Below are 144,179 nucleotides of genomic sequence, written 5' to 3'. Positions count from 1 at the left end.
TGTGTGTGTCTGACAGGTAGCTAACTAGCAACGTTTACTGGTAAAGTATTAAATTTACGAATAATAATACACGTAGAGAAACAGTATAAAGCGAAGTTTTAAGGTCACGGGCTATGTCCGTGGTAATGTGATCTTACAGTCCCAGCAAGTGTCTTGTTGGGATTTGATTTAACATAAGTAGCTTCTAGGTGCGGCGGCTACCTTTTTACACTGGTGCACGCTTTGTCAGGCTAAAAATGTCCTGTTGTGAAACATAATAAATCTGGCTGGGTATTACTGAGCATTTGACAGACTTAGGTTCCAGATGAAATTTAGCTAAACATGCATTTAACACTTAAGTTACACAGAGAGGTGAGGGAGAACGTTTCATGAGAAATAAGATAAAGAGGAAAAACATATTGTACACTTGAGAGATAATTCTGGTATTAGTTGCTGGCGTACCAGGTCGGCAGATGGCATTTCAGGATTTGTTGTTCCATCGTTAACATCGATCAAGAAGTAGCCAAGCTAAACTATTGATTACAGGCAGAGAGAAAGTGTAGTGTATGAGTAGTGCATGGTCCTGCCTATGGTCCTGCCTGTGTCGGTGTTGTTGCCTGTACAGGCGACTAAGGGAGACGGCTATTCTCAGTGTGACTGAGTGCCGGCGAAGCATAAATTTGTAAATTGGTTGCGAGAGGGTGAAAGATTGTATGGGTATTCATGTGTTGCATAAGTAATTGTATGTCGTTGCCTGTGTAGCTAAAGCTGCGTTTGGTCCTGATCAGGAGATCTTGGCTGGAGATATAAGTGTGAAAACATAATAGAATGAAAACATAAAAATAAAGGGATGGAACCGATCAGTATTTGCTTAGGGAAGATTCACGGATGTCCGTAACATTTATAAAATGTACATATTATGGGCTAGTATTGGCGCTTGAGCGGCCGTCCATAGTGTGGAGATGTCCGCTGTGCTTCTCGGTGTCGGCCATTGATGCTGATCTGTTGGCGTGGAACGCTGTCATCCCTGAAGGTAGAAACCCTGGCAGTGTCCTGAGGGGAGAGACATGCAGTGTGTCCCGGGTGGTTTAGGATGTAGACACATCGGTCAGTCCAACCAGGGGACAGCTTGGGAAAGAGCGTGAGGGCCAAGCATAAAGAGAAAGAAAAAAAAAAAAAAAAAAAAGAAGGTCCTGTGCTCCATCGGGAGCGGTGTCTGTGGGGCCGTCTGGCTAATGGTTCCGTTAGGCAGATATGTCTGCTGGGCAAGGAAGGAGGGTAATCCTGTAGGGTCAATCCGGAGGTGTCATAGCGGGTGGGCAACATGCCCCGCGTGTCTGTTTAGGTAGTGACAGATGCGTATGAAATTGGTGTGGTATTCCGCGGTATGAATGGGGCCGTTCCTGCCGGATCCCAGTTGTGGGTCTGGGGGATGGGGGTCAGGGGTTCCCCTTGTGAGATCGAGTCTCGAGGCAGTCCTAAGGTATGTAGGAGGTTGGTAGCGTCCTGTATGCCCAGGATTTGGTGCGTTTTCCCGTCATGTTGCACAAATAATGTGGTGGAGGCTCGCCAGCGATATTGTATACTATGGCGTTGGAGTATGGAGGTGAACGGCCGGAGAGACCTGCGCCAGGCCAGAGTACCCTGAGACAGGTCAGTGTAGAAGGTGATCTCCGAGTTCTCGAACCGCACGGGAGTTTTTCCCTTGAGGGCGGTGAGGACCGTTGTTTTGTCTGTGCTGTTCTGAAAGATCAGTATGGTGTCTTTTGTGGCTGTTGGCGGTGCTCTAGGGGATTTCGGTATCCGGAACATGGCTGTGGGCGCAATAGCCTTGGCGGGGCCTGGGGGTAACACAGCGTGTAGAATGCGGGTAATCACTCGTGGCAGTTCCCCCTCTGGTATCCCATCCGGGATCCCCCTAACCTTGATGTTGAGCCTCCGGCTCGCGTCTTCCTGGGCGGCGAACTTTCTTTCATGCAGCGCATTTTGGTGCCGCAGGTCCTGGATTTCTTTATGCAGCGAGGCTATGGTCCGCTGCTGTTCCTGGGAGGTTTCCTCAAGAGTTGTTAGGCGGCTTGTGAGGCCTCGTAGTTCTTCCCGGAGAGCAGTGACATCCGTGAGGATGTTCTTCTGGAGTTCCGCCAGCAGTCCTTTAAGCACCCCAGTGGTCACCAAATTTGTATCGGGGTCTGCTGCGCTTTTCCCAGACTTCGTTCTCGGTGTCGGGTCTGGAGCTTGGAGGTAATCATCTTCGGCTCCCCCTGAGCCGTCATCCGAGAAGTCCGAGCAGCCTCCATGGAGCGCCGCCATATTGGCTCCGCTCAGGCCGCGTGCGTGTTGCCACATTTCACCGATTGTGAGCCCCGGGGCCGTTTTTTCTGGGTGTTTTTTGTGTTTGCGACCCATGAGGTGTTCCCACAGATGATCGTTGGCGTTTGGGGGTGGTAATGGCTATTTATGCGCCGATTTTCGTTGTTTGCAGCTCGGAGCTTCTGGATCATGCGTCCGCTCTCCTTGGTTGTCAGGCTCCGCCCCCCTCAGCTTAATTTTTTATTTTCTCAGTGCAGTGTTGTGGTTTCCAGTCTGGTTACCAAGAGCGCATTTATTCTTTTGATTCTAGTGTATTTTGACCTTGGCTTGATATCTGACTATTCTGACTTCTGTGTCCCTTGACTTTTGGCTTGTCTACCATTCATGTGCACTCTGTTTCCCATACCTCGGCCTGTCCTGTATTATTCTTTATTAACGTTAAATCCGGCCATTCTAAGGTCCGGTAATATGTTTTAGCATTTCTTCATCTGTTTTATTGTTAGTTAAGTTCTGCATGTTGGGCATTAAGAATATACCGACATTTTATATTTATATATGTGTGTGTGTGTGTGTGTGTGTGTATATACATATATGTTTTGTTTATTTTTTTTTTTAAATAAAAAAATTACGTTTTTATCCCCCTCTCTTTTTATTACCTTAGATCAGGGAGGGATACTTTGAAAATACTGGTAGTCCCGTGGTATTTAGGGATACTTGCCTGCACCACATGAAGCTATGTTCACTCTTCTTACATTGTGATGACAATCCGTGGCAACACTCCTAACTGCCAGAGATTGCAGGAGGAATGCTCTGTCTGCATCTCATGGAGGTACAGGCTTGAACCTCCCATCTCCTCCTCCCTCTTCTTCTCTCACACTTAAAGGTGCACTTGGGCTGTAAGGGAGATCTGAGAAACTGAGCATTTGCCCTGTTTGCCCAATGGCCAGTCCATGCCTATTCATAACTAATTTTATTACTACTGATAAAAACCTAGATATTGCTCTAAAAAGACCTCCAGCAATCCATCATGGATTACAAGACATTCCTAATTTAATTGAAGAAGGATATCACGAGACTACTCTCACTCCACCCTACAAACATTAAAAATATTGCAATAGAAACTGTAGATTTGGGAGTTACAATAATCTGCTGAAAAGGTGTTTCAATAGATTTGTCCAAACCATGCACAGGGAGATGTGGGACAAGTAAAGTATGGGAGTTCACACTTCACAGGATCCCTAGTGAACTAGCAAAAAGCTGAGTAGCACTTATGTTCCTTAACCCCTTAAGGACCAAACTTCTGGAATAAAAGGGAATCATGACATGTCCTTAAGGGGTTAAATAGAACACCCATCCCTCTGGGTTGTTTGGGGCAGTGTATATTAGCCTAGTTTGTGAAATACCCCTGTTTTGTCCTGGTGCTTTGAAATGGTGGAAATAGATATATTAATGATGTGGATGATGTGGTGATGTAACTCCCTTTATATAGATTAATGAGTGTCCAATGCAAAGGCAAATATTGGATATATTCAGGGCCGGCGCGTCCATAAGGCGGCACAGGCAGCCAGCCGCCTTAGGGCGCACCGGCTCTGGGGGTGCCAGATTTCAGTGACCGGCAGGAGGGAAGCGCTCCCTCCTGCCAGGTCACCTTCTGGACCCCCGGCGGGCGGCAGCGTTCTAATGAGAGGCTGCGAGGGAGCTCTAACCTGTCTGCTCTGCTCCCTCACGCGCCGTGTGCTGATTCTGCGGGAGCCGGAATATGACGTCATATTCAGGCTCCCGGCATCAGCAGACAGCCCGCGAGGGAGCAGAGCAGACAGGTTAGAGCTCCCTCGCAGCCTCTCATTAGAACGCTGCCGCCAGCCGCACGGAAGCCCCACTGGACCCCAGGGACACATCCACACCAGCTCTCCAGGTAGGGAGGCTGGGTGGATATTAATATTTAATTGTGTGTGTCTGAAAGTGTATGTGTGTGTGTCTGTGTGTGTCTGTGAGTGTGTGTGTCTGTGAGTGTGTGTGTCTGAAAGTGTGTGTGTCTGAAAGTGTATGTGTGAGTGTGTGTGTGTGTGTGTGTATGTGTGAGTGTGTGTCTGTGAGTGTGTGTGTCTGTGTCTGAAAGTGTATGCGTGAGTGTGTGTTTGTCTAAATGTGTGTGTCTGTGTATGTGTTTGTCTGTGAGTGTGTGTCTGAAAGTGTATGTGTAAGTGTGTGTTTGTCTGTGAGTGTGTGTCTGTGAGTGTGTGTGTATGTGTCTGTGAGTGTGTGTGTATGTGTCTGTCAGTGTTTGTGTGTATGTGTCTGTCAGTGTGTGTATGTGTTTGTCTTTGTGTGTGTATGTTTTTCTGTGAGTGTGTGTCTGTATGTGTTTGTCTGTGAGTGTGTGTATGTGTGAGTGTGTGTATGTGTTTGTGAGTGTGTGTCTGTGTATGTGTTTGTCTGTGAGTGTTTCTGTGTGTGTCTGTGTATGTGTTTGTCTGTGAGTGTGTGTGTCTGTGTATGTGAGTGTGTGTATGTGTCTGTGTGTGTCTGTGAATGATTGTATGAATGTGTGTGTCTGTGTGTGTGTGTGTGTTTGTGAGTGTCTGTCAAATCAGTGAGAGTATGTTTGTGATTGAGTGTGTGTCTGTCAATGAATGAATGAGTGTGTGTCAGATCAGTGAGCCTGTGTCTGTCAGTGACGTCTGTGTGTTTGTCATTGAGTGTGTGTGTGGCTGTTAGTGTGTATACACCACTGAGTGTAGCGTGGCGGAGCGGAGCGCAGTACAGGAGCTTCTGTTTCCTCTACCCGGCCAGACTGAGAGGAGGTGCTCACTGAGAGAGCACTTCCTGTCAGTCCAGCCAGGTACAGAAAACTGAAGCTCCTGTAGAGGGTCTGCTCCGCAACGCTACAAGACAGGTAGGAGGCACACCAGGAAGGGGAGTGTGACCGCTAAGAGAGTGGGAGGTGCACCAAGGGACAGAGAGTGGAGGGGAGAGAAAAAACAAGGGACAGGGAAAAGAGGGGGGAGGGGAAAGGAACACTAAGGGACGGGGAAGAGGGAGGGGCTGGTTAGGAGGCACATAGGTGAAGATGTTAATTTTAGAGGGGGGGGGGGGGGGGAATTCATCTTCGCCTATGTACCCAAAAATCCTTGCACCGGCCCTGGATATATTAGTGTTGATACAAGACATACCCCACCCCCACCATCAAGTACAGTTTAAATGTAAGGGAGTTATTACAATTATTTTCATAAAATGCATTAGGAGTGAAGGGGTAAAAAGCTCAAAAATAAAACATGCAACATCCATTACTTGCAGTTTCTTATTCATCAGAATAATAAGATATGGCAAGCAAGGGATGGTAAGATGGCTTACGTGTCCATAGAATGACTGGGCTTAACAAAATAGTTCCAAAGATGCTAAGAAAACAGAGCCTGTAATGAGAAAGGGTTGCAAGGGGAAAAAATGTAAGTTGTGCTAGTCACTTGCCAATGAAATTACATCTGAGAATGTAAAAATAATATATCACCTGTATGTTGCTCTGGGACATTAAGGGCTGTAGCATCAAGGGATGGTGGCCTACTTAGTTCCAGATATCTTCAGGCAGGAGCATGTTATGCTCTGCATCTTAAGACCCAACTATAGCTTACTCCTTGATTCATTACTCTAGTGTTTGTCAGTGGGAGGTTTGAAAGCAAGTGGTCCTTGCTTTTTCTTACTCTCTTCTGAGCACGAAGCCAGACTTTTGGTGAGAGGGATCATGGGCAATGGGATTCCTGAATAGGCTTAAGATGTAGCATTCTTGGTAATTTCAGCTTGAAGACAACTGGTCATGTCACTGATGTGTTTTTTGCTCAAACATGAGTAAAGTAAAAAAAAAAAAAATAGAATCTTAGTATGTATTTGCACATACCACTATTACCTTGATGCTTGGCTATTCAGAGTAAGAATGACAGGAACTAATTTTCTTAATCAAAACATTAGAGTAATGGATTGTTCATTCAACTAGTGCATTGATGCTTAGCATTATATTATTTTGAACATAAGAGTATGTTGTTGGACGTGTGTTGATGCTGAGCTCTGCCACAGTGAGACAGTCTGTATTGCAACGTGGGTCCTAATATGTCTATCACTCACACCAGCAGAATGTTGCTATAAAACTTATATAGTGGCAAGATGCACTCTAAGAATCTTTAAGAAACACCTTTTGACACAGGATGGAGAATATGGATTCAATATAGATTGTAGATAAAGAAAAACCTCTGGGTCCTTGTAGAAAAATCAACAATCAGAAATATTCAAATATTTTCCACAGTGATCAATTCATTTTTAGATATTTGCACAAGAACCAGAAATTATGTTTTTTACTTTGGGATTTATGGGAAGTGATCTAAGGAATCATCACGTCTTTCTCATGAAGAAAACATCTATAATAGTTGGATGGCGTGTGTTAACACTTGTCACACCTTAGTATCTAAGCATTGAGGAGTTATATTTTGTCCATAAATAACAAGTCTGTTACATGTAGCAGCACTACCCCAACATATTCTCTGAACATCAACATCAACACAGTGTAAAAAACTCTTGTCCGTGCCTAATATTTCCTATTAAAAAGAAGACATGTTCTTCAGAAGGCGTGGTGATTTGTTTCGATATGAGCCGCAATTCATCTGAATTTGAGCAGTTGGGTAACTTTCTGGATTCCTGAACACCGAGCCGGAACGTAGCTATATCAAGGACCAAATGACATGCGCAATGCGGAGCATGTTCATTTTGGATTCGTAATTCTGAATTCCAGCTGATGCTCCAAAAAAGTAATGCTTAATGGAAAAAAAAGATGAATGACGAAAAAAGAGATGATTGCTGGCTTAGGGGACAGTGACTGAATGTGGATTTTGTTCACAGATAAAGTGAGAAGTGAGCAGTAGAGTGAAAAAAGGAGGAACAGTAAAAATAAGGTGTAAAAAATTGCAGTATACTGATTGACCCAATTTGTGCACTTTATTTCATTTGATTGATTTTCTGAATCAGTTTTCATTACTGAATTTCTGCGTAGCCGAATTTCCAAATCAATCTGACCAAAAATCCTTCCATCTCAAAAAATGTTTTATTCTCAAAAATATACAATATTTATATAATATATTAATTCACCTGTCACATATTTTCTCAGTGTTCACAAGTCTATTCTTCTGTAAGAAAAACCTTTTATATGATTATATATAAATATTAACCCATCTGACAGATACTTTAGCAGCCCCCTTCTATTTACTTCTGTAATTTCTGCTCAGAGACAGTAAGAAAGCCCTTCCAGAAATAACCAAGGAAACATATTGAGCCTGAGCATCTTGCAACAGAATACATCCTGTGTGCAGGGAAATGGCTGGAGTTAGATTCTTCCAGTTACCTGGGACTTTGCGGTATCACTTTCCAGGAGAGGTGATTAATTAGAGGCAGGGATGAGAGCCTGAGTAAGTGCTGCTCTCCACATCTGTCTGGTGGCAGAGGCAGAGAACACCAACTGGGTATCATTTCTTACCCCCTAATAGTAATTGTTTCTGACATCCGTGCCAGCTGTTTGGGGACTGTGAGGCACAGACACTTAGGAAGCATGCCTGTACATATCTCATCCATTGGTACCCGATTACCAAACTTAACTCTTCAAATCGCTGTATGCCCTTCAGTCAGCCATGTAATCATTTTTTTATATTTTCAGTTAATTTTAGAACAACTGCAAGTATGTTTGAAAATTAGTTTTACCAGTGTCTGGGTGAGGATAGTTTTGTATGACAATCTAATAAGTTTACTTAATTATTCTCTTATTCTTCTTTTCATGATGTGTTTTGAGTAACAAAAATGCCACCTCCATGGAAATTGAAAATAAAGAAATTAATGGTTCTGCACTCATAATCTTAAGTTAAACAATATATTCACCCATCAACATCTACAACGCGGATCCAGTATCTCTTTGAAATGGTTATTGTACTTAGAGTACCCTGGTTTCTGTCCGTTTAGGCAACCTTCGGCACTCCAGATGTTTTGTACTACATTTCCCTTGATGCTTTGCCAACATTATGGCCGTGAAAGCATTATGGGAGATCTAGTCCAAAACATCTTGACTGCCAAAGGTTGTCTATCCCTGCTGTAGTCAGTGTTATATCATTAAATAATGTTTTGACTCTAAATAAGGATGCCCAGCTGTGATAGGCTGAGAGCGGTCAGTTGAAATTTTCAGCCTATCACTGGTTACCATGACTGCTCAGACTAATGCAAAACATTAGTTTAGCTCTGATCGGAGGGAGACATCAGGAGACTACAGACACTATAACCACATCAACCACTTAACAAACACAATACGGTGCTGAAATGATGCTGGGCCCGCTTGGTTGGATGTTATTGCCTAAATTAATTGTTTCGCTGAAGATTATGAATCTGGAGTTCTTTCCCACAAGTGACTATGGCTGTGATGGTATTCAATTACAGGAGGAGGAAGAGTACCTGTGTATACCTTACTAAAGTTTGTTTTCTAACCAGCCATCACATGGTTTAAACCTCTACATAAGGAAGAGACCATCAGGGATGCTATATATGATATTTATCGTGAGCTCACATAACATCCTCAAAGCCATCCCACCCATTGTACAGTGGCATCAATACTAGGTAAAACAAACATCAAAGCATGAGATGGAAAACTGAAAACACAAGTCTCAAGTCTTCGGAATAGCATGAAGAACAGGACACATCTTAAGATATCAAAATGCATGCACCAAAAAACGACATTGATTTTTTGCCACAATAAAATAGCATGAAGAGTAAACAAAACCCAAAACCCGCAAAACGTGACTCTATGGATTATTTATGAACTTAATTAGTGCAAATAGTGACACATACATCTACAGACAGCAGAGAAACCACAGAACTCTACAATTGTTTGCAGATTTACAATCAACTGTAAACGAAGGTGCTGCAATGTTTGTGTATAACAGCGCAATTATCTTCTCATCTGCCTTACCCGGAATTAATCCTTGCAAAAAAGCACATAACCTCATGTTGGAATTCGCAGCATTAGCTTTTCATGTATGTGATTGGCATGTTAATGTGATCTTGTATTTTGCATGGGTTATTCATGCAGTTTAAATTTCCAAATCAGTGAGATCTGCTTTAATGTTGTAAAACTGCATTTTTGCTGTTTAGTAAATAAACCCTTCTATGTTCTATATAGCCTTGTGTGTTTCGTTTGTAATGTAGAGATTAGACGTCAAGTCACACCTGCTGTGTAATATAGAGACACTTTAGAAATGGTTAAAAATAATAACACAAATATCATCATAATAATTTCTAAATAAAAGCATTCTAAATCCAGAATCTGCCCTCTTGCTTCAAATACAAGTAGGGACTGGACAGTATAGGGTTTCCTGGGAAAGTAAAGGCGAACCGATCGAAAATCCATTGAGTCCATCAAACAGCAGGACATTAATAACCTAATTATTAGTTTGGAAATACCTGAGCAGCAGTTCTTGTGCTGAGTGTGCTCAGTAGGCACATTTCTGGGCCAAGAAATAGAAGAGAATCGGATGCTTTACACCTCAGTTCTAATTAGCTCCCCACTGTGCTCCAGAGACAACAGATGAGGAATGACCAAAGAGAGAGAAAAAAACCCTTCCTACCAGCTTTTCTAAAGCCTCATATGCATGCTTGAGAATGCTGGCCGTGAATTCATGGCAGCTGCATGAGTCTGGGCAAACATGTAATACACAATCATTGAGGGCATTGCTGCCCTTAAAATAATGTAAATCACCCACAAAGCTCTGAGTTTACAGAACTCTATACCATAATTGCATTTCCACTTCCTGACAAATCCAAGTGCTGGCAAGTTCGTTTGAAATTTGTTTTGTGAAAGACAAGTTGGTTGTTAAGAGAACAGACAAACTGCTGAAAAAAATAATCTAATAAATGCATAGCATAGATTAGCACATTAGGTTGCAGTGATAACAGATAAATAGCCACATGCACAGATGAGTCTCACCAGGCCTTTTCTATAAACAATTTTAAAATGTTATTTTGACTTTCGACACCGATTGCAGAAATTCAGCAAGGTACAGGTGAGTATAGGAATTTATTCACTAAACAGTAAACTAAAACCTAAATTGTGAGTTCTAGAAAAAAATAGTTGCATTGGTAACTTACTTGTGGAAATCCGGTGACTACCTCTGGACCAGATATGGCAACTATTAGTGATGTCCCGAACTGTTTGCTGGCGAATAGTTCCTGGCGAACATCGCTTATTCGCGTTCGCCACGGATGGCGAACACATGCACTGTTCGGTCCGCCCCCTATTCATCATCATTGAGTAAACTTTGACCCTGGCCTGTACCTCACAGTCAGCAGACACATTCCAGCCATTCGGCAGCAGACCCTCCCTCCCAGACCCTCCCACCTCCTGGACAGCATCCATTTTACATTCATTGTGAAGCTGCATTCTTAGTGAGAGTAGGGACAGTGTAGCTGCTGCTGATTTGATAGGGAAATTGATAGCTGGGCTAGTGTATTCAGTGTCCACTACAGTCCTGAAGGACTCATCTGATCTCTGCTGTAAGGACAGCACCCCAAAAAGCCCTTTTTAGGGCTAGAACATCAGTCTGCTTTTTTTTTCTGTGTAATGTAATTGCAGTTGCCTGCCTGCCAGCCAGCCTGTGTGTCAGGCTCACAGCATATACTGTGCCCACTTGCCCAGTGCCACCACTCACTCACTGGTGTCACAATAGCTTGCATTTAAACAAAAAAAAACTTTTTTTTAATGTAGTATAATAGCAGTCAGTTTCCTTCACTAGTGTGCGTTTCAGGGTCTGCCAGGGCACAGTGTCACACCAGTGCAACTCATATCTGGTGTAACAGTAGTGTACATTTAAAAAAAAATAAAAATTTTGACTGTAATAGATTGAATAGCAGTTAGTTGTCTGCCAGCGTGTGTGTCAGGCTCGCAGCGTATACTGTGCCCACTTGCCCAGTGCCACCACTCATATCTGGTGTCACAATAGCTTGCATTTAACCAAAAAAACCTTTTTGGACTGTAATATAATAGCAGTCAGTTTCCTTCACAGTACTACTAATCGAAAAAAAAATGACAGGCAGAGGCAGGCCACCCTGCAGGGGCCTTCGTGGTCGTGGTTCTGTGATTCCCTTTGGCCCTAGAATAATGCCCAGTGTTCAGAGGCCACGTACCCTGAACTTGAAAAGTTCTGAGGACATAGTTGACTGGCTAACACAGGACACCCAATCTTCTACAGCTTCCGCTCGGAACCTCGACGCAACATCCTCCTCCAGCTTAGCTTCGGGCACCTCTCAAGTTACCACTCGCCCGCCTGCCGCCACCACCAACACTAGCACCACAGCCGCTTCACTTGGTATGTCAGAGGAGTTATTTACACATCAGTTGGAAGAAATGAGTGATGCGCACCATTATTGCCAGAGGATGTAGATAACAGGGATATGTCTCAGTCAGGCAGCATTACACACGTACGATGCGATGATGATGATGTTGTACCCACTGCTGCTTCCTTTGCTGAGTTGTCAGATACAAGTGAAGCGGTTGATGATGACGATGCGTCCGTGGATGTCACGTGGGTGCCCGCTAGAAGAGTAGATGAACAGGGCGAAAGTTCAGATTGGAGACAGAGAGGAGGAGGAGGAGACGAGTTGGAAGCAGGGGGAGGTCGTCGGAAGGAGCTAGTGGTACAGTCAGATAGCATGCATCGGCACCCAGGGTCAGCCAGACATCACGCCAATCAACGCATGCTGTTGCCACCACCAGAATGCCGTCATTGCAGAGCTCAGCAGTGTGGAATTTTTTTTGTGTGTCTGCCTCTGACAACAGCGATGCCATTTGCAACCTGTGCCAAAAGAAACTGAGTCGTGGGAAGTCCAACACCCACCTAGGTACAACTGCTTAGCGAAGGCACATGATCGCACATCACAAACGCCTATGGGATCAACACATGAGTACAAGCAGCAGACAAACTCAAAGCCGCCATCCTCCTCCTGGTCCAGCATCTTCAGCCACGTTAACCACTGCTGTCCTCCTTGCCCCCTCTCAACCATCCGCCTCTCCGTCTCTCGCCTTGAGCAGTTCCTGCTCATCTGCCCACAGTAAGGTGTCTGACATGTTTGAGCGTAAGAAGCCAATGTCACAAAGTCAACCCCTTGCCTGGTGTCTGACAGCTGGCTTGACTGAACTCTTAGCCTGCCAGCTTTTACCATACAAGCTGGTGGAGTCTGAGGCATTCAAAAAATTTGTAACTATTGGGACACCGCAGTGGAAGGTACCCGGACAAAATTTATTTGCACAAAAGGCAATCCCCAACCTGTACTCTATTGTGCAAAAGGAAGTAATGGCATGTCTGGCACACAGTGTTGGGGCAAGGGTCCATCTAACCACATATCTGGTCTGCAAAGCATGGTCAGGGCAGGTATATCACCTACACTGCGCATTGGGTAAACCTGCTGACGGCTGCCAAGCATGGAATGCGTGGCTCTGCAGAGGAGTTGGTGACACCGCCACGACTTGCAGGCAGGCCTGCTGCCACCTCCTCTACGCCTCCTACTCCATCCTCTTCCATAACCTCCTCGGCTGAGTCCTCTTCTGCTGCTGCGTCTTGCTCCACATCAACGGCACCCCCCCCAGCTCCCCAGGTACTGTTCCACATCCCGGATACGGCAGTGTCACGCCGTTTTGGGATTGACTTGCCTGAAAGCAGAGAGTCACACCGGACCAGCACTCCTGTCCGCCCTGAACACACAGGTGGATCAGTGGCTGACTCCGCACCAACTGGAGATCGGCAAAGTGGTTTGTGACAACGGAAGAAATTTGTTGGCGGCATTGCATTTGGGCAAGTTGACACATATGCCGTGCATGGCACATGTGTGTAATCTGATTATACAACGCTTTGTGCATAAGTACCCAGGCTTACAGGACGGCCTTGTAACGAGTATATACCCCTACACGCAGGATCCAGCCAAACAGAAGACAGCACAGAGGAGAGATACGTCTCCCGGACCTTAGAGTGGCCGCACTCGACGTAATAGGAGAAGTACAGAGTCAGGAACAATCCGAGGTCAAGGGCACAAAGAGACAGCATAAACGAGAACTAGCCGGGGACTGGTACACAGGAATCAGCAAGCCGGCAAACAGTACAGACAAGGATAAAGCGAAAACGAAGTCAGAATACAAAGCCAAGGTAAAATACAAACTGAACACAACAAGCACTAAAGGGAACTGTAGCAGAAACCACGATAGGGCAAGGAACTAAGGGAAAAGGGTAAGTATAAATAGGTTCAAAACTAATGTGATTGGCTCCTGTCACTTCCACACCCCCAAAAGGTAAGTGTATGGGGTGTGGAATGACAGGGGCCAATGGGAGCCTTTTGGCAATTTAGGCTCCCACTGTCTCTTTAAGAGCGCGCCCGAGACTCGCGGCGCGCTCTTAGATTCAGGCGGGACATGTGACCGCATCTCGCGGTCACTGCCCGCCTTCCTTCCTGAAGCGTCGGTTGAGCCGCGCGCGGCTCGTGCAGCCGCAGGACCGCGCGCGGCTTGAAGAGAGGACCGCGGCCGGCCCCTGGGAAAGGTGAGTAACGCTACAGTCCTTAAGCAGGACGTCCGATATCCTGCGGCGAAACAACATGCCAGTGAGGCGCTTGATTTCCGACATCCTGACACGTTGGAATTCAACACTCCTAATGTTCGACCGCCTGCTCCAACAAGAAAAAGCCATTAACGAGTATTTGTATGACCGGGGTGCTAGGACAGCCTCTGCGAAACTGGGATTTTTTTTCCCACGTTACTGGACGCTCATGCGCAATGCCTGTAGGCTCATGCGTCCTTTTGAGGAGGTGACAAACCTAGTCAGTCGCACCGAAGGCACCATCAGCGACATCATACCATTTGTTTTCTTCCTGGAGCGTGCCCTGCGAAGAGTGCTGGATCAGGCCGTAGATGAGTGTGACGAGGAAGAGTTGTGGTCACCATCACCACCAGAAACAGCCTTATCAGCATCGCTTGCTGGACCTGCGGCAACGCTGGAAGAGGATTGTGAGGAAGAGGAGTCAGAGGAGGAATGTGGCTTTGAAGAGGAGGGGGAAGACCAACCACAGCAGGCATCGCAGGGTGCTCGTTTTAACCTATCTGGTACCCGTGGTGTTGTATGTGGCTGGGAGGAAGAACATACCTTCAGAGAGATCACTGAGGACGAGGAACAGGACATAAGTAGCTCGGCATCCAACCTTGTGCAAATGGGGTCTTTCATGCTGTCGTGCCTGTTGAGGGACCCTCGTATAAAAAGGCTGAAGGAGAACGACCTTTACTGGGTGTCCATGCTACTAGACCCCCGGTATAAGCAGAAAGTGCCTGAAATGTTACCGAATTACGGCAAGTCGGAAAGGATGCAGTAGTTCCAAAATCAATTAAAAAGTATGCTTTACACAGCGTATAAGGGTGATGTCACAGCACAACGGTAATCTAACAGGGGAAGAGGTGAAAGTAATCCTCCTCCTCCCACGACCACGCCAGCAAGGACAGGACGCTTTACAGACTTGTTGTTGATGGAGGACATGCGGGGCTTTTTAAGTCCTACGCATCGCCACAGCCCTTCGGGGTCCACCCTCAGAGAACGACTCGACCGACCGGTAGCAGACTACCTTGCCTTAACTGCAGATATCGACACTCTGAGGAGCGATGAACCCCTTGACTACTGGGTGTGCAGGATTGACCTGTGGCATGAGCTATCCCAATTTGCGATAGAACTTCTGGCCTGCCCCGCTTCAAGTGTCCTGTCAGAAAGGACCTTCAGTGCAGCAGGAGGTATTGTCACTGAGAAGAGAAGCCGCCTAGGTCAAAAAAGTCTAGATTACCTCACCTTTATTAAGATGAATGAGGGATGGATCCCGAAAGGACTGACAGTGGGCGATACATTCGACTAAAAAAGGCCTGGTGAGGGGGATTACTTAACACACCACTCCTATCTGGTGGCACATTAGATTGCACGCGCAGTGCCCCAAATTTGAAGTAGGAGGACCGACCAAGCATCTTTTTCCATCTCCCGCTTCCTAAAATCGATGCCTTATATACACGTCCCTTTATAGGGGACGTAACAGGGATTAAACTGATAGGAATAGTACTACTTAACACACCACTCCTATCTGGTGGCACATTAGATTGCACGCACAGTGCCCCAAATTTGAAGTAGGAGGACCGACCAAGCATCTTTTTGCATCTCCCGCTTCCTAAAATCGATGCCTTATATACACGTCCCCTGATAGGGGACTTAACAGGGATTAAACTGATAAGAATAGTACTACTTAACACACCACTCCTATCTGGTGGCACATTAGATTGCACACGCAGTGCCCCAAATTTGAAGTAGGAGGACCGATCAAGCATCTTTTTCCATCTCCCGCTTCCTAAAATCGATGCCTTATATACACATCCCCTGATAGGGGACTTAACAGGGATTAAACTGATAAGAATAGTACTACTTAACACACCACTCCTATCTGGTGGCACATTAGATTGCACACGCAGTGCCCCAAATTTGAAGTAGGAGGACCGACCAAGCATGTTTTTCCATCTCCCGCTTCCTAAAATCGATGCCTTATATACACGTCCCTTGATAGGGGACGTAACAGGGATTAAACTGATAGGAATAGTACTACTTAACACACCACTCCTATCTGGTGGCACATTAGATTGCACGCGCAGTGCCCCAAATTTGAAGTAGGAGGACCGACCAAGCATCTTTTTGCATCTCCCGCTTCCTAAAATCGATGCCTTATATACACGTCCCCTGATAGGGGACTTAACAGGGATTAAACTGATAAGAATAGTACTACTTAACACACCACTCCTATCTGGTGGCACATTAGATTGCTCACGCAGTGCCCCAAATTTGAAGTAGGAGGACCGATCAAGCATCTTTTTCCATCTCCCGCTTCCTAAAATCGATGCCTTGTATACACATCCCCTGATAGGGGACTTAACAGGGATTAAACTGATAAGAATAGTACTACTTAACACACCACTCCTATCTGGTGGCACATTAGATTGCACACGCAGTGCCCCAAATTTGAAGTAGGAGGACCGACCAAGCATGTTTTTCCATCTCCCGCTTCCTAAAATCGATGCCTTATATACACGTCCCTTGATAGGGGACGTAACAGGGATTAAACTGATAGGAGTGGTGTGTTAAGTAGTACTATTCCTATCTGGTGGCACATTAGATTGCACGCGCAGTGCCCCAAATTTGAAGTAGGAGGACCGACCAAGCATGTTTTTCCATCTCCCGCTTCCTAAAATCGCTGCCTTATATACACGTCCCCTGATAGGGGACGTAACAGGGATTAAACTGATAGGAATAGTACTATTTAACACACCACTCCTATCTGGTGGCACATTAGATTACACGCGCAGTGCCCCAAATTTGAAGTAGGAGGACCGACCAAGCATCTTTTTCCATCTCCCGCTTCCTAAAATCAATGCCTTATATACACGTCCCCTGATAGGGCACGTAACAGGGATTAAACTGATAGGAATAGTACTACTTAACACACCTTATAATAACACAGAGAGAGGCAACGCAGAGAGAGGAGTCTGAAGAAGAGGAGTCAGAGGAGGAAGGTGGCTTTGAGGAGGTGGAAGACCAAACACAGCAGGCATCCCAGGGGGCTTGTTGTCACCTTTCGGGGACCCTTGGTGTTGTACGTCGCTGGGTGGAGGAAGAGACCTTCAATTACATCAGTGAGGACAAGGAACGGGACATGGCTAGCTTGGTATCCAACCTTGTGCAAATGGGGAGTTTGCGGTTGTGCAAATGGACTGTTTGCGGTTCTTTGCGGTGCGTTAAACCTGGAGTTTGGTCTGTCACTGTGAAGCGGTGTAACCCTTACACTACCTGATCGATACAACATCATACCTGATTTTTTAAAGCAGGTTATTCCAAACAATTTAGGAATGTTAGGTGATTTATGCCCTTTATGGATTAAAACCAGACTCTGCATCAACTATGTAATTTTCCATGGGAGTTTTGCCATGGATCCCCCTCCTGGCATTCCACAGTCCAGGTGTTAGTCCCCTTGAAACAACTTTTCCATCACTATTGTGGCCAGAAAGAGTCCCTGTGGGTTTTAAAATTTGCCTGCCCATTGAAGTCTATGACGGTTCGCCCTTTTCGCCCGTTCGCGAACATTTGCGGAAGTTCGCGTTCGCCGTTCGCGAACCGAAAATTTTATGTTCGCGACATCACTAGCAACTATGTGTATTTGCTCTATTTTATGCTATAAGTATTTGCTAGCCATGTAGCATATACATATATTGTACATATTAACAGACCTGGCAACTTTGGCAAATCTGAAATCAGGTGAGCAGGGAGGGATATGTGAGTGGGCATTATAGACTGTAAGATCCTTTAAGCAGGGCCCTCTTCAACCTATTGCTCCAGTTTTTGTATTTGTCTCATTTATTGTTAAATCTCCCCCTTTGATAACATTGTAAAGCGCCACGGAATATGCTGGCGCTATATAAATACCAGTAATAATAATAATAATAATAATTAGAGTCCAACATCCCGCCCACATAGTGGTCATGCCTGGTGACAGACAGCATGTGGTGGAAATCACATACAGAAGTTCGAGAGAAGAGCAGGACCTAAACTCCAAAACAATATTTTGATTTTAATTTAAGGCTGTCTTGAGGAAAATAATCTCATATGGTTAAAGGGTCCCAAAGTTTTCAAAAAATATATCTTCAAAATGCACCATCACTTCCATGGCATGAAAGATAAGATGCGCCCAAAAACCATATCTGTACCGTACCACTACTGGCTCTATTGACCTGCAATATGTGTGGACAATTCTTCTCGAATGTGGCCACACTGACCACATGTAAGCAACAGTCTACTAACATGTTGCCATTGTTCACATGTAATAATTTATTGTCGTATGATACATTTTTACCATTCTGAGTCCCTAAATGTATCCATAGCAGATTAGATGCCACAGGAAAATAAACAACACAAGAACTAAAGTATTTGTCAGATTAAGATTTATTTTCAGTCTTTTAATCCAGCTTGTCAGAAAAAAGGTATCAATTACTCATATTTTAGTACCACCATTCCTAGATCTTGTGTTTTTGGCACAGTAGCATTCGAAAATAGCTCAATGTTACTAACCTATAACATGTTATGAGTAACTCGTATGAATCCATGCATTGTAAGAAAATCCCAATTTTGCTCAATACCTCTCAAGATATTGTTTATAAAACACTCTATGAAAATATCGACCAATAGTTGTAATAATATTGAATTCTGCTCTCCATTCCATATGTGGAATTGTTATTGTGTACTGATTGATATGATTCCTTCTCCTTCCTCTTTGTTTTTACGTTGAATAATGAAGCTTGTACAGTAATTAAAATTTCTCAGTGGGATCTTGTGATGGGACTGCCTGTCACATCGAGTTAAAGAAATCCTCAGCTCATCTATAGGAAGGGACAGCGCCACCCGCAGCCATGTCATCTGTTCCTAAGTTGTCCCTACAACTAGGCCAGCTTATGGAACAAGGGAGAGATATTCTTCCTTCTGGTAGGAGGACAAATCAGTATCAGTGGCTGGGATTAGGAACAATTAAATGTTCAGGTGCAGTCACAGTGTCTTTTGATAGGATGGCATGTTATTTAAATTTACACATTTAAAAAACTTAATATAGGACTGGAGAACTTAGGGTGTAGACCAACAACAGACAGGCACTTACAGGCACAGGAATTACTATATGTGTACAAAAAAAAGGGATGATACATGTGACGCTTAGGAAATATTCTACTACATATATGTTTTAATACAACTATCTTGACATATTAATTAAAGTTTGTTAATGGGACTGAAATGGTGAATGCACGCTGTTGCTCAGCTGTAAAAAAAAAATTGTTATCTTGTTTATTTTGAAGTCCAATGAGGGTGCTCTTCACTTTGGCTGAGATCATCAGGAAAGCAATGGAAGGCTATAATTTTTCTTGTCCAGGCAATTTCCTTGAGTGTTTCAAGAATTTGCATAACAACACTTAAGTATATGTACTATAATAGACATACCATAATTACCCCCTGGATTTGGTATAAAATGGAGGTACACTCTTTATTATATATTGAAATGGTAAAATTCAGTCCAAAAAGAAAAAAAGAAATTGTGCAGCATTAAGGAATATTGTAACTGTTCATGATCATAATTTAGGATGATCACATTTCTTTGTTTCAGGTTAATCAGAATTCAGTTACTTACATGTTAGTTAGGTTCTCCCAAATATAAATATATACAGTTTAATTTATTGTTAGACTTTGACATAATTACAAATCAGTAATAATAATAAAAGTGATCATAGTATTATTATTATTATTATTATTAATATTATTATTATTATTATTTGCCAAGTATATTTAGCACCAACATATTCTACAGTGCTATACAATTCTCGAATGGGGATCTTTGACAACAAGCACTTAACATACACAATTTAACAGATACGAGAGGTGAAGAAGGCCCTGCTCAAATGAGCTTGCAATCTATGATGTTTACATCCGTGAATAACACAATACACAATGTAAACCAAATAGAATATAAATAAATAATCCAAGACTAAAATGTAAAAATGACTAAAAAGAAAAAAAAGTATACAAGTAGATATACAAATAACAAACAAAAATAATGCAACAAGCTCATACTATATTCCAAACATAAAAATGTATTCAAAAATACAAAGTTCAACAAAAAAAAACAAAAATCGCTATTTTGGCTTTTTTTTTACAACTTGTTTGTCAATTCATCATAATTCACTATTTAAGAAATACGCTCCAAAAGTGCCAACTATTGTTGGTTTGCTGCCATTGCATGCCCGCTTGAGTACCCACCTTTTGAGAAGAACCTTTGTTTTGGCAGGCGAGTGTCTGAGTAAGGCTGTGGTTGTAGTTCAACTGCTGTCTAAAGCCTATCACATAATCCTAAATGCTAAATGTTTTAATGTCAATAAAATAAGGCTTGCAATTTAGGTCACAACATCAATAGCCAGGACTAACAATGAAAGGAGGGAAATATAAATAGTTTGTTGCGAGTAAAATATTTTTAACACTATTTAGTCATTGGTAGCTATAGGAATAATATAAGCAGCTTCTTATAGGGACCGAAAGCAGCTCATTTAATGCATTTTGTTTTATTGTTTCAAAAAAGACTGGATAACTAAATACATTTATGAAAAAGTGTATAGAAGCTGCATTTAAGATACTCGTCCCCGCTTTCTCTATTTTCATCTCTTCTTCACTTTTTCTCTTCAATCACATTTTTTGTTACCTCTTAAAGAACTTATTAAAATAATTTATTAATAATAATAAAAAAATGTAAAAAAATAAACAATAAACATAACCACTGTATTAGAACATTCATCGGAAACTTTCAGGTACACACAGGTAATTAGCTTTAATACTAAGCTTGCCTCCTTGTTGTGAAGCACTGTGAAATTCCGGTTTTAGTTTAGTTTAGTGCCTCTCACACGTAGTTAGATTACTCAAACGCACGTTCAAAAGTGTTTTGTTTCACTGCATTTATTCTAGACTCTGTTCAAAGAAACATGAACATCTTTTATCTGCATTCTTCTGAACTAACACTAAAAGTGCATCGCATGGCCAAGTGCTATCACATTGTGAATGAAGAAGCTGCTTCAAGCCAATGAGCCGTAAGGATTCACCTGCACATAACGTGCACAAAGCAGGATTGTTCTGAGTACAGCCCGGCTCAGCCAAAGTGACAGAGCAGCAGTGAGGTCAGCCGGCCACATGTCTGTCATCCTGAGCCTATAAAGAGGGGCTGGGACTGGACCGAAACCAAATGAAAGGGCCTGTCTGTTCCTGTGGCTATCTCTCATCTCTCTGATGTCATGGGCTTTGCCTCAGCAGCTCACTTCAAAGAGCCCATCCAGTGTATTTCTATAAATTGAGAATAATAACAGTGAATTTACAGCCTTATAATAACGTCACTTACACACCAGATACAAAGTGTTTAAAGAGACCCTTAGAAGTCACATACCCCAAAACTCTCTGTCCGAATCTCCTTTGTCCCAGGACAAATTTCCTCTTTCAACCTTGTCTCTAACCAGTACTAGTTTGGCTCCACTGCCCATTTTTCTTCACTTATTTTGTTTTTGTTTGTAACCTTTAGAAATTCTGTCACACTGGTCAGTCAGTTTTCTAACATACATCTGTCTGTACTCCAATATTTTATCTCATACATCATCCCTTACCCTCACTGTTCTCATTTGTTTACTGTTAAGTATGTACAATAAGTATAGTTAATAGTGAACTGTATTCCATATAATTCTTGATAGCACAACATATGCTACCTGCCAGCACCGAAACGTAAATAGAAAAATGCTTACAATTTATATTTATATATTTAATGAGAAGGCTAGTAATGTATTAGAGTATGCTAAATAGGATTTTCAAAAGCTAAATATGCCCGGCTCTGGAAGACAGTATCTGTGATTTTTTTGGGGGGTTCAGGTGTGTTTAGATGGTATGATAAAATGCTGCATTAAATGTCTTACTCCCAAGGACACTCGTAAATGTATGTAACCAGTAGGCTAGAGATTTTTTCCCATCACCATGACCACTTCAGCGATTTGAATTGTTCATGGTGGCTGAAGTCTGTATAGTCCTTATTGGACAACTTCACTTGACAGTAGTGATGTCCCGAACTGTTCGCCAGGAACCGTTCGCCGGTGAACATAGCTTGTTCGTGGCAAACGCGGCTGGCGAACATATGCGATGGTCGGTCCGCCCCCTATTCGTCATGGAGGTGGGAGGGTCTGGGAGGGAGGGTCTGCTGCTGATTGGCTGGAATGTGTCTGCTGACTGTGAGGTACAGGGTCAACGTTTACTCAATGGTGCCGAATAGGGGGCGGACCGACCATCGCATATGTTCGCCCGCCGCGTTCGCCACGAACAAGCTATGTTCGCTGGCAAACGGTTCCTAGCGAACAGTTCAGGACATCACTACTGGACAGCCGTATATGTAAAAACACAGAACAAAGGCAAACCAATAGTGCAATTATGTAGGACAAACAACACTTAAAACAGTTGTCAACTCACATATAGTAGAGCTATAACCAGCTCTAGGTAGGTGGTTTTTAATCCCCACTTGCAGGATATCCCTCTGATACGGAGGCACAGTAGAGTAGTCGTAAGGCAAGTAACATCAGGAAATTGATGAGGTAGGTAAATGGAACGACAAAAGACGGCCAATAGTCCTCTCTATATAAGTAAGTATGGTAAGATAAATCAAAATATACTTACAATATGATGAGCAGACTAACTGATCTATGTTTCAAGCGTGGGTGGTATAATCCCCACCTAGGATTCTTTAGTTGGTTGTAGTCCACAGAAAATTCAAAAGGATGGATCCATATGTCAGGTAATATATAATAAAAAAAATCAAATCCTAAAAAGTATATGGCTTACTATAGGTTAAAGTAGCCAAAAATACTTTATTTAAGATAAAGATAAGATAAAAACCACATATCCCAGGGCCCCAAACTAGCAAAGAAGACCAATTTTATCATGCATTAGCAGCCCTACCACTCACTAAGGTACATTGTAAGGCAGTACTAAATTAGACAAAAACAAATACATGCAGGTTGCTAGTTGAAATATAGTGAGTGTTTTTTTGTCTACAAATAAAATCTAACTCATATATTTGAAAATGTAAAATATCTTTAACCCCTTAAGGACCAAACTTCTGGAATAAAAGGGAATCATGACGTGTCACACACGTCATGTGTCCTTAAGGGGTTAAAAATGGTAAGACAGCATGGGATTCATTGGAATTCCTTCTACTGTATAACAGAACACAGTCAAGAGAAGTGTTAGAGTAGGAGAAAGGGGAGAAAGCACCGGGCATTAGACCAGGCATGTCCAAAAGGTAGATCCTCTGATGTTGAAGAACAACAACTTCTATGATGCTTCGTATGCCTTTTGAATGACAAAGTATATTGGAAGCTGTTGTTTAAAAACGTGGTGATTTACAATGTGGGCATCCCTGCAGTAGACCCTACACTTTTTTTTTATTTTCTTTTTTTTTTTTATGAATATGACTCTAAGATGTATTTATTTGTTCAGGAGATGTATTCATTTGTTCAGGAGTATGTTAAAAGGTATTTGATTTATTCACAGCAACTGAACCTCATCTGTGTAGACACTGAAGTAAGGCAGAACTGATGGGTATGAGAGACAGAAGAAATGAAAAGACATAGATAGGGTTATAGTAGTACATCAATCAACACATGACACCCTGGTGTTTGTGCACATGGGGCAATAAAGTGGGAACCAGGTCACATGCATCAGGCAGAAGGGAGGAGAAGGAGAGAGGAAAAGATCTTATGATTTACATATATTTGCATATTTTCCTTAAATCCAAGCAGAATGATCCACAATTTTGATTTTATTGTTCCACTGATGCTCCCCTGTGTGACAATTATATATTTTATTGTATTTCATTATTTCTTTTAGATTTTATTCTATCTGTTTATATTTTATGCACTGCTTTAAATACGTCACAGTATGTTAAATGTATCATTGTTGAAGGTTAGTCCCAGTTTAATAATAAAAACACCATTAATTTCTTTTTACAATAGAGCTTATCTTCTAGCTGCACTGTTCCCTGGTACTTGGCTGCCTCAGACTTATAAGACCTGTAGACAAAGTGCTAGGCTTCAGTGCTAGTAGCAGGCAGAGGGACCGATTCTGCGGTCAAACTCCCTTTACTCTAGGGTGGCAAATATGATTATAATACTCATCAGCCCAAATACACAGAACAAAAATCAAAACGGGTAACTTGCACGTTATCGCAAACCCCTAAGCACATTTAAATAACTGGAGGTTTTTAGTATCACTCCAATGACCATTAGATGTAAGCCCACCTGCCATATCAAGGCAAAACCTCTTAAGCGAGTCCTACACTAACAATTCACCTTGCTGCTTTCAACTAAAATGGAAAACAATCTCTAATCAGACAGAAACGTGTTCTTATGACCACTTAGTGATACCTACTATGACACTTTAATACTTGTTTTACTTTAATACTATTAATACTTAGTAGGACTTTGAGTGGGTGGGAGCACTATAACATGGATATATTATACAATAGGAAACATATACACAAAGAATGAAGCAGTGTGCTCAAACTTGGCAGCAGTAGTCCTTGGCAGCAGTAGTAGTATAGTATACAGTAGGAAAAACAATTACCTATGAACTATCTCAAATTCTTATGCACAATAAAAAACTGGAGGTTTTTACAACTAGCAACCTGCATGTATTTGTTTTTGTCTAATTTAGTAGTGCCTTACCTTACCTTAGTGAGTGGTAGGGCTGCTAATGCATGATAAAATTGTATAGTATAGTATACAGTAGGAAAAAAAGATTCCTAATTGGCAAGAGGGGAGAGCACTATAAAAAATAAATAAAGAGCTGCTCCCCTCTCAGCCCCTATCCTACCCCACAAATCCTCTCTTTCACACTACACACATACACAATGCATCCTTACACATACACAGAAACACTCAATGCATCCCTACACACACACACACACACAGAAACATACAATGCATCCCTACTCACACAGAGACACACCAAAACAGGGAATGCATCCCTTACGCACACACACTTCTTCTCTTACACACACACACAGAAACAAAATGCATCTCTTACACACACTCAATGCACCCCTTACAGACACACACTGCATTACATTACATACACAGAAACACACCTTGCATTCCTTACACATACAAACGCAGATTCACATAATGCATCCCGTACACACACAGAAGCTCACAATGCATTCCTTACACACAAACACACACTGCATCCCATATACACACGCTACATCCCTTACACAAATTGGTATCCCTATACACTCCATTTTACAATAACACATCCCCTACACACATACACTCCACTCCCTGTAAGCGAACTCATGGGTGGGCCATGAATGTGGACTTATGGGCAGGCCTTGTAGGCATACTCACAGGCCCTGGGGGCCCAGACCTTGAGCTGTGTAAGGGGCCCCTGTTTGTTGATTTTTGTGAGCACTGTTATAAACAGTCTCCAGAGAGCCTCTTCTACACCAGAACAGTGGAGCCAGTCTGCAGCCTGAACTCATCATCATTCTCTCATCCTCATCTGGTGGTAAGTAGGCTATCCAGTATATTATTAGTGGCACTAATCTCTAATTTACCTCACATTAAAGGGTCACTATAGTCACCAGAACCACTACAGATTAATGTAGTGATTCTGGTGTCTATAGCCTGTCCCCACAGGCTTTTAATGTAAACAAATTGCTTTTTCAGATAAAAGACACTGTGTGCAGAACTGGCCTTGGCCCATATGGCAGATCATATAGGTGGGGCATTGTGATGTAACATGGTGGGCAGAACATATGGGGGGGGGGGCGGCAAATTTTTGTTTGCCTAGGGTGGCAAAAATCTTTGAACCGGCCCTGGCTTACCTGCCATGTCAAGGCAAACCTCTTACACTTACAATTTTGTTTTCAGCTAAAAGACAAATTCTCTAATGTTCTTACTCCCTAAACCTCTGCACACTCACTAACCTTTAGTAGGACACATCAAGTGCTGTCGCCCAACCCCATACGTGCCCTGTTAAGGTTAATAAGTGTGTAGGATGGCAGGGATCTAATACCATGAATAATCAACCTAATGTAACTTGATCTTGATGTCTGTACCAAATTACATTTATAATAGCAGGAATTACCAGATCTCAATCAATTACTTTCTTTAAGGGGATTCGTCAAGCGGCCAGACTGGTTAACAAGAGCACAAGGCAAGAGTCCAATGATGCCCCCCTTACCATGTTGGAAAGAATGCCAAGGTCACCTTTGGGCAGTGGTAGAAAAGCCTGGGTTACATTTTAGGTCCAGTTCGGCCTTTAATTCAGCAGGGTTATTTAGTCTATTTGTCTGTTATTAAATGTTAAGAAATCTGTTAAATGACATTTCGATACAATTTTGAGACTAATAATTTCGACTGTAAATATGCAAAGGAATTTCGACTAACAATCTCTGGCCTTAAAGGCTGCAACCCTTCATTCGTGCATCTAAACGCTCCCTGTCCTTACATTGCTGCATCTACAGAACATTTCTCTGAGCATTGATGTCTAATCATTGGTCTGATCTGAGGTGCAATTATGTCTGTTATCATTGGAATGAGACAGGAGGTGAAATAGATTTACAGAATATTGCTGAACTGTGGATGAACTCTCAGTTTTACAAATTTAACTGCTCCCAGAAAGATTCAGAACTATTTTAACCCTGTAATGACCAGCGATAAAGAAAATAATGACATTATGAAACTTCTCACAATAGAGGATTGTGCATACTCTCAGGATATAGTGTCCTAAAGTAAGTTAACGGAACATGACCAACCGCCTATCTATGATAGTATTTATTTACTAAAACCTTTTTTCACACAAATTGTTTGTAGGCTTGTGCATGGCGTGAAAGTGAGGTTCGCCTAAATCATTTTTCTTGATATTGAAATTCTGTTCAGGTTGTCCAACACTTGTTCATCAGACGGTTCGACTGAAAATCATCCATGGAAAAATATTTGGGGAAACATTCAGACAAGCCAAAAATCTAAAATATGCATCTATATTTTGCCGTACACTGATAGGTGCATTTTTCCACAGATCAAGTGTGGAAAAGTCACCAATAGATGGAAAAAAATGGAGGAGCAGTAAAATAAAAATCTATACCACAATTCAAAAAAAGAACTGTACTTTGTAATCAGTAAGCTTCAAATAATTTTCAAGGTGGATCCTTAAAAGTACTCAGTTTATTGACAAATATGAAACGTAGTAAAAAAAATACTCACAGATCTCGTACGTAACATGAGATCTAGATAAAATCCTAAATAAGTAAACAAAAAGTACAAAAAAAGTTCAAAAAAATTCAAAGTAACTGTGAGAAGGGTGTCAGGGGGAAAAAGAAGTAATGAAGGCTAAGAATTAACTTAAGCGGGTTCTGAACGCGTTTCACATTTAGCCTAACAATTTATACTGTATATATTTACTAAATATATTATTATTATTATGTTATTTATATAGCGCCATCAAATTCCGCAGAGCTTTACAATGGGTGGACCAACAGACATGTAGTTCTAACCAGACAAGTTGGACACACTGGAACAGAGGGGTTGAGGGCCCTTCTCAATGAGCTTACATGCTAGAGGGAGTGGGGTAAAATGACACAAAAAGGTAAGGATAGTGTTAGACTAGTGACAGATGCAGAAGAGGAAGCAGTCGGGAGCTATTAACAGTTTAATTGATACGTTTTTATGAAGAAGTGGGTTTTTAATGATTTTTTGAAGGAGTGGAGACTGGGCGAGCATCTAACGGAGGAGGGAAGCGAGTTCCACAGGAACGGTGCAGCCCTCGAGAAATCTTGAAGGTGAGCATCAGAGGTGGGAGTACGAACAGAAGATAGACGTAAGTCTTCAGCAGATCGTAAGGGCCTAGACGGGACATACTTGTGTATAAGGGAGGATAGATAGGTGGGAGCAGCATTATGTAGAGATTTGAAAGCAAGATATATAAATATATAAATATAGATTTTTATTTACTGATCCTTCTTTTTTTTATTCTATTGGTCACTTCTCACTTGAGTAAATAAAATGAACATTAAGTGACTGTCCATCATCTTTTTTTCACAATGTTAAGAACTGCAGTGGTTATGGTACTGTGATCTTCTATTCCTTTCCCAACAGCTGAGCATAAGTGATTATAGCTGCAGCAGGGAGAAGAGGAATAGTGTAGATGAATGCAGCTTCCAAGACGATTCTCCCCAGCAAATAGAATATTCCACAAACATGAGCCTAGACTTCATGAAGGGTGTAACAGGAATGAAGTTTATTGAAAACACACTGGCTTTTATGAGAAATCCTCCTGCAAGAGGACCTCCCACAGCAAACAAAGGCATTAACCAATCATCATACAGTTTTACAGTAATACACGCCTTCCCTCTGCCTGGGAGATATTGAGATAAGTTAAGGAATAAATCAATTATCTCCCGGCAGAGGGCACACAATTTTCCCAAAAGTTGGAACACCCCTTTCCCCACAAGATATCCCCTGATAGCCCCGATCTGGGGGACAAACATACCCAAATTTCACCCAGATCGGTTCAGGGGTTCTTAAAAAGTATGGATGTCATGTTTTACCCACCAACACACGAGGCTCCTGCCCAAAACAGTTCCACGAATTCAGGGTGTGCGGTCGGTCAATTCAGAAAAAGGTAAAAAACTAACAAATTACCGAATGGATCCTCCTGGCTCATAGGAGCAATTGCTCCCCTTGTCCTTACGAACAAAACTACCGAATGGCGCTTGTCTGGCTGTTCGGTAATTAAGAGAAGCAGGTGTTCGGTAGTTTCAGCGGTGGTTCGTGAGGTTGAGTGTCCGATTTTAGTTCCAGACACTCAATGACCAAGTCCCGCTGACTCCCCTCGTGCGAACAAGATGGCCGCCGTTTTCTATTCCACATGGCGTTCGGCTATACGAACAGCGGCCGCCCAGGGGGCACTTAATAGTCGGTTCTTTTGAACTTAATGAGCCAAGAGGGTGGTCGGTGTTTGGTAGTTTCAAACTACCGAACCAATATTCAATATCCATGCAGTAAATGGAGGAAACAAACCGAATAAAGAAGAAAATGTTAAATAAAAGTCTATTTTCTTCACACACATCAATCTCTCTTTTTTGTTTTTGGTGAAACAGGCAGAACTCTGAATACTGAGTGAAACATATTTGACCATTGGGTTAGTTGCATGCGCAGTTGCACGTCTGTATGCCTCCTTAGATATTCATCTAAATGGTATGCATAAGTCTAATCACTGATTTGGAAATCAAATTGGACAATTTAGGCTACTTTATGCCACTCTGTAACTACAAATAGGTTGCTATTTTGTTTCCACATCAAAACTGCTTCAAATAATCTGCCTTCCAAACCAGAGCAAATAATATGAACCTAAAGTGTTTTGTATATAGTGTTTTTAGGTAAGACGTCTTTACCTTTTTCATTTCTAAGATTTCTTTATTTTATGTCATCTTCTCATACTAAAAGAGCTAAATCCTGAGACTCATTGATGGGATAAAATAAATGGTCCTGTACCACTACATTACTAAGTAGTAATCTGTAATAATTTGTGTACAAAGGTGACACCTTTATAAATTATTTTCCCTATATGCCATGATTAATCATATATGCCAGTTTCATTTCTTATAAGCTATGACATCAATCATATGTTACATTCATTTTTATTACGCCATCCCTTATCTCACCTCATCTCATATATTCTACTGTACCCTCCAGTGCTTAATATTTCCATCTCTATATACTATAATGGGTCTTTTGGGTGCATATCACATTCCCCCAATTGGGACCCCTTATTATTATTATTATTATTGGCATTTATATAGTGCCAACAGATTCCGTAGCGCTTTACAATATTATAGAATGTGAAGATATAACAATAAATGGTCCTTTACCTTATCTCCTGCAAGCGGGGAAAGGGTCCTGGATAAGAAGGTTTGTGAATTTACCCCATAACACTGGGGTCTTATGTGTGCATACATGATAGAGGATAAAGGATATTATACAGTCTCATAGTTACAATCTAGCTTGAAAAAAAAGACTGAAGTCCATCAAGTTCAACCTTTACAACTTAAAGGAACAATAAGTAGTTTGTTGAAATTGATCTGGAAATAATTTGCTATTTTTTCTACTCCATTTAGATGTTCACCAGGATCTTCAAAAGAATGAACAGTTCAAGGCCCATCTTGCTCCTACCAGCAGGGTTGGCCCATCCATTGGTCTCGGTGGGGTCATGGCTCCAGGTAGCACTTTGACAGGGGACATATTTTTGCCACCCCTGTACACTTTACGTTTCCTGCTGTGGTACCCAGGTCGGCGGTCGCCTATTTGCTTATATATAGCGATTACCGTTATATATACTGTTCTGGGCCCCTGTTACATTGGTTTGTGAAGAGTGGCCCCAAAAGTCAAATCTTCCCCTCCAGCAGCATGTCATCTCCTGTCATGAGCCACATGAGTGTTGCCGCAGGTTACAATGGCAACACTCCGGCATGCATTACGTGCCACTCAAGCAGCTTGCAAAAGGAGAGGACATGCTGCTGGAGTGGAACCTAAAGTCCTCCCTCTCTGACCACAGGTAACAGGCAGGGAGGGGGAAATAAACCTAATTATAAATTTTTAAGAACTGCTCAGCCCTCACCTCACAGCCAGTATCCAACCCTACTACAGACACTACACACACTGCATGCACTACACTACACACATACACCATCCACTACACACACACTCTCTGCATACACTATACGCACACACTGCATCCACTATACACACTCTATCCACAGCACACATTGCATCCACTACACACACTCTCTGCATCCAATACACAAACTACATCCACTACACGCACTCCAAGCATACACAATACACACACAATGAATACACTACACACAGACACTGCATCCACTACACAGACACACTGCATCCACTACACTGACACACCACATCCACTACACACACTCTCTGATTCCAATACACACACTGCATCCTCTACACGCACTCTATGCATACACAATACACACACAGTGCATACACTACATACAGAAACTGCATTCACTACACAGACACACTGCATCCACTACACACACTCTGCATCCACTACACACACACACACACACTATATACACTACACACAATAACTGCATACACTATACACACACACTGCATCCACTACAAACAGACAATGCATCCACTACACACAGACACAGCATCCATTACGCATACCCTCTGCATCCACTACACACAGACACAGCATCCACTACGCATACCCTCTGCATCCACTACACACTGACACTGAATCAACTACACATACACTCTGCATCCACTACACACACTGCATCCACCAAACAAGCACACTCTGCATCCACTATACAAACTCACACAATGCATTCACTACACACACCCTGCATTCCCTACACAGGCACTGCATTCTCTACACACACTACATAACATAATGGATGCTAGTGTGGTTTTGGCGACATAGGGGTAGGGGCAACATTTCATTATTGGACCCAGGCAGCAAAATGTATTTGGCTGGCCATGCCTACCAGAATGAGGATGATGGGAACTACAGACCTCTCAGCAACACCATAAGACTGACTAACACTTGAAGATGAGATCCAATGTCACTGCACACCATAGCACAGAAATGTAATTTCATTTACCAGTTATATATATCAACAGCACCATGCTTACCTCCTCCACCCCTTGCAGGATAGATATACAAAAATGTAAAGACACCTTTATAAGAGTTCACACACCCACCTTGTCCAAGGTACACCAGGTGTCTACCTGGAAATCTGACTAATCTGTCGTAAAGTATAATATATTTGCTTTTTTTAAAGAGTTAATAATTCTCAGTCATTAAGGTACACAAGCATAACATAGGTCTTTGTATTTCTCAGAAAAACATGCAGAAAATGAGTAAACGTTAAGTGTTATTGTCATTAAATGTTATAAAATATTAACATTATAAAAAATTAACATTAAACATTAAGTATTAATATTAAGTATTATCATGACAGCCATGTGGATAGTTGTGGAACAGTCTTATGAACAATCAAAATGTTACTAGATGTTTTCTTTATGGTACATATATATTGATCAGCCACAACATTAACTCTTTCTGCCTAACATCAATATATCAATATATCAATATAATATCTAATATCAATATAATATCTTTCTGCCTTTCTTTCTAAAGTCCCACTTTGTGCATTTTGCACTGGACAGGGGTCATCATGGGCTAAGCAGCCCCATACATAGCAAAATGTGATGCAGTGCACAGATTTCTATCAAGGCCAGCATTATGTTTTTCACGAATTTGTGTAGCTCTTACAGTAGCTCTTCTGCGTGATTGGACCAGACGGGCTAGCCCATGATGGGTGCCCATGATCCTGATGTCGGTTCACCGGTTGTCCTTCCTTGCTCCTCATTTGGTAGGTACTAACCACTGCATACCTGGAATACCCCACAATACTTGCCTTTTTGGAGATGTTCTGGCCCAGTCGTCTAGCTATCACTATTTGGCCCTTGTCAACGTCACTCAGATCTTTTTGCTTGCACATTTTTCTTGCTTCCAACCAGTGTTAATTTTGGCAGCAAATTTCAATTTAGCTTTAGTCATAGTCTTTTGACTAAAAAGCCATTTTGTTTTAGTCGTATTTTAGTAATCTGAATAGTTTTAGTTTTAGTCTAGTTTTAGTCAACTAAATCTCCAGTAGATTTTAGTCGACATGACTAAAAGCTAATGGGTTTAGTTAAAACCTCTATCTATCTCTTTTGCCCCTTTCCCAGCCCCCCCCCCCCCCCCCCCCGTGTCTTTTTGTGCCCTCCCAGACCCTCTAGGTGTCTCTCTCCCAAGGCCTAATCTGTCTCACTTGTCCCTTCCACAGCCCCTCTGTGCAGTGTTAATTTTGGCAGCAAATTTCAATTTAGTTTTAGTCATAGTCTTTTGAATAAAAAGCCATTTTAGTTTTGGTCATATTTTAGTCGACTAAATCTAAAAAATGTTAGTCGACTAAAATTTTACTAAAATTGTTAGTCGACAAAATTAACACTGCTTCCAAGACATGAAATTCAAGAACTGACTGTTCACTTGCTGCCTAATATATCCCACCCCTTGACCAGTGCCATTGTAATGATATCATTTATAATCAATGTTATTCCCTTCACCTGTCAGTGGTTTTAATGTTGTGTCTGGTCAGAGTATTTCCTGGTTTTCCTGTAGGTGGCAGTAAACTTCTTATTGAAGCAAACTGCAAACAGTATAGGTATAATTTTAAATGACATTACTAATGATAGAATGTGGAAAATAATAGTTGTATAATGCATATATTTATATGCATTGTTTCTAATTTTACAACTGTGTCTGAAGTTTTGGTGTGTATGTAGACATCAAACACAGCGAGCACTCCGAAAATTGTTACTGAATTGTTAATAATTATTACATTCACTACTAGTAATAATAATAAATACATGAAAAGACAGGTTTATATACTTATTTGTGAGTCCCAGGCTTTCAAAATCAAAGCTATTTTAACTTGAAAATATAAATACAGTATTGTATTCATGTAAAGAAAATTCAGCCCCACACGTTTACATTTGGCTCCAAGTTATAGAGTCAATCCTGAGTCTGTAATTGCAATGCTGGTGACAGAGTGATCATCAGAATTAGAGCTAGTTTGGTATTCTTTCCTTCAGCAAGATAATAGCCCATAACACAATTCCAAATTGTCAGCAACACTGGAACTGGTGTCTATACATCAGGCCTCCCCAAACTCTGGCCCTCCAGATGTTGCTGAACTACAACTCCCATGATTCTATGAATGAAATAGATAGGCTGAGAATTATGGGAGTTGTAGTTTAGCAACACCTGGAGGGCCGGAGTTTGGGGAAGCCTCCTCTACATCTTCATTCCATCATGTTCTAAAGGAGTTCTGAAACTGAAAGAACCTGGTTATTTGATTGCATTATTCTTTACTATCCTTATTTGACAGATACCATTAATTATAAATTTTATTTGGTTTCCAGCGAATGTCTGATGTCTATCGATCGATCTATCTTATACAAATAATTTTAGGATTGCACATAAGAATGCGGCTAACCATACTACCTATAGGCAAACTATTAACATCCCATAATGATAAATATAAACACAGATATGCAATACGCACAGTATCCAAATAAAAATAACTTGTTATCAGCTTGCAGTACTGTGCTAAATGCCTGAGCTAAATGATCAAAGATTTAAAAAGAAAAAAGGTCTATGAATTCAGTGAGCCTCGGAGCTGAAAGGAGTTACAGTTTTGTAGCAATAAACAGATGAATTATGTTTTGTGAGAGTTTGTTAATCTGAGGTTCATTTTAGCCAGAATAGGACAAAAGGCACCTTGTCTTTCTGACAGATCCATCTCTGAGGTGGGCTACTGTGCACATAAGGCCTGTATAATCACCCTGCACCTGGGCTGGCTCCTAGGAATTTCAGGGATTTTGGGCCTGTGACAGACAGCAGTGGCATGCAGTACAGACTCTATCTGTTGGACCATTACCAAAGTGCTACCAGCTTCAGTAATATATGTACAGCTTTACCAAATATATGTATGAATAATATTATCTTGACATTTATTATCGACGGCTGTAAATCATTTGACACGAGTGGTAAATATGTGGCAATTGATCTATACTGTGATGGAGACAAGTACCAGGGAAAAAATATTGGTTATAAACAAAAATACATGAAATTTGCATTTCGATCATTTGACCCCTATTCAGGCACCATAGTTCTTTGGCCTGCAGCATTTTTCCCCTGAAGATATAGAAAGGTTTATAACATGTTGGGATTCCTTATTGGCACTAGATACTTCTGTGTCCAACTGGTTCAAGAAACAGTATTTTGATTACAGTTGTTTCGATGCACTGTTTTCGAGTCCTCTTTGATGTTTGCGCCAAGATAAAACTAAATAAAATAAGATAAAATTAGTCCCAATATAATAAAATATAATAAAAAATAATAAATAATAAAATGTCTGTTTCACACGTTCCACTTGTAGAGTGTTCTCTCTTTCTTTGATACTTCAAATCCTCCCGTGATATGGAAAACACAAAGGGAAAAGGACCAATCGTGCAGAGTGTATGGGATACGTGGCAGAAAAATAATAAGATGTAATACACTCACATTTACATGAGCTCTAACCAGCTCAAGGGTAACAGGTGTTCAGCAGTATAATCCCTGCTTGTAGGATATAACGAATTATTTTCCACTTTGGGTCTGGTGCTGTCCAATTCTCAGGAGAAGGGAAAAATAGGAACAACAGATAGTGCTCTCTGATGATAAAATGTGGTATAAATAAAAAAGAAAAAGAAATATACTCACAAATTGAATTGCAGATCACACTGCACTTGAGATATAGGGTGGGCGGTATAATCCTCACCTCAGGATATATAAAATGCCAGGAAAGGAAATAAAAAATTGTTATAATAAAAAATCATATGAATGGCACAAAAGTATAGCCAAACTTAATTTATTATTTAAAATACACAATAAATAATAAATTAAGTTTGGAATAACGGAAGCTCTACATTTGGTTATTTTGAGTTTAAGTCCATCCAAGAGAGGATTCTTTGATGCCCAGGGACATCGGTTTCCTAGTGGAAGGTACAGAGGTTTGAATGATATTAATCTGTCTGTGCTGTAGAGAAGCCCTGCAGGGCCAGGCAGCAATGCTTCATATACGGTTTCAATAACAAAACCCTTTAATGTGTCTGACTAGTCATCCTCAGCTTGAACTCGGCTCTGCCAGCCAGTGCCGGGTAACTGGATCTCTGGAGGTGCACAATGCACATACTATTTTGGGCGAGATGTTATCACATTAGGGCTGGCCTCTTGCACGTGGTCACATAGTGTTTAATCCGAGGTGGGCTAGAATGCCGTCTCCCATCTTCTCAATAATACACCTTTTTAACTCATGTTTAAATGTATGTTAAAAAGATTGCTAGGTAGATAGACAGACAAAGCGGAAGAGATAGATAGATAGATAGATAGATAGACAGACAGACAGATGATAGATAGATAGATAGATAGATAGATAGATGACAGATAGATAGATAGATAGATGATAATAACTAGATCGATCGATAGATAGATAGACAGACTGTTGATGGACAGTAGATAGATAGACAGAGAGACAGACAGTTGATAAATAGATAGATAGACCATCAGACGGACGGACGGATGGGGAGACAGACATTTTAATGAAAGGGTGAGATAGACTGGTGCCAAGGAAGAGCCAAGGAAGGGAAATATATGTACCTGGAACTCTTCTACTGCTGCACCTCCATCCTCCAGTTCAGATCAATCTTCAGCTTCTGGCAGATAAAGCTATACAGGTCACTAATATACCCAGTGCATGTAAATGAGCATTAAATGTAGGTTTTTATGGAAGGTGTAAAAAATGTGTTGTGCTAGTTCTTGTCCTTTACCTCCACTACAACTCACTATGCTAAGTCCGGTGGAGCAAGGCTCAGCTCATTCATTATGAGTAATCAGCTGACGCTCTCAGCCACTGAGCTAGCACTATACTGCAGGTCTTATCCTATTAGAGCTTATAGAAGCTCCTGAGCAGTAAACAGGGCAATCCCCACTCCGTTACCACTACAGCATTTTGTAAGTTTGTAGGGTTTTTTGTTTGTTTTTTAAATGCAATCTTTGCAAACAAAGAGCAGCATTGTCCTAACTTTTAGTGATAGTTATCTTTGTAAATATGTCATACTTAATTGTTTTTCTAAAATGACTCATTACTCAGAGTTGAGGGGCATGGATTGGTAATGTTCTTTCTGTGCAAATTACAAAGCATTTTGATTTTTTTCTTTTAGCCCTTTTATCTCATATTTTCCTTTTCTTTACAAGATGATTAATCTTGAAGGGCCATTGTCTGACTATACTAATGAAGCTATTCCACTCTCTATACCCCATACACAATGTTTCAAAAAGTTATTTTAAAAAATTGTCAGGTTTATTAATTTAGGCTATACTTACTGTGTTTTCAACTATTGTATAATCCAGGGATAGTCAACCTTCAGCACCCCAGATGTTGTGGACTACATCTCCATTGATGCTTTGCCAGCATTATGGCTGTAAGAGCATTATAGGAGATGTAGTCCAGAACATCTGGGGTGCCAAAGGTTGCCTTCCCCTGGTATAGTCCATCCTTCCTTCTAGATAAAATAAATGTACAATATTTCATCAGTTACAAAGCAAAATTCTTCATTAATAGTTCATAAAAACATCCGTTTATTAATGCTAGATAGGGGTTCAGATTTTCTGTTAATTAAGCATGTTTACATCTACTTACTACTTAAGTGTCCTGTCATTCTAATGAATGTTGCTTTGTAGGTAATATCATTCAGTACTTCAGTGGCTGAGCTGTTTGCATACATTTGACAAGGAAGTATTTTTTCTAGAGTGAAGGGGCGTGGCTAAAGAGGCCGGCTTATGGTGCAGCATTCTGCAAAAATATAAAGATTTGAACAGGGTACAGGGTATTGATGAGGCCTAAAAAGCTAATGAATTAAAGTTGTGTTAGTGCCTGGAGTGTCCTTTTAAGGTGTATCCAAATATCTACTCATTCTATAATGGTTTTAACCTTCTGGTAAGAACCTAGTTAAAGTAAACTCTACATGAAAAACAAATTGTTGCAAAAAAATAATTTACTGAACTTTGCACAAATATTTCACAAGTCCTAGAGACTTACTCTTTATAAGTTACAGAACTGGCTAACAAAGATCTGTTAGAGTGGCTTGTGTTTTTGTTTTCCTTAGGACTTATGCATCTAGGAAGGACAGAGACCAAAAGCCAGGACCAACTTATGTTTATTTTCTTTAACAGGGAGCTAAGGAGTTAAATTGCCTGAGAGCCAGGATGCAGGAATGACACTGTGAATGTAAATTCATCCAGCCAATGCATCTGGCGTTAGCATGCTCTGTATGATAACACCAGACACAAAATTTGCTCAAACTATTTTTGCCAGGAAGGAAGATAGTATTCCAGCGGGTAGATTGACAGCCAAGGGAGGCGGCCCTTCTCACAGGAAGAAAAGTTATTTATTTCCCTGGAATTAAGTATGTAAAAATAAGGCTGCAAGGACAGGGTGCTGGGCGTTAATACCACTTAAATGGGTTATGTGGTTATGATGCTTAGAGAGACCCTATAAGAGTGCACTGTTCATAGTGGATTAGTACAGTGGTTTCTAAATAAGGTATCATAAAACCAAAAAGTTTAAATTTTATCAATATGCCCATTGGAATAGAGTTGAAAAATCTTGAAATTCTGAAGATGATGAGTAGATTTGGAAACACTGTGTTAGGGTACCAAAACCTCCAGAAGCATTTGTAGAGCCTTAATTAACAACTCAAAACTGTTGCATATCTGTGTCGAGAGACCCAATTCACAACACATGGCATTCCTCTCAATGGACTCTGGTCTGACGCTAGGAACTGGCACAAGATAATTGACATTTAGATAATTTGTATGGAAAATATGAGGTGAACATTAGCCAATGTATTTATTTCACCCAGTGTTAACTAGTTTAATCCATTTCTCATCTGTAGTGCATTAGCCTTCTACACTGGCTCTCGAGTGATAAACATGAATTTTAGCATACAGAATGCACACCTGCTATTCTGTTTCTGAATACAGGTATTAATCTAAGTCCATCTTTCAGAACAATGCAGCGTTTTTCATAGGTCGAAGGAACTCAGACATACTTCTTAGCATAAACGTAATGCACGGCTGAGCACTCCTTGCACAGCAGCTCTTATGGAATGAATGACCCCTTGTTTTCAAGAATATATTTCAAACAGCAAGAAACAGGATCCTATACCAGAAAACCCCCTGAAAACCTCTTGAAAATGTATTTTATCCTCAGTGTTACCACACAGTGGCATTTGATCACTTGTATTGTTGTGACTCAGCTTTTGTGCTATCCTTGCTGTCTATGGCATATAGTAATTCTGCTTGTCAATCTTAACAGGAACACGGAGGTCTAAACTCCCTGGCCAGAATTTCGGTAAAGTATTGATTGTCAATTCATGGGAAAAAGACACATCTCTTGTTGCAATGTCATTTCAAGTTATCCGTTGATATTTCACATTGTCCTTCACTATGAAACTGGAGAAGGAGTGACCTCATCAGTGTGTCTCTTGGATTGAGGGGACTCATAAGCAAAACATTCTGAGAAACTCTTCTCCAAATTCAAAAGAGGTTGATTATTTATAATCCGAGGGGCCCTCTAAGCACCGTAGACACTACAGTCCATTGTAGTGGATATGGAGCAGAGTCTTTAGACACTGTCCCCACATTTTGTGTCAAACACTTTGCAAAAGGATTGACAAACAATGGGTTCTCCCAAAATCTAATGCCCAATCCCGAGATCCCTACATTACCTGTCATGCCTTGGATAGCAGCTATAGGCTAACTGTTTGAAAATGGTTTAGAAATAAATATTCAGACATTGCCCAAAGTTTCTTTGCACTATAACAATTCAATGAGTTGTAGTGATTTTTGTGTGTGGAGCGCCATTTTATGTAAAAAGAACACAATTCACATCCTTATCTATATGGATATGTTTTCTTTGATATTAAGTAGAGTAGTTAAATAAAACCTACAATAATATAAACAATCTTATCATTGTGTTTCTTATGTCACTTTTATAACAAACATTTTCTTCAAAGTGGGACTGTCGATGTGGATCTTTCTTTGAAAGGAACCACTGGACCCCAGGGAAGTCACCCTCCTGCACCTAAAAGGTAGGAAACAGGAGGGTGACTAAACCATTTTGTGTATGTGTTTGTTTGTTTGTTTGTATGTGTGTGTCTTTGTGTTTGTGTATGTGTGTCGGTCTGTAAGTGTGTCTGTGTGTCTGTATGTCTGTGTGTGTGTGTGTGTATCTGTATGTGTATGTGTATGTGTGTGTGTCTCTATGCATGTGTGTGTTTGTGTTTGTGTATGTCTGTCTGTGTGTGTTTGTGTGTATGTCTGTCGGTGTGTCTGTATATGTGTGTCTGTGTGTGTGTTTGTATGTGTCTGTATGTATGTGTGTGTGTTTGTACGTATGTATGTATGTGGATGTGTTTGTTTGTATGTATGCGTGTGTCTGTATGTATGTATGTGTGCGTCTGTATGTATGTATGTGTGCCTGTATGTGTGTGTCTCTGTATACAGGGCCGGCCTTAGGGGTGTGCGAGCTGTGCGGCCGCACAGGGCGCCATGGAGCAGGGGGCGCCGTGGATTTAAAAAAAAAAAAAATAATAATAATTTATTTTTTTTTTTTTTTAAATTTGCAGCGGGAGCGGAGCTTACCGTGCGGCGGGGGCGGAGCTAAAAGCGCCGGAAAACGGCTGCAGGGAAAGCAGGAAGGAGTCCCTGCTTCCCCACCAAACAGTCACCAGGAGCTGCACTGCCTCCACAATGAACTCCACAGGTAACTGTGGGATTGTCAGGTGAGTGTGACTCTCTGCCTGTGTTTATTACTGTCTGTGTGTGTATGACTGTCTGCCTGTGTGTGTCTGTGTGTATGACTGTCTGCCTGTGTGTGTGTGTGTGTCTGTGTGTGACTGTCTGCCTGTGTGTGTGTGTCTGTGTATGACTGTCTGCCTGTGTGTGTGTGTCTGTGTATGACTGTCTGCCTTTGTGTGTCTGTGTGTGTCTGTGTATGACTGTCTGCCTGTGTGTGTGTGTCTGTGTGTGTGTGTGTATGACTGTCTGCCTCTGTGTGTGTCTGTGTGTATGACTGTCTGCCTCTGTGTGTGTCTGTGTGTATGACTGTCTGCCTCTGTGTGTATTACTGTCTGCCTCTGTGTGTATTACTGTCTGTGTCTGTGTGTATGACTGTCTGTGTCTGCCTGTGTGTGTCTGTGTGTGTGAGACTGTCTGCCTGTGTGTGTGTGTGTGTGTGTGTATATGACTGTCTGCCACTGTGTGTCTGTGTGTATTACTGTCTGCCTCTGTGTGTGTGTCTGTGTGTATGACTGTCTGCCTCTGTGTGTATGACTGTCTGCCTCTGTGTGTATGACTGTCTACCTCTGTGTGTGTGATTGTGTGTATGACTGCCTCTGTGTGTATGGCTGTCTGCCTCTGTGTGTATGGCTGTCTGCCTCTGTGTGTCTGTGTGTATGGCTGTCTGCCTCTGTGTGTCTGTGTGTATGGCTGTCTGCCTCTGTGTGTCTGTGTGTATGGCTGTCTGCCTGTGTGTGTCTGTGTGTATGACTGTCTGCGTGTTTGTCTGTGTGTATTACTGTCTGCCTCTGTGTGTGTCTGTGTGTATGACTGTCTGTGTCTGTGTGTATGACTGACTGTCTGCCTGTGTGTGTCTGTGTGTGTGTGTATGACTGTCTGCCTGTGTGTGTGTGTGGATGTCTTCCTGTGTGTGTGTATGGCCGTCTGACTCTGTGTGTGTGTGTCACATACAACCAATACACGCATATCACACACTGTTAATACACCCATTACAAATATCACACATAGCATACATATCACACACAGTCATCACACCTACTATCACATACACAGACAACACAAACATTACAGCATACATGGATGACGGGGGGGGGGGGGGGGGCGCTGTGAAGATTTTTCGCACAGGGCGTCAAAATGCCTAAGGCCGGCCCTGTCTGTATATGTGTGTGTCTGCATGTGTGGAGGGGGGGCAATGTATGGGAGTGGGAGGGTAGACGTACAGGGAGAGTGGTGGGGGTAGACGATTGGGGTGGGGGGGTTGGGGCAATTTTTTGCACCGTGGCCCCATGGTTTCTAGGTACGCCTCTGATCACAACACATACTTTATTTGTATTGTTACAATGGGCCCCTTTGTCCTTTTCTCCATTGACACAAGGTCTTTCAATTGTAGCTATTGCAATATTGCTACAGCTATAAGCACCCCCCCATGTAAATTGTATACTGTCCTTCAAGAACCAAAGAGGTTTCTCAGAGTTACAGATAATATGTCAGCACTTAGAAAGTTAACAAGTGAACTACAATTCAGAGAAACCCTTGTTGTACCCATAAAGCACTGCAATATTAGGATTTGTGGGTAAAGCTCAGCGTTGGCCACAGAATATTATTAAAGTATGATGATTGGTTGTTTAAGTTCCTGGTCTGGGCAAAGTTTTCAGCAGAAGCTACAAAGGCTGGGAATATACAGCAAATGCAGGAACATCACATAAGAGTATAGTTTTCATTATCTAAAATATATTGTTTTGCATTTTTATACAATCTATATTATGTGGAAAGAAAAGTGAGCTCTATGATGCAGGCTTTGTAAGGAAATACTCCTTGGTAATAGGTATTTAATTGAAGTTAGAACATTTGCCTACAGATATATACCAAAAAATAAAAAATTAGGACTTCATCATTTTTTATTCTTTGGTATATATCTGTAGGCAAATGTTCTAATTTCAATTAAATAATCTATATTATGCTTTATAAATAATTTAAATTCTGATTAGAGTACCATTTAATGCTTATAGCACAAAGAGAAATTATATGCAGGAAACTACTAATTTTAATCAAATCAAACATTATTTGGTTCAGTAGATCAACTTTAAATGTACAAACCAAGTCTAAGGAATATGTCATTGTAATTTTTATGATGCAATTCTCACTTTTTCTTCCCAAAATCAGTGGCGTAAGAGGAGTCCTTGTACCTTGGACTGTTTTAAATTGGGTACTAGGCAGCTGCCTATTTGCCCTGTGTTAAATATGGTCGCCAAATATGGGAGAAAGTCGCACTTTCGGCACATCTTCTGCCTTGGGAAAAAAGATGACAGCAGGGAATTTTTGGTTGTCGGCACGTAATATAGAACAAATTCAATTAGTATTTCAAGGATGAGTAAATGGAAGTAGTTTGAACTTTTATCAGTGCTACTTCTGCATAAATGACCATATTTAAGGAGAAATAGTGATCTTTTCAAGCACTCCTTTGAGTGTTTCTTATACTGTGAGTGTGATCTTCTTTTCAGAATTCTAAGAACTGGTTTATAAGTATCGCATAAATCTATGTGTCTGCAACTTAATGAACTTTAATGTTGGCGAGCTACTCCCCTTCTAATGAAGGCCTAATGAATAGGAGTAATATCCCTAAACTAGTATTTGCCTTCTGTACGGTGTGTACACCACTGCTTATAAAATATTGGGATGTTTATCTAGCTAATACTGCTCTTGCCTTCTAATTTACGTTTCTGGATAAAATGAATGCAGATAGGCGAGCACAACACAATAGTTCTGTGTCAGAACTGCCAACATTTTTCCAGTGTTCTGTAGGTTTTATTCTCCATAAATAATTGCCTTATTTTGAAAGTCATCCAAAATAAAGCAATTTTGCTAATCTCCGTAGATATTTCTTTTTACATTTCCTACACTTTAGATATTGGTTTGAGCAGTGATCCTTACCTTGTTACCTTATAATAATAGAGTGATTCATACTGTAACCCTATTAATGCATTTTTATTTTTAATTATGTGTGGTCAATATTATCTCCCATAGGTCCATACAACAGATTAGAATATAAACCTAGGAGTGTACATAAAGATATTGTAACACTGTGTATAGATAATATCATTGGAATCCCTTATAGGAGACACAAGCCATGTTTTTGTACACTTGGAGAGCACCATAAACATTAAAGTATGCTGGCACTCTGTCCCCCTACCATTGTAAGTCAAACCATTTTAAAGGAAGACCCCCTGTGAGATCTGTTAGATGTATTCTCTCCCCATCACATGAAACTCAATGTAGCCAACATTATTGCTCAGGCTGCAGAAAACATTTTATTTTGATTCAATAGGTATTTACTTGTTTTTTTCATATTTTTCTATTTTGGATTTTTTAATAGTAGATTTTGTGTGTACTAAATAGTATTGTTCTTGTTTAAATTAGTATTTTTTAAACTGCAGTTTAGTACAATTAGTGATTTTCTGTTCTTCAGAGTGGCCCTGTAACATATTAACATAATAACTTAGTTTGATAAATAACTTAAGTCTATCAAGTCAGTCACTGACATTGATCCAAAGGAGCAAAAAAAGTAAATAAAAAACCTATATGTGCAATTTCCAGATTTGCCTAAAAAAGAGTGGAATCCTTTTTGAATTAAAGGGACACTTAAAGGAACACTATAGGGTCAGGAACACAAACATACATTCCTGGCCCTATAGTGTTAAAAACACTATCTAGACTCTCTAGCAACCCCTTGCCTCCCTAAATATAGTGCAATCTTACCATTATTACAGTCTGCTGCTGCTGGCTCTGCCCCTGTTCTGCCTTCTTCGCTAACATCATCAGAAGTGGTGAACTCAGCCAATCCAATTCTTTCCAGTAGGAAACCATTGGATTGGCTGAGCTTGTCAAGGAGGCAGATCAGGGGCAGAGCCAGCACAAGCAAAGTACAGCAATGTCCAATCAGCATCTCCTCATAGAGATGCATTGAATCAATCTATGAGGAACATTCGGTGTCTCCATGCAGGGAGTAGCCATCTGTGGAGTTGCCACTGTAGGTATCCCTAGGCTGTAATGTAAACACTGGCTTTTCTCTGAAAACATAGTGTTTACTGCAAAAACACCTGCAGGAAATGATTATACTCCAATGAATAAATACAGTAAGCTGTAGATCTGGTGAAAATGGTGTCCCTTTAATGGGGTAGTTCTGGTGCAAATAGTCTGTCCCTGTAATTGCAATTTAATTAAGGACCAAACTTCTGGAATAAAAGGGAATCATGACATGTCACACACGTCATGTGTCCTTAAGGGGTTAAACAATGAGATGTTAAACGCTCCTCATAAAGATGCATTGGCTCACTAGCCTCTAAATGTCTTGCTATGGAAGAAGCCAGAAAGGCCGCTTTTTTTCTCTTCTTGGGTTTTTTTTTTGCAGCCAAATATGATGCAAACAATAAATGTGACCTTGAATAGCTTAGAAATGTTAATATAAGTAATTTTTGTTGTAGAACACCAAATATTATATATTGAATATATTGAAGGGTCTTTGTCGCAGTATTGTTCATATTAAACAGGTCTGAAGAGAGAAATAACCATACGTTAAATTCATACATTGATGGTTGATGGAGATGGTCTGTAGGCATGACTGTTCCCAGCAAAGTGGAGATATTAACTAAATTGCCTACTATTTAGTTTTGGAATCATTTCTTTGTTTTCTAATCTTTCATTGGGCCTCTCCAATAAGGACGTCCCTAACAACAACACAGAGGACTCAATGAAAATGATGAAACACAGTCAGTGACTCTCCTCTAATTATCTTTAGTACAACTACCACACAGACAATAAGAGGGCAGGGACAGACCTCACATTCTCGTTGGCTTAGCTACACTGCATGCTTGCAGTCGGCAGTAGGGAAGACGTTTTGTAAAATGGGATGTTTTGTTTAAAGCTTTGGGTTATGCTGAAGAAAGCTGCAAAACAGCTTTTGAACAGCAACAGAAAAACAGCATGAATATGAAGCCAAAAAAAAATCAAATGCACTAAAGTTGTTTTGGTGCCTGGAATTCAAGGGGACCCAGTAACTCCAGCTATTCTCTTATATAACTATGTATTTTCTAAACAACACAAACACGCTCTGCATGTCTTTAGATAAATTAGAAATGAGTAAAATAACACATGTTCATTTACATAAAGCATGCACAGAAGACCTTTCTAGTGGACAGTAACCAGAATAAAGTATATCTACATATCAGCTCTTGCTCAATAATCACGCAGTTCCTTTATGTACTACAATACTTTGCAAGACTCTTATTGTGTTCCACACATTTCTACCTCTCCCGCCCCGTGCTGAGAAGATAAGCTGCGTGCAGGTCAGTTCTCTAGTTAAGTCTGTCATCGAGTGCTAATTTATGCGCTGCCTGATCCGCTACCTCTTATCTGAACATTTGGAACAGGTGTCACCTGGAATCCAGCCACAAGCACAAGAATAAAATTAAGATGTGACCTCCATTCATAGAGCTGGAGGGGCTACTCCGTTCATACCTAATCCCTGGATTTAACCCTTCAGTAATGTTCCGTTGTCAAATTCAGGTGATTTATCAAATGCTAAGAATACAACTCCTGTGGGGAACATAGCATGATTTTCTGCTTAGATAGATTTGGGGGACTGTTTGTTTCTTAAGGGGTTCTGCATCCTGGAATTCATAAAATTGTAAGCATTAGATTGTGCATTCAAAAAAAAATAATATTTTAAATAATAAGAGGTATTTGTATTTGAATTTTCTGAATTTGCTGTAAATATCCAAGCATTAAAGCCTTTATAGTCTTCTGTTCATAGCTCTTTAATTTGCCTTAAAATAAGGAATAAGAAAAACTTTTGCAAATAACTCCACCCCCATAGCCACACCTCCCCTTTTCTCAAATTGTCTTCCTCACTGGAAGTGAGCCCAGTGTAGTTCAGCCAATGAGAGATCAGTGTTACCTGAGCTACTGACTTGATTCGACCCCACAGTCTTCTTCTTATCCATATAGTATTGCAACGTAGTGCTAGGGGAAAAGCGGGCAGATAGAGGACAGGCTGTGAGGTGGAGTCATGACAGTAATCTAGTTCACACTGATCTCTTATTGGCTGAGCTGAGTACATACTTACAGTTTATCTAATAAAGAAGTTGCTTTGTGAAAAAAGTGATGTGTGGTTAAGAAAAGAGAAAGTTACACAAGTAGAGATTTACAGCTTGAATATGAAATCAAAATCTATCAAATGCACTTATGTTGTGTAATTTCTTGAAGCGTGCCTGGTGTGTCATTTTAGGCTTCTACGTCAGTGCTAAGCCTTTTCCATAAATCAATTCACAGAGATGCTTTTAGGTCACAACAGAGGTTTTTAGGAGTTGTAGTCCATTCGTCAGCTTCCCATTGTAGAAAGCAATCTATCAGAAACCATTGCTGTGTAGGCTCTTGTTATATATTTGCTATTGACACTTGCAAAGTTCTCTTGCCTTAATTAAGCTGTTTTTGTATATATATATATATACATTTACAGTTGCAAGAAAAAGTATGTGAACCCTTTGGAATGATATGGAGTTCTGCCCAAATTGGTCATAAAATGTGATCTGATCATCATCTAAGTCACAACAATAGTCAATCACAGTCTGCTTAAACTAATAACACACAAAGAATGAAATGTTGCCATGTTTTTATTGAACACACCATGTAAATATTCACAGTGCAGGTGGAAAAAGTATGTGAACCCCTAGACTAATGACATCTCCAAGAGCTAATTGGAGTGAGATGTCAGCCAACTGGAGTCCAATCAATGAGATGAGATTGGAGGTGTTGGTTACAGCTGCCCTGCCCTATAAAAAAACACACACCAGTTCTGGGTTTGCTTTTCACAAGAAGCATTGCCTGATGTGAATGATGCCTTGCACAAAAGAGCTCTCAGAAGACCTACGATTAAGAATTGTTGACTTGCATAAAGCTGGAAAGGGTTATAAAAGTATCTCCAAAAGCCTTGCTGTTCATCAGTCCACGGTAAGACAAATTGTCTATAAATGGAGAAAGTTCAGCACTGCTGCTACTCTCCCTAGGAGTGGCCGTCCTGTAAAGATGACTGCAAGAGCACAGCGCAGACTACTCATTGAGGTGAAGAAGAATCCTAGAGTGTCAGCTAAAGACTTACAAAAGTCACTGGCAAATGCTAACATCCCTGGTAGCGAATCTACTATACGTAAAACACTAAACGAGAATGGATTTCATGGGAGGATACCACAGAGGAAGCCACTGCTGTCCAAACAAAACATTGCTGCATGTTTACAGTTTGCACAAGAGCACCTGGATGTTCCACAGCAGTACTGGCAAAATATTCTGTGGAAAGTTGAGTTGTTTGGAAGAAACACACAACACTATGTGTGGCGAAAAAGAGGCACAGCACACCAAAATCAAAACCTCATCCCAACTGTGAAGTATGGTGGTGGGGACATCATGGTTTGGGGCTGCTTTGCTGTGTCAGGGCCTGGACGGATTGCTATCATCAAAGGAAAAATGAATTCCCAAGTTTATCAAGACATTTTGCAGGAGAACTTAAGGCCATCTGTCTACCAGCTGAAGCTCAACAGAAGATGGGTGTTGCAACAGGACAATGACCCAAAGCATAGAAGTAAATCAACAATAGAATGGCTTAAACAGAAGAAAATACGCCTTCTGAAGTGGCCCAGTCAGAGTCCTGACCTCAACCCGATTGAGATGCTGTGGCATTACCTCAAGAAAGCGATTCACACCAGACATCCCAAGAATATTGCTGAACTGAAACAGTTCTGTAAAGAGGAATGATCAAGAATTACTCCTGACCGTTGTGCACGTCTGATCAGCAACTACAGGAAACGTTTGGTTGAAGTTATTTCTGCCAAAGGAGGTTTAACCAGTTATTAAATCCAAGGGTTCACATACTTTTTCCACCTGCACTGTGAATGTTTACATGGTGTGTTCAATAAAAACATGGCAACATTTCATTCTTTGTGTGTTATTAGTTTAATCAGACTGTGATTGTCTATTGTTGTGACTTAGATGATCAAATCACATCTTATGACCAATGTGTGCAGAAATCCATATCATTCCAAAGGGTTCACATACTTTTTCTTGCAACTGTATACATATATATATATATATATATGTATGTATATATATATATATATATATATATATATATATATATCATTCCCCTGCGATCTCACTGCTCAATTCTCTGCCATTTAGGAGTTAAATCACTTTGTTTATGCAGCCCTATATACAGCTTCCTGCATGTGACTTACACAGCCTTCCTAAACACTTCCTGTAAAGAGTCAACTAATGTTTATACTTCCTTTAGTGCAAATCTGGTAATGTAGAATTGCTTATCTCCTGCTCTGTTAATAGCTTGCTAGACCCTGCCTCCCATGTGTGATTAAAGTTCAATTTACATAGCAGGAGAAAAAAACATTTAAAGTAAATTACATCAGATTGAAATTGAAACATTTTTTTTCATGCAGGATCTGTCAATCAGGGGTGGTGTAGCTAGGGCTGCATGGACAGAAACAAAAGTGATTCGACTTCTAAATGTAAATTGAGCAGTGAAACTTCAGAGGCATGATCTATACACCAAAACTGCTTCATTTGTAACTTTAGTGTCCCTTTAACCCCTTAAGGACCAAACTTCTGGAATAAAGGGAATCATGACCTGTCACACATGTGATGTGTCCTTAAGGGGTTAAAGGTCTTCTGCAACAGAGACTTGCACTCTTCCTACATATATCAATTGCCAACCAATGAGAATAGCAAATGTGGCAAAGTAAGCATTAGTAAATCATTCACTCATTGCACATAGGTAAAACTGATCAAGTACTGGTGTGCACAAATATAAACCTATTTCTTCCTATCCTGTAAATATCAGGTAAATTTACCAATGTACATATATTATTGTGGTCCCCATACTGACAACCTAATCCATACATCTCATTCTATAATATTTTGTGCTAATAAATAATTTGAAATGAAACACAAACCACCATATCTTTAAGGACATAAAATGTATGCCGTGATTGTATTTCTCAATCTAACACAATATTTAAAAGAAATAATCTACTTGTTTTATATAAGTTAAATGCACAAACGTGCAACATTAAATATCTCCAAATGACAATGGTAATTGCTGTACAATCAATGTCAGGAAAAAAAAAAAACCTGGTAATACAGTTAGTACAGTGGATAACAGAAGTATAATTCTTGTTGAACTTTCCTCCAGTAAAATGTCAGTAGCTGAATTTGACCTCACTTCGGAGTGTGATTTGACCTCAGAGAACAGTATCCTTCGGGTAGAATAGATGATCGGGATCCAGAGTAAATCATTGGGTTCCAATGGGTACCTTAAGGGTTCACATAGTTTGATTGAGTCATCACTGACGAAGTCATCTAGAGAACAACATCACTAATTGGTGAAAAGTTGGATTGTGGAGATAAAACGTATTCAGACCCTATTCCTGAGATTTAAAATGAGGCTGCATTAAATAGTTCTACTCTTTATCATTTTACCGAACAGTACGTCTATTCCATTGTTTTGTTTCTAAATGGATGAGAATGAGGAGGTTGGTTTCCATGTTGTCCACAAGCTATTGACTAAGTCATCTAATTCAACTCCTTTTAATTCGTATCTCTGGATAATTCTGCTCTGGGAGATAAGAATTCTCCTTGTATAGTCAGTGTTCCAGCAGTTCAGCAGCAGCTTTTTATGCAGAATAAGATTAAAGGCATATATTGCCTTGTATTTTCAGTGTTTATCACTGTCATGCAATGGAGGACTTGTCAAAACTCACAGTGTAAGGCTTCTTTGTCATTCCAACTTTTGTGGTAATCCAATGGAAATTGTATTCAATCAGAAGTATGTGTAAACAATCCTGTAGTCATCGTTAGAACCATGGATTGGTAAGCAACTTGTTAATGCTGCCCATAAAACACATGACATGATTAGAAATTAGATACAATCAGTAGGATTTGCAGGCCACCCATGTGAATCCCGAATTTCCATAGATTCAGCACTGTGGAATAATTTGGCGCTTTATAAATACCAATAATATTAATGAAGCCTAATGCTGTTCAGAATTCTCAGGATGTGAAATATGAGCTTTGCATGGAGTAAAGACGATCGATTGGATTCCCCACTCGGGCTTGCAGGCCTCCCACTTCGGATGCTGCAAGTAGACATTCTCCCAAATTGTTAAGAGAAGCTTCATCACTGTCCATATCATGAAAAAGGGTCTCTCCACCTTTAAGAAAGACAACATTGGGCATTAGAATTGTAGTATACCAATTATACTATTATTAATGTACTCGCAAAGCTGTATAAAAATTAAATGCAAGTGACACCCATTTCTAAAGGATATCGGCACACTTTCCAGAAAAGTCGAGAACAGAGGCGTATTGCACAATATCATGCTACAGTTCTTTGCTGGACTAGAACTCAAATTCCTCACAGCCAGGGGATAATGTGAATTATAGTCCAGCAATAGCTGGAGGTTTGGAGGTTACTCATCTCAGATTGAAAGAGTTTCAGGTAACCAGAAAAAACAATGTCTAGCCCTGTCTTAACATGATATTCCAAGGTCTAAAAAAAAAAAAAACCTGGAATTCAAGATCGGACTAATATTTTACTCATATAAAGTTAACGAAAAGACTCAATGGTTTACTTCATGAGTGAAAGAGAATATTTTTGATGCTTTTAATCCTTTTCACCTGACTGAAATCTAAAGTAGGAAAGAATAAAATTATTCAGACTTTTAGGGGATTATGGATAATAGTGGCAGAATCATATTTAATGCATTTATTTAAGAGCATTCTTTTCCTTTCAATTAGTCATACATCATATAATTCTCTTTGGCTCCTGTTGTAGCATTTTTGGTTTTTTTATACCATTCACCATTTATTTGGGTTCTGAATTTTAGTGCTGTCGATTAATAAAATATATGCCTGAAATTGTGAATATTATTCTGGGCAAAATTGACTACCGACACTGTCATAGTGAAGGTACTTTCGTATCAAAAGCAAATATATAGACAGTTGAGGTTTCATTTCTGCGTAAGAGAATAGCACAGCTGTGATAATGAAAAAAAATATATATAACGAAAAAAACACAATAAGAATTTTTCAAAAGAATTCCAGAACTTTTATGAATAAATCCCACCCCTAGCATCATATTTACCGACCTAAAAAACTAGAGCAATCCTGGGAATGACACATTCTAAAGCCCAACATTGTTTTTCGCAACTCGAGAAAACAACTATCGTATTTATAAATGTCAAATGGAGTAATCGAATCTCATAATCATATTGACTTTTGAACATTGTTTACAAATATAATTGTTTCGTTATATATATATATTGTACATGTTTTTGTGAGTGTGACATTGCATAAAATAAGAGTAAAGATAAGTGACCCAAGCAAGGTAAGTAAAAAGGTAAACAGTGGAATTGGCAAGGTAAATTAAAACGTAAACAGTGGAATTGGCAAGGTAAGGTAAAAGGTACAAATGCTGGAGAGGGCTTCGGGAAAAGATTGTTTCGGGGCACATGAGAAAAATTATCTGAGGATGGTAAGATGAGAAAAAGTCTTTCACCTCCGGAAGATCGAAATAACTGTTGAAGGTGACGAGGATTTATTCAATGAAACACATGTGTAATGAGATAAATCTAGATCCCATAGTCACTGACATAGAATCATACCGTATGGATGCATGTGATCTCCTGGCATTTGTGGAGGAGTGAGTCCTTGCTGGAACGGGTCAGAAGTGTAAATGTTTTGCTCAACAGAAAGGAGTTGTTGTTGAGGCAACGATGTGAAGACATTCATGATGCCTTCAATGCTGGCGTTTCCAGAATTATGTGTTTGAGCTGAAAATTTACCAAAGACAATATGAGCATATAAGTGAATGTAACTTTATTCCTCAATAGCATTTATTTACAAGGCAGCAAATCCCGAAAACCTGATATTACTGCGTTACTGCAGTTTGAACTCATTACTGGCACGTAGCAGAATATGTGAATGCACTAGCAATTCAACCGTGCCAACAATCTGTCAACAGAATCCGGTGTAATGGTCCATAAAAAAATATTTTACTGCAAAGTTAGAATTTGAAATATACTAAACAGGGTTAACAGATAACATTTTAAATACCAGTGGAATTTAGGGCAAACATTTGAATGAACAGGTAACTGATGTAGCATGGAAATCATAGTTACCGTATTTATCGGCGTATAACACGCACTTTTTTCCCCTGAAAATAGGGGAAAAATCGTGGGTGCGTGTTATACGCCGATATCCCATAATTACTTACCTGTCCTGAAGCGTGGGCCGGCTTCACAGCGCGCACCGCGGTACAGGAACTTTAATTTAAGGTTCCGGTTTCCGGCGGGACTGAAAGGAAGTGTGCACACTATTGTGCACACTTCCTTTCAGTCCCGCCGGAAACCGGAACCTTAAATTAAAGTTCCTGTACCGCGGTGCGCGCTGTGAAGCCGGCCCACGCTTCAGGGCAGGTAAGTAATTATGGGAGGGGAGGAAAGTACACTATGGGAGGGGAGGGGAGGGGGAGGAAAGTACACTATGGGAGGGGAGGGGGAGGAAAGTACACTATGGGAGGGGAGGGGGAGGAAAGTACACTATGGGAGGGGAGGGGGAGGAAAGTACACTATGGGAGGGTAATGGGGGAAGTACACTATGGGAGGGGGAGGAAAGTACACTATGGGAGGGGAGGGGGGGGAAAGTACACTATGGGAGGGGAGGGGGGGAGTACACTATGGGAGGGGAGGAGGGGGAAATACTATGGGAGGGGAGGGGGGGAGAATACTATGGGAGGGGAGGGGGGGAGAATACTATGGGAGGGGAGGGGGGGAGAATACTATGGGAGGGGAGGGGGGAGAATACTATGGGAGGGGGGGAGAATACTATGGGAGGGGGGGAGAATACTATGGGAGGGGGGAGAATACTATGGGAGGAGGGGGGAGAATACTATGGGAGGAGGGGGGGAATACTATGGGAGGAGGGGGGGAATACTATGGGAGGAGGGGGGGAATACTATGGGAGGAGGGGGGAATACTATGGGAGGGGGGGGAGAATACTATGGAAAGGGGGGGGGACACTATGGGATGAGGGGGGAATACTATGGCATGAGGGGGGGGAATACTATGGCATGAGGGGGGAAATTTCCTGGAATTTCTTTCTAAAAATGAGGTGCGTGTTATACGCCTGTGCGTGTTATACGCCGATAAATACGGTACATATTAATATTGACAATGAAAAGAAGCCAGGTCTGTCATACTCAACCATGTACACATGTCAGGTTCTGCAATTTTAAGTATGCTTACACTAAGTTTTTTGTTTTTTTTAAATCCATCTTGACTCCAAAAAGGCAATCAATTTTGTTGGATCAGCAAGCAAACAATATCTCCCATATGATAATTTACCTAATAGTTAACTCAAATATATTGAGAAATATTTATCAAAAAGTTCTGAAAAGTGAGAGTTTATTAAAGTGTTGAAAAAATGTTTTAAAAAGTGATGGTTTTCTCTATAGTAAATTCTACCACTTTCCACGGAAATTTTTAATTTAGGAGGTAATAAGATTTAGAATTATGGAAAAAATAGAAGTGAAACAAAACCTGTTGTGTCACTGGAATAATTGCATTTACTCAGACTTGACAGGTAGGGTTCAAACAAAGCAACAGTTGAAAAAATTTAATGAATTTAATTTAATAAATTGCACCAAAATTTCCAATAAATTTGATATAAAAGTGTTGGTCGCACTTTGATAAATATCACCCATTTAGTGAAATGAAGAAAATCAACAGTTAATAATTTTCAAAAATAAATAAATTAATGAATACATAAATAAAATAATAAATAAAACACCTACACTTCTGCGCGAGTTCACTATTAATAGCTATATTGCTGTCGCATTACCCCTGAGTTTATCTCCTGGGTTGTGTCTTCTTTGAACTCAAAATGGACTTAACTCAGAAATATACAAATAATCTCTATGAATAATATGCTAAAGCCATTTGAGAAACAATTGACTTGAGCTCCATCAATCTTAGTACCTAAATCGTGGCCAAAAAAAAAATCAAACTTTTTAACGATATTAAGAGTTCAACCCCAAAAATCTGAAAAATTAAGGAAAACAACTAAAAATTACCTCGGTCAAGTGCATAGGCCAAGTTCTCCATGCACCCAATTCTTCTCCACAGGTGTCATTCACCTTGCTGGAGAGGGAAGGATGTCAGGTAGGGATGTAAGCAAAGGCGGGCTGAGGGGACGACACATGGGCGGCAGATGCTAAATTTGCACAGAATTCACTCTTGTTCCGGGTTGGCAAATGATGCCCCAAAGACAGAGGTGGAGGTGAAGTTCCACCTCCAGCAGCTGTGAGTTTAATCTCCATTTTTGCAGTGTTTCAGAGCAAAAAGCTGCACGAACAGACTCCAGGCACCATAACCACTACAAATCACTGAAGTGGTAACAATGCTTGAAGTAAACTTTTACGCTTTCTTTTTTAGAGTCAAAATATGTATATTTATTTAAGACTTGATGGCCTCTCATTTCCACATCACGTAGTATTGTTAGTACCTGATGTTATTCGTGCTGAGTTTGGTTGATCCTGCTGCTGTTGCTGCTGTTGTTGTTGCCTCCTTGCCAGTTTTTTCATCTGTTAAAAATAAAGCAAAATAACAGGATCATGAATCACTTAAAACTGATGCCATATGGTGTATAAACCTTACAATGTTTGTAATGCAATCACAGCCAATGAGCTGATTAGATAGCTGTTCTGTATTGGAATTTTCTTCTGTTTATTTAGTATTTTTCTTCCATAAGGTGTCTTAATGCAATAGTTACACAATGAATTAAAATAGGGGATCATCTTCAGTCTGGCATGTCCCTTCGATTACTGTAATCATAAAACTACCCAAAAGGGGTTACTCAAAGCACCATAACCACTTCAGTGATTTGAATTCCACAGTGCCTGGAATCTGTATGTGCAGTGTTTTGGCAGCATCATTGGGGTGTCATTATAATATAATGTAATTTATATGCACATTTCCTTACACAGAATCTCACTTATTGGCCGAAATTGCTTAAGCTGATGCTCTCAACCAATAAATGACAACGGCATCGCATCACCAATGCAGCAGAGAGCTTCTTAGTCCTGCAGGGAACCAAGTAAGAGTGCAAACCATTGCAAAATCCAAAAGTCCATTATAACGCTTAGAGTAACCCCTTCAGATTGGTATCATTGGAATGTGGAGTGTGTTTCACATTGCATATGTCTTAATAAGACAACAAGGCCAGATCTTGATGTCTAGGGGTGTGATTTGTAGAAGCTAATGGATTTACACAAACATTTTATGTAAATGAAGACTTAGACGGCAGATTTTGGATGAAGGGGGATGGAGCAGGTGTTTGGATACTTACTTTAGCTCTCTGATTCTGGAACCAGACTTGTACCACTCGTACACTGAGCCCAGTTTCAGCAGCTAGTGTTTCCCTCACCTACACAAAGAAACATTCAGATATCAGCCATTATGACAACGTATTAATATGGGGACAATATATTTACATACAAATGTGTAGACATGTATGTGTAGGTATGTATTCTATGCTAAACTTTGGGTAAAGCATGATATACAGTACCTCATATTCCAGCATTTGATTTAAGCTTGCGTTTTTAGATTTGGGATTATACAGTTACACTGCAGGCTATCATGTGAACATTGTTTTCTAGTAAATAATGATATATTTCTCTAATAAACAATTCACCCTCCAAGAATCAAAGTATAAATGCACATGCGCAGCCCACTGCTCAGTTCCTTATTCTGGAATGAGACAAAGACCAAAGTGGTGTGTTCAGTGTGCAGACACAAAACGTGGACAAAATGAACACAAACAAGTAAGAATCCTCAATTTATCACGGCGTGGATGTTTTAACTTGTATGCTGTACTCAAGTTTATAATTCACTGAAATATTTAGTAAATAATCTTCAATGTGTACTCTCAGCAGCCATATGATATCTACTATAAATATGTATTTATACACTCAAACTACGAAGCTTTTAGTTATATTTGGTATATTTTCAGCAATCTCATTTTATACATTGGATTTCATAAGAAATATTTTTGAAATGCACTTTTCATAAATTCGATATGGTAAGCTACTTTGAGTTTTATTTTGTTGCTAAGGAACTAATTATTTATTTATTTAATTACCAGGGGACTTTTTATTTATTTATTTATTTTTAAATTGAGTACTGCATTGACACTTTTTAGAAATATTTGCACACAAAAAAAAAACATAGTTGAGATTGCACTTTATAAGATTGGCACTTTAAGAAGGTATTCATATACATTAGTATCACATTAAAATAATCACTAAGTGCTCCACCATAACATCTTACAAATTTATTTTACTACTATTCAACTGATTAACCGATCGTTTTTAAGAAATGTTGCGACAATTTTACCTTCCGGCATGGTTTTGAAGATACTTCAAAGGAAGCTTTAAATGCCCTGCGTTGTTGTGTTGTTAAAATGGTTCTTGGTCTCTTGGGCCGTTTCTGGTCTTTTCCATCTTCTGCTCCTTTGCAGTCATCAATTTTGGCTGCATCTTCATCATCATCACTTTTACCTAAAATATAAATATATAGTCAGAAAGGACATTTATATGTCTGCTTGTGTTATGATCTCAGAGGGACACTCCATTTCCCAAATACATAAAAGATTTTTATTTATTTTTTAAAAACACTCTATAATAGATATACCCACAATAAAGACATGCATTCATATAATTAGGCATTTTTCAGATCTCTTATCTGCTGCCCTTGCAAGCCATGCTCTTCTCCCACAGCCCAGACTTTCTGTGGCTGTCCAATCACAGACTTCCCAATCCCTCTCAATGAGAAGTCTTTGCAAGGCACGTGCTTTGAGCAATTGAGTTTAGCTCAACTAAGCTGAGTAACCAGGAAGTAACTGGACCAGTTGTCTGATTGACAGCCAAAGGGGTGTAACAAGGTCACATAGTGTCCATCAAGTTGAGCCTTCCTTACATTTGTTTTTTGCTGTTGATCCAAAAGAAGGCAAAGAAAAAAATCCAATTTGAAGCTCTTTACAACAAACTAGGAAGAAATTTCTTCTTGACCCCAGAATGGCTGTCATATTTATACTTGGATCAAGAAGCTATTACCCTACAGTTATAAATTATACAATTTAATATTATGTTTTTGCAGGTATGCATCTAGTTGCTCTTTAAGCATCTGTACAGATTCTGATAAAACTACTTCTTCAGGCAGAGAATTCCACATCCTTATTGTTCTAATGGTAAACAAAAAAAAACCTTTCCTTTACCTTATAAAACTGCAATTTTCTATTGAGACCTGGACTTTTGGTAAAATGTAAAAAGAGAACATACTCTTCACACATAAAGTACTTTAACAAGCTAAAGTGCTTTACGACTCTGGAGTGTTGACCATTGGATGCACAATATCATCCAGGATTCGTCAGCATGGTACAACAGCGGTAGCCTCTATGATAACATTTAGCTCAATGTTATTAAAGTTATGTTAGAATCATAATGTTTTTTTGACAGTCTTTGAAATGGACAAATACACATACCTGTAAAAAAAATTAGGGAAATATTTAAGTCCAAATGTGGATCCCTAGGCAACCGTATCACACTATTTATTTTGTTTAATTTGTTTTTCTGAAAATAATCTTTCCTTTATGAAACAACAGTGTGATATTGCTTAAAATTGTGGTTTCTTTAAAAAATTGTTCAAAGGGGCCTTACTCCGGACAATAAAATTCATGTATTTCAGTGATCATGTGTACTAAAGACTTCATTTTCACTCCTGACACTGGCAATTAAAATGTTAATTTTTAATAGAGAATATTCGTTTGCGGAGGTATTTCAATAATTCTTGCAAGCACATTTTGTATGGAAATGATTGAGAATTATATACAAACCTGATTAATATTCCAGTTTCTAAATTACATGTAATGGAACATAAATCATTAATATTTTTATTCCTGAGATCCACTACAGCCAAGATAAGAAGGATATGATACATTAATTAAAATGAGCTGATTTATATTTCCAAGGGACTAATATGAGGATTATATTGTAGGCTTCCTTACTAAATGTATTAGATTATGGAGTGATAACAGGGTTCCTCAAATAAATCAACACATTTGGTATTTGGAATAGAAATAGACAGTAGACTTGCAGGGTTCTATGGGTTTTTGCCTGTCTTTAACTCTGAAGGGTATTGATGCAGTTGGAATGTTTGATGTAACTCTGGATCAACTGATCAGTGAGATTTTGAAATTGGGAAACTGTTATGATTCCCTCTTTACCCCATAATGAGAAGGCATAGGTTGATTAGCCATCTTGGAATATTCCATCTTGTACTTAGAATTTTCCAGTTGACGTAAGGGACTAGAAAAACTGATAATGAGAGAAATGGTTTGGGTGTATGTAATATTGCTTTGTAGGGAAAAGGGGGCAAAGAAGGCAGAAGTAAAAGCAGTGTCTGTAGATTTATCATTAAATTAAAGTATAATTCATTAGTAGCTAATCTATTGCATGTTTTGTCGGAGATGTAACATTAGGGAAATGAAGACCTCCTAGATGTCTTGTTAAACATTTATTTATTTTAAAATCACATTTTGTGAGCAAAGGGGTTCAACAAAAATGTTCAGGAAACCTCATGACTTGTCTTGTTTTTAAAGAACACAATATGTTTTTAAGCAAGATAGGTACATAACATGATACTGCTACTGGAGAAAGTTTCTGGATACCAAATCATACAACAGTAAACAAATGACATACAAGTGTATTTGGTAAATGTGAATAAAGTCATCACATTACAGTATAAAGGGGGGAAAGCTAAAGCAAAGAACACAGTACGTGGTGGAGACACAGGAAGAGATAACCTTGAAACCATGAGCCATTACCAGATATGGGATTCACTACAAGGGGAGAATAGTGAGTTATAATGGCAGAGAGAAACAGACAATTATATCTTGTTTATCTTAAGAGAACCCGTCGTAGGTACAGTATGCTTAGGAATGTAATACATCCGAAAAGATTAGCTCTGCCCAAAAGTGAGATGAGAAGGAATGACGAAAGGTACAATTCTGCATCGGCTACACAGAGTAGGAGAGGGGATATTATTGTTACATGATTGTGTGTTGACCTAACAATGTATGTTAAGCATGACTCACACTGAAAACATCACAAATGACAATATCTTAGAGTGATAACATTTGTTAAATTAAATATGGAAAATTGATGCAAGTGAACAAAAGCTCAAAAATCTATATTTTATATATAATATTTGAGATAAAGATAACTGGACTCAGAAGACGTAATATTGACAAATTTCAAGTTTATTGCAAATAGATTGTGAATGACATTTTAGTTTGTATAATTTAAGAAATGCAGAATTTTTGCAATATTGAAAAAATATGTGATCCAAAGTGCGTACCACCAGTGGATATAAGCAAACGTGAAAAGGTAAAAATTACCCTTTTTAGTATACTGCAGAAAGTAAGAAAACTACTCCAAACCTCAGAAAAATATATATATGTAAATACAATCTACAATAAAATACAGAAAAAGCACAAATAGTGTAATACTGTTAGACACCATAAAAGGGGTTTGTGAATATATTGCACTCACAAACTGGAGATTGATAGTAGGCATATAACAGCTCAAAGGACTGCAGCACATTCTTTCCTTTTATGATACAAACACATAGTGCAAACTGTTTGAAAGCAAATCTAAATTTATTACAAGTTGCACTCATAAGATCAAGTAAAATGATAAGCTCATCAATAAACACTTCACCCAGTCCGAAGGAAGAGATCAAATCCCAGATCAAATCAGATCAAAGTGTAAATAAAAATAAATATAAAAATAAAATAAAAAATATAAAAACTAGGACTTGGATTCTATTGAAACGCAGGAAGCGATAAATGAAAATAGCTGCTTCAAATGAAGACTCCACTCTGTATTGGCTGATGGCGTTCCAGGGCGGTAAGAGATACATTTAAATGAAGTCACAGCATAAACAGGTCATAGAGACACAGCAGAGCCCCTGACGAAGTCCCCAGCAGGACGAAATGCGTAGGGCCAGGAGAGACATACCTTTTCACTTTATTTTTTATTTTATTTTTTTCATTTTGTTTATTTATGTTTCCTGATTTTGCTTTTATTACCTTAACCTCACCTTTGGACTTGGATCTCCTCAACACTGTTCCAGGGGATTTGATCTCTTCCTTCGGACTGGCTAAAGTGTTTATTGATGAGCTTATCATTTTACTTGATCTTATGAGTGCAACTTTTAATAAATTTAGATTTTACTTTTATACACTTTTGCACTATGTGTTTGTATCTCCTCTCTTTCCTTTTATATACATAAATGGAGTAAATGAAAGAAAATGCTGCAGTCCTTTGAGCTTTCATATGCCTACTATCAATCTCCAGTTTGTGAGTGCAATATATTCACGAACCCTTTTATGGTGTCTAAGCGTATTACACTATTTGTGGGTTTTTTTCTGTATATTTTTGTAGATTGTATTTTTATATACCATTTTGCTTTGTTTGCATACATTTTAGAGAACTAAAGTACGTAGCAACAATAGCATTGTACTGCGCTATCTATGGTTGTGAATGGATTTTGTTGTTTAAGGTAAATAATTATGAGAAATTCAGCAATCAATCACCCTTGCTTAGTTGAGTATAGGATTTCCAAAGGCTAAAATGGGCCTAGATTCATAAAACTATTTTGAAACAACAGTTCTTCTCACGCATTATGTATATAACCTGATATAAGAAGGTGGTTGACAGATAAATCCAGTCAATAAAAGGGACGTTGCAGCTTACAGAGAGTCAAAATGAATCCCCATTGTTAATTTCTTTCACTGGTTCATTATGTCCCAGGAGAAACATTTAGGATTAGAGAAGGTGGCTAACCAGTTCTCGCCATGATAACAGACTGTCCTTTATCAATAAGTCTGCTACACAAACTGCAGGTCTGTAAATCTACCTAACAACGCGCTGAGCAGCCGAGATAGGCTGAGAAAGAGCAAACAGTATAAAAGCCGATTGCTTACACACTGGTCCCCTAATATTCGCCAGCTTGTCACCACCTGCTGCAAAGAATCGCGGGCTTACAGAAAATGTAGACAGCTAATAAAACCAATGCAAATTCAACAAGGAGAGACTTAGTTTTAATTAGCAAGATCTCTACATCTTTAAATGTCTCAGGCACTAGATGTGGCACTTAATTAAGCCTTAACCCTCTTTCTTTAGTCCGGAGTAAGAAGTTGAAAACATATTGTGCGTGTTTGACCTTTTCATGAGCTGGTCTTGGGTGGACCTACACATTTGTATGGTCCATATTGTACAAAAGGTGTTTATCATCTGTGTGGGATGGGGATCTCATATAATGAAGCTACGCTGATCAGATTCTCTCGCTCCTTTTGAATCACTACTTCTTTGGTTTGAGGGAATTAAGAGTGAGAGGCAGAGTTAGGGCACTTAATTGGAAATGAGGATGCTTTTTGAGTAGGTGCTGTTTACATAGGATTGAGTGATGGAGTCTGCAGAGGCTGTAATTGAAGTAAGAGCTTTGGAGATTAGCTTCAGCATATGGGATCTGCGGCTCTACTTTCCCCCCTCTGCATTTTCCAATAAAATTGGGTTTAGCTTATGCTCTGCCTCTCTCACCCTCTTGTCTATAAAAAGCTCTTTGAAAGTTAGACATTAGAGGGGAATGTAAAGGGGTAGAGTGCTGCATAAAAATCCCATGTCTAAGTAACACAGCTGATACCGCACAGAAATCTGGCTATGATTTTAAGCAATATTCATATGATACATGCTGCTATATAATAAAAATAAATATTGTATATGTTAATATAAGGCAATAAAATAAAGCGCTAATGTATTACAACAAGCCTGTCTAGCCCTAAAAATGATATTGTTGAAGGTATCTAGTTTTGTATTTTATTTATTTTTCTTGTGACGTGGCAGTACATTGTATCTTTCAATGGTTTCAGAGGATGATAGAACTTTATAAATAAATGATAGCAACACTTAATCAGATATTGCAATTTATATATATATATATATATATATATATATATGTTATTGTTTTGTTTTAGTTTTCCATATGGATTTTGTTAAGTGAGTGAAAATAGCTTATAGTCTGACAGATGGAAAAGCTGGTGGAGGCTCCAATTTTACCAAGGAAAATCCAGATATCTTTAAATCTCCCAAATCTAATCTGCATATATATTTTCTGTTTAATTTAATTTGTCAATTATTTCTATCACATTTTAAATAATTGTGAAGTCCAGCGGAATATGCTGGTGCTATAATGATGATAATAATAATAAAAATAATAATAATAATAAAAATAATAATGCATTGTTGTACAAATAGATTTCTTAAGCAAAAGCATATAATAAAACAACAATTAGAAATGTGACAAATATTGTTTTTTTATGAACTGGGCAAAATGAAGGTCCCCTTAAATATTAAGACATTTCAACTTTTACATCCAAAAATATGTATAAAATGCTTAAATTATATAAAATAGATCATTGGAGGCAAAATTATTATAATGTGAGTCTGAAACTGGTCAACTCTAAAACATGTTCATTTGGGAAAGAGTAATTAGCACTTGTTAGTACATTATAAAGTCAGTCCTTTCCTACCACAGGAATATCAGACAGACAGACAGACAGACTAGATGGGCCGAATGGTTCTTATCTGCCGTCACATTCTATGTTTTTATGCTACATCGATAGATAGATAGATAGATAGATAGATAGATAGACAAACAGACAGATAGATAGACAGACAAACAGACAGATAGACAGATAGATAGACAAACATACAGATAGATAGACAGATAGATAGATAGATAGATAGATAGATAGATAGATAGATAGACAAACAGACAGATAGATAGATAGATAGATAGACAGACAGATAGATAGATAGATAGATAGACAGACAGATAGATAGACAGATAGATAAATAGATAGAAAGATAGATAGATAGACAGACAGATACATACATAGATACATATATAGATAGATAGATAGAACACTTTTTTTTAAAATCAGCAGTGTATTCTATGACTATATAAAAGTATACCTGAATCTGAGGCTGCTGGGCTGACCAAGCTAAGAAGATCTCGTTCACGCTCATAGTCACTCTTGCAGAGAAGTTGCCCATCTTTTAAAACAAACTCATCACCCTTTTGCAGTTGTCTTTCACACACACAGCAGCAGAAACAGCCCAAATGGTAGACACTTTTTTGTGCTCTCATGACGAACTCTCTAGATGTGATGGTGTCAAGGCACGAACCGCATTTTACTGCAAAGAGCCTGTGGGTGAAAGATCATAGCATACATGTTACTTTTAAAACAAAATGTGTTTTGCATCCCATCCAAGACATCAATGATCAATCGGGATTTATTTTATGGTTTTCTAGGATTGTAGATGTCATTCACCTACCTAATTCTGTTCTTTTTTTTTTTTAGGCAAAAATGTCCATTCCAATGCCGATTAACACAATTTAGACAATTTACACAGAACATTAAACCTTAAAATTTACCATTTGTTAGACCAGTTTAAGCTGTGTCACTGGGTTATACAAAAAGCTCGTTGCTGGATGAAGGCAGCCGTTAAAATAAGATTGCAAACAGATCAATAGCTCATTACAAATTGTATATACAGTGGGAGTTATGTATGAAGAACAACTGTGTAGACAATTTTCAGAAAGAAGCAATCACAAACAACATCCAGTAGGTTTCTATGGTGATTTTTCTGTTTCTGGACTTTAGCCAACAGCTGATCTGTATACATATCATTCACTGTTTTTTAGCTGTGGTCCAAAACTACTCTTTCTACATATCTCCCAGACTCCCACTGTGTTAATTAAAAACAAAAACAAACTAATCAGTTGTGGCATGTTTTGAATACACATCTATGTAAGTCTCAGTTGAAGACCACTGCTCTTTAAAAGCTAGCCCAATTATAAAATATACCAGTATAGGGGTACTAGAAGCACATGAGAAGTGCTATAAGTAATAATACCAATGGGAGGCTAAAGACATAAAACAAAAACAAAAAAGAATTTATTGAAAAAGATTTATTAAAAATTGCCAGAAAATTGGCAATCACCCAAAGTGTAACACACAAATTAAATAAGGTGGAAAAACCTGAAGTGAACGATTAAATGAAAAAACATAGCTTGATAACTGAAGATTAAAAATTCTAAAGTTGCACTCTATTTATTCCCAGTTAGGGCACACGTCTGTGCTTCACATAAATAGTGATAAACATGAAATATTAAGGGATTGACTATGCAGCTTATTATATTAAGTTGACCTCTACCTTCTATGTCTGCACTCTACTCCTTCTATATACTTTACTAGGGGGGTTGGGTTTAGGTGCCCTTGAAGGCACGGGGAGGCTATCCATGGATAGTTTATTTTGAGATATCGTTCTTTTTACGGATTACTATCAAAATCTTTCTTTTTTTCTCCCCTTGGTACCCTGAGAGCACAGCATAATAGTGCGTTCTCATTACTTAGAGTCCTGCCAGCATCCATCGAAGTTTACACCTAGCAACCTGGTTATTCAATTGAACTTTTATTCATTTCAACAAGAGACTATAACATTTAGGTGTACAATTGAACTAAATCCATTGATATTTAACCATATAGGTTAATGTGACATCTTCAAATAGCTCTGTATTCACACAAGAGGCTCACTGCCAGTCTAATATACAGCTAATTCAAAGTGCAACTAAATTAGCAACAATTACTGATGGATTGTTACTTTTTACCAACTATGCTTCTTTACTGAGCCTGTTGTTTTTATACTCTGTATCAAGGCTTTTTCTACTTAGGCAGCTCTTTTGCTATATATATACTTACATAGGATTCATATCCTCTACACCCCAGGGTACCCTATCATTCCCCCTTTAATATTTAATGTTTATCACTATTTATGTGAAGCACAGACGTGTGCCCTAACTGAGAATAAATAGAGTGCAACTTTAGAATTTTTAATCTTCAGTTATCAAGCTATGTTTTTTCATTTAATCATTCACTTCAGGTTTTTCCACCTTATTTAATTTGTGTGTTACACTTTGGGTGATTGCCAATTTTCTGGCAATTTTTAATATATCTTTTTCAATAAATATTTTTTTGTTTTTGTTTTATGTCTTTAGCCTCCCATTGGTATTATTACTTATAGCACTTTTCATGTGCTTCTAGTACCCCTATACTGGTATACTAACTTCCCTCTTTCCCTACCCTCTAACTTCCCTCCTTGATTCCACTAGGAGTTACCCCTCTTCTCCTTTAGTATACCAGAGTGAGCTGTACTCAATCTGTTTCCAATGATAAAATAGTTTTAAAAAACATAAATACATCAAATAAACAAGGTGAGTAAGTTAAGCAAATCACAAAACAATAACAGAATGCAAAGGAAGTTTTTTCGCTATCTATATTAACCCTTCATATTGTCCCTTCCTTTCCCTTTATGTGCGCCAAAACAAAATATAAAAAGAGATATGGTTTTCTTCTATTATGACTATTACCATTACTATTTATGAGTAAATTACTAAAACAATTGGAGGGAGGGAGGAAAAAAGTTAATTTGTTTTCAAAATTTTCCTCAAAATTGTTTCTAAAAAACTAGTGCACATTTGTAAAAAGTAGACCCATCAGGGTATTTCACTATTAGAAATTTGACAACTTTTATTTAACCATTTTGTAACCAACCCAACCAAAACTACTGGGTATAGTTCCATTTTCTGTGATTTTCCCAAATGTGTAATTTTATAGATCATGTGTGTCCCTCTACTCTACAGACCCCTGAATTGTATTCTTCTTCTGCCTCCAAGTACAGCGGTTCTGCCATCCTGACTTAGTTCCCCGATATCTTACATTTGGGGACACCTGGGAACTGTCGTCAACAATCATAGCACATGCGCATCATTGACGTGCTTGCGCTATGTTCAGGGCACTGCAGGGTCTGCCCTCAGTGGACTGGCCTTGTAAGGTTGGCAGACAACCTAAACCACCCCCTTTGCTCCTCTTCCACAGGCATTTCAATTTGTAGTACATAACCGACAGCTCCTTACCACATACTGACTCATGTGGGAACGGGTTAACTAGGTGGTTTGACAGACAAGTGCTATTTAACACATTACATGCGACCACAACTTTGCCATTCCAGTTTTCTAACTGAAAACATAATTTATTTCCATATTATTGTAATTCATATCCACAGAGTGACAATGAAGAACTTGTCTAGTCCTATAAAAATGCAGTATTTATTCTCATAAACACAGACAGCAGGTTTTGCTTTATACAGCACAAGAGATCACCAGAGATTTAAAAAATATTTTTTTTAAATCTGCGTAATTTTGGGCCGAGGTCTTCCGATGCTTGAGTGAAGTTCTAGGCATTTGTCATATCACGGACACATCTTTGGCTTTATTGAATTGCTCTCTCCATAGGTTCCAAGTCATTCAACCTGCACCAAAACTTTGCCATAAAATATGTTCAGCTCAGAGAAACCGTTGAATGAAGCAATAGAAGGCTCTCCCTCTATCAGCTGAGGTGCTGATGAATAAATTCAAAATTGAGCACAATATGGAAGAACTGGTAGATAGCTGTAAGGCATGTTTGTGGCACAAAATAAGGTCCGTAGCCCTGGCAATCCTAAACTGTCATGCTGGTGCCTGTGGCCTACACATTTGCCTCATATCGATTTCCCTCTTGCCCAGCACCCCTTTTTTTTCCTCTCCCCTTACTCTTTGTTCTCTGGCCCCTTCTGTTTATGTGTGCAATCATTCTTTTTTTGTTGTTGTTGCTTAGCTGCCCAACAGATAGCGGTGGCAAGTGTTATTTAAAAATTGTAGGAGAAGGCGAGCTAGTCAATTTGGCTTGATTCAAACCTGGTTTTATTATTTATGAGGCTGATTTTTATGATGTTACTCTGCTTTCTTGTTTTCAATCCCATCTTGTGAGCTTATATATATATAGATGTGCTAACATTGTGTTTTATTTATCGTATGTGATTGTTTGACATTTTTGATTGTTTCATTGCAATGTAACCTCTCCATCGATTAAAGATTATTTAAAAATAAAAAATCTATGCACAAAACTGCATGTAATTCTAAGAGAAAGGACTACAATTTTGGGATGCATTTCTATATGACTTGACATATTTTATACATATACATGTATAGTAAATATTCAACTATGTTAATTCCATATATTAAATTATAAATTGAATTTATATTTTTTTTTGTACGAATTTTTCTTATTACAGAAATAGCTCAATTCCACAAGGCAATTCGGTATGTTTAGTAGAGTAGTATAAATACTACAATAAAATTGCATCAGTTAGATTTCTGGCATTTTTACTGTAAAGTTAATTTAGCGTTTCAGGTCTCTGCCTATATCTTGCGCTTGGCTGGCGTGAGCCTATAACAAGTATTCACATTTCACGACATCCAGTGTTAAGTCTGGAGGGGTTGCACTCAATGTGTGCACAGTTCATTAATAGCTCAGAATTGAGCTAATCTGTTTAAGCCTATGAATAACATAGGTGACGATAACATGGCCTCTGTCCTCGAGCTGCATAACCACACTCTTCCCTCAAGTGAACTATAAAAGATTCTGATTCCAGACAGCTGCTTAATCAGCAGAAGGACAGCAAATGATATGGCGATTATTTATTCTAACATTTTATCCCAAGGCCAATTTGTACAAAATTTGCATTTGTAATAAAACCATTCCTTCTGTCTTATTATTTTTAGTCCATGGATTTAATAAAATATTATGTAGTTGGAAAATAAAATTAGAACATTTAATGGCAGGGATTATCAGCATAATATATATTTTAGGAAGTTGTGATATAAATGTTAAGATGACTGGTAGGTTCCAAATAAAATGAGTTGTTACATATTGTTACAGGGACCCTGTAGCCACCAAAACCACTACAGAAGTGGTTCTGGTGTGTATGACATGTCCTTGAAGCCTTAGCACTTTAAAAGGTGCAGTGTTTACATTGGTGCCTAGTTACAACTCTAGTGGCAGTCCCTCTGACGTCCACTAGAAGTGCTTCCTGCTCTGCATGAAGATTGATGATCTCAGCCATGGAGGCAGGTCCAGTCATTGCAAAACTGGTGTGGGGTGGGAGAAAAGGTGAATAAAATCACCTTTGATTTCTGGTGAGAGGGGGGCCAGGGACCTAATGCTGCATTCCAGCACTATACTGTAATGTCAGGAATACATCTTTGTATTCCTGACGCTATAGTGTTCCTTTAATTACAAGAGGTTAAATCATTGTTCTTAGCGTGATACTGTCTCAAATTTGAAAAAGCATTATAAGCAATGAATAATAAATCCTGTAAAACTTGACGTAAGATTAAAGTTCTGATTTCTGCAAAACAGTAATGTGAGAGTAAAAGGGAAACTTTTCCAGTTCTTTTTTTCATCCAGTCTTTTAACTTGATGCTTGGCTTGGCAATGCTATGGGGAAACATGGAAATGTGTTTAGCTTTATTATGAGAATTTTCCAAGAAATTCAGAATCGAGTATAATCTCTTCAAAAATTCCATTGACTCTATCATCACACCTAAGTCAGTTTTCAGCATTGCCTTGTCAATCAGTCATTAAAATAAACATGTCCTGCAGTGAAAGACATGCAATATTCCTGTGTGAAAATGACAGCTTATTTAATTCCTACCCACCATATTTTTGCCGATTTATATGATTTTATTGAAGTTTAGTTATACTCTCTCTCTCTCTCTCTCTCTGATTTCAAAAGCTCTTTTTTTTTTTCAAACAAATAATTTTCTCTCCTGGCATGCCTTTCAGTTTTTCTTATAGCTTTTATTTATTTTCTTATAGCTTTTATTAACCCTAGTAAGGAGTGAACTGGTGTTCACTATAACAACTTGTCAAGAGTGATTAGAGGTGTACATGGGAGCGAAAAACATACGTGTTCTATAAATAATTTGCACTCCAGGCCACTTATAAAATAAAGTCAATGAGTGAGCATTCAAAACCTCTACAAAAATCTAACTTTATATAGGGGAAAGGTTCCTTCTTGAGAATAAAACTGGTGGCATAACAGAAGTCCTGTCGGGAAACAAAGTGACAAGAAAATAAAATGAAAGATGTGGTGGTACTTCTCTAGTGTCTTGGTGCACCAACTAGACCTTCCTACCACAAGACTGTAGATTTATGTTCTTAAACTTCTTATAGATTCCCATCCTCAAGTTTGCTGTAGATTCCCATCCTCAAGTTTGCTATAGATTCCCATCCTCAAGTTTGCTATAGATTCCCATCCTCAAGTTTGCTATAGATTCCCATCCTCAAGTTTGCTATAGCTTCCCATCCTCAAACTTGCTACAGATTCCCATCCTCAAGCTTGCTACAGAGTCCCATCCTCAAGATTGCTATAGATTCCCATCCTCAAGTTTGCTATAGATTCCCATCCTCAAGTTTGCTATAGATTCCCATCAAGTTTGCTGTAGATTCACATCATCAAGTTTGCTGTAGATTCCCATCCTCAAGTTTGCTGTAGATTCCCATCATCAAGTTTGCTATAGATTCCCACCTTCAAACTTGCTATAGATTCACATTTTCAAGTACATTTCTGTTCTCAAGCTTGCCATAGATTGCTTCTTCCAAACCTGCAACAGATTCCTGTTATACAGCTTGCTACAAATTGTTGTGCCACAAATGAACATCCTCAACCCTGCTACCAATCTTTGTACTCGAGACTATTACAGTTCCCTGTAATCAAGCCTTCTACAGACAATCATTTCCCTTTTGCTGCAAATGCCCAAATAAAAACGTCTGACAAAGACAGATAGAACTTGATCTTTTTAGACTAACTTCCAGGCCATCAGGCATCCATTTATTCTCAAAGACATGACAAAACACACAGGTAACGATTAAATCTCTTTAACTTCCTACAGATGATCAGACCCCTACAAAGGGACCAAACCCCTACTGTGTCTCTGAGCCCTGCTACTGTGAGCACACGGTTAATTACATCCACTTCTCAGCCATGAAAACAATCACAAACAAAGAGCATGTCTTTTTTTGGTGGATACCCAAAAATAAGTTGGTGGCTACTAAGAAATAGCAATCTGTCTGAATTTAGGACTTCTTACACTGGACAAAAATGCTGAACAATCCCAATCCATAATTAATTTCATGATATACACCATTTAGAATACCTGTCTTTTAGGTTAATGGGTGGCAAAGTCCCCCTAGTGACCAATAATTATCATTAAAGAAAGAAACATTGATCTACCAATGAAAAGACTAAGTTACCAAATGATGCTCAGCTTAGACTGCAAGATTGAGCTGTCCCATTTTAATACAACGTACAAATAATGCCATGAAATGCAGAAATAAACTAGAAAGAAATGCAGATACAAAGTTTTTTTCCAGAGCAGGGAGTGGCTATAATCTCCAAGCAGTCTTTTCAGACTTTAATCGGAGTAATGTACACAGTGGATAGCTGTACAGCCTAAAGCAGAGCCGAACACCATTATCTTAATTCATGATATGAAGATATCTGCACACATTCATAAGACACACAGTCATACTTCTAACTTGATATGAAGCTTCATTGTTTTTTGTTATCACCCATTGAGACGTTACCGGTTGACATTCTATTCCAAAAAACCAACAATAGCCGGACTAACATACCTTGTGTTTTTCTTCTTCTTTAATTAAACGAAGGGATTACCCATTCTACAAAACACCCACAGTAATGAGGTGAAAAAAAATGTGCCAGTATTTTGGATCCTAAGCAGTAAAACAGAAAATAACAGCAGTATTAATGGGGTAGGATGTCTGTGTATGTAATAATATCCAGGGATACATACATATATACACACAGATCCTAATACATGGGAGATTTCAGCACAACTATCCAACATATACCTATGCGTGGTGCAACACATACTATCTGTATATCCAGTTAATGGAGGGAGATCTTACTCTGGATGGGCAGACAGACCACTGGACAGAGAGATTTATAATTCTTGGATTGCAATTTTTCTGTGCAGGCAGAGACCCTCTATGGGACATTATTTATTTTAAAACACAAGATGCTGCTTATTATAAACATCTAATATAAAACTCAGCAGTTATTTCTCAAAATCACAAAGCCAAAATCAGACTGATATATTTTACATAGCATGTGTTCCAAACTGTACCAGAGTCGTGAAGCGTTTAAGAGACAGGTTTGAAATGACCGTTTAAATACAGAAATTAAGTGCTAAATGTAACCGGCCTCTTGAAGAGGACACCACCCCCTCTCCAAACCCAAAAGAAGCTGTTTATAGACTGATCTAATTACATGTACCATCCATAGTAATTGGGAGCAATTCAGTTTTTGGCTAGATGGCACATTATGGCATTAAACATATATTTGAAGAATTTTTTAAAGGGTTTAAGAGCAATATAACTGCATGTTTTGAAAAGGGATTTGACAGAGTCTGCTCTTGGAAAAAGGGATTTGCACTATGTGTTATTATTACACAGAACGTTAATTTGGTGTTTGTAGAGAGCAGGTCTCTTCGTCCAACATGCTGTTAGGTTTCAGTTGCTGCCAAATCAAGTTACTCTTTTGTTAGTGTTTGTTAGAGTCCTAATAGACTACGGAACCCTAACTGGTTAATAGGCTTTCGGAACATTCTATATACATTCTATATACATAACATGGAGACAGCGCGAGATGAAGACTGTTAGAAGATTGATGTGTTTGCATGATCACCACTGGCTTTCACTGACCTGCCTGATTTCATACAAAGACATTGTGATCATGCAGGGTCATTTACTAAAATTAGAATTCAAAGTGAATTCAAAGTAAATTTCTAATTTAAGGCCACAAAATTAAATTGACCTTGAATTCTTAGATGCATTTACTAAATGGTGAGTTGGTGAATGTTGACAAGCCACGTGTAAAATTAAGGCCGGACTGCCCAAACTAGAATGCTAACTGATGTCTACATTACAGTCCATCGTCAGTAATCAATAATGTTTTCTGATTTACAGCTGATATCATGTGACAGCCAGCAAATCCAAATCAATTCAAACGTCACGAATATTATTTCTACCGCACCCAAATACCATTAATGCCACTGGAGTTGGAAATCAATATCGAGTTAAAGCTGCGCCTAAACCATGATTTCGTGGGTGAATCTTTCAATATTACACTTTAGTGGCCAATACCCCAAACAATTGGTGCCGTTGTGAGGTTTTCAATTACATAACAGGCTGGAGGTTAGACAGTCAAGTGCATTGATGATGCCAATTGATGACAGGTGTATAATTAACCATATGGACATGAAGTGGGTGTTTCTTTAAGGTACTGTACATTTATACAGACATTTTAGGTACTATCTTTGTGTATATTTCCAATTTCATCGATTTTGCTATGTTATAGCACTTATTTGTCTTTTAATAGTTGTAATAGATTAACAATGATTTATTAGATAATGTTGTTTGTACACATCATCAAATCAAAGGGGGAGTTGTGGTGTTCATTCTGCGCATGCGCATGCACTAACACTTGAACTTTTCTTCTACAGTCTAGCTAGATTAGTAATCGGCTAGCAGAGGTAAATGGTAGTAGAAAGCTCTTCTAGTAGCCTAGTGTCATTGCATGTATTCTGTCTCGTCCTGTACTTGTCTAGATGCCTTCTGAAATCTTACATTCCCTACTCCCCCCCCTTCCTCCCCCCCCCCCCCCCCCCCCCGCCCCCCCATTGTATGGGATTCGTACTGTCCCTAGCAGCTTGGCACTTAGTTGTGTATAAAATTCAGCTGATCGGAACAGTAAAATTCCACAACTAATTCAGCCATTATCTCAAGAGCTGTTCAGTAGGCAGCATACCGCTTGACGTCCCCATCCTTCATCTCTCAGTGGGACAGTGGTAAAGTAAGAAAGAAGGAGGGAATGGGATTAGAGGATTAAACACATGGGACTTACTGATTCCTGCATGACTCCACCCCCACCCATTGAGACGTTACCGGTTGACATTCTGTTCCAGGAGACCAACAATAGCCTGACTAACATACCTTGTGTTTTTATTTTTCTTTAATTAAATGAAGGGATTACCCATTCTACAAAACACCCACAGTAATGAGGTGAAAAAATGTGCCAGCATTTTGGATCTTAAGCAGGAGAACAAACAGCAGCATCATAAAAAGAGTAAGATGTGTGTGTATTTAATATAAAAAATGTATATCTAGGCATATGCAGACACACACACACACACATGCACATATATATATAACCTGTCAATGGAGGGAGAGCTTACGCTGTCAAAGTGCAAGTCTAGTGTCCATTTGAACAGTTTGGATGGACAGACAGTGAGACAGACATATTCATGAGGTGAGTCTCTATTCTATCACTACTAGAAAATCATTGTTAGATGAATACTTAACTGCATTAGACCTTCACCATAGGAAAGCATTGAATCAATACTTTCCTATTGGGTTTTGCTTGACGCTGGATGTCCTCATACAAAGTGTGAGGATATCCAGCGTCGTTTCACAGAGTCAAACTCTGTGATACTGCGGGAAGCGCCTCTTGTGGCTGTCTGGTAGACAGACACTAGAGGCAGTCTTAACACTGAAATGGGACAGGTACACTTCACTCAGACCACTTCAATGAGAGTGACCCTAGTCATGTATTTTTCCGAGCAACGTCAGCGCAATTAAATCTATACTGGATATACCACATAGTTGAAACAAACTTAATAAACATAAAACACCTAAGTTATTCCAACAGGGGGGCGGAGCCTGACCGCCAAGCAGCACGGACGTGCGGGGAAAGAGCTCCCGCCGGGCGGACAGCAAAAAAGCCGATACCGGAGGCCACAGAGCTCACACATCCTTCGGGGTGTGCCACCCGAGACGGGGGTGCACCAAAGCACCGGAGGAGCCTTCTCCTGAGCCTGTCGGAGCTGGTGACCCGACACACGAATTGCGGCCTGCGGGAGTGGATGCCGGGGAGAGGCGGCCGCTCTCCTCGACGCCGGAATCCCCAGAATAAATACCGGTCTCCTACCCCCCCCCCCGGACCGGTGGGGGTCATCCCGGTCCATAGCAGAAAAGCGGACACAATTTGCAGCTGAGAAATAAGGCTAACTAGCCGACCAAGACAAAGGGTGCCTGAGCATGCCTAAAATGGCCGCCCAGCAAGAGCCAGAGCAGGAGCACGCATACAGCTACCCACACTCACAGCACCTAGAAGCACTGGACCGACTTTGCTCAAAGTTCTACATGATGCTATGCAACAGAGGGGTGCTGTACCTTCAAGCGGCTAAGATGGTCTCCTCATGGATCCGTCCTGACACCCGCCGACGCCACTACGGAGCTCCACTGCGGGCCTTCGGAGGGGACAAGCAGACCAAAACGCAATGGCGGCGGACGAAAGTTCGGAGCACATTGGGTGCAGGCCACCACTCACACACAAGTAAGAGCAAAACAGCCAGGCAGCCACAAAGCCCCGGCACAGCACCTAGACATAGCACCTTAGACCAGCAAGCCTCTACTCTGCAATCGTGGAATACAGCCACCTACCAAGCCACAGCACAGCTAACTGCCGCACACGATCAAGCCAAAGAGGAACCCTGGCCCTCCCCAGCTGCAGAGACTGTCTATCCCAAATGGCCCATGTGCGGGGTCGGCTGATCCGGGACTGGTCCATATACATGCCAAGAGAACTGCATTAATGACCACCAGCAGGTTTATAATTAAGGCTATGCAACGCCAACACTGGGTTAGGTTAAGGTGGTTACACAATCTGGCATACTTGTTCTACTAGCCTTTGACTAATACCACAGTTTCTCCTGTTTAGCCACGTAGTTAACCCTGTGCCTGTCATTTAAAGCGAAATCATTTTATATGTTGTTTTTCCATAAGCTACAGTAGTTTGCCTTCAGAACCTGAACCTTTTCCATAAGCTTCTACTTATATTATATTTCGCATACACTTCACCTAGACGCAGAAAGGCGCAAACCAACAATATAGAAGTGCAGTCTATTTTCTCGCATTGAAGCCTCTTAACGTATGAAGCGTTTACTGTTTTTCTTGGTTTGGGGTTAATCCTACACTTTTATGTCAAACGCGATCTTTACTAAATCACTATATGCCAGGCAAACTTCAAGGCGTATTCTAAGCATATTTTAAGCGACTTTAACCCCTTAGGGACACATGACATGTGTGACATGTCATGATTCCATTTTATTCCAGAAGTTTGGTCCTTAAGGGGTTAAGCATAACAAGCGCTGAAGCGCGATCTTCACTATATTACTATATGCCAGGCAAATTTCAAAGCGTATTTCAAGCATATTTTTTAAGCAACTTTAAGCATATAAAGCGTCTGAGCGCGATCTTTACTTTTGACACTGTTTTAAGTCTATGTACCTATCGAGCACTGTAAGCTTATACATTCTAATTACACGAGTTTGCTTCTTGTATGTCATTCAAAAAAAAAAAATGTGCCGTTTACGCTGCCACGTATATGTCAAACTATGCAAATGCCTGCAGATGCTGTCGTGGCTCTGCATGACTACTGTTATCTGATGCACAAATAAAATAAAGAATTTAAAAAAAAAAAAAAAAGTTATTCCAACAGCTGGTTTGGAATGTAAAGGGACACTATAGTCACCAAAAAAATTTTTAAGCAGTTTTTGTGTATACATCATGCCCTTGCTGTCTCACTGCTCAATAATCTGTCATTTAGGTGTTAAATCACTTTTTGTTTCTGTCCATGCAGCCCTAGCCACACCTCCCCGTCTGTGATTGACACAGCTTGCATGAAAAATATATTTTAATTTGCTGTCAAATATTGACTTACTTTAGAAGTTTGTATCTCCTGCTCTGTAATTGTACTTTAATCACACACAAGAGGCAATAAGAAATTCTGAATTAAACAGACTGTGCAATAAAGGAAGTTTAAACATTAGGAAGTGCGTAGGAAGGCTGTGTAAGTAACATGCAGGACGTTGTGACTAGGGTTCATAAACAAAGTGATTTTACTCCTAAATGGCATAGAATTAAGCCGTGATTGTGCAGGAGCATGACCTAAACACCAAAAGTGCTAAATAAAGCGTAAAGAGTTGTTTTGGTGACTATAGTGTCCCTTTAAGTAATATTAACATCTATAAATGTCGAAAAACAGAATAGAATATTAGTGGAAAATATATATTTTTGTTTACCCAGATATTATATAAACAAAACACTTTAAATAGTTTATTTACTTATCACCAAATTGTAAAAAATGTAATGAAATGTGAAATATAGTAATGTTGAAATTCAGGTTTGAATTCGCTACCAATTAATGTTTAGTGAATAAGCCCTTCAAGACTTTTCACAGTAGTGTGATGCTTTTGAAATGTAATACATTTAATGTGAAATTCACTGTGATTCTTTTTTTAAATATAGACCGATATAGCCAGATTGAAGAAAAACTACATAACAGCTGTCTTCAGCTCAATTATTTTAGCTTAAAATATAAAATGTACTGAATTTGCATTGAATTCTAAACAGTTCACACTTTAGTAAATAAAGCCGTTTATTTAAAGTAATTTATTCGGTGTGAAACAAAAGGCATTGATTCTCAAAGAGGAAATAATTGAAATAATCTGATAAAGCATGTCTGGCTTCAGGCATCCTCAGAGAGGTAAAAGGGAATGCCTGAAACCTTAAACATACCTCCCATGCTCTGCTAATATGACTCTCTCTCCCTAGGCCCCACTACTGTCTCCATAGCTAAAAGCTGCCTCACGTGATTAGCTGGCCAGCCGTTTGTTTTTGCCTTAGTAGTTAACATGACCCCTTATTCTCTCCCCCTGACCCTCTCCTCCTGTGACAGACAAGTTTTCGTTTAATACCTGGCAACCAAGGGAGAGTTAAGCTTCCTCAAATATGAGCGTTTTTTGGCTGGAACGGCACAGGGCTGCAGCCCAACCGAGAGAGAAAAATTAAGCACCGCAGGTCGTGGCTCCAGCGAAGAGGAGATAAAGTGTTCCCATGGAGTAGGCCGGGCACAGCCTTTCTCCAGTTAATACTTAACAAGGCCCCTCAACAAAGGCAGCCAATGTAGCCTGCGCTTAGCAAGCTGATTCCCATCATATTGCTGTGTAATGGAGAATTCTTTCTACAGGGGACTCATTCCCTTCCACAAACCTGTCAGATTTCACTTCACATATCTCTGCAATGAATCACTTATCATCCTTCACCTTCAATGCCGACATGCTCAGCCCTTGTCCTACTCAGAGCAGAGTATTTGCATATTTTGTGGGCAAACCAGTTGTCTTCTGATCAGTTTGACTTTACTTTGAACTTCGAAGGGTTAATCGAAAGTACTAGCTTTTTTAATGCAAGCTCAATTGAAGCTTCTGTTTTGCCAGCAATCACCACAATATTGTCTAAATGTAAGGGACAATTGCCAATAAGCAGAGGATTAAACCATTGTGGGGCAGTCTTGGTGGTATGACAATAAGTGGGTTCTCAGCGGGGTGCATTGTAATAAGACACTTCTCGAACACTCATCACACAGGTTATTTTGCAATTTTATGTCTGCAGGAGTTATGAATCTGTTTACAAGTCTTGGTTTCCTCAGTTTTGGTGTTATTAAAGGAAACTAAAAACCATTTCATGCCAAAAAGCGCCTGTGGCTCGTTGTCAAAGGCCAGTTGGAATCACATGTGATGAGTGACATTTCGCCAGATTGGCTGGGATAAATTTCTCAGCTTGGCAGCTGTGTATTGGATTAGATTCACATTGTGGCTTTTTTTTTTTGTTTTTGTTCTTAAATTTTTCTGTCATTCACACCTTTTTTTATTCTTCTTCGAAAATCATACACCAGATTCTGTGACCACACACATTGCACTGTGTATATAAATACTACATTCTGCTACATTTAGTATATGCATTTTATAAAACATATATTGCATATCTCACCTATAAACTACATGTTTTTATATAAATGTCCTACAATCATACATGTACTTTCTACAGATTATTTTACACATATGGCTCTAGTGAATTTGGGTAAAACTCTGAAGAGAAAATTATATTAATTCCCTAATCTCTGAATTAATAAATTTCCTGCTGAGTTCTGTTCATTTCATTGTGGTAATTTTAGCTATGTAACAAATGCAAATGGATTTCATCATCATGACTAAAAAAAGCATAAATTCCTCCCAAGTTCACCTAAAGTCAGCAATTTGCCATAGACTTAATAGTGACCGTGATAGTGTTCATGGTGATAACTTGCGCTAATGAGTGTAATTGACAAGTTCACAGCACATCTAATTTTCATCTAGCAAGTGTCAGCTTGTTTGAGAAATCGATAAAGTGACCTCCTGGTATTTAGTGATAATCACATGCAAGGACCCAACTGCATTCAGCCATAGAAGCTGTTCGTTTTCAAACACTGTCTGATCATGCATGTACATAGCTGAAAGATCACGTGAAATACTAGGAAGGTAGGAATGTTAAAATATACTTACTTAAAAATATATATATTCTCTTTCAAAACTTGATGAATATATTATGTTAAAAATTATTTTGAGAAAACAGTTGACCTTTGAATCTATGTTTTTTCTATACATTAATAATGATTGTAGGAGTGAAGGGGCGTGTAGGCCACACTTAAAGGGACACTATAGACACCAAAACAACTTTAGCCTTACAAAGCCATTTGGGTGTATAGATCATGCCCCTGCAGTCTCAGTGCTAAATTCTCTACTTTGTAGGAGTTAAATCACTTTGTTTATGCAGCCTAGTCACACCTCCCTCCATGTGACTTACACAGCCTTCCTAAACACGTCCTGTAAAGAGTTATCTAATGCTTAAAATTCCTTTACTGCACTGTATGTTTTATTTAGAATTTCTTATCTCTTACTCTTACTGTTAATATCCTTCTAGACCCTGCAGGAGCCTCCTATGTGTGACTAAAGTTCATTTTAGCTTTCTGAGTAGGAGATAAAAACATCTAAAGTAAGTGAACGTCTGATTTAAAATGAAACCTTTTTTCATGCAGGTTGTGTGAGTCACAAGAAGGGGTGGTTTGGCTAGGGCTGAATAAACAGAAAAAAATTGATTTAACTCCTAAATGGCAGCACATTGAGCAGTGAGACTTCAGGGGCATGATTTATACACCAAAACTGTGTAATATAGCTAAAGTGGTTTTGATACGTATAGCATAGATCAGTGATGGCGAACCTATGGCACGCGTGCCACAGGTGGCACGCCGAGCCCTCTCTGTGGGCACGCGGCCACAGGTCCGCCATCACTGCAGAATAGGCGCCTGCCTGCCCAAAACGGCAGGCTCCTATTCTGCTTCCGGGTCGGGAGGCAGGGGGAGGGATCTGTGTAGCAGCTCCCCCTGTCCTCCCGCGCGATGCTGTGTGGAGCGTTGCCGAGCGTTACCACGGCAACGCTCCACACAGCATCGCGCGGGAGGACAGGGGGAGCTGCTACACAGATCCCTCCCCCTGCAGTACTTACCACCACCGGACCACCAGGGATGGCTGTGTCCCCCCCCCCACACACTTCATTGAAGGTAAGAAGGAGGGGGGTGGGATACTAACACACCACCCCTACCCCCCCAGAAGTACCCTTACCCCCCCAGCACCACCCCTACCCACCACAGCACCACCCCTACCCCCCCCAGAAGTACCCTTACCCCCCTGCAGCACCCCACCCCCCAGCACCACCCCTACCCACCACAGCACCACCCCTACCCCCCACAGCACCACCCCTACCCCCCACAGCACCACCCCACCCACCCAGCAGCACCCTACCCCCCCAGCACCACCCCTACCCACCACAGCACCACCCCTACCCCCCACAGCACCACCCCTACCCACCACAGCACCCAACCCACCACAGCACCACCCCTACAGCACCACCCCACCCCCCAGCAGCACCCTACCCCCAGCACCACCCTTACCCACCAAAGCACCACCCCTACCCCCCACAGCACCACCCCTACCCACCACAGCACCCTACCCACCCTCCCAGCAGCACCCTACCCCCCCAGCACCCTACCCACCACAGCACCACCCCTACCCCCCACAGCACCACCCTACCCCCCAGCACCACCCCTACCCCCCACAGCAGCACCCTACCCCCCCAGCACCCTACCCACCACAGCACCACCCCTACCCCCCACAGCACCACCCTACCCCCCCAGCACCACCCCTACCCCCCACAGCAGCACCCTACCCCCAAGCACCCTACCCACCACAGCACCACCCCTACCCCCCACAGCACCACCCTACCCCCCCAGCACCACCCTACCCCCCCAGCACCACCCCTACCCCCCCAGCATCACCCCACCCCCCCAGCAGCACCCTACCCCCCCAGCACCACACACCCCCAGAAGTACCCCTATCCCCCCAGCAGTACCCCTACTCCCCCACAACAGTACCCCTACTCCCCCACACACAGCACCCCCCACACACACACAGCACCCCCCCACACACACACACACAGCACCCCACACACACACAGCACCCCCCCACACACACAGCACCCCACACACACACACACAGCACCCCCCCACACACACACACAGCACCCCCCACACACACACACAGCACCCCTCATACACACACACAGCACCCCTCATTTACACATACAACACGCACCCTCCCCCCCACACACACGCAATTGCCGTGTTGGCACTTTAAGGGAAAAAAAGTTGGCATGTATTGCGATTTGGGCACTCGGGCTCAAAAAGGCTCGCCATCACTGGCATAGATGCATTTTTTTAATCATTTTAACTGAGATAGCATTTCCCATTAAACACTTAAGTGCCTTCCATACCTTGAAGAGATTATATAGTATACTTGTTTTCATTTTGACTCAGTCTCAGTCAGCAATGTAATATAGACAGACGTTTCCTGATTGGGGAAAAATGGAGGGAAATTATAGACACACACACACAAATCTGAAGAGACGTCAAGTGTGTGCTTAAATATAATTTGGGAAAATTGCACTTTTCTCCAAATTTGTCCATTGTGCGCTGATGATGATAATACATTTATGTGCAAAAAAAAAAAAGAAATTCAGAAAAAGAGTTACATTTTCACCAAGCTACAGATACAATATATTGACTGGTATAGTGTTTGCACCAGATTTAATGTTTGTCCTAAAAATATTTGTTTTTCACTGCCAGAACTGGCAATGGATCAACTCTATTGTAAATCCAGCTACAAGACATTTTTGCAGAAAATATCCAAATAACGAATCACGTGGCTGTTCTTTAGTCTTAAAACGACCAGTGACTATCCTGTCCAATATAGTGACATACAGAATAGCCAGCCAATGCTGTATTTACAGAGCTTCAAAATAATACTAAAATGGATTCATTATATCTAAGTTTGGCATTCAGTAGTGTATATTAATTGATCGTTCACGTCGCTGATTAAAGGATTTCTTAGTCCTGCAGATTCTACTGCTCAAATACATAAAATGAAAGCATTTATCTGTTGTTGAACTTGGCCACCACAAAGCCCTCTTAGATGTATGCACTATAATAGCTCTTAGAGGACTCTGAAACATCCTTGTTGCCAAGTTTCCCTTGGTGAAAACAAGGTTCAATTAAACAGATAACCAAGGTGAAGATTCTAAGATTTCAGGCATTAATTCCGGGCATAAATAAAAAATAATAAATAATGTGCACATCCTTAACACAGAATTTAGTTTTTGGTGCTATGGCACCAAGACACATGTCTAAAAGTGAAGTGAAGAGTATATAAATTGATAGATAAATACATCAAATAAATTGCCATTTCCTTTGTTTAATCCACTTAAATTTATTTTATTCCTTTGCACAGAAGACATTTATATTATTTCCTTTGTCTTGACATACAAACTTCCTGATCTAGAACATCAATCTAGAATTAAAGTTCTACCACCATTGTCTGACCCAATGACCCAAACAATTCTCCCAATCAAGTGGTGATGTGTGAAATAATATGATGGTAAAAACCCCAGAAGAATGCTGGGAATTTGCTTCAAGAAACATTGTAGGGCTGTAAGTGGCCCACCACTAGAGCAGACAGACCCCCTCCTAGACTAGATCAAGAGTAAGTGTTTTCTTCTATCGTAAGCCTATGTTAATCAGATAGATGTACCCAGTGTGCTGTGGAGATCAGGGGCAGTAAGAGGAAGTTAAACGTCCCTTTAAGTGAAAGACTAGATTGTTTTTCTATCAAACATTACAAAGTAATTGTTTAGATGTCTCATTAGAACTACTCTAGTACCCATATAAGTAACACATATAAATATAACATTTTCATAATAGATGACTTTATCAGTTTACCTATCAATAATACTGCATATTGTAATTTGGCTGAATCCTACTACAACAGCGCAGAGGAATATTTAAAGGCAACAGCATTATATCTAGTTAACAATTAAGATACATTTTGATATCATAAAGGTCAAAACTCAATACAGATAAACTACTTGAAGTTGTTTTTGAGAGAGATGTGAAATAGTCCACAGATGTCTATTATTTGAAAGGGTGTTTTTTAATTGAATTAACAGATGCAATATCCTGTCTTGTATATATTCTTACAGGTACCCATAAAATCCATTCAGAAGGTTATGATCCACTGGTGATAAGACTGGCTTTAGAATGCAGTAGATGCACTGAGACAAAAAGAAGAGATGTATAAGTAAAGACCCTGTGTCTTAAACAAACATCTTTATAATATTTGTTTAATATATTGTATTATTTTATTCTTTATTCTATGTAAATCATACATGTGAACCAAAAAGGTGACATGACACTTGTATTTATAATTGTTACGAATGGAACTAAGGGTGACATGTTTTAACCATCTGCAACTGAAAAAAAGTAATAAAAATAAATGATGCATGAAAAAAAGTCGCAATATAAACATTGCATAAAATTTTCATTATTTGCTCCTTAACAGTACAAACCCAAGATAACAAATGTAATTGCACTACTGTGATAAATAGTGAATACAATAAGCACAATAAATGAACGCGATAAACATCAATTGAACAAAATAACATGTTAAAAGTACAGATTACCATGCAATTATAAAATGTCGGTCTATGTTCTAAAACAGTTCTAAAATAGCATATAATAATTCATAAGCTGTTTAGTGATCTAAACAAATGCTTAATTTTGCAACTTTTTGTCTAAAATGGTTGTACATAAATGTCTGAAAGAGCCAAGTCCATTTTTTAATGATTTTTTAAAAAATGTTTCCCAGAGCGTTCAGATTAAACCCTTAACAATGTTAAGGTGTGCAATTTCTTTGTACAAAAGGAGGGCTTAAACGCCACAGGAGCGTCATCTCCCATGTTAAATTTAGTGTAGGACCCAATTATATTGGTGTACAGTGACGTAGTGGTGGGCTTACCACAATATGGCCATATAGTGTAACTAAAGCCCCATGTTTGTTTGCTAAGATAGGTGATTTTAAAGAGCCTTGTAAAATTTGAAACTGTATTTTTGTTTTTGTGTGCCCTGTTCCTTTAACTCTATTTTGTATATGCATTATTTTTACATAATCATTTGATTTTATTAATATTATATATAGAGGGATCTGCCTGACAATTTAGGCAGAAAGTCCAGTGAACTTAATAAGCAAACCTATACTTGCCCCTGTAAATTTACAAAACCCCATAAAACCTGGACATGGGATGTACTGTTGTACTAATGATAAATCACTGAACACAAATATGAGTGTTTTAGAGCAGTAAAATATATATTGATGATGATATCATTGGTGAAATGGCAGTTTGTGTAAAAAATGCAAGAATCAAATATTAGTACCAGAAAAAAAGAAGTAGCAAGGGTCAGCGCCCTAAAATTATACCGGAAAAACAGCAAATAACAGGGCAGCACACCTGTACAGTAAGGCTCCCTCACAGGACTTACAAATAGAGAAAGCAGTGGAAAAGAAGGTGGGTGGTAGGCGGCGCCAGCGAATAAGTACTAGAAACAGTTATATAGTATAGAAAAAAAAAAAACAAACAAAAAAAATAAATAAAGTACAAAAGAGAGTTCCAGAGGTAGAGTCCAGGAAAACTTTTTGAATACTTTATGTAAAAGCCAACGATAATTCTATCAAGGGGAAAGCTGCTCCATGAGGTAAGGATGTTATTAAAGTCTGTATGTGGAGATAAAAGAAACAACTAATAGTGCAATATATTCAACAATCAGGTAGCAGCTGGTAAAAAGTCTGATATGATTCTACTCACGTTTTTAAGAGCTAAGGAACTAGTAACTAGTAACTTCATACTAGAGCTAGATTTTATTCATATTAAATTATGTTCCATATATAAATATTTAATGTGAAATGAAAGCCCTATTGTTCTTGAACAAAATGATATACAGTGGGACCTCGGTTTACAAATACCTCAGTTAACATAATTTTCGGTTTACAAATGAAAATCCATTGAAAATAATGCATCGGTTTACAATTTTTTTTCGTAATACAAAGCAAGTTTCCCCAGGTTGCATTGCACCTGGGAGGTTTATAGCACCGCCCCTTGCATGCTGGAGCCTGTGGGTAGCACGTGACATTGAGTGTGGAGGTGTTGGAGTGGCTTTTGCATCGAGTTTTGGAGCCATTCTGGAAATTGTTTGCAGTTGTTTTGGGACTTTTTGGTGCATTTCTCAAGCTGTGGAAAGGTAGGGAGCTGAGCTTCATCGTTTGCATGCCTTTTATTGTGTGTTCTGCATTGTGGGTTGGTTTCCATGCCAGCTCATTTTGACTTTTTTCTGACCTCCAGAACGGATTACTTGGTTTTCAATGCATTCCTATGGGAAACCGTATTTTGGTTTACACATTTTTTGCAATAAGAAACGTCCCGGAGAACACATTAAATTCATAAACCGAGGTCCCACTGTATAAGTATGGGTACACTTAATCCGAAAAAGGTGAATTCTGATTGAACAAACATATATCTCAAATTCCAGGTTTTGTTTTGGATTGGCTTTGGACAGAACATGTAAAATTGACTCCATCCTTAAGGGGTTGATGAGATACCAAAGTTTTTATTTTATTTTAATTTGAATTATTTTTTACTTCTGATGTTTAGTAGACACAAAACATATTGCTAATAGGTTTACAGGAGGGGGTAAAATATACTTTTTACGATACAATTCATTTTATCCCATGCTATGAGCCCCCATGCGTCAGTGTGAAGCATTCGAGCTGCCCAGGTCACAGACAGCCATTCGCAGTTTCTCACAGTGAGATCCTTGTTTTTATATGTAAATTGATAACTCATACGGCTATAGGTGTAAAGTGAATGTAAGCTATACATGCTTTTTACTCCAGCCAGCATAGTTGGATACGTGACCATATCATTCACAATTGGCTCCCATGATATGCTGCCTGAATTGCACCTTCAGTTGCCAGGGCATCATGTGAATTGCAGTTCCACAACAGCAAGAGACCTACTGGTGGTCTATGTCTAAAGCAGGGTGTCTAACACATACCATAAAGTGTAGGTCACAGATGAAACCTGGTGAGCTATTTTATGACCAATTGGGCAGTCTCTGACTACTAGTCTGTTTGATCTAAGGCCTGCAAAGTCTCGTAACAATACAAGCTGACTAATGGCAGTGAAAGGGTTAGACTCTGTATGTGTTTATTCAGTGCTATAGATTACTGTCCATTTTAAATTAACTGATGACTCTGCTGCCACTGGCTTTGTTGTCATTATTGAAGACTGAAGGGCCATCACTCATCCACCCACTGGGCACACAGCAGTAGCCCCATTGTATCTACAGTCATTGGGTTCAATCTTCTCTTTTCTTCCTTTTTTCTCTTATATTGCAGTCCCAGTGTAACATTTGTATTATGGTTGTAACCATTGTGTTGTCATTGTATTTACAATGATACCATCATGACCATAGCTAACACTTCTTGTTCTTCCTGGTGTGCATGCATTGTAGCCACTTTATTAGAGCAATTTAATATCAGGAGAGTTATGGGACAATAATAAAGACAAGGAATGGTTAGATACAGATCCTTCATCACTCCTTATGCTACACCAGTCCTTAACTGACAATTGAGTTTTCTAGTGTAACTTTAGTGAAAAGGATACCGTTTAAAAGATTTATTTACTCTTTTACATCTGAAATAGGAGCAAAAAGCAAATCGCTATGGGTTTCCACAGTTTTGTGTAAAAAACTTCACTTTATGTACTTTGGCCATGGCTAAGTCTATCCAGGGTTTCTGAGAAGTCTTTGTGGTTGAATTAGTCTCTGATTCTTATCTCTGATGCTAAGCTACCAAAAAAACACATTCATTATTTCTCATTGATTCATTTTATCAGACAAATGATGGGATGGTTTAAAATAAATACATTTTGCAACTGTGAAAGATTTCAGTACATTTTAAGAAGTCTCTAAATAGGAAATGGATAACTGAAAAGATGTCACCATAGTGAAAATTCATACCTTATTCTAGAGTTATCAGAAAAAACAAGAGATACAGCAACCCCCGGATGAGGGTTAGGCGTCATCAGTGGAGTGTAGACAAAATCCCTCTAGGCACAGTGAACAATGGGTTCACGTTCGGATTACCCTTTTGTCTTATTCTAGAGATATGTAGTCTATCTGGTAATCCAAGTCGTTTTCTTGATAGGCTTCTGTAGGATATGCAGTGACTACATTAAAAGCCTAACAATACTGTTCCAGGAAGAATATCCATCCGACTAAGTAGTAAACTCCAGAGGATCATATTTAAGAATTTATTACTTACTATAATAAATTACAGTGTACCTGATAAAACTGCCAGCATTCAACAAGTGATCAAGACACTGAACACAAGTTAGTAAAGCTACCCTCAAATCTCTCCAATGTTTCACCACTTTTCATATCCTCCACCACTTGGCACACTTTCCTTATCCTGTACCTTGAATTGTCTTAAAAGGACACTATAGACCCCAAAACTTTAGCTTAATGGAGTAGCTCTGGTATATATATAATGCCCCATGCAGTCTAACTGCTCAATTCTCTGCCATTTAAGAGTTAAATTACTTTGTTTACACAGCCCTAGTCACACCTCCCTGCTGACTTACACATCCTTCTCAAAGACTTCCTGTAATGAGAGATCTAATGTTTCAACGTCCTATATTGCACATTCTGTTTAATTTAGAATGTCCTATCTCCTAGATCTAGACCATGCAGGGCCCCCTGTGTGCTGATTGATACTGACTGTGTGAGCCACAGCCAGTGGAAGTGTGGCTAGGGCTTCATAAACAAAAACAAAAAGTGATTTAACTCCTAAATGGCAGTGAATTGAGCAGTAAGACTGCAGATAATTTACAGAGGATCAATGCGCAAAAACTGCTTCATTAAGTTGTTTTAATGCCTCTAGTGCCCCTTTAATAGTATGTATTGAACTCTTGAAGTTTAAATGAATTAGTCAGTTGGGGCTAAAAAGTAAACTAAACAGAAAACTGAGCACTGCCATCCTTGTGAATGCACTGGACATCCATTCTGATTTTACTCATAGTCAACAGTGAATGCATGATTTCGCAGGAAGCAGTTTGTGCTCTGGCCATGCTCTTATCTATGTAATACCAGTTTGTGAAGAGAAAACAAGCTAGAGATTTACTTCAATAATTCAGGACTAAATTTTGGAAGTTGGTCATAAACTTACACAACTTACTTTTCAAGGGACACTCTATGCACCAAAACCATCTTAATGCACCATCTCTATGCACCAAAAAATCTTAATAAACTGGTTTTGGTGCACATACCCTGTACCTCCAGGCTGGCTATGTAAAACATTGCTGTTTCAGAAAACAGCAATGCTTACAGTTAACCTTAGAGAGGTCTCTAGTGGCTGACAGACTGCCGAAAAATTTAAGGTCTTCACATTTGGCATCTCACGCACAGCCATAAGATGCCGAACGCTGTGAATGTTTCTCAATGAGTTGCATCCCTACTGAAGCATCCAAGTTGTGGAGCACAACATTTGCCATGGATACCTCATATGTCCCCAATGCTTTTCTATGAGGGGCACTGGATTGGACTGAGATCATTCATCGCGGTGATCTCATAAGAGGTGGAGTGGCTGTTCAGCTGAGCGGTGGATGAGTTTTCGGTGGTGAGTTTGAGGGATTTTATTATTTTTTTTATTTTAATGAGGGTTGTGGGCTGAATTTAAACAACTAAAAGAACACACTAAGGTTAAACAAAAAATAACTTTAGTACGTTCTTTCACTAAACGAAACCCTTTTTCAAAGCAGAAATTTCTACTGATAACCTCTTTTTTTACCAAAAGATGCTTAGTAACCACTGAATCGTAAGCCCCCCTGACACTAATACGGTTTATTGGAGACAAATGCCAGAAGAACATTCTGCACATTGTATAATGCAGCCGCTCATGCGTGCACTGAAGCTTATTAACATTTTAGCCCTGATTTTTATTACCCCTGTCTGTTTCAATATTTGCTTTGTAATTAAAAGAATCATCATATGGAGATCCCGCTCATTTTTTATGGCTGCATTAATTTCCTGCTTTGTAAATAAACCTTTTCCCCTCAATTATGTTTTATAGCTCATGTTTATTGTACCAATTATGGCCCCTGGCTGGAAAGTTAAATACAATTTCAGTTTCCCAGTGAGGTTTGTCACAAAACTGTAAGACTCCTGGCACTGTAAATAATAATGCAGATCAATAATTGGAGTTGTTGGTTTGGTAGCATTAGACAATAACAAACATATTTTAGACCATAAGCTGGGAGGAAATGTCCAATAAAACCACCAATTTGATGCAACATATGACGTGGAAAGACTTTGTTGATGTCATATAGACGGAATGGAGAAGTCATGTTGGTCCTACCCCCCCCACCCCCCAAAGAGAGTGCACTGCTCCCCCCAACACAGGTCTATGTTCTATCCTTCTGCATAGCTATTTGCTACCTCTTTTTTTCTCTGCATAGGATTTTCTAGATCCATATGACTTGCAGAGCCATGTACTACCTATTGCGTGCAGAGCTTTGTGAAATTTACTTTGTCGCAATAGAGCCTCACTCTTCCATTGCTGTGGAACTTGTTTGTGTCTTCTTCTTGCATAACCTTGGGCTGCTTCTTTCTTCCCTGTACATGGGTCTACTAGGTATCGCGACTAAAGACACAATATCCAAACCACTGTGTCTGTAATCACATTTCTTAGTCTTGTCTTCCTATAAAAAATAAGAATGAAATATAAACTTCATGCATATGGGCAGAAGGGGGAAATAGTATGTCCGGACATGTTTTATGCTTAGATAGTTCTTTGTTAACAACTTCCTTCTGCAATGTGTTGGGTTGGTTTATTCCTTTTTACAGGTTGAGGGTCTTACAAAGACTACCAAAGAAAGATGATGATTTACCAAAGTAAAAAAGCATATATATAGAATGACTTTTTGAAAACAACATCGTAAATTCTGTGTTCAGGTCCCCCTTAAGATGTTGTACTGCCTCTGGCCACCGTAATACAGTGAATTTATTTCTGCAAAAACTACTACCCAGGTCAAAGAACAATTGAATTGACAAAGTAATGTCCAAATAGCTTTATGTGATTTCACTGGAACAGCCCAACCAGTCTCATTGTATTTTTTGTTTAGAAGATTTTGGTGGCATTTGTGTTTTTTTTCTTTGTTTTTTTAACAGATTACTATTTGAATTGGCCAAGCATTAGCACAGTTACATTGGTTCAATTTGTTGGATACGTAAGTAATATTATTTTTTAAAATCTTTTACTGACATTAATAGCGTGATAGGGTGGGATTAAGGTAGATTAAAGGGACACTCCAAGCACCATGACTGCTTATGCTCACTGTACTTCCTTATATTTTTTATTCACTACAGTTTAAATTGGTATTTATTATTTTATAATCTTATCTCCAAAGCCAGCAATCTGGTCCTGAATTTAATCCATTTCCCAATTGTTCTAAATAAAAATGACACGTAGCCACACCAGTTGCTTTGAATCAATATATACTAATATAGTAAAATAAAAACATAAAAAGTAATGTCACTTTTTTATTTTGTTTAGTTTTGTTTTGCCTCTGTAGCTATGGTTTATGTTCTGCATAACTTTTCAGTCTCCTCTACTGTAATTTAGCTTAAGCTCAGTATGATTCAATACAATGACCTTTAGTAGCTGTATTAGTTGTAATTAAATTGTGTCTTTTGCAGGGATTGAAAGATCCAAAAATACAAATTGAATTCAACGTGGCTCTATCCAGTCAATAATCCCAACATAAAGGAACAGCATTTCTGTCCCCACCGGGATATTTCTACAGTTCCCCAGTGATGATTATAAAAAGAGTTTTGAAAACTGGAAACGTGAAAACAAGAAGGAGAAAAAAAAACAAAAAAAAAAAACGGAGCATTGTTTTTCCACCGGAATGAACTAGAAAATGTCTAGATCCTAGAGTGCTGGTGTTCATTGAGTACCAGCTGGGAAGAAATGGTACAGACACATACATACATACAGAGAAATGCATTAAACCAGGGAATATCAGGAATTGATCAATAGCTTTCTTGAGCTCTTTGCTCTGCCAAAGATCTATATATTCTATGTCACTACTCACATTTTTGACGCCCACCTTCAAGACTTCTCTAGGGCTGTCCGATTCCTATGGAACTTACTTCCCTGATCTGTTAGGCACTCAAAAGACCCTTAAAAACTCACTTATTTAGGAAAACATAACGTTTGTGTCACTTTACCCCACTCAGTCTAGAATGTAAGCTCTTTTAAGCATGGCCCTCAACACCATCTGTTCCTGTGCGTCCAACTCGCCTTTTTGCAAATAGTTAATCCACCTATTGTACAGTGCTGTGGAATTTGTTGGCACTTTACAAATATTATTATTAAACAAAATATTATTGAATATAACTGTAATTGCCTGAGTGAGAAGATGGAAATCTTGAATTCCCTTTTATTTTATTTATTTTTTAAGCACCTCTTTCTTCTTTTTTGGCAGAATCATGGCCAAGCCATGACGTAAATGTAAAAAAAAAAACAAAAAAAAAATGCTAAATATGCTAAAATCAGGCAAAAACTGTAAAAATGTTCTGAAGGTCAAAGCAGGAGTCAGATGAACTAAACAGTTTCCCAGACAGGACACAAAACGATCTGACAAGAAGGAAGTGGCAAGGCAGGGCTTATAAAGGTATCTAATAAGCTACCTAGTCAGGAACCATATGCAGGTGTGATAGTAGTCCAGGTTAATGCAGATACCATAGCATGAGAAATAAATGCGAATAAACAAGAGAAGTGGCACTGAGGTAAGATCACTGACTAGGATGAAGAAGACCCAGGGTTCAATCCCAGCCAGGCCCTGAGAAGTGATGTTCATGCTTGGCAGGTGTGAACTGTGACAAACCTCTAGACAAATATTCAGAAAGAAAGGTAAGAGGCTAGAACTCAAAAAAATCTGCCTTCAGCTGTAGCTTGTAAATATTATAATATAGATTGTAAATATCTGAATGCCATACTTTTCACTAATATTTGTAGACACCTACTTTATCCAAACCAGATGCAAAGCACTGAATTATGTTAAATAAATATCCAAACTACCAGGGGAAATGGGGGTAATTTCAGAGTTTAGTGAATAACTATGGAAGAAGAGGCTACAACTCTATGAAAACCAGACATCATTTGGTAGCCCCTTCTTGTGCAACACAGAAGTTGACTTACAACTACCCCACATCTTGGATGTGGATGTGGATGTAGATGCAAGGACCCGTGATCTAAACTATGATAGAAACTTGCGCACTATCCCAAATCCCTATGCACATTTAAATAACTGGAGGATTTTATTGTATGTATTGGGGTGGATGTGTACTATTGTCATTGCTGCTGCCCAGTAGCTGTGGGAGTTTGAGCTCAGGGCTTAATTTTGAATATCAGAGAAACTTGTTGCATCAGACAAAATCTGCAGAGCATGTTCTGCTTGCAACTGAAATAGTAACATTAGAACAGTATATGATTTCCAGTTGGACAGTTTTATTATTATTTGGGTCATTGGCCTCAATAAAAAAAACAAAAAAAAAAAAACAAACACATTGCCTTATAGTAGTGATTTGTAACAACATTTAACTTTATTCAGCATGGGTGCATCGAAAACCTTCTTATCCACCTGACTTGGATGATGAATAAATAATGCCCATTTTAATGTAAACCCTTTCCTGCAAAAGATCAAAGGGCAGCTCTGGGAATTACAGATTACGGAACTGCTTATACATCTAACTTCTTAAAATTCCCTTGTGTACCAGTCTGAATATTGTTAAGATGTTCGGGTTATGTAAAGTGCCAGTAATAGCGTATTAACAAGGAGGGACTAACACATTCACAGAAAAAGGTCTCTAAATTTAGTCCAGACATACTTCCCAGTAAAGAAGTATCCGTTGTTTAGGTCTCTCAACAGAAAGCTGTGGCAATATATTATTAAAATATTAATGGAAGATATAAAATTGATGCCGTGAGTGGCTGAGCTTGTAGATTCAACCAGAGCCATGCATATTTTTTTATTTATATTTTTAAATGTTTGCTGTTTTTTGTTTTTTGATTAACATTTTTCTTTTTTTTTGTGATTAAGTTAGGGACACATTTTTTTGTCTCTTTATACATGTACAGCATTAACCAATATGCTGTCACTTTCCAAATTGCAATAATATATCACTAGGAAAAGAAGCAGAGGATTCTTAAGCATAGAGAACAGAGCTCATAGGGGTTTTTTGTTCTAGAGAAGTTTGGGACACTTTAGTTTGGGGTGTGGTGTTTAGGAAGCATCCACGCATAGTGGTAGCCATTTTTTTTTTTTTAACTGTTGCACCTTTTATTATTTATATTAGCGCACCCTTTTTTGCAAGTTTGGGACTGTCTGGTTGCCACAGTTTGGCCAGAGAATCTCCGATTGACTTAAGCCTTGCTGTGGATTTTCATTTCACAGCTGTACTGAAAGGGTTAACCTCTATCTCTTTGCAGTATGACAGAGTTCTAGGCATTTAGGCTGTGCCTCAATGTTGATTTTGTATTTCTGGCCCTATGCTGAATTTATCCAACAAATTGTAGAAGCACTTTGCTAAATGTGTTTCTGTGGTGTCAAAACTCACAGACAGGTTCCAGTTTGGACTCAGAACATATTCACAGGTATGAGGTAGAAGCTACCAGTTTGCACTTAAAACTATAACTGGGATTGTGCAATATTACCCTAAAGGTACAGAAGAAAATGGCATCTATCTGTCTCAATCTATCTAATAGAAAGCAGTTGCCAAAATGTATTGAAGATGTATGAAGAGCTGGAGGGAAGCTTACGGAGAAAAAGTTTACACATGTAAAGTATCATATAATATTTATAACATTTAGCCTGATTTAGCGTCTCTAGCAATGGATTATGCAAAAAGCAAGCAACGGTTTCTAATGGTGGAGTGTGTTTGTGTGTACACTATGCTATTTAGAGTTTGACAGTTTATCCATGACACAAAATATACCGGTAGATCAAATGTGTGAACACAACTTCAAGCTTTTTGTTTTGTAACATATACCGTATCTTTCTGTGTATAAGACAACACCTATTCTTTGAGGCAAAAATAAAGAAATCAGTATTTTAAACATTACATAGAACAACTTTATTTTATTACATAGAACAACTTTGATATTTTAGAGGTGACTTCTGAGGAAAACACACTTCTGATTCTCATGCCTCCCCTGTGCTACGGTACTCTGTAAAGTTAATGGCGCCATAGTGCATTCTGGGAGACTACAGCTCCCACAATACAGCAGGTGGTGTGAGGGCAGAGGGCATGCTGGGACATCACAGTAGTATTCCTTTTGCTCCCTGATACCCATTTCCACCCCCATAAATATAAATCAGAAAGCAAGACCTACCTGAAGTGGAGCAAACCTTAATATGGCTGCTCCTTTTATGGTGTGGCATGTCTTTGGAGCTCTGTTGGTGATAAGTGCTGATGTCTGCTGCAGCTCCCACGCATATAGGCACCTCTTCCTCCTTGCCACAGCATTCAGAAGTGGATCGAAGGGAGGGAGGCCAGTTATCTGTGTGGGCTGTGGCACACTGAAATGCGGCAGGCGCCATCTTAACTTAGGCCCCACGCACAAGTGTTTTTTTTGTTTTTTTAACCCCTGCAGTGTCATTCCATGCAAAAGATGATCCCCCAAATTAGACAAAAAATTATTTATTTTAAAACAGTCTTATACATGGAAAAACACGGTGCTATTTTTTTATTTTTGCAACGTAACTCTCAGCCGTTTGCCGTTTGGTTGGTTGTTTATTTGATTGTTGCAGTAAATCCTTGGCCTGTCATTGCATAGCCAACCCATTAATGAGGGTGTCTATGATCATCACAAACAACAACACACGACAAATTTCAGTAAAAGTCATGGGGAGGCTATCAAGAGGGCAAGGGGGCAATCGTCCCCAGGCCACTAGCGATGGAGGACTGGCAATGGAGATGTGGTCACCATTACTTACCATTCTTCTGCTGTGGATAATAATAGCAAGGGGCGCATCAGGACGTCAATTCCCACAGTACTACAGGAGTGATGCAGCAGCTAATAACTGTGCAGGGACTTTACTAGTCCAACATGGTGTAGGTGTGTGCCTTGGCTACAATCACCATGTTCTCCAGGCCTGGACTGTCCCACAGAGATATTTTATAGTTTCGTTTCATTGGTGGTAATGGAGTCATTGAAAACTGTGTTCTTGTCTGTTTGCATGCAGAACGAATGCTCAGTGATGTTGGATAGGTCATACTTATAGAGGTCACAGGGATATATGAAGTCACACCTCTCAACTCCCAAAGCGTTCATACTACATATCCTTATATTGAGCACTACAGATCTGTGTGAGAGTTGGGCCATAGGTGGCCACCTAAGGTCGCTTATGAATAGTTCTGCAAAGACCAAAGGCCTTGTACAGGCAGCAGTGGCTCTGATATAGTACTTACATGAACACTGAACATTGAACTCATGCTCTCTTGTTCTTTGTTGTTTTTTAAGTATTATTGTATGTTGATGTATATTAGATCAATATGTAGTATTATTTAAACACAAACAATGGTTTCCAATGGTCTGAGTGTGAATAGCCAGGAACTTAAATGTTTTGCTAATGTTTGGATTGATTGATGATTAAGACTAAATTTTATTTTTACTCCCAGTTTCTCACGCATTTACCTCCTGTAGCTGTATAACCATTGATCTGTCACGCACAGTATGTTTAAAATCTGCAATGTAACCAAGTCAAACACATTTTTTTTCCATACATGCGAGCAGCACTTTGTATATTACAAGGAGATATATATTAGGACGTGCTTTGAAGTCGTCATAAGAAGATGGGTAATACAGAATTATCCTGTCTTTTCTGTAAAAGGAACAACTAAGACATGGATTGAGGCAGGGGCGAGCGAGGCCTCAGCCTGGACTCCATGTTTTTATCTACACTTGAAAAAGTCCCCCAGTTTGTGAAATGCGTTATGTTTTAACGTTTTGGGGTTTTTTTAAACTTTACTGTATATTTCGCATTCACTATTATTTGTGTTTGTCCATTTACTACACTTTTTATGCTTTTAATTGCTTATTATGTTATCTTCTTTTGTTTCTGGCACTAAAATACTTACCTAATAAAGATACTTTGGATCCTACTCCTTGAAGGATCTCCCCAACATTACATCCATACTGGGTCCAAGCGCTATCATCTCAACAGAATATACTGCTCCACTATATAAAGTAAAATATTCTTACTTTTACAACCCTTACTATAGTGATTGCAGTGAGCACTATTGTTTGCTGTTTTTATCTTTTAAATATCAATCCATACATTGAAAGATCAGGCCCCAGATCTACATATGCATCAGTGGAGATTGTATTACTGCATGCTGTTGCAGCAAACTCAGAGCTGGTCTTATAGATCTCTCAAGTGTGAGTGATATACCTTATTCATTATTGTTATATGTCCTCCACCTAGTCCCATATGCTCTGCACCAGCACCAGTTATTTTCTGGTTTTAATACATATACTCCCACCATTTGAAGTCTGGATGACCAGCTGAGATCAGACTCCAGCAACTGTAGACTCATAGAACTTTATATTGGTGCAACCTATATTTTGTGTATAATATTTTTATGGGCCTAGTAAAACATGTAATAACTTTTCAGGAGCAGCAATACAATAAAATATTATGCACAAAATGTTACCTTCAGAGGTCCAGAAGCCGCCATGGGAGCATCTCCAGTTGGGCCCCCCAGTACACAAGACAAACACCTCTATGCTCTTGCACAAAGCATGTCTGAATAAAATTTCAGGGGCAATTTGGGTAACACAAATGAAAAACAAAACTAAAGGACCACAGCAGTTAACAAAACTCAAAGGCAGCCACCAGACAGCCAGGCATCAAGGTATACAAAAAGAGGGGGACCTACGATATAGAGGGGGGTATACATATATGTTGCTAAGGACCTCTTAATGCTACAGGTGGCCCTGGAAGCAAATATATTTAGGGGTGCATAACTTGAACTATATCATGGGTAGTCAGCATTTCAGCTGTTAAAACAACTATAATTTTCAGATTTTGACTAGTCTTTCAGAATTTGAAAAATCTTATTTTACATAAATACAACTCTGTTGATTTAGCAAGATAATCTTCAGTTGTAAAACACATGGCTCTCTTGTGATGGTTGTACTACAACTTATATGATCATTGGCCTACCACAGACCACTCAGGAGTCAACTGGCACCACTACCACATTAATTAGCTAGCCAGAAACTTCCTAAATTGTTGGTTAGCCAATGACTATTTATTGGGGCTAACCAACAAGGGGTGCTTCTGCATAAACTAAAAAAAAAAAAAAAACTATAACTTTCAGATAAAGATTTAGTCAAGATCCATCTTGGAGGCCACAAACCCTAGAAGTTATTTTATTGTTGTTGGACATTTATGTGTTTTTGAACTGAACAAATATTTAGTTTTATCGATAGAGCAATATTCATCTATCGAAAGACAGAAGGGAACATTTATGAAAAATTAAATATCCAAAATGTGTCTTTAAGCAAATACTTTATGGGATTAATTATAGAGCAGACAGTTTAAAATCTGTCTAAGAGCTATGTGAGTTGTAGTTCAACCTCAGCTGGAGCTTGGCCTGCTGGCAAATCCTGAACTATATAAATACATGATGTATTTTTAACACATGCTGTAGTATTCAGATATTCTATTTTTTTTTCTATTACTTTCATCTTCTTTTTATTTTTAGACACATGACACTCGTAGCAGAAATGCCAATACATACTCTGTAGTTTGAGTCTCATACTGAAGTTTCAGACTGCATTTTATTGCATGCTGTGTACTGCCCTAAACTATTTATATAATATGATTACAATATAATAATACAATTTATTTATTTTAACACCACTCTCCAATTTAGGGATACACTATTCCTGGCTTTTGGGAATACGCTATTCTATCGCAATTTTAGTAGTTATAGTAGTTAAATTATTGAAATGCCTTTTCATTATATAGTAACTCTTACTTAACTTATATAAAAAAAATGATTTTAGTTAATATCTCTAGGTCATCAGCATTTGCATTTTCAGATTCTAGAATACAGAAATTGGCTTATATACAAGTAAGATAGTGAACTGAAAGCAGCATTAAATGTTAAACCGTGTATTACAGGCATAGAATTTGGTTCTAGACTACCGCCATATAGTGAATATCTCAGTAAAGTGAGTCATAGGATTTTTTTTTCAGTTGCTAAAGCTTTTAAAAAACCCTAAAATAGGTTTACACTATCATTCATTATATGTATATTAAAGGGGAGACACTGACTGACAAGGGAGAGCAGAAAGACCTGCTAGGGAGTATAGAATCGGAGTGATGTGACGTCACTCTTTTCCGATGCTAGCACGCTGGCAACAAAGCCAGTGTGCTGACATCATTGAGGAGGTTTGATACGGTGGATGAGGTGGATACGTCCCCAAGCAGGTCAAGTCAAAGAAGACTGCAGGCAGAGCGAAGGACAACTAGAAGGTGGGTGTTACATGAAGAGTAAAACCCACAAAGCTTGAAGATGGCGACGCTGGATCCGAGAGTAAGGTGAGTAGATCTCAATATTTTACATTGAATTCATCATGTAACTGTGTGATATGTGGTGTGTTCAATGTATATGAGAGCGATCTTAGATAAGTCACTTTGTTTTCACAAATGGTTCACTTTAAGTTCTTGATTCGAAAACATTGAAAAGTAAAAATAATAAAGAGAGAAATCCTACTACTGTATATACATTGATAACCTTAAAATTATTAATAATAAATTAATTATCTAAAAATATAATTGAAAAGCACTTAATAAGTGAAGAACTGTAATGTGAAGCACTGTAAAGTAATATATTACTGTACCAGTACTTAAGATAGCTGAACGTAACATGAACACCTCTATCTACAGGTGCAAAAAAAGGCAGAAAAAAAACAAAACCTAGCCAAGCGTCATGAAGCCAGAAGGCATCATAACACAGACTAGCTAAGGGTCAGTTTGGGCATGACACAACTCATTGGTCAAGAAAGCTAAGCTCAGGACTCCACCATGAACAAGTAGTTCCACTGACTAAGAAGCATGTAGTGACATATACACTGAGAAGACAGATATTATTCATATTGCGTTTTTTATTTATTTATTAAAGAGCCCAGCTCTGTATGAAATACAATTTGAAGAAACCGAACGTCTCATCTGCAGTTTAATCAAGCGTGCGGGACTTTTACATGTCTGGGGGAGCTGACTAATATGAAGTGGTTAGAGATGTCACTCAAGTATGCTGGTAACCCTCAGGCTGTTATATTGAATGAAAGATAAGATATCTCCGTGGCTACCAGAATCGTTCAACCATCCAAGAGTTAATGCAGAATGACTACATTCTGGAACTATCCAGGTCTGAGTGTGGATTCTGCACAGCTGGATGGTGGATCTTGGGAAACATCTGTCAGGTCCCTGAAGCCTTTCTAGTTATTTGTTGTAGACCTCAGTCTGCATCTTTAAGATGCCCATTACAAAAGTTTAACCCATTATTCATCCAAGGTAGCTAAAATTAGTATGAATCTGTATAAACTGAAGATTATTGCATGCAATAATGTTTTTTTTTTTACACTATTTTCTCTATAATGCTAAACAATACATTACTTTAATAGGAAGGATACATCTTCAGTGTTATTCACTAAATCCATATTTTTTTTTCAATAAACAAGGGCATTGCAAATTTTAGACAAGAACAACTAAACTGGAAAAATACTTGTGTTGATGAATTTTTCCAGGTTACCATTTTTTGCCTAAAATTGTCAAGTTCCTGGTGAATTGCTACCAACAGGACGAATATCAGGGTGGTGTCAGGGGGGTAGCAACAAGCAGTACTCTGTTAAGGGGCCCAGCTCAGGGGCCCACATGGGGCCTTGTAGCACTTTGAGGTCTGGACTGCTATGCCCAGTTTTGTCAGTGAGATCTCGGTCAGATGGGAGCCTGTACATCTTCCTCCACGGTGGCAGCTCTGGAGGACGTGATATCATTGATATAATTTCCTCCCAGTGTTAATATGGAGCTGCTCTAATCAACAGCTGAGAGCTTAGACTCTGTGCAGTGCATGGAGAGAGTGGGGTTGCGCAATTTTGTATTTTGGCATATATTTTGGATCTGAGAAATGATTACAATCAGTGCTTATCAATGATGGCTAATCTTCAGCCTTTAGAGTTGTCAGACCTGTGTGATCAACATTTCCTATGATGTTCAGAAAATATTTAATACTGAGTTTAGCAGAGCATCCTTAAGAAGGTACTCCACTACATTCTGGGGTGCCATCTTAGCCATTAATGGTAGACAAGTTTAACTTTCCCATTTTCTTTCTTAATCTCTTAATGACTTGTATTCTCCCATATTTTTATACTTACTAACACTACTTGCTTCTTGACTTTGATCCCTTGTCATTTAAATATCAAGGACGCATTTTTATGTTTGGTTCCAAATCCACAAAAGAATGTCTTCATATCCAAAATGGAGTGTGATTGATGTATCAATGCATACTTTAAAACATTGCATCTAATTATCACAGCACAAGATCATGTAACCTTATTTTGACCGACACAGTCGCATGAGTGTGTGTTCCTTCATTCTCAAACATGTTTTCTGAGACTGTTTTCAAGGATTTCGTCTCTGTGCACAGGTGTAGAGAATGCCATGGTGCTGTCATGTTAAGCCAATAACAATGTCCTGTTTGTTTGATCTCGCCAGTCCCTGGGTTATACTAAGTCTTGAGATGCTTTCTAAGCAGTCAGTGCGTTTGTGCGTGTTTCTTTCACATGAAAAGTTTCTTTGTAAGAGAAGACATCTGGACTAGCTAACATTTAACAGACCACGCTGATATCAATGTGACGTCCTTAGCCCCCTTTCAAAGATACCAAAAATAGTTTACACATATTTTGTTAATTATGTAAATATTTGTGTGAAATTCTAGTAATTTACAGTTCAGGCAACAATCCCATGTAAAACAAAACCCCACAGACAATGTTGGTTGGTCACAAGACATGAAATTGTGGAAAACTGAGAAACGAATTACATACTTCTCAAATGTCCTGAATCGGACAATTTTGTGTTTATTCCTGGAGGTGTAAAATACAACAATAGAAAACCAAAAGCCATACAGAAGTGAATTATGAATAATATCAGCAGCCTATGCTTTTTTTTATGTATTACTTTATCAATACATTTTTTTATTTATTTTTTAAGTGGAGTGATCTGCACATGGGTAGCAGTATTTGCCTTGGTTGCACACACTCTTGTCTAGCAGTGATAGGGCAGCACGGGTTACACCCAACTCTCAAACCCACCAACTTTGACAGGTCTGATATATGGTGGGTGGATAATGTCCCCATTTAAAAATGGGGCATGTCATGGTGGCACGCATATTGCATATTGTCAGATTGCAGGGCCGTGTGACTTGACAAGTCTGCCTCGTATCCCAATCCTTATAATCCTACCCCTGTCCTGATTTCATACCTCTCCATTGGGAGGCCAGGAAGTGTGAATTTATATGGCAAAATAACTACAATGTTTCTTTTTCTTTTTAAATAGCTTTTATTTGGTAGGTTATTTCTACTTCAACTGTTTTGTCATACAATTTCCGATTCCTAGTTTAGCAAATAAACCCCAATGAGGAACCCACAATCTCATCAGACCAGTATACTGTACTGGAATGATATCACTTCTTACAAGGGTAGTGTTTTATGATATGCCAATCCTGCATTAGTTTATGTTGAATAATCTTTCAGACATATTTTTAACATTTGTGTTAGCAGAAAAAATGAGTCCTATTTATTCTTATATTGATTCGGATAAATTATTTTTCAGAATATAGGAATCATTAGAAAGAAAGACAACAGATCTGTGCAGTCACATTCCTTCCAGCTGTTGCAGAGTATAACTCTTACTACTCTCAGCCTACTTCAAGTCAGGCTTTTAATTATAACCCAACAAGAGGAATTGAAAAGCAAGAATAATGACCATATCATGAGAACCTGATTTGAACTGAGATTGCCATCATCTAATATCTACAACACTACACACAGGAGCATCTGGTCCGTAGGACAAAGATCACTGAAACTCTATTTGACAAGTTTGAAGAACACTTGCGAGTGGCATAGTGCGCAGTTGAAAGGGTTAAGTGAAGAAACAGGTATGACCCTAGGTGACTGCAAGCTTTTGGGATACAGTTGAAAAATTTTGAAAACTTCCACAGTCTAGTATTTTAAATATATACTTTATAAGATATTCATGAACATGGGTTTCCTAAGAGCATGCAACCCTGTGTCATATAAACATAGCCCTGGGTCTATATTGAGAATATTTGAACATTCTCAGAGATGTTACATTCATTGTGCAAGACAAATATCACAGCTTCGCCATGTCTTACAGCAAACTGCTGGTAGCTGCAAGAACACAGCAAACTATAGGTGGGGAGAGGCAGGCAAACAGCTCCACACTTCTGCAACTAATTGTGAACTGACTCAATGATCACATCATCTCTGGAGTGTCCAGGTGACAGATATCACACAAATGTGCCAGAGTGAACCAAGAACTTAACCTGAACAGTTTGAAACTCACAGGCCCAGGAATGGTAAAGAAATATAACTCAACTGGGAACATAACCTTACAAAAAATAATTTGAAGAAAAAATGGTTGAGTAAATCATAAAATGGAACTAGTAATTTTTTGAAGTACAGTCGCGGTATTCAATAAATCAGGAATTGACCAGAGAATTGAAAACAATGGAACAATCTAAAAAATTTCCCATCTCATTTATTTTTCAAACTATTTTAGCATAAAATGTGCAGCAATTCCAAGTGAATAACCCTGTTTGCTTTAATCCCTGGAGTTTTATGCATTAAACTTTTTTTCGTTTACTAAAATAAGAGATCACACAAGGAGCATTTTGTCCAAAAAGACAAACATAATTTGCAATATGTATACAAATGTCTCCACAAACTGTATGTGGCAAGGTTTGTTAGGTTTCATTCTGTTAGGGCAGGAAACAGAATATATATAATATAGGCTAGCTGATAATTGTCATATTATTTTGTTTCATGCCAAGTACACCCGTAGGGGGCTGTCAAATTGCCCAATGGGGCAGACTGAGCTCAGGTGTTATTTTATCATTCGTCTTTCCAATTTCACAAGACATAACTGGCAGGGTAATTTAACAAACTGAAAAATGTGTGGAATTGATGAGGAGAAGATTTTAAAGTTTAGGTCAAAAATAACCAAATCAAAATGTCTCCAACTCCGTTATTATAAACATAATACAATCACGAGCATAACTTTTGAAAATGGAAGAGATAGAGGCTGCACAAAGCTCTTGGAAAGTCCCGGTAGCTCTACTCAGTGATGTATTCTGGTTTTGTGCTGCCCTAGGCATTTCCCTATGTTCCAGTGGGACTTGCTGCAGCTTGGTGGGCAGGCGGGCGGTCAGGAGATCTGGCAAACAGGTGAGCAGTGGAGGCGGGCGGTGAGGGAGCTCTGACGTTCCTGCTCAGTTCTCTTGCGCACCTATTAGTGATGCCGGGGCCGGAGTGCTCCCTCGCCGCTTGCAACATCAGTGCATGCCAACCTCGGGTGGGGCCTGAGAAGGCCAGCTGGCCAGCTCCGGGGCCCCACAGGACAAGATGCTGGCAAAGCATTTGCCAGGACAATTGGGGGGCAACTTTTTTGCCGGCCCCCAGAAAGTGCCACCCAAGGCAAATGCCTTGCTAGCCTCGCGGTAAATACACCGCTGGCTCTACTCCATGGATCTACTTCTCAAGAAAGTTAACGGTGGTAGAGTAATTTGTTATTATGCAACAACTGGTGGCTTCCAAGTGGCACATGAAGTTGGGTTGACTTCTGGTCAATTTAAATAAGGTAATTACGTATCGTTCTTTCTCATTCTGAGAGACTGACATTTCTGTTGGTCTACACAGATTATTGACCCCATAATTTATTAAAAAGGCATTCTGTTTTAAGGTGAATAAACAAATGAATAAGGGTAGTAAAAAGTAAAAAAAAAAAAAAAAAATTAAGTTACAAATAAAATTATAGCAATAGTCAGTGACAGGGATCTTTGTGGAAACACGCCAGAGTTTTGCACAAAACTATAAAATCAGAACAAAACCCACACCAGGCAAATATATAGACAGCTTCCTATATTTTGATCAAATCCCAAAGGAACTCAAATGAAATTCTTCACAAATTGTTCCATATATATTTCACTGGTAATAAACAAAATGTGAGACATATAGTGTAGTATTTTGAGTATGGAGAATATTACAAACTATTCTCTCAATTGACTCACATGCTTAAAAGCTCAAATATTAGCTCCAAATTGATAACTCCTCAAATGAAGCAGTTACTCTTCTTCTCAAGCAGACCACCATATCTCTTAAAACACTAAAAAGAAAGATTTTGGGTAATGTTTATATGAGAGCATTAATTATTCATAGAAACTCAAAGGTAAAAAAAAAAAGCAGAAGTTGAGTAAGAGTCCTATTCAGATTCTGCCTCTTCTTGTGTCTCAGTGGTGATGTCTATAGAGTGATATAATACGTAAATAGATCCAGCTAGTTTGAGGCCTGGCTTCAAAATTAGAGTCAAATCTTCTATCATTCCTTTATAAGGTAGGTTTACCAAATTCACCATGTTTACAGGGACACATAGAATTTTGTCTTATTTATGTAAAGGGATGTCCTGCAGTATGTATAATGCAAATTCTGCAGGATTCTTTCTTGTCTAATTACTTAATATTAAACACCTTCTTCTTAATCTACATACTACAGGGCAACCCTATTTATAGGGATATTAGTGGGATATTGAACACAGGAACATATGTCATATGTTTCCAAACCGGAGCACCTATGTATCAATGTGTACCAGTGGAGAATATAGGCTTCAGGGAAGAACCAGCATAAAATAGCTTTAAAGGGCTTGCCAGAAGACTTTGAATGAGGGTCATTCTGATCGGTTGAGAAATTAACTCTCCCATTCACCCCCAGCTAGCAGCTCAACTGTTTAGTTGCTAAACCCCACCAGTGGCATATTAGTTAAGGGGAAAGGGAGGAGAAGATCCTTCTTGTGGTTGTATGGGAGATCTTCATGACCCCTATAGAGACATTTTTATAGTCCCTCCTCTTGCTCACATAAAATAATGAGAATTTTGCACTACCAAAATGATTTTCTGTACAAAACTGCTGATTTACATGTTAAAGCATTCACTATAAACACAGATTTAAAAAAATTATGAAGTCTGTCTCACAAGGCATTGCACTGCAGAATAATCAAGGCAGAAATACCACTTGAAGTGAAAAAACAAACAGATTTAACAATTTTTTAGCATTTCTCATAGAAAAAAAAAATAGACCACAGGGGAAAAGAAACAAGAATTTAAAATTTAAGGCCAAAATAGCAAAACTAAAGGAAAACATTCCATGATTTTACAGTTACATAACTTACATTTTGGAAGTCTGTATTTCAGCTGCCATGTGCCTAAACCCCTTCATTGCCGAACACTTAGCTATAAAAAAAATATTATCATTCCCAGGTAGTCTCCCTACTCGAACCTAAGCAACTAGGGCGTTGACAATTCCATTGGTTCCAAGTCCACATACGAAAAGAATAGTGATCATTTAACTTGAATAATTCACTGTATAATGAAGATGTATGTTTGTCATATGTTATGTTACATAATTTTTTTTACCTCCCCCTTCCTTTTTTCTCTTCTGTACCCCATATTTGCTTTTTTAGACAAAATAAAAATTGTCAAATTGAAAAAAAATATATATATATATGTATATTACCATAACATGTATTTGGGGCAGTGCGTGCATAGCTAGCATATAAAGATATCATACCACAGCAATATTGTGTATATATTGCTTTGCAAACAAAATTTTTAAATTGGGTTATGTAAATGTATACAATTTTATTTCTCACTTATTCGTTTAGGCTTTATAAAAATATTTTGGAAAAGAAAAGGCTTTAGACAGTATACAGAGTCCGTATCTTGCAATATTTCACACAGAGTCTGAAATGTTAGTATAAAGGGAAAAATTCAACTTTTTTTCAAATGCACTAGATGTGACAAAGTAGATGGGAAAAAAAAAATTATAAACTTTGATTATAGGTATTTGTAAGGACCCTGAAGGCATTGCTAGCAGTAGAGCTTACTAAATACAATAACAGAAGGTAAAAAGAATGTCGGCATTTGAGCATAATGCAGAAGACAAATACAGTTTAAAATAAAAAGAATAATATATGTGTATATCTCTAAAATAGAGATATTTGAAACTGCTTTATCAATCTTTGGACTGCTAATGTAATGCTGTCAGTGATATGGTAGACTCCATTCACTCCTTTCCCCTCCCTGACTGTAGGAATTATATGACCCAGTGAAACTTCCTTTGCTGTTTAGAAGGAGGGGTGAACTTACATTTTCAGCAAATGTGCTGGCATTATATCTGTAAATTGGTGGCATTTGGCAAAGAAATGTGTTCCTCTACAGACTGGTAATCATAACTAGAGTTTAAATTAATGTGAGTTGGTATGGACTATACTTAGTACTGCAAAATACATGAAAATAAAAATATTTATATTCTGTTTAGGTAGAGAAATGTGGCAAAATACTCATGCTAACATTCTGCCAGTTTAAGAGTTAAATCACTAACACAACTTTACAAAACGTTTTCCAGAACGAGACGTTTAATATTTTATTACTTTTCTACCTACATAGAGGCGATTAAAAAGCAAAATGCGCTTTGGATTAAATGTATCTTCTTGTATATAAACATCAGCTCAATTTATGGAGGCCATTAGTGGTCACAAATCCAATGTGTTCCCTTTAGATTTCTTTTGCAATTCGTCTTCATAACGTTTAGCCTTACCTCCATACAAAAACATTAGCATCTCAGCTTTAAAGATTAATGGCCATGAAAATGATGCATTCCCCTTCAGGTTAAGTTGGCACAGTGTCCCATGCTTTATACTTAAATTGTTGTGGCATCTGCCAGTAACACCTTTTGCTTGGCACTGGGCTGTGTGTTCCTACCACTGACATGTGACATGGTGAAGAAAAGGTGGCAGGAGAGCTTACAAAAGTCTGAAGACTAAGACTGCGCTGAGGGGTAAACATGTCAGAATGGAAATCTGCATAAAATTGCACTAAAAAAATGAACACTCAACAGCTATTACACCTGTCAACACTTAATATTCGAACCAAGACACATCGTTTATAAATGAGAAATTTTAGTGCAGACAAAAACAAACAAACAGACAAAGGCTCATTCCATATGATAAAGAATAGATGTATGCTTCTATGAATATTTCTATCTCTAGTATGGTCATCCATTCATCATAAAGATTAACAGGGCAGGGTTGGGAAGGAGGACAGAGTGGCATTTCTTCTATAATATTTATATTGATTTTGTCTGCATAATATAATAATCCAACTTGTCCTCTTTTCTGGAGAAAATGTGTTACATTTGTCCTTCAAATTGAGGGTCCACAAAGATAGTCAGAATAGTTTTCGAAATGCATTTTGACAAGATAATAAATGTATCATTTTGTAAATGACAATGCAGATAATTTGTATGAACAAAATGTATGAGTGTCTTCAGTGTTCATGCACTTGTGGCTATTTTCTTCTGACTTAATTTTTGGAAGAACATAAAAGAAGCCATATTGTTGAGGCTCAGCCTTCATACAGCTTCCTCTATAGGCTCCTACGGCTTACTTATGTCCCGTTTCCACTGAGCGGTACGGTTCGGGTCGGTACGGTCTGGTAGGCTATTTTGAGCGTTTCCATTATGAAAGTGGCCCATACAACTGAACCAAACTTCATCATTCCTGGGCCCACTTCAGATGTAGGTCCATAGGAAATGGTACGGTACGGTTAGGGCGGAGGTACTGACGTCACACTATACAATACATTGATTGGCAGACAGGAAAACGTCAATGCTCACAACAAATGACACGCTAGGCATTTGGTCTAAACCCCGCATGCCCCCTGTCAGTCTGACTTGCAGTGAAACGTTCACCTGAATAGGCTGGACCATTCTAACCCTTCCGCACCGTACGACCCAAACCATACTGCTGAGTGGCAATGAGGCCTTACTTACTTTCAAAGTGATCCTTTCCAACACCTTTCTCATTGGTGGCCTTGGATTGTTCATGGAATGTTTTCAGCATGTAGAGTGTATGCATGTAGTAGTTTTAGACTGATCAGCCACCACATCAAATTGTGTAGATCTCCGTCCTGCTGCCAAAACATCTCTGATGTATCGAGGTATAGACTTCACAAAACCTCTGAACGTGTCCTGTGGTGTCTGGCCCTAACACATTAGCAGCAGATCCTGCAAGTTTCGAGGTGTGGCCTTCATGAATCTGATTTTTTTTTTCCAACATATCCCACAGATGCTCAATTGGATTGAGATCTGGGGAGTTTGTAGGCCAAGGCAATAACTTTGTACTGTTCCTGAAATCATTCCTACACAATTTGTTCAGTGTGGCAGGGTGCAATATCCGGCTGAAAGAGGCCACTGCCATCAGGGAACATTGTTGCCATGTACATGGTCTCTAACAATCTCTAAGCAGGTGGTATGTGTTAAATTAATATCCAGATGAATGCCAGGACCCAATGGGTTCAGAGCAGAACATTTTCCAGAGCATAATGCTGCCTCTGCAGGGTGGTCTTCCTTCTTCCCATGGTTCATCCTGCTGCCCTCTCTTCCCCAGGTAAATAACACACACACACATGCACCAGTACTAAAATTCAAATAAAATGGATTCCATTGCTCCATCGTCCCGTTCTGATACTCACGTAACCATTAAATGCACTTTCAGCGGTGGACAGAGGTCATTATGGGCACTATGATCAGTCTGCAGTTAAGCAGCACCATGCACAGAAAACTATGATGCACTGTGCACTGTGTGACCAGCACGATGTTGTTCAGAAAGTCGAGCTCCTCATGTGCATCAGTGAGTCCTGGGCGCCCATGACCCTGACTCTGGTTCACTGGTTGTACTTCCCTACACCACTTTTGGTACTAACCACTGCATACTGCAAACACCACACAAGACTTGCTATATTGGAGATGCTCTACCTGTCTAGCCATCACTATTCAGCCCTTGTCAAAGTCACTCAGATGTTTTTTATTGCCCATTTTTCCTGCTTCCAACACATGAAATGAAAGAACTGATTGTTCATTTGCTGCCTAATATATCCCACCCCTTTTCACGTGCCATTGTAATGATATAATCGTTGTTACTCACTTCACCTGTAAGTGGTGTTAATCTTGTGGTTGACCAGTGTCTATCCTCACTGTTTACTTGGTGATTTGGTAATCACTTCAACTTTTGCTTCCTACTGAAAACAATAAACTTAACACATTAACCATCATCAACCACAATGCTGGGCACAAACACTATCATATCTTGTGACCCTTTGTAAGTAAGTCCTCTAAATATATCATTTCTTCATAAGCATGTCATCAAATTTAAGAATATGGTCGAAGCACAATCCATTGTAATATACAAAGCCAGCTATCGAGGAATGTCATGCAAGCCAATGATATATGACAGAGTTTAAAAATTCTGAAATGATAACATGGCTTGGAATCCTGTCTAATCTAAGAATATATAAGGCTAGATATGTCCGATAACTGGATATAGATGTGCACAAGCAAGTCCAGGCCAGCTGGGAAAGGGTTTGTTTGGAAAGAGTTTGCAAGATCTTTGCTGCCACAGGCAACAGGGCTAATCACCATTAATAAATATCAAACAGCCATGAGAGTGTTCATTACGACAGCAACAAGAGAGTTCACCCCTTCAAAACCACAGACAGCTATTTTGATTTAATTTATAGGCAACACCAAAGTTTAAAGTTGAAATCTAGCCACCATCCTTTATTCCTACCCAGTTTGTGGTTTCCACTATGCCATACCTAATGTACTGTTTTCATCTTAGCCCTATCATGAATAATGATAAGTGGATTTATTGGTATTTGCGGGTTCTGGCACATTCCAAGCGCAGACAGTGATAGTTAGTTAAATGGGATTTGTCACGCTGTCACAAAGAGAAAAGTTTCTACAGAGCCACATTAGTCACTGGAGTTTTTTTTTTGTTTTTTTTTAAATAAAAAAAGGTGGGGGGGAGGGTTATTATGAGGGCCTCGGCAGGGAGTGTAGGGTCACGGGGAAATGGCTAGAGTGCCCGGGGCAAGAAACACTGAGGAGTAACAGAGTTTACCAATTTTCCAAAACAATGCCCCCCAGCTCAACAGAAAATGCCTGCAGCCCCCTTTAGTTCACGGTTATATACAAATGGTAAAATAAAGCGGTTGGAAGGAAAATGGGGGAACAAATGGGGTTTTATATGAGAAGCAGAGGTAGACTTAACATGGTTGGGGAAGATAGTAACTGAAAACATGGTGTAAATCCTATTAAAATCTTATAGCAAAATGTTAAGATCGTTCTGTTCCACGTTCTCTCAGTGAATGTATACATCCATTTCTTTTCCTAACTCTCTGCAATTCTATGCAGGCAAGCAGCACAGTCAGGAGCTTCATATATAATAATGGTTTGCAACAAATCTCTCTGGAAGTTGGAAACACTTGTGACCTTTAAACCCAAAAGGGAGAGTCAACGTGGCCCAAGCAAGACACTGATTTGCCCCATGGTTCCAAGAATGACAGAAGCTGAAACACAGCGTGTGGTGCCTGAGTATGACCCACTATAGACATTCCACAAATAACTTATGGGATCCCCCTGAGCAGTCAGTCAAAATAGCTAATTAACCCCTTAAGCAAAGGGACCCCAACCTAGCACAACAAACTTCCCAACTACAAATATACAGACACCTACAGACTGAACAAAACATACACACAGAAAGCAACAGTTGATGTTTCAGTATACGGTGACTTATATATAAATCTGCTAAAAGGTTCAGGTCTCTATTGCACCTTAAATGCATTTTTAAAAGCATGTTTTCTTGGGTGGACTTGGGTGCATTGTATATTAAAGGTTGCATAAAAAATACAGATTTTATCAGTAGCTCTGCTTAAAGAGGATAGCAGAATCACAATAAAGTTTGTGTGCACAAAGGAATATTTTCAAACCTAATTGGACCTCTGGGGGAGTTAAAAAGTCTGAATACTGCCGGCATACATTAGATATTCCTATTTTCTCATCTATTTGAGACCCTCCCTAAAACTTTAGAAGACTTTATACTACCCTTGCCCTTTGTATTGGAACACTTATAACTATGTGGGTTAACATTAGTCCGGTAGTCATGTGTTGCACATCTTACACACTAACATACCTTGTGCATGTACGTATATGATGGGACCAAGAAGGGGACCCCTGTACTGTTACAGTGTGATTGAGCACCAGTTATGCTTACACAGATGTTTCAATTGTTCTCTCATCATCCTCTCAAAAATGTTAATGCAATACTCACAAATAAATACTCTCAAACAATGTAAACAATGATTATTTAGCTCTCTGATAACCTGTTATTGAATGACAACATGACAAAAAGGCTGAAACAGACTTGATGAGACCAGTGCAAGAGACTATTTTCACTGGAAACAAAATAAAATATGGAATTCTTTGCCTGGAGAGGTAAAGTGGACCTGTCACAGAAAGAGAGGTGTCTGCAGGACCAGACTTTTCTCGGTAGGCCGTAGTGACAATATTACACCCATGGATCATCAGAAGCGAAGGGCTGCAGGTAAGTCTGCAGCCCCTCACTTATATATCTGTGTGTGTGTGTGTATATATATATATATATAAATATATGTAAACTGTACCTTGCACTCAGGCTTCAAACTTGCCAAACCGGGTGCAATACCAGGGCTTAAGTATCCATATAGTCAGGTAATGTGGCTGCACTCACGGATTTTCAGTAAAAAATAACTTTTATTCCAGTTTCTTTAAAACAGATCAACGTTTCAGTCCATCTTGTGGACTTTCATCAGGATCAATGATATATATATTTTAGAGAGAGAGAGATAGATGCAGAGCATTCACTAAACAGCAATTGCAAAGCACACAGAATGTAATAGTTTGGTTTGGATTTTTTCTAAAACACCTTACCTAGGCAAAATAATGTACACCATTCTTTGTATATAAACACATACACACATTATGTTACGCGATAGATTATAGGGCTGAAATATATGTTTGTCCAGGGCTGCTTTGTGTTCCCAATCCTGCCCTGGGTGTATGTTAAATGTATACATTGTACTGTACCCTAAATATCTGTTTAGTCTTGTTCCCATAATGCTTAGCAGCCACCAGTGGGCCATATTTAGAGTCTGGGATAAGGAATAGAAATGTAATTAAATCTTTACATTTACAGGAAATGTTATTAACACAATGTGCAGAAACATTTTTAATTCCATAAAGTAGCACCATGTCATTTTACATGGTATGCATGTAATGTTTCTAATAATTTCAAGATTTTTTTTTTTTTATCAAAAGTTAACATAAATATTATTAATAATATTTATTGTAAGCTTCATCTCTAATTATCTCCTTTCTATAATAGTAAAGCATTATGCAATACATATAAATGCTTATAATAATTGCTTCAGAAATAAATTAAATTTCAATTTTAAAGTCTAGAAGGAATTTTCTACTTTTTAGGTAGAGTTTTAATTTGTGTCAATGTTGCGGATGGGAGGGGGAGCTTAATTTCCGCCCGTTATCACTATTCCACTGTGTCCCTATTACCAGTTTTACAGACGTACTGTTGGGTCTATTCAATAGCGTTCATACCATTAGAGAGGCCCTGATTAAAAGCTGATGGAACCTTCATTTCATGGTTTCAATTATTTCTTTCTTTTAAACTATTTACTCAAATCAGATTGCTTATAACGCATACTTATAATAGGGGACTGATGTAGTTTTCCTAGCAAGCCATACATAGAGAATGCAATGCTAAGTGTTTGTTATAAAAAGGAGACAAACTCTAGTAATATTTACAAATAAACGCTTCAAATAGGTTAACAAATTAATTACTAATTTTTTTTTCCAATTAGCCCTAGAAGTTATTTCATAATCAAATTATCCCTGCTTTCTCTAATTGTACAGCACTGCAGAATAGGTTGGCGTTATATAAACAACAACAATAATAATAATAATAATAAATAACAACTTGTTAGTAAATGTAATAACTGCACAAATATATTCACAAATTCCAGCTGTTTTATCGTGTTGGCTGAGCACACATTAAATATATATACAGCAATGTACACTTAAGACATTTTTTTTTGTACACCTGATTTTTTAAATGCACATTTTTATTCATTAATATTCTTCACTACATATCACAATACAGAAATGATTTCCTCTGTCAATGTGTTGGACTGTGTAAAGCACAAATAAATCAAATAAGATGTGATGATGATCATTATTGATATTTTTTAATGCATCATTTATTTTTACTATGATTTTTTTCAAGTACAGCACTGATTAGCATAAAACATAATCATAACCCGTTTTCCACCAGTGTAACTTTATATTAACAGGGTTTTGTTTTTTTTATTAAAGTGAGAATTCAAAATGAATTTCAAATTTAAGGTAAATATAAGTCAGCTATGCTACCAGTTCAAAAACATTGACCTTTTAATTTAAAATTCACTTTGAATTCACCTCGGATTCTCACTTTAGTGATTAACCCTGTAAGTGTATCAATCGTCAACCAGAGAGAAGGTGCATTATGTTCTTCATTAAATGATGACATTTGTATCATATCACCAACACCTCACTAATGTTCCTTGACCGTCAGAAGCTGCTATTAGCTATTCTCAATGGTGTTTCACAAAGATGAGGTGCGTTCACAAAAATCTGAACCAACAACAGACTTTTAACCCCTTAAGGACCAAACTTCTGGAATAAAAGGGAATCATGACATGTCACACATGTCATGTGTCCTTAAGGGGTTAAACAAAGCAAAATTCAAAAAATTCAATCTGTCACCTGATTCAAGTGATATAGTAGTGAAAAAGACAAGCTTTTGAAAAATCAACCCTGACTGACTAATTATGAAAATAGTCTCTTTAAACCCAGCCTAATGACACTCACAGAGTTAATTAGTGAAGGGAGAATTGTCAGGAGTACACAGCGAATTTAAAGGGAATTTCAAATTTAAGGCCAAATTAGCTGAATTGGAAACATTCCTCAAATTAACATTTCTCACCATGACAATTTACACTTAACCCTGATAGTCTTCCAGGCCATAAACTGCTAAGTGATCCATTGTTAATATTAACCCATTTCTCCCTGCACACAGTTGGAGGAAGTGAAAGAATCATTAGAATGATCCCCTTGGTCAACATACAGTCCAGGTTCTCAGATACAGGATGTTCAGTGTTTATTGTAGTGGATTGAAATCAACCCAATGGCAAGATTTAGGCAACAGCTGGTTTCTGAACATCCTCCAACTTAGCTTTAGTCACTGCCTGATTATTTTAACTTAAAGTTTAGAGAGAAAAAATCCAACCAGTGTTTAGTAAATAACCCCTGAGAGGTTTTTGTTTGTTTTTATCCAAGTCCCTTAATTTTTCAGAGCGGTTGTAAATCTATTTAAATAAATCATTAAAATGACATAATACCTGACTGACATTTAACATTCCAAGTTCCAGACAATCTACTGCCAAATACCAGTATTTTATAAAAAAAAAAAATGCTATTTAGATTATTTTAGCTCCAACCAGCACAGGTGCACTCACCAAACTAGTTGTCAGGAGGAGGTCTCCTCTCCTCATCTATAGCCCCAAGTAAAACCAAAGTAATCAGTACCAGTATATATAATATACATTATTATTGTTTATTCTTTCCTTCTCTAACACACAGACACTGGGAAGCCAGATAATTTCATTTTAGCTTCAGTCCCACCATGGTCAGTCAGCAGGAGGCTGGCTGGCAGTGATGGGAGCTGCAGTCCCTTGGAATTCCCCATCCTTTGGCTGGCAGATGCTGCGACTTACTTGTCATAGTCCTTCCTGCAGTAGAGCTTCTTGTCTCTGTAGAAGCAGCTGCTCTCCAGGGGTTCCTTGCATACACAGCACTGAGCACACTGTTCGTGCCACAGACTTTCACTGATCCTCAGGAGAAAGCGATCACAGATAACTCTCTCGCAGCCCTCGCACACCCACTTCTGCTCCAGTCCCCGACCTACAATAGCCAGGACACGGTGATCAATAATCAATACGTGTGGACCGTTATCAATAGTTCATTAAATCGATCCATGATCCTAGTAAGGGTTATCAATGGGCTAGAACCAGTAGGTGCTGTGAGTATCACTATCAGAATGTATAGATCTGGCAAAAAAAATTTTTGCAAAAATACTAAATTAAATTAAAAATACAGCATATTTTCCCGTTTTCATATCAGCAAATATCACAAATGGTCATATGTATTAATGGGTAAATATCGAATGGATTAGTATAACCAGGAAATGTAGCAATGTAAATTAATAAACCTGAGAATGAAACAGTCCAGTCTATAATAGCCAACAACAGATTCAGACATCAAACCTAACAGGAAAATGAACATTTTGAAAATAGGCGATAAACCAACACATGATTAATAAAATTAGTATGAAACGTTGAATATATATATATATATTCTAGGTAGGAAGCCATTGGTATTGCATTTGGCAAACTGAATATATGCACTGTATATACAGTATCTCTACTCTGTTTGATTAAGGCTTAGGAAATACACTTCTATTTAATAAACATTCATTTGCATTTCAGCAATAAATCTTACACCTTGTAATGACATGTGAGCTCTCTGTCATTGGTTAACCCTCCATGTGCCAGGGTGTAATTCGATGGACACGCCTCTCGGTTGTACACTAAAGTCAATATATCCTGGCATCATTAGTATTACCATAGCACCATTTTAACTAAACATCCTGGAAAATGCAGTCTGACAAACAGCTGTGGTACCAAACGATCGAGTTGTGTTAGTTCTTTGTGTGAAGGTTAGAATTAATTGCATATTGTTTCTTCTTGGGCTGAATGACAATCTAATACTGACTTTCAATGTAAGTTTGAAACTTTAAAACCCATTATCACACACACACACACACACACACACACACACATACATACATACATACACACACACACATACAAACACAGACACGCACAAACACACAAACACAAAAACTTCTTGTTACAGAATGGGATATTCTTCTAGATCTTAAACTGAGCTCTGGGGCAAAATAACACCTGAACGCAAATTACACACTGGGCAACACACACTAGACACACTCAGCTGCGCTACAAACATACTCACAGCTCCTTATACACAATGTAATATAGATCTATATAGCCAGAGGGAGAGCGACACACTGACAAAGACAGACAGACATATGGCCTCTAAAGGTAATCAAACGTCTGAATTGGGTACAGCAATGGGGGTTGAGTGACAAGATCTGATGACACATCGCATATCATCAGAAAGTTTGAAGTTGAATGCACTGTTTTTTGTACTGGTCCCATAGATTTGTAGACAGTCACTGTGTATATATAGTGTGTAATGTCATTTACATATATTTTAATGCGATGGTTACAATCATTTTTCTTACTGTCTGACTATTCCAGTTGTGCCATTTTTTTTTGTTCTTCTGGCTGCAGAGATTTCAGCATTTCAAGAACAAAAAAAAAATCCAATATAAAAGATAATAGCTATTACCTAGGGGCATCACGGAGATAAAGGGTTAATCTGCTCAATGTCATCATTTTTTATTAAATCTGCCTTTTACAGCCTGGGGTGTGATTTCTAACCTCGCTCTGGAGCTTTAATTATGTGCAGGAGAAGTGCAATATCTCCCACTATAGGAGAGGGGCAGAGTTTAGAAACAGACTGGGGGTCTCAATTAAACCCTTCCAGTGCCGAGCGAGGGACTTCTGGCATGCCCAAGAATCGTACAATGCTTAGCAAATAATTAGCTACAAGTCACAAACGTAAAAAAACGAACCTGGAATTGTAGCACTGTGTCATAGTCACTTAAAACTGATACAAATAAACATTCCCTAACAAATATTAACTTAGTGAAGTTATAATTCACAGAATGGATAATACTCTGCATGTTTTATCTATCTATCTATCTATCTATCTATCTATCAGTCTATCTATCTATCTATCTATCTATCTATCTATCTATCTATCTGTATGTCTGTCTGTCAGTGTATATATCTATCTATCTGTCTGTCAGTCTATATATCTATCTGTCTGTCAGTCTATATATCTATCTATCTATCTGTCTGTCTTTCAGTCTATCTATCTATCTATCTGTCTGTCTGTCTATCTATCTATCTATCTATCTGTCTATATGTCTGTCTATCTTTGTTTCTATCTATCTGTCTGTCTGTCTATCTACCTATCTTTGTATCTATCTGTCTGTCTGTCTGTCTATCTTTGTTTCTATCTATCTGTCTGTCTGTCTATCTACCTATCTTTGTATCTATCTGTCCGTCCGTCCGTCTGTCTGTCAGTCTATCTATCTATGTATCTATCTATCTATCTATCTAATCTATCTATCTGTCTATCTATCTATCTATCTAATCTATCTATCTGTCTATCTATCTATCTATCTAATCTATCCATATTATTCATTTTAAACTGTTGCATTACTGAAAGTTTTTTGAGCATTCTAATCCTGTATTATTTATGTACCTTAAGAACGTTTCACGTTTTCATAATCTTTTTAAGTAGCCTGAAATAGAATACAATTATAGTACTTCAAATATGGAAATATTATTATATATCATGTATTCTATTATATTTGTGTTTCTTTAATGCAAACATGCCTTGTGACACGTTTGTATATGTATGTATTTGTGAAAGTGTGTATTTGCATGTATACATTATCTCTATAATAGGTATAGCAGCCATTTACACAATAAATTTGTATACAGAGTGCTTGTACGTGTGCATGCTATATAAATGGTGCTTGTTTGTTGTTTTGTTTTTAATATATAAAGTGTTTTATTTCCAAAACATTCATTACCTTATGAGAAGGTATTGTCAAAATATAGTTCTTCTAAACTCTCGTTTGAATTATTCTGATTTAACGTCAACATCGTGTTTTTTTTTTTAATATTTTAATTAGTAAATTATTTATTTTTATTTAGTAAATTGATCATGTTAACATTCATAGAACAATTATTCTTTTTTTTTTATTATGAATTATGAATTTGCTAATTGTAAATACATTATGTGTTATATTTTACAAAAAAAATATTTTTTTTCAGTATACCACTTTACGTTTCGAGTTTCAAATTTAAAAAGAAATCTAATTCTTAGCCCACTGTGAATTTATCCAGTATTTAGTTTATTTTATGTGTTTTGAAATAAATGGTATCTAGAATAGCATTGTATGATCATGTACAGATGTGAAAGAGGCAGCATTTTGTGCACAATTACCTACTAGATCGATTCTAGAATATAGTTATAGTATTCGATATGCAATTTCCATGAATGAAAGGAAAAAATGATATTAGAGGTGTAAACATATAAGGATTTTTTTTTTAATTCAGTATACATTCAGGTCTATTGTGTCAGAAATTAATGAGATCACTTAAAACTGATCTAGAACGCGCAGTTAAGAATTCTTCCGAATATTATCTGGTTCAGAATTCGTCATTCTGGAACGAACTCCAGACTGACAATTATATATAGAGTCTCCATCAATATTAAAACTTACCAAACAGAGAAGACATTGTAGCTGACGTTTCGATAACATTTTGTATATTTTCTTCCATTTTTAACCCGTCAAGCATTGTGACACACTGTGGATGCAAAAAAAAAAAAACAAAACATATTAATAATAATAATAATAATAATAATAATAATAATAATAATATTAATAATAATAATAAACATACTGTCTACGTGATTCATCTTTTTATATCAATGTATAATTTGACAGTTTTACTACAATGAATTTTTTTATATATTTGTAGGGTTTTTATTTTACATTTACTTTCTGTATAGTATTTTTAATAAAAAAAATTATAAGTAAAGCTACGATTCATCATTGTATACATTTTGTTTCTATATCTATAATATATATATATATATATATATATATTATTTATCTTGAAATAATTCAAGTTTTTAATCGGTGATCTAATTCTAATGTATGGAATTTATAATTTTGCCATTAAATAAACCAAAATGTATTGACAATTTAAAAATGTTTTCTGAATCGTCTTATTTGGAGCAATGTAAAAATCGTGTAATAATTTCAGTAACACAGCATCTACCAGTTCCAGTCATTTGAAGAGATTTGATTTCTGGACTTTTGTGTTTTTTTGCCCAAATTATACTATAAATGATCCATTCTGATCATTTTCTAGAGCACACATGCTCTACAATATGTATTTTAGCTGCAGACCAGACACTATCGTTTGAATAATAAAGTTACAACACTTACATTATAAAAAGTTTTTTTTTTAACTTTAAGCATATTTTTATATGTCATTAGCAAGGAAACATTATATTCAGTATATATAAATATTGCTCTAGAACCAAGACACGAGGATTTATAAAACAAGTAGACATTAAGTTGTAACAGTAACCTGTGTGCACTAACAAGTGATGTGAAGCTTTGTGTTGTATTTTAAAGTACATTTTCTCAGAGCACACTGCTAGTTAACCATAATTATGTTTTATAAATTATGTGTTTTGAAAATATACATGAAATCATTTAGTATTACGTCATTCACATTTGTATTTAGTTTAATGAAACACACACACACACACACACACACAGAGCATTCCTGTATGTGTCAGTGTATGCAGTAAATAGAATGTACAGATGTGATGTCAGTGATACAATATCCAGTGCAGTAAGTAGCATTCTATCAGCTGTTAGCTCAGTACAGAGGTAGAAGGATCCCTTACCCAGCAGTATGAGTTAGGAGGAGACAGGTCCTGAGTGTGAGGCTGGGATGCAGGATGTCCTGAGATGTGTCTGTCTCTCTCTCTGCTCGCAGCGACTCTCAGTCTGATCAGGTTAGAGGAGGGACCCGGCCTCTCTTGGTGTGGAGCTGTCACCAGGCTGTCCTGTGACCCACCCTCTGACACCTGTCAGTCCTCACAGCCCAGCCCGCGGAGCTCATGCAGAGTGCTGGAGTCTGTGAGCCTTGGGAAGGCAGGCTGGAGCTCTTTATCTTCCTGTGTGGGGAGTGTGCCCTTAAATACCTGGACCTGCCTGCATCCGCTTTACATAGACTGACTGAACGGCCATTCACTAACACTGCGATCTATGTCTCTCTGTATCACACACTGCCTGCTGCCCCCTCTCACTTTGCAGCTCTCTCTCCCCACACCCCTCTCTCAGACACTCTCATGTTCGTCCTAGTTTTTCTTCATTCTTTCTTTTACAACACTCCCTCCCTCCTTCTCAGTGTCTTCCCTCCTGCATCCTCTATCTGACTCAATCTCTTTTCCCTATAATGGGTTTTACACCTAACAGTTCAGTTTAGTTTGTCTTATTTGTTCTTAATCCTGATGAATCTTTCTTTCTTTCTTTCTTTCTTTCTTTCTTTCTTTCTTTCTTTTTCTTTCCTTCCTTCCCTTTACATTAATTTCCATTGTGATTGCCTATATAGTATTGCTCCTAGAAAGGATACTTGAGGAACAAAATGATGATTAGGTAGGCATTAACCAACACTGAGTGCTGAGTTACCAGAAGACAAGTAGCTTTGGCTGATACAGGGGTTGAAGGAAATAAGCAAGGCTTCACATACCCTGTACTAAACAAGGAGGAAAGTTGAAATAGCCCCCTCCACTGCCATACCCGGCCCTGTGAGATGAGATATTGGTTACAGGAACACCAACAAACCTGTATTCCTAACGCTTTAGTGTTCCTGTCCCTATTTAAAAACAGTCACCCCCCAGCTTGCCATAAAACTAATAAAATAAAGGGGTTTACTTACCTTTCTCCAGTGCCCAGGATTTCTTGGTGCTACTTACCTCTGCGCCTCCCACAACTACACAATGACTCATAGAGTTACTCATAGAACAGCATTGGGGACTTCATGCGCATGTTCGGCGAGTGTTGCGTGTGCATACAAGCTACCCTATAGGAAAGCATTGAGTCAGCAGATAGTAGTCACTTAAAACTGATACAAATAAACATTCCCTAACATATATTCACTTAGTAAAGTTATAATTCACAGAATGGATAATACTCTGCATGTTTTACCTATCTATCTATCTGTCTATCTATCTATCTATCTATCGCATGTTCAGCGAGTGTTGCGTGTGCATACAAGCTACCCTATAGGAAAGCATTGAGTCAGCAGAAATGGACAGGACTTTATTGAGATGAAGTATGATAATGGACTTTAGTGATAGTTTAATGACAATTAGAATGGGGTTCCTTTTACCATTCTGTAGGCTGTGGGATAGTATATTAAGGTTAGGGTTTCATATGTCCCTCTTAATCTCTTCCTTGCCAGAGGTGTACCCATACCCAATGTGCTGAACATAACTCTGGCTGTGCCTCAAGCCACCTTAGAGTGTACTGCGAAGATACGACCTCGGGGCTTCAACAGGTTGTATGCTATCCTTTAATATGTTTTTTTCCTTAAGCATTAAAATTGAGATTCCTTTCTAGCAAATAACTAAAAGTAATAAGTCTATTTAACTAGAGGTTTGTGCATCTATTTAAACATATGTTTACTTTCAATATTGTTCTTGAAGTGTGGCTTCTAAAAATGTTGTGAACCACGAAAGTAGGAATTTCTATTCCTTGTTGTACTAATTACCTAGTCCCCACCCTTCCAGCCTAGAACACCAGAGCAAATCACACTCTCTAGAACAATAATTCTTACTTACTAATTATTAATATGGTATGGTAAGCCCAGTCGAGCTACTATATGTTCTCTAATTACAATGACAATTCTTACCAACTCCCCATACCCCTAAATATATCACCAAACCAATGAGATTGCTCTTCAGTTGTAGCGCTCTTTATTTATAAATATAGAAATCCACACCAATGTGTTCACATCTATTCTGCAAGTGATTTTCTCTATCTTGGCTTATTGTCAATTATTTTATAGGCTCCGCCCTTTGCACCTGTCAATCAGCATAGACAGAGCATAGAAAAAGGAGGAGGAGAAGCATATACAATATTTCAGTTTTTTCAAACTCCATGTGTGGCTGACTGGCACTTCCTGGACTGAACTGGAGTAGGATATCGATTGCTAAACTTATAGTATACATTTTAATAGAAAATAGAGCAGCACGCAAATAAAATGTTAACATAGGTTCTAGGTATTCTTCAGGGTTTTATCCAGAGAGGTGACAAATCCACTTAAAGCTTTGTGGATTAATGCAAGGGCTAACTAAATGCCCTGGTAGCTAGACTTTCTAATGAAAATATATAGCGAGAATGAGCAGAGAATTCTTTCGAAGTACACATGGGCTTGAAAGGCATATCAGTGCTGTCATTGTCAAGTGATAACAGAACATCCACACAAGCATAATCTAGACACAGGCAGGTGGGCATCGCTGTTCAGGCCCTTGCCAAAAATTCCTAATGCTTGGCACTTGACCAGTCTTGAATGTAGCAATCAATCATAATGTTGGGTCGTAAAATCCCATAAAATAAAAAAAAGAAAGAAATTGTAAATACGTAGGAGCAAAGATGCACAATAGGGGAGACACAGATTAATACACCACACAGAGGTACTCCATATAGATGCTACATACAGAGAGACATAATTCAGTATGTACTAACTGGGTCAGTGTCACAAGGGTAAGAGGCAGTAATTTATTTACGACCGATCAAAAGATACGCTAAGTGGCAGCAATACCAGAAATAAACAAAGAAATTCACTTTTAAATTTTCTGGCAAAAAAAAGTAAAATATATCAGATAAGATCAGCACAGAAAACTGATATCTCTACAAACATCTGGAACCCATAGAGAAAGAAAATTAGTAATACAGCGCCGTATGTCCCCAGAGTTCTAAAATATATTAACGTAATGTTTAACATTTTTAAAGAACATAAGTGTGAATTTGATTTACTTTCTATTATCATTAAAATTGCTTTGTCATGTTTTTGCAGAATAAAATGCTTTTTTTTTTTTTCTAAATCTGCCTACGTTTTTTTTTTTTATCATCTTTTCCATAGTGTATTGCATTGTAAAGTTATTCCTAAGGGGAGGAAGGGGCTACTTTAACTTGTGGCACACTAACTGTATTCCAATAAGTAAGTTTTCCTTTTTTACGCAACTCAAAATGCATCAATTTGATATTGTTTGATTAGCTTTCCAATTGATTTAATATTTTTGAATACACGTTTTATTTGTTTTTAATTCTTTCATTTGAACAGCTTTCAAAAGACACATATATCCATCCCACGAGTTCTACATCATATAACATTTCTGTGGAAAATTGCAGTTGTATATAATACCAAGTACATTGGGTCAGGTATAGACATGTTTAGTATCTCTTGGATTGGTACACAATGATGCTGTTAAAATATATGTATCCTTTTACAGGGGGCATTGTGAAAGACTGGTGTTTGGGTATTTTTTATATAACAAAAACGAGGTCCAGAAACAAAAATTGACATGACTAAGACGTAACTTTTAAAAAATATTTTCAAATACTAAAATATATTTTAAAAAATTGTATTTGAAAAGAGATTTACATTTATAAAACAAAATCTAAATATTAAAAAATATATTAAATAATTTGGAAAGCTTAGCCAACAATATTAAATTAAAGCCTACATAAGTGAATTGGTTACTGACATCAAGGTGACCTTAGTGATCACTCAACTTACACATCATTTTTTTGTCCTTTCTCGGTCTAGACTTAGGGTAAATTGTAAGAGCCAACACGCTAAGTATGGGTCTATTAACAGGTAAAAAAGTAAGAGACATATTACCAAGACTTATAGTGGTCAGGCTTAACACAAAGGACCTCCATGAAGGTGAGAGGAAAACATAGTCAGAGAGAAGCTAAACAAGGGGTACACAGTAACAGTAAGCAAAGTTGGGTCAGGAATACAGAGAGCAAAAAAGACAAGTACAAGGCAATTTGAACACCGGAGAAAACACCAAATACAATATAAACACACTGTCAGGTCAAACAAGAACCACACATTTGCATCCTATCACTGATTATGTAGGTGGGATAACTGGCATTATCTCTCCAAAATGTTGAAAACCAGCACCTGTTGGCTTCTGGCCACCCACAGAATAACGCAGGTACAGGAATGAATAAATTGACTTGGAAGTACTGACTACTCCTGCATCCCAATTGATGCCAGTAGAAGATTAGACTGCAGGAATGACTTGAGAAGCCTTTGAGGCCTTTCTTGACTTATTGACTGGTACTCAGGAAAATGCGTTTTCTATGTGTACTTTAGATCACATTTTTAATGTTGCCTTCCACAATAATGCTTCTATATGCAAGTTGATTTAAAGGAACATTATTGAGTTAGTAATACAAACATGTATTCCTAATGTTATAGTGTCACCCTACCTATTTAGGTGACCACTCTCCCTCCATTACGAGGATTTAAAAGGTAATTTTTGCTTACATTTAATTCCTCCCTGGTCTCTCTGGGATCAAACAACAGGGGCATTGCTTCCAAACCACTACATTGAGATGAAGTGGTCTGGGTTCCTTTAGGGTCCCTTTAAGAACTAAAAGGCCAAAGAGGAAACTCAGTAATTAATGTTTGTATCAGAAAGGGAATAGAGAAACGCTCCCTTTTAACTCAAATAATAGATTAATAGTTCCCCAAATAGTTAATATTCCATGAAGTAGCAGGAAACTCTATCTTGACTCTATAAAGATGTAGTTGTGTTAATTGCAGTCCCTTTAGTGCCATTCTCCCCACCATGACACAAGGCACTGCTGATGTGGTCAAGCAACAACAGTTGAGCTGTGTGCTTGTATGTGCATGTATGAGCTGCCTTATCCTGTATCATAGTGGCATTTCTATGGTTTGATTAACTGAAGAGGTGATAAGGGATACAAGATAGAATATAGAAGATTTACACTAATAATATTTGGTTTTATACAGCTTCTTAAGATTTGTTATTGTTTCAACAGCATTCCATGCAAAATTCATAAAATATAACTTTTCAGGTTTGCAAATCCCATACGTATATCAATCACTTGGTTATGAGCCAATAAGCTGATCTTGGCGAAAAGAACTCACTTAGGGAACAGTTAAAGACACAAGTCCTAACTGCAATCCAAACTGCTGAGATTCAGAAAGGCAGACAGAATCACAGCAGGAAAAGTTGAAAACATTTATTTTCAAAACAAAATTGAAATTCTTACTATAAGATATTAATATCTCCAAATTGCATCTGAATCCAGCAATCTCCAGCAAGTTCTGAACTAGTCAAGAATGAACAATCATGCCTTACTCCAAATTGTAATGATTTTACAAGCAATGTTTCATATGAGATCCCAAATGAAAGTGTTCATTAAAGGGACACTATAGTTACCAGAACAACTACAGCTTAATGTAGATGCGGACTGGCCAGGGGGTCATTAGGCTCTGGCCCCTCCACCCTGCATTCTTGGCTGAGATAATCAGAATTGACAATCTCAGCCAATCCAATGCTTTCCTATGGGAAAGCATTGTGATTGGCTAAGATCAGAACTTATGCTGATGTCAGCAAAGGAGGCGGATAGGGGCGGAGCCAGCACTGTTCTGCAGATAAGGTGAGTTTTTACTATTTTTAAGAGGGCAAGGGCAGGCTAGGGAGGTTAACGTGTGATTTTAACACTACAGGGCCAGGAATGCATGTTTGTATTTCTGTTCCTATAGGGTTCCTTTAATTTTTATCTTTTGTTTTAACATGAGTTGCTTGTTTAAAGTGTGGTATTAATAATCTGTGCCTTGCTTTGATGATGTAGAACTTGACTGCCCTAAATGTGATCTTGGTTTCTGCAGATTCTAGTTTGGGATGTTATATTTGTACATACATTTTATCAAATTTGCTTTGTGTAGACTGTCTTGGGAAGGTCAAAAGAGAGGATGGGCTGGAAGAAGAGAGAAGATGCCTAGCTTTCTATTCATATATCTCTATCTATCTATCTATCTCTAGCTTCTAGCGTGAAAAAAACCCGAACAAGCCATTTCCATTCTGCATTCACTCTTAATGCCCAGAGGGAAAGGCAGTCAGTCTTTAAGCCATGGTTTCCTCCACAGGGGACTTTCCTCTCCTGCTAAAGAATGGCACTCCATGTGTCCAGAGGTGCTGTCAAATTATCTGATTTCTTTGACAAATATAGAATTATGTCCAACCTCTTGCCCCTTTAATCCTCTATATCCTTGTCACAGATTGATATATAACTTTGATTCTGTGAATTGTACCTAATAAAAATGAATATAAAATATGTCATGTTATTTTTTTATAGATAGGAGAAATAGGTTGGTTGGACCAGGATAGATTAGAAGGGGATCTGATAGGAGTATGGATGAACCATTTTAAAGTAGAGGTACAAGCACTAATGTAAAACTTATTTTGTGTCTTACAATTTGCCTATGAGTTACATTTTTGTCTGGTCTCTTTCTTCCTGTCAAGTCATGCTGACTTCTGAGTCTAGAGAGACCTGCACTGAGATGTTGTCATGGGTGTTTTTGTGACTTTGGGGAAACTTTGGTAGACCACATTAATTTAAGGTTCTATAAGTCAAGTTTAGCTTAAACAGTGTTGCCAGCAATCAAACCTGGGTAGGCATTTGAATCCAATGTTTAATTACATTTGGTTAATGGGTTGCTTGATTGAATAACTGAGGGGTACCTATTTGTTATTTATCTAAAGTTGTCATTTAAAAACTTACATTTTTTTGTTTACTATGTTTCTGTTTGTCTTATACTACATATTTTTATGAAGATATGAAACTATTCACTGCAACAAAAATTACAAATTACATGACATCTGGTGTCCAAATAATTTTTCACATGCATATATTAAAAAAATAAAAAAATGTTACCCACACTCACTGTAAATATTTTCTCATTTTATTTGTGCCATCACAGTCATTACAGCTCTACATTTTATTTTGAATAGGAACTTTGTCCAGACCCCTAGAGCATTTTATATGAAAAGCTGTATATTTGAAAGGGTGTGTCATCTTTTTCTCATTTTGCAAAAGGTGCAGATTTCAATAAAAACTAACACTTTTCTAAATTAACCTGGTTCCCCCCCTCCCCCCCCCCCCCCCCCCATGGCTTTCAAGCAGACAACCGGGTTTGTTACTTCCTAGTTTAGCTCAGTGGAGCTAAACTCGAGACACAACAATTTTGCCCAGAGCATCTGCCGTGCAAATAATTCTCATTGAGCTGCAATTGGAATTCTGTGATTAAACAGCCACAGAAAGTCTCGGCAAGGTTAAAAGGGCAGGGCTTGCAAAGGCAGCAATCAAGTGAACTGGAGGTTCTGCAAGTCGTTTTTAGATAAATCCCCAATGAAAAATTAAATGCATGAAAAGTTTTATTTGAGGTATCTCTACTATATTGCTTTTTATGTATCTGTTTTTTTTTTTTTTTTTTTTAATAGTCCTTAAAAAAAGTTCCTGTGCGGATGGAAACACTGATCTATGATAATTGTGATGGCATGATATAAAGGAGAATTACACATTACTGTGTGGATCAATATATTAATTTTCTAGTTATAATTTTATTTGTAATAAAATACAATTATTAAGAACTAGCAGTGCATGTTGGATGATTGACTTAATACATCATAATTAGCCACATATAATATAATGACTTACATGAAGAAGGCTAGGGATTTTATTTGCCATATACTAGCCATGAAATGTGGACTCTGTCCATGGTACTGACTGAAATGATTGTAAAGATTGGTATGTGATGACAATGAAACTGTTTATTTGTTATTCAAATGTACATGCAGATTGGTAAAGGCATGATAGCAGTCCTGAGTCCAATAAGATGTAAATTAACCAACATTACATCAGGAAACGTAGCTGAATGGTACATGCTCACGGGTAATGCTGTCCTAGTATCTCTCTCTCTCTCTCTCTCTTTTTTTTTTTTTAAACAAACTTACATACCATGATAGTCCATTGTTCTGAGCATCAACATACTTCTATAAAACTGCTTTGTTTCATCCTGTAGGCAGAAACCCAAACCACTATGACACTGGAACTGGTCTGATGAACCAGATTAGCATCACCTTCAACTGCTTTTTATCCAAACATTTAAGTTTTCTCCCAGGGCCATGGTTTGGAGGAAAAATATCAAGGGGTTCAGTCCAAGGGTAAAATGTACACCTACCCATCAAATATATTGACTTAATAGCATCCCCAAACCCTGCCCTACACTGTACTCTATGCCCAATCCTAAACCATAATATGCTCTGTGAATCACATTGTGACCCAATATCATTCCTTGAATTCCTATTACATAAACATAAAACAAATACACAACATGCCTGCTATTAGCCCTATACCCACAGTAATAATCTGTATAATCAATGCTACGTATGGTACAGTAAAGAGTCATTGTTACTAATTATGTAATTTGATGGGGTATTTCTCGATTACATGGGGCATGGGGCTAACAGTGCCAGAATCACACCCTGGCTTTTCAGGACCCCAACTTAGAGGTATAGCCCCTCCCAGTAATGTATTGTGTATTGTGTAGTTCTTGTTGGATTCTCAATACCTAGTGACTTATAGCATATTTAACCCTCTTTATTTAAACTTTGAATTCAGAAAGGAACCCTTATAGGAAGTCACTCCACACAGCAAATACACATGAACTCCTTAAGGACACAACTTCAGAAATAAAAGGGAATCATGACGGAATATTTATGTCATGTGTCCTTAAGGGGTTAATCATCATTATCAATGGAGTCTCATCATCCGCTGTATATATGTCCAGAAGCAGCTCTGAAATTATACTAAATACAATCAATTGAAAACCTTGTTTGTATTCAAGTCTTAAAATACATCATATATTTATTAAAAGAAAAATAATGCTATGTTCATGTTCCTACTCAGTTTATACAGTTTCCTTTTAGCTTAATAACTTTCTTTTTCAGAGACTGTGTTTGACAGACCAGTTCCTTACTTACCTTCGTGAGACAGACGTACTGTCATTTATTTTACATGACTGAAATATGAAAAGTTTGTACGTACATTCTACCTGTATTGTTTTATTTATCAGCAACAATATTGTTGTCTGATAATAATATGCAGATTAAACAGGTAGTTTGGAACAAGTTACTTAAAGGAGTTGAGTATTTGAATGTCTTTCTTGAGAATGTAAGCATATCTTTCTTACTACTATTATCTCGTTCACACTAGGGTAAATATCAATAAATATGTCAAATGGTATTTTAAAATAAGCGGAATCTGAGATTTTGTTTTAATTTTTTTTGCATTACTTTTTAACACATTAGAATATATGAATTGTTGCGCCCTCTAGTGGAGATTCCACAGAATGTCAGTTGATGTGCAGGCAAAACTGACATTTTTAAATGCATTTTATAATATATATATAAAATGATACTTGCCTATAAAACTTGTAAACCCGCTGCACTTGCGAAATTAGCAAACTAGAATCCTACTATAAAAAAAATATTTAATTTTGAACACCATTGGTAGTCAAGAAGAATAAAAATTTCCTCCTGACATTTTGCTGAAATTAATCACTTAAAATCAGGTATACCCAGCGCAGAATAAAAAAAAACTATGCACAAAGAGATCACACTTCCCTAATGAACAAACAGAACATATGAAAATGGCAAGAGTGAACAGAATTGTATGAATTTTTACATAGTAGGATGGCATTATAGCAAGAGAACCATAACAGTGGAAACTGTGCCCTCTGGTGGTATTTAAACGGAAACACATGGTTACCAAGTACAAACGCATTTGAATTGAAGATTGATTGATTGATTTTCGAGCTCTCATTACAATAAATAAATGAAATATAACGGGGGAATAATCAAGAACCTGTTATTTAGTCACCCAGTCCTTATAAATGCTTTTAGAAACAAAAAAGTCTGCAAGCTCAATATTTTGAACCCCAATCCTCAGTACAGTAACAGACGGTGTTTTGACAATATGCTGCTTTTTCATAGAACCGTATTAATAAAATATAATTTGATACTATATCCTTAAATCTTTTTCCACAGAAGGGCAGAATGTAGCATTAAAGGGACTCCCTGGTCCTTGCACTGATGCCGGGAGCCGGGTTAAGATGTCAGTCCGACATTGGCATCACTAAACAGTGCGGGGGATCAGAGCAAGAATAGCTTGAAGATGACCAAAGCAGCTGGACCTCAAAAAAGGATCCACTCCAGTTCTCCCAGAGGTAGGGAGACTGGGTGGACACATTTAAATACCAGTGTGTGTCTGTCAGTGAGTGTGTGTGTGTCAATTCAGCGAGTGTGTGTCTGTCAGTGTGTTTGACTGTCAGTGTGTGTGTGTGTGTGTGTGACAGTGAGTGTGTCTGTGTGTGTGTGTGTCTGTCAGTGAGTGTATTTATTTATGTCACCAGCCCCCCTCCAATCACACGAGAAAGGTGTTTTACTCACCTTTTTTGCCATGCTGGTGTCACCACGGCTGGCCCCACCTAGATACTATATGCTTGACCTTCTTCCACAGAAGGGGAGAATGTAGTAGTAGAGCAACTCTCTGGTCCTAGAAGGACTTATAAGGACTAGATATCCTTAGGGGAGATGGAGATAATTACAGGTAAACCTTCCTGATAACTGATCACTTGAAAGGTAAGAATGTTACCATTTTAATTTATAAAAGTGGCAATTTCTACTGAAATATGCACTTATTTAAAATTCAATAAAGAGGACACACTCTTCACACAAAGCATTTTGGCAAGCTAATGCACTTAAGGGTTCTGGAGTGTCTTTTAACTCATACATGTGTGTACAGAGGCGGCACTCTAATTAGGCGATTTAGGCGGTTCCCTAAGGCCTGGTGCTGACTCGGGCCTCGTGGCTGCCTAAATCGCAGTCTATGACCGAGGGCCCGACACTGGGAGGGGGCCTGGTGGCTTGCCCAGTATGCCTCCGGGTGCAGGCTCCTCCACACGGTCTGCCCATAGAGCAACCTCTGATCTGCAGCTCCGCCAGGTGTAGAGCTGCAGATCACTTGATGTGGTTCTTCAAGCTCACTGACCGGAGCTTGTGAGAACGAGCTCTGCAGTTCTGTGCGTGGCGAAGCTGCAGACAGCTGTCACACCCTGAATACATTCATCATACACCCAATCATGGTCACAGGCAGCCCCCCCCCCCCCCCAAACACACAGCAGTCAGCTATCCCATACACATACAGTCTCATAAACAAACATACACATACATTCACAAACAAGGATACTCACTGTCAAACACACACTCTCAGGCACATACACAGGTAGACAATGCCAGACAAACTCACAAGTTCACACAGCCAGATACACATTGTGACTGCATGTCTGTATTTGTCAGTGTGTCTCTGTGCAACAGTGTGTTTGTGTGCATGTGCATGTATCAGAGTGTCAATGTGTTTTGTATCATATATGTGTGCATGTAACATTGTGTATATGTGTGCATGTATTAGTGTGTGTCTATGGTTGCAATGTGAGGTATGGTACGGCAAAGCAAAGGTAAAGTGGCAAGATATATAATATATATTATATACATACATATACAAAACATGGAGACACATGTAAAGAACATATGGGATAATATATCCCCTTAAGGACAGAGCTTCGGAAGCTTGTCTTTCACTTTATGACAACGGCATTCTTTGCATTTTTTGCTGTTTGCGTTCAACTGCAATTTGCATTTGACTAATTTATTGCACCGACGCATATTATATACCGTTTTTTAAAGGACAGAAAGGGCTTTATTTTGATGTAACATATATATATATATATATATATATAAATGCTTATTTATTATAACAAAAATACAGAAATATGCAAAAAAAAATGAATTTTTGTGTTTTTTTACAGTTTTTGCAATAATAATGTGTGCACAATTAGTGCAGGTTAAGGAAAGTAATTAAAAATAAATTCATTTAGTTGTTCTGATTTACAGAATATATAATGTGTCTGGGATTGTAAGTTTTTTTTGGTAGTTACAGGTCACAAAGCACAAGGAGTAAAATAAACTTTTAATGTGGAGCGATTTTAGAATTTGGTATGTTTGTCTTGTAAGCTTTATAGCCATAAAAGAAAACTAAATTGCCACACAAAAGTATATATTTATATAAAGTAGACACCACAGGCTATTTACCTAAGGTTGTTTTGACACTTTCTACGTAGCCATTTTACCGCCAACCTCTGCTAAACATTGGAGTAAAATTGTGTTTTTTGGGGGTTTTCGCACACAAACTTATAACAAAGAACTTCTCATGTGTATTTTGTAAAGTTGGTGTGTGCTATTCCTGTACAAAGTTTTATTATGTGTTCAGTTACTTCTGCTGAGTACAACGGTACCCCCATTGTATGTCTTTGGCACTATTTCGTGAAGCTACAGTGCCATATAGGAGACCTGTCCTTTTCAGTATTCACAGTAGAATTTTGAGAGACGGATTTAATGAGCCTATGCTTCCATTTGGGGTATTATAACAGTTTGACTGCTCACAAAACCCCAAAAAAGGCCTACCATTTGTAAAAGTAGACACTCCAGGGTATATCATAAGGTGCATATTGTGCCTTAGCATGCCCCCATTTGTTCACCAATATATGCCAAAGTATGTGGTAAAAAATAATTTGAGGCATTTTTTTACATACGGATTGCATTTTTGCTGGGCATTTTGTATATTTCATATGTGCCACTAAGTTTAAAAACCCCCAATTTATGCTCAGCTAAGTCTTCTGAGTAAAAAGACACCCCCACTGAATGTCTTTGGCACTATTTCGTGAAGCTACAGTACCATATAGGAGACCAAGCCATATCAGTTTTTACCGAACTTTGAATTTTGACGCTGGGCCTATGCACAATTTCCAAGCATCTTCGCAGGTTTTAAATTCAAACTACCATTTCTTAAATTAGACACCCCAGGGTATTTTAAAAGGAATATTTTGAACCTTAGCGTGGGATCATTTTTCCGCTAGTGTGTACCAAGTGTAGTGGTAGTAAGCGTTTTTTATGCCTTTTTGACACAGTGAGTTTGCACAGTATTTTTTGCAAACCATATGTGTACTACCACTGTATAATACTTCATATGTTGCTCAGCTATGTCTGCTGAGTACAAAAATACCCCCGTATGTACCTTTGCCACGTATATGTGGACATCGGAGGGGCACATTTGGGACACAGCCATTCCATTTTTTTTCAAATTTTACATTTTTACGCTGTGCCCATGTCCCATTTTAGACTATTTTACCAGGCTATATAATCCAAATACCCCATAAAGCCATACCATTTCTTAAAGAAGACATCCCAGGGTATTTCAAAAGGCATATTTTGAACCTTAGCGTGGGATCATTTTTCCGCTAGCTTGTACCAGGTGTAGTGGTAATAAAGCGTTTTTCTGCCTTTTTGACACGCAAAGTGAGTTTGCACAGTATATTTTGTAAACCTTATGTGTACTACCACTGTATAATACTTCATATGTTTAGCTATGTCTGCTGAGTACAAAAATACCCCCGTATGTACCTTTGCCAGGTATATGTGGACATCGGAGGGGCACATTTGGGACACAGCCATTCCATTTTTTTTTTAACTTTTAATTTTTACGCTGTGCCCATGTCCCATTTTAGAGTATTTTACCAGGCTATATAATCAAAATACCCCATAAAGCCATACCATTTCTTAAAGAAGGAACAAGGAACAGCCAATTAGCAAAGAAGAGTGCTATAAAAAAAGCCCACTGCCAGCACAATTTAAAAATAAGCCTGTACAGGTGTTCTAAGAGTAGCACATTTCTCTTCCAGGGCCATGATGGGTCTGTTTGCTCTAGAACTAAAGACATTTCATCGAAGACTGACATTTCGTACATGAGTAAGAAGGAGAGGGAGGTTGGATGTATACAGTGGGTCGAGACGTTTCAAACTCAGAAATGACCATGGCCAAAGCAATTATGGCCTCTTCTTGGTGTCTGTCCAAAGCTGAAATAAAATGTTAGCTGCATATGTCAATTTCAGTCACAGTATACTTAATAATTGATAAATTATACATAATCATATTCAGGATATACTCCGTCTTCATAAAAATTATGCAATAAATAGCTGTACCTATCAATTTTAGTATTAACAAAATTGTTAGAACAAACTACATATAGTCCCATTTACATTAAAGGAACACTTCAAGCACAATATACACTACAGATCTGTAGTGGTTATGGTGGAAGCAGTGCCCTGGTGCCCTCCCCACTGCAATTAGTCAAACTGTTTGCTAATGGTTTGAATTCTGACCTAGGACCTGCCAGGGTGCTGGTCTCTGCCTCTCCTCTTCCTAGGGCCCGCTTATTGGCTGAGAGCATCAGGTGATGAAAAGCCGCCTTACCGGCGAAACGCGCGTCGGGAGATCTCAATTTCTGCATTTACTCAGCCTCAGCCTTAGCCTCTAATCTTTGATCTAATTACGGCTATATATATTTATCCTCAATTCCAAGGGTGTTTGGGCTGGGTGTTTGTCAGGGTCTTACCTGAGTTGGGAGTCTGTAGCGCAGATATGACGCTCACCCTTGCAGATAGCCACAGGCCGAGGTGGTCAGGTAAGAATTCACCTGGCCTGTGGGTCTGTGCACGGGGGCTGTGCAGGATGCAGTACCAAATTCGCAGGACAGGCAAGGACAGAACCAGCAGGATAGTCGAGGGATAGCCGAGGTCAAAGGATGCCAGAGGTAGGATAAACGTAGTCACAAGCCGAGGTCAAATACACGAAGCAGAATAAACAGGAACACTGGTACGACACAGGAACAAAGATCAAAGACTTGACAATGAGTGCAGGGCGAGGCTGGGTTTAAATACCCTGCTAATGGAGATCAGAGTCAGGTGAGAAGCAGGCAAGTCATGGTGCAGCCCCCGGTGTAGTAGCCAAGCCAGAATGAACAAGGACGGAATCAGAAGTCTCAGGTAAAGCCGCTGTGGCTCAGAGGTAGAGAGCAGGACTGGGATAGACAAGTACCCCGGTTCAAGTCCCCTGTTGGGAATTCCAGGAGCGACCACGTCTTGCCGTCTGTCTCACAGGTGAGTACCCTGACAGTACCTCCCCCTTCAAAAACGACCTCTGGGCGTAAGCAGGCTCCTCATCGAAGTAATCCGTCTCACCAGTGTCACTCTCAGAATCCGTCGAGTCCCCATAGTGAAAGTCCTCAGCATGGGATCCCTGATTAGTTCGGGATTTCCCAGTACCAGCTTCTGGTACAGCTGACGATCGGTCTAGGTTCCGGGTAGGGGTGACAAAAACTTCCACCACTTCGGGAGGGACAGTGCTTGCAGCTAGCAGTGCTTTTTCGAACACTTCCAAGTCTTTTTTACAGACCGTAGTGCCATTAGAAGAAATGACACAATCCTTAGGTAAATCCTTTTCAAGTGGGTAGGAAGTAGTGGTGGTAATACAGGAAGCAACTTTGGTAGTAACGGCAGACGACTCTAGAGCAGGAGGTCTAGGAGGGCGAACAGGACAAAGGGTGATGAAGTGTCCACCTTCTCCACAGTAAAAGCACAGACCATGGCTTCTCCTTCGGTCCCTCTCTCCCGGTGTGACTTTGCAGTGGACACGTCCAATTTGCATAGGCTCCTCAGGATCAAGTTGAACACAGGATACCTCTGGAGTTCTCCTGGGAACTGGATCATAAGAGGGTATCACTGGGGTGTGGTGACGTAGACTCCGCGATTTTTTAGTAGTAGGAGCTGGCTTGGGCTTAGTGATCCTGCACTGTGAGTCCAAAGCAATAATAAAGGACTCCCAGCTGACAAGGACAGGACTCTTCCTCTGCAACATTTGGTAAGACCAGGCTTTAATGCGTCCAGACAACAGGTTGATAGCCGCTCTGACCCTGATGAAATCCGTGGCGTAAGTTCGAGGCTTTAAAGAGAACAATACCTCGCAATCCATCCTGAATGACTGGAAGGACGTGTAGTTACCATCAAATCTGTCGGGCATGATGACAAAGGGTTCCGGAGCTGGATGTACTGCGCCTTTAAGAGATAAAAGTTCCTGCTGCAACTCCGAAATAATCTGGGCCAGGCTGGACACTTGCTGGAGTGAGGGTGAGCACATTTCTGCGGACTCCATATTGGTCAAGTCTTTTGTCAGGGTCTTACCTGAGTTGGGAGTCTGTAGCGCAGATATGACGCTCACCCTTGCAGATAGCCACAGGCCGAGGTGGTCAGGTAAGAATTCACCTGGCCTGTGGGTCTGTGCACGGGGGCTGTGCAGGATGCAGTACCAAATTCGCAGGACAGGCAAGGACAGAACCAGCAGGATAGTCGAGGGATAGCCGAGGTCAAAGGATGCCAGAGGTAGGATAAACGTAGTCACAAGCCGAGGTCAAATACACGAAGCAGAATAAACAGGAACACTGGTACGACACAGGAACAAAGATCAAAGACTTGACAATGAGTGCAGGGCGAGGCTGGGTTTAAATACCCTGCTAATGGAGATCAGAGTCAGGTGAGAAGCAGGCAAGTCATGGTGCAGCCCCCGGTGTAGTAGCCAAGCCAGAATGAACAAGGACGGAATCAGAAGTCTCAGGTAAAGCCGCTGTGGCTCAGAGGTAGAGAGCAGGACTGGGATAGACAAGTACCCCGGTTCAAGTCCCCTGTTGGGAATTCCAGGAGCGACCACGTCTTGCCGTCTGTCTCACAGGTGAGTACCCTGACAGTGTTACTATCTATGCCTGCATGTTATGCGTATAGCGCATAAAAATTCTACTTCTCATTACGCTTATCAGGGTCCTTTTCACATAGTTAGCCGATAGTTAGCTATTTCTGTTTCAACATTAGAGGTAGGTGCCCTTGAAGGCACAGTTATACTTTTTAATTACTCTAGTTTAGCTCCTTTACAATTACACCGAGAGAAAGGAGTTCTTTATAAGCATATATACCTCTACTATAATTTAAGTCAGCCTGAACGGCAAACAATAGACAAATTTGTCTCTATACATTTCCTAAGAACGTAAGGAAATATTTTGCTCATAAAAAGACAGACTAGCCAAGGTTGATTAGACACATTTGTGTCTTAAACTTATGTCTATATTGACAGACATGTCCATCAGCATTGCAACAACTAATATACTGTAACATCAGTTTATATCTTATGTTGTTACACCCTTACAGTGTTGTAATAATATACTCTATTTCCTGGCTAATCATGGCAGCATCACTTATGGGTAGCTCCGCCCTAATCAGGAACAGGACAGGACCAAATCAATTAATCAGGACCAGACTGGGGTATAAAAGGTCCCTCCTCCTTCCATCCCACAGTCTTTTTTCCTGTCCTTTCAGGACACACAGGATATTTTATTTTGGGCCACCTTCCCATGTGTACCATGGGCCTCCAGATGAAGTTCAGCCTCTCTTCATCTGAAGAACTCAGTAAACAGCCTGCACAGGCAGGACTAACTGAGTTTAAGTACAGATTAGTATCTGTACTATTATGGGAGAATGATACATATATTTCTATATTAAGATGTGGGGTCGGCTGTTGCCTTAAAAATTCCCCTTATGGCATCCAACCCCCCTGATGTGTGGGCAGAAATTTGGGAGAAGCTAGGTCTGACTGGTTTTCAAGGTAAGTCTGTGACTTATGGTTGGTATATTTATTGTGATCTCCAGTTTTACAAGGTTGGTTGCTGGGGTTTATAGTATACAGCTTGTTCTATGCTTCTTACCTGTGTCAGTCTTCACCTTCTGTGTTCGGAATGCCGACGCATGCACAGTAACGCCGGCGTCCGCCGGGTGTTCTGCGCATGCGCGGGATAGTTGCGCGCTTAAAGGGATATTGCGCCAAAAATGTACAATTTTAAAAATCGATCGGAATTGATTCTGTCTTCTCCCCTGATCATCTGGTAATAAGGAAAGCTGCCCTTTTTCTTCCAGAGATTGTTTTAAAGGTAAAAATCCTATTTATTCTTGTCATTTTTTTTTCTTATGCTTTCTGCTTTATTCTTTTTGCAATAAGTGATATTTATTATTCTATATGGCTTCTCCCTCTGCCTCAAGATCTCGCTCTAGAAGACATAGGTGAGCCGCATATAAATTTCCAAGGTATTATGGGGGGAAAAGAGTGCCATGACAGGCCTATAATATATTGTATATTGGCCTTTATTTCAGCCCAGTAAAATCTCAAAGGATTCTCCCTAAAAAGTAGAGAGAAATCTAATAGATGTGCAAACTGCAACCAAGGCTCCTCCGGGAAATAATTTATGCAGATCTTGCCTGACAGAAGCAGCGAATGAATGGGATAAGAAAAGTTCCCCACAGGTTGACTTAAAGAAATGGATATCAGAAGCAATCGCTGAAGGCTTTAAATCCTCTAGTAAGATGGCTACTTCTAAGCGTCCCAGAGTGGAAAGTTATGTGGAATCGGACGAAGAATCTGATATGATGGAAGAATATTCAGAGGAGTGACTCAAAATCCCTGGACTCCAGGTCTGTAGATGAATTGTTTTGTCTTATCAGAGAGACCTTAAGAATTCCTGAAGAAAGCAGGGAGAAGAAGGAGTCTGACAGATATTTTGAAGATCTGAAGTCTAACAGACCCACTTTTCCAGTTCATTCGGCTATCAAGGAAGTCATATATGAAGAATGGAATAGACCTGAGAGAAAGGTGACCTTAAAGAGTAAGTTCCCAGATTATACCCGTATGCACCTGAGGACTGCAAGTCATGGATTTCTGTTCCTAAAATTGATGCAGCAGTCATTCATATGGCGAAAAAGACGACTCTTCCCATAGACTCGATGGCATATTTGAGAGGGCCAATGGGAAAGCGATTGGACGCTAACCTTATCAAGGCATACCTGGCCCTGGGATCAGCGTTACATCCAGCCATTGCCCTAACCACCTTGTCCAGAGCTCTTAAAATATGGGTTGATAATCTGGAAGAAGATATTACTAGAGGAGTCCGTAGAGAACACCTGATGGAGGGCCTTAAAGATTTTAAGCTAGCCACAGAATTCTGTTCTGAAGCTTCACTGGAGGTTACTAATGGTGGCTAAGAATGTGCGCTCCCTTTCCAGGGTAACCTGCTATTTGGCTAAATCCTGGAAGATGCAATACATAAAGCAGCGGATGGGAGAAAGGCTTTTCTTCCACAAGGGAAAGAAGATTTAGTGCTTCCTACTGGAAGGATAAAAAATTCGGAGATCGATCCTTTCGAGATGTCAGAGCATACAGACCCGGAAGAGAATACTCCAGGAATTCTAACTGGAGAATCTTTCAGTCTACTTCAAACCGGTTAGAGGAAGAGGATCTAGACCAGCTAATAAAACCTTCTGAACGTTTGCTAGCCCGGCCAGATGTTATAGGAGGCAGACTTTGCTTCTTTTATCCGGTTTGGGCCAAAAGTATTCCAGATACTTGGGTTCTTTATATCCTTATGGAAGGATACAAGATAGAATTCAAAGAATTTCCTTCTCTAAACACCTTTATCCGTTCGAGAGTGGCAAAGGAAGAAAAGAAGTTGCTCTAGCCGACATTATTTCCCAACTTCTGCAGAACCAGGTTATAGAGAAAGTGCCTTACAGAGAGCATTACAGAGGCCACTATTCTACTATTTTTCTGGCCACAAAACCTCAGGGAAAATGGCATCTAATTCTGGATCTAAAAGGTATGAATACAAAATTGATAACAAGAACGTTCAAGATGGAGTCTATTACTACAATTCTGGCCAATATAAAGCCGGGGAACTGGATGACATCTATCAATCTCAAAGACGCCTACTATCAAATACCTATTCACGACAGTTATCGCCGGTTCCTGAGGTTCTGGATTTCGGGGAATCACTACCAGTTCAAGGGACTTCCCTTCGGCTTAAGTTTGGCCCCCAGAACGTTCTCGAAGATTCTAATTTCTCTTGTGGCCTTTATAAGGACAAAGAACATCGAGCTTTATCATTATCTGGACGATTTTCTGATCATAGGTTTATCCAGTCAGATAGTAATCTCCACACGTCAATAACCATCAAATACCTTCAAGATCAGGGTGGGCTATGAATCCCAAAAGAGTTCTCTGGTGCCTTCTCAAAGGATGATATTCCTGGGAGCAAATATAGACTCGGTGAATGGCCTTGTTATCACTGTCTACAGACAGGAAAGAACGAATTGTGAAGAAATCAGAAGCCTGCGTCAAAAATCCTGCATCACAGACTTTATGAGCCTATTAGGGTCTCTTACTTCCACGATAGGCCTAGTGAAATGGGCCCCGTGGAGGATGTGACCTATTCAGAGGCAATTTCTCTTACAGTTCAAGGTAAAAACCGGAAATTGGGATCATAAGATTTGTTTACTAAGGAGGATTTCGAAAGATCTGTATTGGTGGACAATAGAAGAGAACCTCTTTCGTGTTTTCCCCTGGAAGGACCAAATTGGATAACTATAACTACAGATGCCAGCCTCCTGGGATGGGGAGCACACTTGTCCAACTCATTCAAGGAACATGGTCATGGAAGGAGTTGAAACTTCATTTACATTTGAGAGTAATGAGAGCGGTTCTCAGGGTATTAAAGGGGTTCCGTCCTTTCTTGAGGGATGCCTGGGTAAGAATACATACAGACAACAGAGCAGTGGCTTCTTACATAAATCATCAGGGAGGCACTGTAGCGTTACTCACCTTTCCCAGGGGCCGGCCGCGGTCCTCTCTTCAAGCCGCGCGCGGTCCTGCGGCTGCACGAGCCACGCGCGGCTCATCCGATGCTTCAGACTGGAAGGCGGGCAGTGACCGCGAGATGCTCCCATTGGCCCCTGTCATCCCACACACCCCATACACTTACCTTTTGGGGGTGTGGAAATGACAGGAGCCAATCACATTAGTTTTGAACCTATTTATACTTACCCTTTTCCCTTAGTTCCTTGCCCTATCGTGGTTTCTGCTACAGTTCCCTTTAGCGCTTGTTGTGTTCAGTTGTGTTCCTCCGTATTTGACCTTGGCTTTGTATTCTGACTTCGTTTTCGCTTTATCCTTGTCTGTTCTGTTTGCCGGCTTGCTATTTCCTGTGTACCAGACCCCGGCTTGTCCTCGTTTACGCTGTCTCTTTGTGCCCTTGACCTCGGATTGTTCCTGACTCTGTACTTCTCCTATATACGTTGAGTCCGGCCATTCTAAGGTCCGGTAGACGTATCTCTCCTCTGTTCTGCCTTCTGTTTAGCTGGATCCTGCGTGTAGGGGTATATTCTCGTTACATTACGATAGGGCCATGGACCCCGCAGATTTAGCTCAACAGATGGCGTCCCATGAGGCCAGATTTGTAGAGCAGGATCACCGAATGGATCAGATAGCCCAGGCTCTCCAGACGCTCTTAGCTAGAACCATTCCAGCAACCACACCTAACCCTCCTACACCCTTTCTTCCTGAAGTATCGACTGTGCCTAATGCTACGGCCCATTTAACACCTCCTCCTAGGTATGGAGGGGATTCTAAGACATGCAGAGGGTTTATTAACCAAATAGAGTTTCACTTTGAGATGTATCCACGTTCATTTCCCACAGAGAGGTCGAAGGTTGGGTTCTTTATGCACCAACTTACCGACAAAGCACTTGAATGGGCAAATCCTATTTGGGAAGCTAATGGACCTATGGTGCATGACTTTCACAGTTTTCCTACAGCTTTTCGCAGAACTTTTGACACTATGAAAAGGTCTAAGAATGCCGCAAGAGCATTAATGAGAGTTAAACAGGGTTCTAGGTCTGTGGCTGATTTCGCTATTCAGTTTCGTACCCTTGCCTCACAGGTAGATTGGACCAACAATGGGTTAACTACTGCCTTCATGGAAGGCTTATCAGACTCTATATTGGATGAGGTAGCAGCTAAGGAGCTTCCTGTTGCCTTAGAGGACCTTATTGACTACCTCATTGATATAGATAATAGGATTTGTGACAGGCTCTATACCAAGAACAGAAATAGACGTTTTGTTACACCTATTCACCCCAGAGTTAATACACCGGAGAGTGTTAAAGTATCTGAAGAGGAACCTATGCAATTAGGGGTTGCCAAACTCTCTGATAATGAAAAATTACATAGGAGAAGGGAGGGACTCTGCCTATATTGTGGTAGGAGAGACCATATGGTAAAGGAATGTCCTTTGCTCCCGGAAAACTCTCGCACCTAAGACCTTATAGGGGACTGGCCTTGGGTGTGATTTCTAAGTCTCCTACATTGCCTCCTAACCGACTGCTTCTCCCTGTTTCTTTACATATGGGAGAGAGTTGTATAGTTGAAAATATATACGCCTTGGTTGACTCTGGGGCAGCTGAGAATTTTATAGACTCTGGTTTTGTAAAGAAAAACAACATTCCCATCAGGGAGAAGGAGATACCCTTGGCCGTTGAGGCCATAGATGGTAGACCATTGATATCTCCAGTTGTTACTCATGAGACTGCACCGTTACACATGTACACAGGGGTTTTACATTATGAAACCATTCGGTTCCAGGTCATCACCTCTCCCTCTTCACAGTTAGTGTTAGGGTATCCATGGTTACGTGCCCACAATCCCATTTTTGACTGGGAGACAGGGCAGATAAAATCATGGAGTGAAGCCTGCCATGAGTCATGTACTATTGAAGTCACGCCTGTGAATTCTATTAATGTTCCTACCACTCCTCCTTTGTCTACGGCTATACCCTCTCAGTATTTATCTTTAACCCCTTAAGGACACATGACATGTGTGACATGTCATGATTCCCTTTTATTTCAGACGTTTGGTCCTTAAGGGGTTAAAGACTGTCTTTGATAAAAAAGAGGCTGACAAATTACCGCCTCACAGACCCTACGATTGTGCTATTGACTTGTTGCCTGGCACTATACCTCCAAACGGCAGGGTGTACCCCTTATCGGTTCAAGAAAACCGTGTCATGGAGGAATATATTAAAGAATCATTAGACAAGGGATTTATTAGGAGATCCTCTTCTCCGGCTGGAGCGGGGTTCTTCTTTGTATCGAAGAAAGAAGGTGATTTAAGACCTTGCATTGATTATAGAGGTCTTAATAAAATCACCATAAAAAATGCTTACCCTATACCATTAATAACAGAATTGTTTGACAGGCTCAAACGTGCTACGGTATTCACCAAATTAGATCTTAGAGGAGAATACAATTTGATACGTATAAAAAAGGACCACGAATGGAAGACAGCCTTCAACACTAGGTCAGGTCATTATGAGTATACCGTCATGCCATTTGGGCTTTGCAATGCCCCAGCAGTATTCCAAGAATTTATTAATGATGTCTTAAGAGACTTTATTCACTCGTTTGTTATTGTGTACTTGGACGACATTTTAATATATTCTACAGACTTACACACTCATCACAGACATGTTACGACCGTTCTGAAGACCCTTCTTGCTAATGGTCTTTATTGTAAATTAGAAAAATGTCTATTCGACCAATCCGAAGTCCAGTTTTTGGGGTATTTGATTTCCGCTAAGGGTTTTCGTATGGATCCCCGGAAGCTCGCTGCTGTCATAGAATGGCCTCTGCCGCAAGGTCTAAAAGCCATCCAGCGTTTTCTGGGTTTCTCTAATTATTATAGACGTTTATCAAGGGTTTTTATTCTATTGTAGCACCTATTACTCGTATGACAAAAAAGGATGGCAATACTCGTGTCTGGTCTACCGAGGCACTTCAAGCTTTTGACTTCCTTAAGACTAAGTTCGCCTCTGCACCTATTTTACAGCATCCTGTCCCCTCGTTGCCCTATATACTTGAAGTTGATGCTTCAGATATCGGGGTAGGTGCTTTTTCATCTCAAAGAGAGTCTCCTGAAAAGCCATTGCATCCTTGTGGCTTCTTTT

General features: G+C 39.1%; 1 protein-coding gene across 1 annotated transcript; it reads right to left on the bottom strand.

Annotated features, from left to right (window-relative positions):
• Positions 1-49,611: 49,611 nt before the first annotated feature.
• Positions 49,612-120,229, bottom strand: LMX1A (LIM homeobox transcription factor 1 alpha). Its single transcript, XM_063427345.1, has 9 exons — positions 120,152-120,229; positions 118,950-119,034; positions 115,219-115,405; positions 63,724-63,956; positions 57,023-57,186; positions 55,977-56,054; positions 55,134-55,212; positions 52,235-52,402; positions 49,612-50,782 (listed from the first exon to the last, which is right to left on the bottom strand). The coding sequence occupies exons 2-9, from the start codon at positions 119,023-119,025 to the stop codon at positions 50,622-50,624; spliced, it is 1,146 nt and encodes a 381-aa protein (XP_063283415.1). The 5' UTR covers positions 119,026-119,034; positions 120,152-120,229; the 3' UTR covers positions 49,612-50,621.
• Between the last annotated feature and the right edge of the window lie 23,950 nt (positions 120,230-144,179).

The sequence above is a fragment of the Pelobates fuscus genome, chromosome 7, assembly GCF_036172605.1.
Source record: "Pelobates fuscus isolate aPelFus1 chromosome 7, aPelFus1.pri, whole genome shotgun sequence".
Lineage (NCBI taxonomy): Eukaryota > Metazoa > Chordata > Amphibia > Anura > Pelobatidae > Pelobates > Pelobates fuscus.
This window is presented reverse-complemented; position numbering and strand designations above follow the sequence as displayed.

Coding starts and splice junctions, on each gene's coding strand:
- LMX1A (XM_063427345.1), bottom strand. CDS start 119,025: ATGCTTGACGGGTTAAAAATGGAAGAAAATATACAAAATGTTATCGAA. Junction 52,403..55,133: donor CTCAGCACGAATAACATCAG/GTACTAACAATA, acceptor GTAAATTTTCAG/CTCAAACACATAATTCTGGA. Junction 50,783..52,234: donor AGATCACATGCATCCATACG/GTATGATTCTAT, acceptor TCTTTCTTAAAG/GTGGAGAGACCCTTTTTCAT.